This window comes from Calliphora vicina, chromosome 3, assembly GCF_958450345.1.
Source record: "Calliphora vicina chromosome 3, idCalVici1.1, whole genome shotgun sequence".
Lineage (NCBI taxonomy): Eukaryota > Metazoa > Arthropoda > Insecta > Diptera > Calliphoridae > Calliphora > Calliphora vicina.
In genome coordinates, this window is record NC_088782.1 from 92,815,661 (window position 1) to 92,941,794 (window position 126,134).

Here is a 126,134-nt window from a genome sequence, read left to right on the forward strand (position 1 = left end):
AATTACATATTGATGGTGGATATAGAAGATATAGTGCTCTTACTTGTTCTTGTTAATATTAGCGTGGACATTAACATTGATTTTTACTACTTTTTATATATATATATTATATCATATTCTTTTGTTTTTGGTTTTGCCTTATTATGCTAATGTGAATAGATTGTTAATATATTGTTCTGTCATTTCTTTAAGAATGCATTAAATTAATTCATGTTTGCAATGTAGATAAATAATAATCTACTTTTCTAATTCAAATCTAAAGTGTAGATATAGTTATAAGTACTTGTACATGCACATTCTGGTGGTAAGATATTCATGCCAAAGTTCAAACACTTGTAAGCATGAGTTTGTAACAAATACGAAACTAACACTCGACTTTGTGAAGGTATGATTTCGCATTCGTATATACGAGTATGTATTCGTACTGTGTAAGAAGAGTTGTATACAAATCTTAAGCTAAAATACTGTAAATCTCGAATATACGGTCACAACTGTGGCTCTGATGACGGTAGAGTAACTTCGAGAATTGTGGACTATGCGGCTAATGTGGACCAGTGTCTTCTTTCAGAAACTATTGAAGGTATGATAACACTGCTTTGTCGTACATTTTACAATTTGTTTGAAACGACAATTGCACTTGTGCTTTCATGAGTAATTGATATTTTGGCTTTTTATTCTTGCATTGAAATTAAAGCACGTGGTCAACATTTTTTTCGGCACAAGTAAGAAACAAAATTTGGTACAGTTACTTGGTAGAATTTAATGTTTGGTTGTTTTATATATGTAGTTAAAGTGGACACGTAGTTTTGCATATATTTGGTAAGTATTTAACCACATTTAGATTATTAGGTAAAAATAATTGTTTACCACTGCAACCCAAGTTCGTGTAATGTGGACCACTTAAATTACTTGATTATGTACTACTGGTTCAAATTACCCGACAATAACTATGTACGCGTCTTTTTAGTTTGTATTAATAAAAATATATTAAAATTTATTTTTTTAATCATTCATGATTAATTAGCTGGTTCATGAATTTTATGTATTAGATCAATACTATTCCACATTACCCTCATATAGTGGTCCACATTACTCTCCATTTTTTTTAATTCTGGTTTTTGGGTTCCTTACAATATTTTCACATAAATTTTTCCTCCTTTGACGTAAAAAATTTTCAGCTACAATAACAATTAGAGAATACATGTGCTAATTTATTGGTTCACAACTTGTTTAATATCCATATATATTGTGGCCAAAATTTAAAAAAAACAAAACGGTAGTCCACATTACCCGAAGTTACTCTATATTTGTTTATATTTTATATGAATTGGATGTACTGAATCAAAATGTCTACAATATTCATTTGCCACCATATAAAGTACATTCTGGATACTTATATATATTTGATTTGTCTCATCTTTCAAACCGCCTTATACTTCAAACTTTGTTTTTGTAAGCATAATATTTTACTTGCTCAATCCATGTGCCCCATGTTCCGGATAAATTTCTCGAAATATTTCTATTCTACATAAAGCTTTAAAAATCACTTTTATATCATTTGAATATGATTCAAAAACTCTATGGAGAACTTGTGTAAGTTGTTGGTAAAAATTGCAATCGATTTTTTTCAATTTTTTAATTAAATAGAATTCTAAAAAAGCCTTACAATAGTGGAATGATTTTAATAATTGTTTGAATTAAGTCAACGAAAATTCATTTAAGATAAGTCGATTATGGATACACTCATTTTTTCTTTAAGTAGCCTAGGCCAATTATTATTGGACCCTAACAAAATAGTAAAATATAGAAATAAAAAATTACAATACAAACAATTAAATTGTATTAAGAAAACAAACTAATGAAAAAACAGAAAATATGCAACAAAAATACGCAGTTACGAGTCAAATATGCAAAAATATGCTATAAAACGTAAAATATGCAGTAAACAACAAAATATGCACTAACAAATCGATGCCAAAATTCTTAAAATTGTCTGAAACGGATAAATAACTAACACACATGTTTAAATGACGCACAGCAAAAAATATGATATTGCATATTTTTGGTTGCCCTGGTTATAAGTATTGTTTTTGTTAAAAATATCTATGGTCTATTATATCTATTATATGGTAGGTAGTGTTTATAAACCGGTTAACCGAAAACCCGGGTTTTCATCGAAATCTCGGTTTTTGTGAACCGGTTAATTTGATGATTTTCGGTTAACCGGTTTATCCGGTTTTTATCACTCGGTTAACCGGTTTTTAAAATTTGGGAATAAAATTAATAAATTTCATGTTTTGTGCATTTTTAGTATTCATTCGATACACATTATTGGTCTGATTTGAAACTAAACTGCTGATTTACAATACAAACCTCTTTAGACTAATATTTTTAAGAATTACAATGATTCTATATAGTAGAGGACGATGAGTTTACTTAGATACTTTTTCAGAATCAATTACACATAATGAAAATATTAAAAATTAAAATTAAATTCCGCATAATTCTATAAGTTTAAGTTTAGGCTAAATCTTACTAATGCATTATAATGATTCATTAAAAACTTATTGATGATTTTACCAAAAGTTAAATTGAATTCGATGTACCTATAAAAATTTGACTTCATTAGTGTGTTTTGTTCTTAAAATTTTGATTTATTAATCATTTTATTAGCTTTTCAGAAATATTGCAGGAGAGACAAAAAACGTTCTAAACTCCATGATTTGAAACATTTTTGAAATCTGATAATGGAGTTTTATTAATTATTTGCTATGATTTATAATGACAAATAATCACAGATACGAATAAGTGCGTTTTCATCTTATACGTCCTTTTTTAGGACTTGTAACATTTTCTGTTTCGTATCAGAAAGTTAAGGTCATAATAAATTTCAAAATTATCAAAAATTTAATTAAAAAATTGATTTACATTTTTTGGTTGGAATTTAATGAATAAACCAATAATTAAAACAAGTACGTATTATATATTTAGTAGCATATTTATACACAATTCTATTTGACTGAGATAATAATTATGTATTTTGGAGATACATATATAAATTAAAATATATATATTATTAATAAAATTAAATTATACATAAATTATGACCGATAAAGTCCAATTTCGGAAGGACATTTGTATGGGGGCTATGTAAAATAATGGACCGATTTCAGCCAGTTTCAATAGGCTTGGTCCTTGGCCGAAAAAATAATATGTACCAAATTTTATCGAAATATCTTCAAAATTGCGACCTGTACTCTGCGCATAAGGTTTACATGGACAGCCAGCCATCCAGCCAGTCGACCAGCCAGACGGACGGACGGACATTGTTTAATCGACTCAGAAAGTTATTCTAAGTCGATCGGTCTACTTTAAGATGGGTGTTATCCATATAATCCATATCCATATAATCCATATGAATATATGTATATGTAAATTTCTTTGTACACAGAAAAAACTATATTTCAATTCAAACATTTATCACATATTGAACTGGTTTCAATTACTTCATAATTGAATCAAGTATTCATGTGCTAAAAAACTAAATTTTCTGATATTTTCTATTGAATTTTGAGTTTTGAATTTGATAATTTTGATATTTGAATATACAATTTTCGTTATTGGTTGAACTTTAAATACAAAAATTATTGAATATATAATTTGCGTAATTGAAAAATCAAAAAATAACAAAAATGTGTTTTCAATTACGAAAATTATCTATTCAATAATTTTTGTACTTAAGTATTTAGTAGTATGAAAAAGTGAATTTTTTTTTGAAGGATTGAGTTTTAAAAGTGGCATATTTTTGAATCCAATTGAGATATTGACTTGAAATTTTTTTGTAAGACCAAAAAAAAAATTTTGTTCGGAATAAATGTGGATCAAATTGCTCCTAATATTTGCAATCCTATTAAAATTTTGATATAAATTTTTGTTTTAGAAACTCTATAAATATGTAATAAAATCTTTATTTATTAACGAAACTCAATGAAATTTTCAGCGCTTTTTAAGTCAAAATTGTCAAAAGGTCAAAGGGAATCCCGCAATTCCTAAAAATTGGAGCAAAAATCCCAAAAATGGTATTTTTTACAATTTTGCCTATAGGGTCCACATTTCCTTCGGGGCTGGGAAAATGCTTTAGGGATAAATAGGGAACACATCAGGGTTTCCAAAGCTGCTTTCCGTTTTCTGATCCCAGCTTTGGGATTTTATAAAAAATTGGTCAATTTCCGAAGAGCGTAAAGCCGACATGTTCGAAAAATCGGACATGGTTTTTATACCAAAATGTTCCCCTTAAGAAACTTTATAGAAAAACATAAAACTGTTATTTGTTCTTAAAGAAAGTTGCTTTTTAATAAAAAAAGAGTTAAGTCACGTTTTTGTCAAAAACACAGCAAAAATATACAATTTTTAAATTGAAAATCGGTAATTTTTGAATTCGTAATTGATATTGCTCTGAAATCTTTTGTATGTTATTGGTAATTTAGTTGTCTAACTAAAAAAAAATCGAGTCCATTCGGTCCAAAAGTGCGCCCTTTGTAGGGCCCATTTTAATAACTAAAACTCGAATACTTCTTGGCTGCCCCCTGACAAATTTTATTCCGATCGGATTTCGATTCGATTCTGCCTCACTGTGGCATGGTATGCAATTAATCACTAACAAGAAATTCCAGTATTAATTATATCCATTTATTTCTTTATAAAATCCTATCATATTTTTTTATTTTACTACGACATTTGTAGTAGCCAAGAGCACCTGGTCAAGCTAGTTATATCTATAAAAATGAAATGGTCCATGTATGTAATGGCATCACGTGAGAACGGCTGGAGCGATTTGGATGATTTTTTTATTTTTTATATAAAATGTGGACAAGATCAGCAACAAGATGCTTATGGAGCTACCCCGGATAGCAATAAAAATTATATTACGACTTGAATATTATCTTCCAGAATGGAAGGTTTCACTGGTTACCATGATACCCAAGCCGGGAAAAGATCACACAAAAGTAGAATCATACAGACCCATCAGCCTATTGTCTAATAGATCAAAGCTATTTGAGAAGATACTTATGAACAAGTTGTACCCGATGTTAACTGAAAACAATTGTATTCCGAATCATCAATTTGGATTTAGAAGAAAACACAGTACTATCGAACAAACCCATAGACTTGTAAATATGGTGAGAAAAGCGTTTGAAGAAAATAAATACTGTTCTGCACTCTTCATCGACATCTCTAAAGCGTTTGATAAGGTATGGCATGCTGGATTAATATACAAATTGAGTCAAAATTTACCGGCAAACACACATAAGCTGTTGGAAAGCTATTTAACTGGTCGAACATTTAAGGTTAAAGAGGGAAACTTTTTAAGTACTGCACAACCCATTGAAGCTGGAGTCCCCCAAGGCAGTATCCTGGGACCTTTTTTATATTTGATGTATTCGTATGATATGCCAACTAACAATCGCACTCATACATCAACATTTGCTGATGATACTGCTATTCTAAGCATTCATGAAAACCCTCAAGAAGCGTCTCGTTACTTACAAAACCACATATTTGAATTAGAAAAATGGTTAAAACAATGGAAAATTAAAGTCAACGAGCAAAAATGTACACACATTACATTTACATTGCGTAGAGAATCATGCCCCCCTATTCATATCAATAACCAAACAATAATTCAACGATCGTCACCTTACATGGAAAAGTCATATAGATGCAAAGTTGACTCAAATGAAATTGAAATCAATTCAAATTAATTGGCTTATTGGCAGAAACTCCACGCTTAGTTTAGATTGTAAACTTTTACTTTATAACATGATCATAAAACCGATATGGTGTTATGGCATCCAGTTATGGGGCACGGCCTCAGCGTCAAATGTAGAAAAGATCCAAAGACGCCAAAACAAGTTTCTAAGAATGATCACAGTTGCCCCCTGGTATATCAAAAACGCGAATATACACAAAGATCTAAACGTGCCCATTGTAAAAACTGAAATCTCGAAAAATGTACAAAAATATTTTTAAAAAACTTGAAGTTCACCCAAACCCGCTGGCCCGCAACATATTAGATAACCGTGGCCACACTCGATTAAGAAGGAGGGACACAGCAGACCTAATCTAGAAGGAAGAATGCCAATTTAACCAAAACAACCATAAATACAAAATTTTTTCGTCCGGCACTGGCTGTACTAATTAAATAATAATATTAGATATAAGATTTGAACCACTTATTGTTAGTTCATTAAATAATGAAGATACAATAAATAAATGATGATAAAAAATATAAAATTCAAAAATTCCGGGTAAAACTCGAAAGCTCCCTAAGTATGCAGTATTTTATATGCAAATAAATTAGAACTGGCAGGTGTATGTGGGTTGGAGAAAATTGAAGAACTAACATTAGTAAATGCTACCTGGGGAAGCCGGGGCAGTCAACTAGTTTTAAAATAAAATTGAATTCATTTCCAAAACAAAAATATGAAATATCAGATTCAAAATTACCTCATGTAGTTTAAAAATCAAGAGTGTAAAGAAGTAAAATGTTAGTTCAAATCAGTGATGGCAAAATTGGTACAATTGTACTTTTTTTTGGTACAATTTGATCTTAAAAAGTACAATGGTACACCAATGACTCATTTGGTACAATTTGAAAATTTATTTCACAGTTAATATATACATATGTATATTAAAACCAATTTACGAATTTATGTTCTCTATCAAATATACCAAAATATTAACAATAAACTTTTTATAATTATACTTATGAGTTTTTGAAATAAAGAAGAAATAGCGGCATTTGACTAGTCTTGTCACACTTGTAATTTTAAGTGTTTTTCAAACCAAAAAGTATACATATAAACAAATTTAAGCCATTATTTTTGCTAGTATTTTCTGTTGAATATGAATATCCATAGAATTTGTAATTCTTAATGACAGAATTATTTTGCTGTGGCTAAAAAATGTTAGATGGGTGACAAAAATTCGATAGTTTAAACTACGATGCTTCATTATCAACTGAATATCTGTTGCTAGAACCAAAAGAATGAATGGATGTAATGTAATCGATCCAAGTTTATTCATTACAACTGTTCATTTGTGCATTGTAACTTTAAAAAAATCCCGAAATTTCACTGGAATTTAAAAAAAAAAATATTTCCGGGAAAAAATTTTTTAGTACAATTACGGTCGAAAAATTACAATTTCTAATGCTGATTGGTACAATTTTTAAATTCCATTTGCCATCCCTGGTTCAAATGTATTTTGTTCTGCTCATTGTAAATATCATTGTAAATAATATTTTTTTTAAATTGAGTTTTCAAAATAACTAATGCATTAATGCTTGAAAATTATATTTGCACTCAAGTCAAATTTCAACAAAATCGTTAGGGTCTCAGTGCTTATTAATCAATTAACTATTGGACCCAAAATTTCTTTTTCGCAGACAGTTAATCATTTTAGACCTGTGAACTTAAGCTTAACACAAGGGCCGCCCTAATATACATACGTTTTGTTTGAAGTGCTTGAAATAAGTTCGAATGACTACTAGTTGTTACCGTATTTATGCAAATAAATTGCACAATATAAGCACACACAAATAGACGTATCTAAAGTAGTAGATAGTTGATGTGTTGTTTATGTTTCTGTTGTATATCCATTCGTTCGTTCGTGCAACTGATAGGTGGGTAGTCCAATAAACCGTGTTTATATTGAGTGCTAATTGATTTGGTCTTAAGATGCATCCACAAACCTAAGCGCTTTGGTTGTGTTCGTTAGTATTTGATTGTATGCAAGTTTGTGTGTTTGACGCACGTACTATGCTGCTTTTCTAAATAAACAAATACAATCACAATCAGAACTTAGTTTAAATTATATCAATAATAACAATAGCAAGTACACGCACGCACGTTTAACAGAGTAATGATGCGGTTATTTTATTGAATGTGTTTAATTAAATTCCATAAACTTTAAAGAAACCACAAGGGGGGTTAATTGTTGAAATAAATTTAAATAAGATTTGATTTTTTTTTATTCGTTTTTCTTTTTGGAAACTATTACGAGAATAACGAGAATTCCAGGAAAAGGACTACACTTCCCGAAATTGCACAATAAACTAATGTGCATTGAATAAAATGTTTACTGCATGTCTTGCAACAAAATTCAGTACTACTTGTTTTGTTTCACTTTTTTGGCAATGAGTTTTTTTTTATTACTTTTTTAGTTTTGCTTTTAACAAACATTTCATAGTCATCACCATCCTCCGTCCTTGCTCCTTCTCAAATTTGTTGGTTACTCACGCAGTTCAGACTTTGATAGAAACAGCCAAAATATGTTTCAGTTTGTTTTTGTTTTGTGTGTAGTCGGTGTTTTTGTTGTTGCTTGTTCTAAAACAGTGGTTGGGTTTGGTTTTGGGTTTGTCGGTTTTCCTGTTTAATAAAAATGCGCAATTTTCATTTTCATGGGAGGCTTAATAGATGAGAGAGAATATGTTTTTTTTTATTTTGTTTCCATTTTTGCCTTCATTTGTTTAAATGTTTGTAGAAGGTACTGCACTCGAGTGCATTTTAATTGATTTTTTTGTTGTTGCTATTCATTGCATGTGTACATGAGAGACTGTGTATTTATATGCATGAATGCATACATGTGTGTTAAGCATCATTATCAGCAGGAGCATCATGCCACTGCCACCATTATTATTATTGTTGTTACTGCAAGAGTAAGAGTTTCTCGTAAATGCATATATGTATGTATGTGCATATGTAAATAATAAACATAATGAAAATGTCAGTCATAACAAGAGCATTATTTAAAATACTCTGCATATGCTTGGCATGTGTTTCAAAGTGTCTGTATGAATGCATGTCTCGTGCATGCGAGCAGACTCATTTACATCAGGGCGTATGAGCAACAATTTGAGTTGTTTTTTCATAAGTTCATACGCTGTGTGTTATTCTCAGTTTTGAGTGTAATCAGTGTTGCCAGATAAATTTTACGTCATGTGCACAATCAAAATCTACAAAAAATCCCCATTTCAAAATTGACTTCCCTAATTATGTCCCCAAAATTTTATAATTATTGAATTACATTTTTTGTTAATAAAAACTTGAATTCATGTAGAGAAAAATGTTGATAAAATATGGAAAAAATCAGTCACAATTTGTTTAAATTTTTTTTTGCTAAGTTATGTGAAATAAACAATAAATATCTAACAACAATAACAATTTTAAACAAATAAACTTTTTCAGGGTAATTATTGCAAATGATTGCAAATATCTGGTCAAATGAATTTTTCGTTTTCCCAGAAAAGCCAGTTAAAAATTTCGAACAGTTAAGTTTGCACATATGTGATGTCCCGCATTTGCATGTAAATCATGGTTTTTATGATTTACATGCATAAAAACCATGATTTTACATATGTTGGCAATAATTCCTCATGTTTATTATTTTAATTTTATTTTTTTTACTATTTTTAAAAATTAATTTAAAAAACGTTTATTTTTAGACAATTTTTTTAATTTAATGTAATTGCAGAAATTTTCCCCTAGCAACGAAGGGGAGGGGGATAGTCACGTCGGGATATAGTTTTTTATTAGCTAAAATATGTGACTTAACATTCATACCAAAATCTTTCAGAAATTCCACATTTTTTACATATAAACATTATTTTGAAAAATTGTATTTTTACTATTCGAAAAATCGAACAGCGCACAGTGGGGGATCTGAACATTTCGGGAAATATTATAAAAGCAAAATAATATCAAAATTCGTAATATTACGTGGTCCAGAGCCTTCCGAAAAGGACCTATTTTTTATATAAATTTCAACTTTAGACAACATTTTTTCAAATCGCATATCCACTTTCAAAAAATTAAGACCTGTTTTGTATGTCGCAATATGTTCTTCAATATTGTGCAAAGGGATTTCATAGGTCCGAGCTTGGTGCTTTCAATAAATCAAAAAAATTCCAATTTTGGGATTTTTGGAAAGTTTCTATATAAGTGTAAAATGTCATTCAAAACAATTCATAAACAAAACTTTTATTGCATTTTAAAAATTAAAATTTTCCAAAAAAATCAGCTATAATATTTTATTCCCATATTTTTGAAAAAAGTCTTCTATAATTTTTTTAATTCTTAAAAATTTTGTACATTTTTGAAAAGAGGAAGTTTTTGCTTCCTTTGGTACAAAATTTACATTATTGTTTGAATACCACTAAAGGGCCTTTTTTCCATAGTCTCATTATACCAAATCGGGCTAGAAATACGAAGGCACCCTATACAGCTTTAAAAAAGGTATAAGCCGTTTTTTGGTTATCCTTAATATATATTTCTCATTTTATCGTGTCTGATGTCTGAAATGATTGGCTTTTTTTGAAACAACTGCAAATTGGTTGCCACACAAGAAACCTCTTGGGGAATTCTGTTTGTTTATTTGTCCGGTATTGCTCCTGCACAATAGCTCGTCCATCAGCCCCATAAAAGTCTTGACACGGAAGTTTTAAAAAGTCTGCCAGTACATAAGTTTAATTTTTTATAAAATTTTACCTAAATTTTGTCGCTGGTTGTTTTGCTTTTAAGTTCTTTACCACATTGCGATCTGGAAGTTTATGCGACTTCAACCCAGCATTACATTTGGCTCTGCGTAAAAAATAATCAGAGCATTTAACTGTACGAGCTGCGTTTCTGATAGAAGTGTTCGGTGATCTTCGACTTTTTTGGCATAACACTTTTCTTCTTAATTCAGGTTTTCTTTGAATGTTCAAGTCTTTCTTATACTGTTAAGTGGCTTTTGAAACAGTATGACGATGAACCTTCTGATCTTTTAGGTTAGATTATTGTATAAATTTTTGCATTGAATTATAAAATTGCCTCAACAATGTCTTCGTGACGCAGAGGCACTAAATTTTATGAAAAATAAATAAATATGAATTATTATCATTAAAAAAAGATTATTCATTTTGAGTACGTACACATTTCTGAATACATATGTTAATTTGAATTAAAATTGCAATTTAAGATAAAAACTGTTAAAATATAAAATTTATTTATTCAATTAAAAATTTGAAATCCGCAAAAAATTGGATACAATGCATGTAATATCCCCAAATTTTGGTTAAATCCCCAAACCCTGCTCATGAAATGCTGTCCACAAATCAAACTTGAAATTACCGATTTAGGAATAAATGCCTTCATCTAGCAACACTGAGTGTAAGAGAATTCCACTCATTTCATTGATGTAAATAAATTCAGTCGTGCTGTTTGGAGTGTTACATTTTTAGCTTATGTACTTTTCAGGTCATGTGTACGATGGTGTTAGTAATTATTTGTTGACTTTAAATTCATACAAACATACAAACTTATTTAGATTATTAAACTGTCTGGGGATTGAAATGTTAAATTGTGTTTATATGCAAATTGGAGTATTGTGTTTTTTTAAAAGTGTAGGAATATTTTTGAAATCTAAATATGCAAATATACCTAAACTGGCACAAAACACAAACATCTTCATTCATTCTCAAGTATCTCCGAAATTAGTCGACTAATGCCTAATGGGATATACATATATATTTATGTTGGATTCTGTGTCTGTAAATCTCTACAGTTTTAAATTATTAAATCCTTTTTATCTTTAATGATTCTAATTGTCTGCATCTGTCTGCACTTATTTAGTTCTTCAGTAGCTAAAACTAACTGAAATAAAATTTGATGCTAAACTGATATCTAGAACCAGTATTGGAAGTCGATTAGATGCAGTAAAATTAAGAAAAAAATTATTGTATTTTTGATTTTTTCAAGACCATTGCCATTTTAATATTATTTTTCACGTTTTATAATAATAAATCCAGGGAAAACTACCTCTCTAAACAGATATTTTTATACCCACCATCAAAAAATATGAAGGTTATATTGATTTTGTCATTCCGTTTGTGACATAACATTCTAAAACCATCTAGCCCGCCTAAACCTAGTACTCTGTTCATATTTGCGAAAAATTATGTTTTTTCAAGCGAAAAATTTTATATGCTTTAATTTCGTGCGAAAAAAGTGCTGCTTATGTTATTTCGTAGTTAAAAATAAGCTTGCCAGATTTTTTCATTCACAATAAGAACAGAGTATTGCTTTTGCGAAATTATTTCGCAATTATTTCATTCCAAATATTTCATATATATTTTGACAGCATTTCGCACGAGTACTAAACTTAAAGCACAAAAATATACAATTTATATAAAATATAAGTTTATACATATAATTTTTTTTCGATTTTATAATTTTAATAAAAAGTCATTTTATTTTTTTTAAATTTTATTTTATTTTAAAAATGTTTGAATTTTAAATGTCACAAATGCAAATTGTTACTGAATGCAAATTGTTAGGCGGTTGAGAATGCCGAATTATTATTTCTTAATTATAATTGAATTTTGTCGGTTACAATCAGTGTTGCCAATTTAGCATTTTTTGGGCTAAATTTAGCCCTTTTCAATCTTGTTTAGCCACAAATTTGTTGTAAGTTGTTTCTTTTTTGACGTGCGTTTATAGGAATATGCACCGGTGTACATGCATAGTTATTGTGAGCTTAATAAAATATAAATTTGTAAAATTTTAATATTCCTCCATAATTGTTTTTTATTTTTTATAATTTGTGACATTTTATTATTGACATAAAATGCCCCATATACATATATTAAAATGTATATGGGGCATTTCATGTCAAGTGAACCAACTTTTGAAATCGATGTCTTCCGATCGGGATGAAATTTGTACTTGTTACAAAATATATATTTTTATAGATATCGCACTCGCATACCACTAAGCGACCAAAAGTATCTTAAAGGAATGGATCTAAGCTTTATTTTGAGCAAAAAAAATTAAAAAAAGGTCCCATTTTGAAAAAAAGTTAGATTTTGCAAAAAAAAAAGTCAAACATTTTATATCTTGAGTTGCAAAATATTTATTTTGATAGATAACCAACTCGCATCTCACTAAGTGACCAAAATGGTCTGCAAAGAAAATATCTAAGCTTTTGCTTGAGCTAAAAAAAATTAAAAAAGGGTCCATTTTGAAAAAAAGCCAACAAGCAAAAAAGTCAAAAATTTTATGTTTTGAGTTACAAAACATTTATTTTGATAGATACCGAACTCGCATTCCACTAAGCGACCAAATAGGTCTTCAAGAAAAATATTTAAACTTTATTTTAAGAAAAAAAAATTAAAAAGGGCCCATTTTGAAAAAAAGTTTTTGATTTCGAAAAAAAAAATATTAAAATTTTTTTTTTAAATATTTCTTTTTTCGGAAGATTGAAGAAAGAGCTATCTAAACCATTTGGGATATATTTTGCTAAGCACAATAGATAATAAGTTACGCCGATATGAAAAAACGCCTGCTTGGCCAAAATGTCAAATTTAGACCCCCTCTTACTCAAAGAGTTCTCGACCGATCTTGTTGAGAAATTTCAAAAGTTTGTTCACTTGTAATGTTTATAAAAAACCGACTTTTTAAAAAACCGGTTTGTGTAGAAAACATAAAATGTCCAATAAAGTATATACAGCTTTAAAATTTTTAATTTTTAGTAGTCAAGAATGGTTAATATTAAATAACTATAAATATACAAAAGAGCTAAGTCCATTTATTTTGTAAAAAATTAAAAATTATTATCCCAGTCAGTCGAATTGAGTATAACTATGTTACTAAATATATAATACTTGTTTTAATTATGGGTTTATTCATTACATGTCAACCAAAAAAATTTAAATCATAAATTGTTTGATTAAATATTTGATAATTTTGAAATTTATTATCACCTCGACATTCTGTGATTATTTGTAATTATAAAAAACTCCATTATCAGATTTCAAAAATATTTCAAATAATGGATTTTAGAACTTTTTTTGTCTCTCCTGTAATATTTCTGAAAAGCTGACGAAATGATTAATAAATTAAAATTTTTAGAACAAAACACTCTAATGAAGTCAAATTTATTGAAAGAAGGTATGTATATCGAATTCAATTTAACGTTTGGTAAAATCATCACTAAGTTTTTAATGAATCATAAGTTCATTATGTGAAATTTATTCTGAAAAAGTTTTTAAGTAAAGTCAAAAGTAAACGATACATTTTTATGTTGATATATAAATATTCATTAAAACTTGTTTTTATGCGAACTGGTTGATTCCTTACATATTCCAAAATAACAGTTTACTTTTTATGTTCTGAAACCACCCATTTTCATTTGCGTTCAGTTGTTCTCAACTGTTGATCACGCAAAGTTTTGAGGCTTTCACAATTATAGTTCTCCAGATATTCGAAATTACTAATTACTTTGTATATCAGGTGCCACAGCCTTTAATCTAACTCCGCATAATTTAAGCTAAACAGTAATACAAAATTGATTTGTAAAAATGGCATTTTAAATACCGCGAAGTTTTGAGGCTTTCACAAATATATTTCACCAGATATTCCATAATAACTATTTACTTTGCATGGGCCCACTTGAAATTTGAAAATAAAAGGTAGCCTATTGTTTCTTCCAGATATATATAGAGGAACATACAGGATCGGTCTAGTGGTTTAGCATCCTGAAATGTATTCTACAAATAAATAAAAATACATATCGCACTCGTTCAACAATACTGCATTAACTCAACATTTTTTATGTTATCTTTTTGGCAAAAAATAATACAAAATAACACCATCTGCAGATAATGAACAAATTAAATGGATATGCAGCGGAATACAAGAATTAATGGATTTTCTTAATATTGCGGAATTTTTGTTTATAATGTATGTAATTGATGAATATTTCATATGTATATAAGCACAGATAATTAGATTGTTAATTTGTTTTTGGCATTTATCATAATAATTCCATCTTTTAGTTACTGTATGATTTCACGAGCATTTAAATATAAATAATTGTACTATGAGTATAGCGATGAATGTATAAATATGTGAAAAAATAACTAGTAAAAGTATTTTGGGCCATTAGAAATTTCCGCTTTGTGTCAATAAACGAGTGACATTAAGTCACTTTACAATCATTGTCTGTGAACAGAAAAACATACTTATTAAAGCGTATTTGATTTCCATGAACTTGTACATTGAAATGAGACATTATGTATAATGATTTTTTTTAAATAAATTTATACGATGTAACCCTACTAATATCTCAATGGGCTTTTCGTTTGTCGAACTATCTGGCATGTAGCTTTGTTCTATGGAAACTATATGTCGACCAAATCTATATACAGTAAAACCTTGATAATCCGGATAATTGATTGCAGACCCTAATCCGGATTATCAAATTATCCGGACTACCGTATAAAAATTTTAAACATTGATCTTGTATTAAAAATGCTTTTAAAACACATATCTAATGATATATTATATTTACACATCATTTAAATAAATGATTACTTTTAAAAAGAACATTTATAGTATGTATGTATGTACATTTTTATATACAGTCAAGAAAATGAGAAAACAAAAATAATAAAGCTATTTATTTTGCTCGGTAAAATCGTCATTCAATGTTGTTCAAAGAATTGTTCAAACTTGTATCCAAAGTTTGTATGAAATCAGTATTATAAAGATGCAATCAATCCGGATTATTCAATGTAATGAAATCTGATGTACGGATTACCGAATAATCCGGATTAACGTCCTTCGGATTATCAAGGTTTTACTGTACATATATAAAAGAGTAACGTTAATGACTAATTCATCATCGCACAGCCCATACGACTGAAGAATCATGAAATTCATGAAGAATCATGAAATTTTAACTGTGGGCTCCTCCCTCCCCAAAACGATCCGATAAGAAGGGATTTTTTGGAATTTCGAACGTTTAGGGGGTAAAAACGGGTAAATTCGGTAACCTTATATCTTCAAAAAAATAAGCTGACAGGTGTTGCGTACTTTTTCGTAATTCGAACCTTTTAGGGTAGAAAACGGGTAAAAACTGTATTTTGGTACTTTTTTGGCACCCTATGTATCTTTTAACCCTCCGTTAGTCGCAATCATTTTCAATTGAGATTAGTCGCAATGTATCAACTTGATATCAATAAAGAAGAAGCGGTGTTTGAATACAATCTCTTCACTTTTTATTTCGTAAACATAAAAACAATATTAAATTCAAAGTATTTAATAGAGTGATCAAAATAAAATTTCATTAGCTCCAAACTGGTATCATTGGAAAGGAAATTTTCTGAATATGGTTTCAGATACCTAAAATACTACATTAGGTCCATTCGGTGCTTTCGTAAAGAAGATTTTCAAATTTTCTCATACAAACATTTTTCATATACATACATATATGTAAAAATGGATGTATGATCCGCATGAACTCAAAAACGGCTTAACTGATTTTAGTGAAATTTTCAGGGAATCTTCAGTATAGTCTTGCGGGTAACACTCTAAAGTCAGATTTTTGATTTTCGGTCTGTGGGCGGAGGGGTGTGGCAAAATCAAAATTTTACATTGTACCGCTAATGCCATCTATATATGTATATAAAAAACCGGTGGACCGATTTTGATGAAATTTTCAGTGAATCTTCAGAATAGCCCTGCGGGTAACACTGTATAGTCATTTTTAATATTCGGTCTGTGGGCGGAGGGGCATGTAAAAAATCCAATTTTTACATTATACCGCTAATGCCATATATTTCATATGTTCCGTATGGACTCAAAAATGGCTGGACCGATTTTGATGAAATTTTCACGGACTCTTCAGAAAAGCATTTTGGGTAACAGTGTAAGATCAGATTTTTGATTTTCGGTCTGTGATAAACAATTTTATTTACTCTTGCATATTAGGTGGATGAATAAGAAATATCCATATGAAATATGGAAATTTCTTATTGTATATGTTGACCAAATACAATAGAATGTGTCTGGCGAAACAATAAAATACAAATCGATTGACACAGTAATGAACGAAGAACAAGTCGTCAATTGTCCTACTTAATTTTTGAATTCATTGGAACCAGCCGAAATGCCACCACATGTATTAACATTGAAGGTTGGATTACCAACTTTTTCCGACCAACAAATGTTTTCTAAAGGCCAGCAACGCGGACCGGGTTCAGCTAGTATACAATAAAAAAAATTATGGTGTATCAACCAAATCAGTTGCGACTAACGGAGGGTTAAACCAATAATAGTGGTACTTTTTTCCTAATGGTACTTTTCTAATATTTTAAATTATTGCACTTATCGACATTAAAGGTTATATGTATCTGAGTGAAGTTAGTGTTAGGAATAGGGGATACTATTTATGTACCAAAATGTGAGAACTGATCTAAAGGTACTTTTTATTCATCTAATGGTACTTCTAAATTTTCTATAACAATGGACTTAGAAACATGAAATTAAGCATATATGGTCCTAAGTGAGTGAGAATTCTTTTTGGTACTTTTTCTTTATTCGAATGCTACTTTTTGTAATTTCTTCACCAATGAACCTAAAAACATGAAATTTAGCTTATATGGACCCGAGTGTGTGGGAAACCATAATTGGGGCTATTTATACTTTTTATATATTCGAATGTTACTTTTTGAATTTTCTGTAATAATGGACAATGGAAATATGAAATTATGCGTATATGGTCCCAAGTGAGTGAAAATTCAAGGGCATACTTCATGGTACTTTTTCTTTATTCTCATGGGTATTTTTTTTGAATTTTCTATAGTAATGGACTTAGAGTTTCCAAAAAACTGAAGAATTTCAAAACCGCGGTTTCGGTTTTCGATAATATAGGAAATGCTATACAAATTTAAAATTCAATCTTGACAGTTTATGGTTTAGTCACTAAACTTTAGTGAATGTGAATTCAAAAGTGATAATCAATGGTAGTATTTCTTTATTGCAATGGTACTTTTTGAATATTTTATAATAATAAACCTTAAAATTAGTCACAAATGATTCTGAATGAATTTGACTTTACAAAAGGTGACCTTAGTGGTAACTTTCTTTTGCATTTTCTATAATAATGGACCCAGAAATATGAAATTAGACATTTACAATTAGATTCACAAAGGGAGACTTAATAGTACTATTTCTTTCTTTTAATTGGGGTGGCGAAGCGCACCAGGTCAGCTAGTGTTTAGATAAAAGTGTTAATTTACACCGTGTACCATTATCGACAACGTAGTCATTATGAAAACGAAGTTCTAATTTGACTGAATGCATTGGCAACACCACATCAAACAAATACTTATACATATTTGGGCAATTAAAATTAAAAGAGTAAAAACTGTGTTTTGATACTTTTTTGGTACCTTTTTATTCAAAAATTTTATTGGCCAACATAGTTTTTCATCAATATTTTTTTTTTTGCAATAAATTAGTTTTACATTATGTTTGTTCACCAATTTTTTTTACCAACAACTTTTTTCACCTAAATTTTTTACCAAAATTAAAAAAATAATTGTTCACAAATTTTTTTCTTCAATATTTATCTTAAAGTATGTTATGGTGAAGGGGTATTTAGATTCGGCACAGCCGAATATAAAAAATTACTTGTAAAATCTGTAGTGTAGTTCATAGGCTACTTAAGTTCACCACAATACCAAATTTACTTTTTTTCACTAATGTTGTCATTCTAATATTAATTAAAATTTTCCATGACATTCACCATCATTTATTCAAATAAAAAATCATTGACCGATTGATGATTAAACATTAATCACTGATTAAACCAATGTCACCAACAACTGATAGTTTTGTTATTATTTTGGGTATAAATATAATTAACCACTGTAGTTTTAAATTTAAAAGTAAAACAAAACGAATAAGGAACAAACGTAAATTAAAATTGTGTTTAAACTGCATATTTACTTAAATATTTGGAAAGATTAACATGAACTATTCCAAATTGTTAATAATATTGAACTGTTATTTGCTGATGTTTTTCCAACAAACTGCGGCACAATTTGGTGGTATGGGATATAATCCGTATGGTGGTATGGGTGGAATGGGAGGTATGGGTGGTATGTTTGGATCAGCTGGTAGGTATCCAATGTATGGTTACTATCCACAATATCCAATGTATGGTTCTTATCCGTGCTACACAAGTATATATTGTGGCGGAGGCTATTATGGTTACGGACAATATCCATATTATGGCAATAGTTTCAGTAAGTTCAGTGTTACATTATTGAACATTATATAGTTTATATGTATTATTTGTAAAATCCAGTGTTTTGGACATGTTTCTATTTTTAGGGAGCGGCTTTTCCAGCAGCAGTAGCAGTGGTTTCTCCACATCTTATGCATCGAATGGAGGTTTCTTTGGTTAATTATATTAAGTCATATATATTTATTGCAGTTCATATCATTAAAGTTGTTGTTATTATTTTTAACTATTTTTATATATAATAAATAAACTACAAATAATTGATTAAAAAATGTTCCACAAGTTATTCGAATTTTTCAATGGAATCTCCATTTTTTGCGTTAGTAAATACTTGTTGATTCTGTGATAGAATTATGTTTCCAGAAATTACTTTAGTAGAGCTTCATGCATTTGTACTCACTTAATAAATTTTGTTGAAAAGCCTGTATTGCTTTCAATGATTCAACTGTTTAAATAATTTCGCGAGTTATAAAGATGAAAGTGAAAATGAAGAACAATAAATTAAGTAAGTATTAATGTTTTCTGTTAAAAAATTTCAGAAGCAGGTACTGAATACAGGTACAGAATTTATAAGGCTGCAGATTGCATCACGCTCGTAAAAACAGTCGATCTAATAATCTTTTGGACAGAGCTACTGATACGTCCGATTCTCTTATCTCATCAAAATATTTAAGCTGACGCATGAAGCTATGTATACTACAAAAAATGTTTCAGGCAAAGTCTGAAAAATCTCGCAATTTTAGTTATCCAGATATGTATTAAAAATAGACAATCTATGTACTTTGTATTGGAGGGTCCTACTGTTCCGATCCCGACCATTTTTAGCTAAACTCCGTATAGTGATAAGATATTGGTACATATACTTTTGAATACTTTTACAACTATACACAGAGAAAACAGATTCGTAGTAGCAACCTAATTTGTTGCCAATCGAATGATTCTGTGACCGAATTTTACAGTTGTGGCTACTAAATTTTAGAAGTGGTAAGAAAAGTTTGGTTGTATTAACCGAATTTCTTCTTTATCCACTGACTTTCTGTTGCTATATCCGAAAAATTATTTGTATGCAACCGAATCATTCGATTGGCAACAAATTCGGTTGCTATTACGAATCTGTATTCTCTGTGTAGTTATACAGATATTCGAAACTAACTATTTTCTTTGCATGGTAGGTGCCACGCCCATTTCCGCGAAGTTTTGCGGCCTTGTACAATTATCAAATAGTTCACCAGATCACGCCCACTTCAAAATAAGCATGCTCATGCAAATACTGCTAAATAAGAAATGAACTCGCAAAAAATATGTTTCTGTAATGTTAATCGTAGTAGCCAACATAAGAATGAAGTAAAACTGCAGGAAATTGATGTTCTACTTGTATCACTTTACTTAATTAATGGCTACTACACTTTTTTTTTACAGAATTAATGGCTACTACACTTATGATACATCCCAGTGGTGAGTCAGCTGCTCTTGTTAGGAAAATTATAAAACATTCTTCATTGCCGGAGTACTGAAACCTCTATACAGACACCCTCTATAAATATACCTGATAGTAGAGTGACAATATCATCAATTAATTGTTCTCCCCTTGCAGGGTCACAGACGCCTTAGAAGAATGGAAACCTTGGACTTAGCCAGATTAATACTATTGGTTAATACTTTTGTTGGCTATTGCAGTGGCAATAACATTTAGGTAAGATATGACTACTTATTGTGTATTTCTAAAAAAAAATTCTTAGTTCACTAAGAAATAAATGCTAAGTTATAAATATCGCACTTAATCAAACAAAATTCAATTCCAAAAAATTTTGTTGTACTCTTTGTGGAAAAGCTACTTAAATACTAAAATAATTCCACTTTCGATCGGACTAGAATGCTGTGACAGTCCTGAACATTCACGAGTTTTTGGAATAATACGTTATTGGCCTATTTGGGTCAAATATTTTATGCATTTGTTTTGGAGCTTTAAGCTTCTTTTAGAGAAGTCAGGTTCAAAAAACATTACATAAAACTAAGGACTTCGAGATTGAAGAAGGATTTCCCGTGAAAAACTTTAGTTGTAAAAATTGTTCGAGGGTAAAGCTGAAGAGAATTATTAAGTACTTCAGAGGAATATTTTATGATAAATTTTACAGGCTCAATCACATATGGGCAATTCCACGACTGAAAACCCAAAAACCCTTGAAACTTTTTTTCAAGATGATATGAATAGGAAAAAACACTAAAATATTACTATGTGTAAGTATTTAGAACTTATTACATTTTATTGGCTTATGTATGCCAATAAAATGTTGTAGTTTATTTAAACTGATTATATTTAATTTTTTAATTTAGTTGGCGTCTTTTAGGCTAAAATTGCGGTTAAAACTAAGCTCCCAATTAGCACATTTGACTCCGATTATTTATCTGCTATTATAAAATTGTTTATTGAAACCGAATGTATATACATTAGAGTTAATTTCGAAAATTTGATTTGCGGGTATCATAATTTTTCTGAAAGTTTTTGTGCAAATAAAAATAATGGCGTAATTTTTTTGGGAAAATTTTCACTCCTTGTGGTTGTTCAACGCACCTGTTGTGGGTTTTTGGAACTATTTTTAAGGATTCAAAAAACATCAATTGTATTAATTTTTGATGCAGAGTCGACTGGTGAAATCAGATTTGCAATATATTCAATCGTTTTTGCTCTACAGAAAAATGTACCCAAAATGCTCGACTTTAGGTGCGTTGAACCACCACAAGGAGTGAACAATTTCCAAAAAAAGGACGCCATTATTTTTATTTGCGCAAAAACCTTCAGAAAAATTATGATACCCGAAAATCAAATGACGTGACCTGGTCACAGACGAACTCTAATATTCATACAGTAGCCCAATAAAGTCTACATACAGGAATTCAAATTAAATTTCTTTCATTGAAAGGTAGGAGTGACCGAAAATAAATTTTTCGTTATTTTACTCAGAATCAATAACTCTAATAACGGTGAAATTTTGGGCGTTATTTGATTTTTTTTTTTGCTAAAATCGACATAAGACATGTATTATTATATATCTCATAAAAAAAACAAAAAAAACTGCTTTAAATTAAAGTAACATAATAACTTTTCCTGTATGTAGACTTTCTCCTGTATGTAGACTTTACAGAATATATATTGTTTTAATATAAGAGAAAAATCTGTCACGTACGATATTAAATTTTATTTTTATAAAATCATATAAAGATTGTTTTCATTTAAATATGACGGATTGTAAAGGAAAAATATTTCGTTTAGTGTAAGAAATCAAAAGAAAACATAACGCCTCTCACGATTCGAAAATTTTCGCATATTTCTACATGTACCACAGAATGACTACCGTTTTATGTCAGGTACGATATACTCTTATTTCGCTCGATATTTTGGACAACAATATTTCGAAAGAACTTTTTATTATTTTCAAATATAGTACCCTCTGAATGGAACATAAACACCAAATTAATTTTCAGATAATCTTATTTTTGCAAAATCTATTCCACTCTATAGGCGTACAAATGTCACGTACGATGATATGGAATTGCCCATATGAGACTATCAAAACTATTCAGGTTCTAAGGTATTGAAATTCTGTATAATTCAAGAATGATTTGACTAGTGTTTTGTTCTTTAAATTTTTTTTTTAATAATTTTTAAAAATTAATATTAATATTTATTAAATATGTTCAATCATTCCTGACTATTAAAAGCCAATAATATAGCTACGAAGTCCGTGACAGCAATGGGAAGTTATATTTTCGATATGGATATTAAAATGTGTCTACTTCAGGTTATGAAAAAAATTTTACAAAAACAAATTGGATTAGAATCGCGTTTTTAACACCAAAACATGTCTTTGTTCGACAGTTTACAGTATAGTTATGAAATTTAAAGTCTTATATAATCGGTGTTTTATTAATTAATTAGTGTTAAAATTAAATTATACATATAATTGAATTGAAAATTAGTGCAATAATTATTTATTTTTTTTAAAAAAAAAGCTAAATAATTAGAGAAACTTATTTTATAGATTTTTTTATATTCCAATTTTTAATTAGTCATATAAATTTAGTTATTTAATTATTTTATTTATATTTAATGTAAATATGTAAGTATTTAGTGTTTGTATAACTGGAATGCAATAAAATGTTACCATTTTAATGCAAGAATCTGAATTGGAAATTGATCATATCTATAGGCACTTTTTATATATAATAATAAAACACTAAAAATTAATCGAAATAGTCTCTACATGTATGTATAATATGCGTGAAACTTTTTTTACCGAACCATGACATTATATCGATAAGAAAACGTTATCACATTCGATGAGTTTCAACTTCAAGATGATACTTTTGGGAGACGTTTTCGATAGAAATTGTTGGCAGGGATTGTACTTTTCTACATGTATTGTTAAAAATTCTAAAATAATTTCTTTCAATATCGATTAAACAGGTTTTTATCGAACACCGTAAACCGAAAATCCGGTTTTCTAAAAATAGATAATTTTCGGTTAGAATTTGTTTCAAAATAAAAGTTCCAAAATGTTTTTTTAAAATTGTATAAACTTTGGTGTTATTTTTTTTAAAGAATACATTATAAATATCATGTACAAACTATTTAAAAATGTATTAAATACGTGCTATAATAAATTTTATTTGCAAACAATAAATAAATGAATCAACTTAAAATACAATAATTTCACTTCGTACACAAGTTTACTATATAAAATACTATATTAATTATATGTACTTCATTCAAGAAGTTTGACTACATTTCATTCGAAGCCTTCCAGCCGTACTTTTGTTTCTTCCCTTTGTAATATTTGTCGCCTTCGTTATTATTTTTATAGTAATTATTTTTATCTTCTCGTTGTGGTTTCGGTGGTGGACAGTAACATGTCCTTTGCTGCGAGTCCAAATAGGATTTACAACCTAAAGTTAGTGTGCCAGTAAAAAGCATTTTAGCAGCTGCCTTACAACCTTTCATCATCAGATCACTGGCAATGGATTTCTCATAACTGTCGCAGTATTTGTAAAGACAACGCTTAAAGTCAAGATCACAAAGTTCCTTGTCACTGTTGCATGTGTCGTAGCAAATATCGTGGTCATTACAGCATGTTTCCATTTCAACAGCTGGCAAATATTCTGTACTGATGCGTAAACCTAAAGAACCACAACCATCAGCAGTTGGAGTATAAAGTTTATTTTGAACAGGACGAATTTCTGAAAGTGAAACAGAGATTTTATAGAAATGTTTTTTTTTTCAACAATTTTAAAAATTTTACTCAATAAAGTTATAATTCTTAAAGCCATTATTTTTGATTTAGTAAAAAAAACATTTATAATTTGTAGCATTTCTAACATTTAACGAGGTTTGAAATTGTTTTCTGTATTTAAAAACGATATATTTTCAAAGTCAGGATAGTGATTTGAATTAGCACAATGTGATGATAATGCTGTTTTTTGTGAAGAAATGCCTCTGTATTTTTGATCTGATTTGTGCCTGCTATTCTAGTTTTAAGTTTATTTTTCGTTGTACCTATGTATAGACATTACTACATGTTTCATTATCATTTTCATTGCATGGTATTTTATAAACTACATTAGACATTTCTAACTTTTTAATTATATATTTTGTTTTACTAAATAACCTGCCTACTGTATTCTACATTTTATGAGCCATTTTGTATTTCCTATTATCAAATACATATATTTGATTTTTCTAATCTTTCTGATATTAGAGGTACATAAGTTAATGATTTATAAATTTTAGGTTCCGAGGCGGATTCTGTGTTTCTCCTTTGATTTTTGTATTGTATTATTAATTTACAAGATATATCTATTGGGAAATTATTATCCTTTAATATATTTTTAATTATTTCAATATTCTTCTTATGGAATTCACTGTCACTTATTGTATATTCTTTCTATAAGATTGTTTGTCGTATTAGTAATAATCAGGGAAACCAAAATATGCCAATGCATGTTTTTTCTGGTGAGTCTAATGAGCACATGGATAAGATATTTACACGTTTCAGAACTATTTAAGAATTTTGGCATCGATTTGTTAGTACATATTTTTGCATATTTTACCCTTAAGTGCATATTTTTGCATATATTTGTTTTAAGAGCATATTTATGTCATATTTTTGCGTTTTTAGATCATATTTTACTGTTTACTAGCATATTTTCACTTTATCAAAAACAAATTTTGTCTTACTTATTTTTCGCTGTTGTGTTACAGGTTTTTACTTCCTTTGTTTAAAATTCAAAATTGAAAAATAGATGGCTTTTTTTAATATAAAATAAGCACTATTTTAATAATAGAGCCATCTAAATATAAAATTTTAGTTCTAATTCAAACTGAACCGTTCTAAGTGTTAAAGAAATATTATCTTTTAAATTTGCTCCTATACCATCAGTTGATGTCGAAAGAACATTTTCTATGTATAAAAATGTTTTCAGATCCAATAAATAACGATTTTTATTTGAAAATTTAAGTCAATATTTTGTAATTTATTGCAATAATAACCTTAATTGACGAAGTGACTTTATATTTATATAAAATATCATCAAGAAATACCTTTCGCGGCCTTTTCATAGCTTAAGTTCCTATTGTTTTTATGTTGTATTAATTTTTTGCTTTAGTTCATGTTATTTTTGTTTATTTTTTTAAATAAAAGTATATTTTTTGGTTAAAAATTATGTAAAAGTTTGTTTTTTAAGAGCATATTTTTTTAATTTTTAGAGCATATTTTAAAGTTTTTACACTTTTTTTAGAGCATATTTCCGGTTTCCCTGGTAATAATTCTTTTAGGATGTTTTGAATAATAATCAATAATTCTTCCTGAAGATGTAGGTTTCTGATACCAATCTATTAGTAAACTATTTCCTTTCTTATTATTATGGTATCTAAATAAGGAAGTATGTTATTACATTCTTTCTCTATAGTAAATTTAATATTGGGATAAAATGAGTTAAATATTGTCATCATATCTTCTATTTTATTTTCTGAAATAACACAAAACAAGTCATCTACATATTTTGTTAAAATTTTTGGTTTGACATTTAATTTTTCAATACATTCATCAAGTAATTTCTCCATAGCAATATCAGCTACAGTTGGAGAAGCTGGAGAAAACATTGGAAGTCCTATTTTTTGTTCATATGTGTTGTTACTGTATTGAAAATATCGGTTATCAATCATCCAAAATTTAAGAATACGTAAGAATTTATCTCTACTAATATTAGTATGTTCTTATATTTTATTCTATTTTTGACTTAATGGAAAATCGTCTTTATGAATTTTTGGTAATCCGTATAGTCTCGGTACTGTAGCTATCTATATTTGTTCTAAGTTTGATTCTTTCTAATGCTGTAATGATTTCTAATTTGAATTAGATCGTCAACAATATTATTATTTAACTTCTGTAATTTATTTGTAGGATCCTTATTTAACATCCCATATGTTGTACTATTATTTAATATATTATTTATTCTTATATCGTAATCCTTTTTAAATATCTTTCAGTATAATTTACCTTCTCAAGTACATGTTTATCCCTATTTGACAATCTCATTTTATTCATATGGTTGTCGATAATTGTTGTTAGTTTTGACTAACAACAATTATCGACGGCTATTTCCTGATCATCTTTATTAGTTATAGTTTGTATAAAATCTTCTCCTTCTGCTATCATTTTTGTAATAGGGAAATCTTCTTTCTTAACTGGTAAAGCATGTTTTTGTCCTAATGAAAGTATCCGCTGTAAGTCTGTTGGAATGTCTACGTCAGTTTTATTTACGAACCATTTTATATTAAATTGAAATCATAATTCTTTCTTTTGTAAATTAATAAGGCAATTAAATTTCTTATTTCTTTATAAATACAAAATCCTTTTGTGCTTGCTTCAACAATTCATGCTTATGTTTGATTTCCAAATTTAGAATCTTGTTATGTAATTCTTGAATATACCTCGAAATCGTTTGTTGAATTGGTGGTGGACAATTTGCATGAAAAATATAAAAAAAAATTTTAGTTGAGTTTTTAATAAATTTAGGAATAATACCTTTATTTCGGCAACGAATTAAAAAAGTTATAGTTGTCTGCAATTTTATTATTTTGTCCTGAATTGTCTTATACCTATTCACATTTCTTCTTAATCTTTAATTTTTCTTAAATATGTTGTAATTCATCCTTTGGTACTTATAATGGTGGTCTTCCTTTTTAATAATAAACATTTTTTATTATAAAAGTGACCTAAAGCTCAATAAATTATTAAATTTAAAAATTTAATTACTTAATATAAAGCTGACCTTGAGCTTGGATAAAATTGAAACAATTTATTATTGAAAGGTCGAATAACTATATATATTTGTATTTTTTCTCAAAGATGTTTTAAAAATTGAATAATGTGTATTTTGGCATATTTAGTAATAAAAATTAAGCTCCATTTCTGTTAAAATACTGCCATTTTTCACGACTATGCGAATTTAGATATTACCAATCTGCTTATATTTCAACAAGTTACAATCCATAGAGAACATAGAGCGGAAAAAACTCAAACAAAAAAATTACTCAAAATAAACACACATACGAGTGTTGTTTATGTTTTCACATAGTTTTTTCTACTAATAAATTTTCACCACTTAGGTTTCCGACAACTGAGTCAGGTCTTTGACAGGAGAGTTTCCGCTCTATGTATATTCTCTATGTTGCAATCTGTACAAAGTTTTCCTAACCCGATGTCGTAAATTTTGACACCCTGTATTTTAACAGAGTAGTCATAAATTAAATTTTCTTAAAGCCCATGCCCTCCTTTACGATTCGTTCATACATCATTTGCCTTCCGTCTACAAGATTCAGATTTTTACCACTGTTTTGAAATTGATCCCAGTGTTTACCGTTAAAAATAAACAGTATTAAATAGTGAGTAGTTACCCAAATAATGAATACTTTTACAACTCTTGTAGAAACATATTAATATAATATGATTTATATTAACACATAAATATTAAAATTACTATAGTAATATTTGTTTAATTAAACTCACTAAATTAGTATTAAATTTTTCTAAAACTTCTCTATTACATTTTTTTTGAAAAAGCTTATTTTATAAGTTAAAGCAGTGTACTGTCACTGACAACTTCATTCCATACTGATATGACGTTTAAAAACTTTTGTTCAATACAAATTTAATTGTAACTACTGCGACATCTATTGTATTAAAAACGCAACATGCCCATAAAAGCTTTTGCTCTTGTGTGCGATTGGAACACGTCAGGCAACAGTAAATTCAACACGTAATTATTAAATGGCAATACCGCAGCACCGCTATGTTCTAAATATATTACTTCCAGTAGCGTGCGCACGCATCATTGGAACAGCACAAAATAATGTTGGAACTGGAACAGCTGATTTCAAGCATTTGTAAACACTTTACGAATAAACAACAAAAACAAATGACAGATTGTAGTTAACGCTGCAGTGGATGAACGAGACAAAAATAAACAAACAACAAATGTTCTTTGCCTTGGCATTGCTACTAAAGCAAATAAATTATGACTGACAGTTTATTAAATTAATAATCCTACACCTCAGATTTACGTAATTTAATTATGAAATTTCTCCCTAATGGCACTACACTCACCTGGTCCACCTTCCAACGTTGGGCACTTAAATATACATTGTTCTTCTACCGCAGCATCGAAAACCTCTTGTACTGTGTGGAATTTTCTGAGTACTGTTATAAGGTTCTTAAAAACATCTCCAAATATGGCCTCTGCCGCTATGATGGCATCACGTAGATGTGCTATTGTGCTGGAGCCATAACCGGAATAAGCGTAGGTCAAAAATGTTAGAGCATAAATTGCTATTTTCATATAAGAAATATGCATTTCCGGTCACTTTAACACCTTCTTTTGTTTCACAAATGTTATTGTTTTATACACTAAAATTGGCTTTTGTTTGCGAGGACTAGTATTGTTTGACTGACGGTATCTTTCTTTTATTTTTCTCTCAGCTGTTTGTCATTTTATCGAACACGTTTTCACCACCAAACAAACAGTGGTGGGTATCATTAAAAAAGCTTTTAAATTTGAATTGCTATATAAGAAAAGCCGTTAATTTCCATAAAAATTCAAATTAAAATAGTTCCTTAGTACATTTACACCTAAACAAAGAGTAGCTACATAGTTTCTGAAAATCAAAAAAAAATTAAAAACTAAAATGTTTCCATATAAACCATAGATAATTTTACATAGAGACGAGACACTCCGATTTGTCAAACAAAAATACAATAAATCATACGTTTCATACAATAACAAAATACATTGACTAGCATGTATTTTGTTGTTGCAAGAGTTAGGTTTTTGACAATTACGTCTCGTCTCTTGTCATATATCATCTATCCAAAAATTTATTTAAAAATATTTTCACATTTTAAAAGAATGTTTTCAACATATTTGCATAATATTAATATGTATAGATTATTTCGTAAAACAATTTATATGAAAAAATATAAATCGTTAGCTTAGTCTGCAGGCCTTTTATTCATAAATTACAATGTGCATGAAATTGACACTTATTTTCCGTCAACTTAAACTAATTCGGGTACACTGAATTCAGTGTTGCTACCATTTTTTTAAGTTAGCTCTTGTTTTCGAGATAAACCGTTATTTCGAAAATAGAGGACGTTGCACAACACATATATGCGTAACTCAAAAACGGTTTAGTCTATTGAATAAACTGAAAAAACCGAAATTCCGAAATAAAATTACGATTAAATAAGGCTTAACATTTTTTTAATCTGTGCGTTTTAGAAATATTTCCAATATTTTTCCTAATTTTCTTTTTATGCCGTTTTAAAAAAACAAAAATTTAAAAATTTTGCTCAAAAATTATTAACAATAGAGTAACTTCGGGTATTGTGGACTATGCGTCTAATGTGGACCAGTGTCTTTTTTCAGAAACTATTGAAGGTATGATAAAACTGATTTGTCGTACATTTTACAATTTGTTTGAAACCACAATTGCACATCTGCTTTCATGAGTAATTGATATATTGGCTTTTTATTCTTGTATTGAAATTAATGCGCGTGCTCAACATTTTTTTCGGCTCAAGTAAGAAACAAAATTTGGTACAGTTACTTGGCAGAATTTAATGTTTGGTTGTTTTATATAGTTAAAGTGGACACGTAGTTTTGCATATATTTGGTAAGAATTTAAGCACATTTAGATTATTAGGTAAAAATAATTGTTTACCACTGTAGCCCAAGTTCGTGTAATGTGGACCACTTAAATTACTTGATTATGTACTACTGGTCCACATTACCCGACAATAACTATGTGCTTTGTATGCCATCTATCTAAGCCAAGAACGCGACTTTTTAGTTTGTATTAATAATAATATATTAAAATTAAATTTTTTAATCATTCATGATCAGCTGATTCATGAATTTTATGTATCAAATACTAGTCCACATTACCCTCATATAGTGGTCCATATTACCCTCCAATTTTTTTAATGCTGGTTTTTGGGTTCCTTTCAATATTTTCACATAAATTTTTTATCCTTTGACGTAAAAAATGTTCAACTGCAAAAACAATTAGAGAATACATTAGCTAATTTATTGCTTCACAACTTTTTTAATATCCATATATATTGTGGCCAAAATTTAGAAAAAACAAAACGGTAGTCCACATTACCCGAAGTTACTCTACATAATTAATTATAATAATTATTATTTAAATAAAATTACTAATTGCAATGAATCATGGAAAATAATCATGTTTTATTTGGTGGGCCTAGTTCATTCGTTCACAGCTATGCTCCACAACCATGGAAGTTCCAGCTTGTATTCGTTAAACAACCCGCGAATAATTTATGTATTTTTCTTCTTTATTTGCCAATCCGTTTTCAGATATTAGCGATCATACAATTAGAGAGTTATCTGTTTATGGTTGCCCTCAGAACTTGTCGAACTGTCCATTCTTGAAAGTTTTTCAACCATGTTATTTCTTTTCTTCCTCTCGGCGTTTCCCTTCAATTTTAGCTTGTAAAATGGTTTGGGGAATTCTATATTTTCCATTCCGCATTATGTGACCCAAATAAGATGTTTTCCGTGTTTTTATTTTTCTTATTATAACGTCCGACATGCATGCGTCTCAGCACTTCTTCAGTCCATGGGATCTTTAATATTCGCCGGAAAATCCTCATTTTAAACGAATTCAATTTTTTATCATCTGACTCTTTTTTCGTCCATGTTTCTGCCGAATATAATAGTACGGACCATATATAACATTTTATGAAACATATTTTTGCTGTTAGGCTTATGTCGTGACTAGTTAGTGTTTTACTATATGCAAAAAAGGCGTTTCTGGCCATTTCAATCCTTCATTTAATTTCTCTAGACATAGATATCCCACTGATCGTTAATCGTTTCTGCTCACAATCATGTATTTCGTCTTAATATTTTCTATATTTTTCAAAATGTATACAAAAAACATTGTTTTTTATATCTTTTTCAATATTGGCTACCGTTACCCTTAAACATATTTGGTCAAAGTTACGTAAATTAATTTATAGTTATGCATGCACAAAAAACTACTTCTAATGTTGAATCTAAAAATGTTATAATGTTATTTACTTTCCAATATAATAAACAATTATAAGTTCTTGGAAGTAAAGTTTAAGGTGTTGTTTTAAGAAAAATATTTGACTCATCTTGTAGACGTATTGCAAACGACTAATTGGTTTTTGTGCTTGTCACACATTAAATAGATTTATAATAAATTCCAAAAATAAATCTTACTCAATTTTCCCACACGTTTAAACAAAATTGTTTCAAATGTTTTGATTAATTAAAACACAAACACAAATTAATGTGTTTTAGCGAAACTTTTCTCACTTTCGTCACAATTTAATTTGTTAACATAATAAGAAACCAAACATGTTTTGAATATAATCGTGTGATAATTACTTGCATACATACATATAACATTCTACTTATAACTACTTTGTACAATTTAAAATAATGATATATCGATCGGGATCGAGGATATTGAATCCTCTATCTTAGATGTCCATGAAAATTAGTGTTTGATGGCGAAAGCGTTTTAGTCAATAATAGTAAAACTATGAAAGGATTTCAAAAATTTGTTTACTATTCAAAAGCAACATTTCTATTCTAAAAATCGATATAGTTATGAAATATTATTGATTACAGATTGCGCATATTTTCCCTAAAATTGCAGTGTATTCGAAGACATTAACGATTTAAAATATTTGAGTAGGAGGCCATAATAAAATATTCATATGTCTATGTCAATTTATAGAAAAACATTATTATTATTTGAAAAAAGTACCAAGTAAAAAAATTTTTGTCAGAACTTGACATACTAAAGATTTGAAAACACCCTCCAATTTTGAGTAATTTTGAAAAAAAAAACTGTTTTATGCTAGGTCGTAGTACTTTAGTACCTCTAACTCACTCAAGATTTAGTAATCTTTCATAAAATGTATGCACAAGATGTATGTATATTCCAAGAAATTATGTTAGTTTTTATAAAAAGTTTCGCATTTTTTCGACATTTTTCAAATTTTAAAATATTTTTTGTAAAGTTTTTATTTTTATTCATAAGCGCTAGGGGAGAAAATACTATAAAAAGATGTTAATTAACTTTTATTATTTTAATTAAACTTTTGCAGTATTCATCCAATTTAAGTGATTTGTGAAAGCTATTGAATAATAATGAAAGTCCCATAATAAATAAAATTTAAAGTCTTATTTATACTAAATTAATATTTGTTGTTAAAAACCCTATATATATAAAAACCATATATATAAAAATTAAATGGTCCATGTATGTAATGGCATCACGTGAGAACGGCTGGAGCGATTTCGCTGATTTTTTTTTGTATTCGATTCGGAATTTTTAGGAGATTTGTAAGAAAAAAAATTTAAAATACGGAAAATTTAATTTTTAATATATTGCCTTCTTTTGGAGAAACTTGAAGAACCAACATTAGTAAATAGTAGGGTATTCAATCGATTAACCGTTAATCGGTTAACCGATTAATTTTGGACGGTTAACTGTTCGAATAATTTGAAATTGCCGATTTTCAAATAACAAATTAACCGATTAATTTGTGTCGATTAACCGATTAACCGAAATTCCTTTTTTTTGCACTTTAAACATTTTTTTTGTATTTATTTTTCCGTATCAATTCAAATACAAATTAAAATTAGATATTTTTTGAACATCCAATAAACATGATTAGTGAGTATGTATAACAACTGACATATTTAATTTACATGTTTTGAAACTTTGTTTGTATTTACATGTATAGACTAAACTTTTTTGAATTGAGTCTTTTATCATAACTAAACGAATCTATTAAATTAATCAAAATCTAAAACAATCCAAAAAGGAATATTCTTTATCATGCTTTTGATTTCTCCAACATATACAATCAGCGAGAGAGTTTTTTCCAAGAAAAGTTTTATTAAATCTGAAGAAAAAAATCGTTTAAATTATATTCTTTTTATAAAATATTATTTCAGAAGATCTCACTAAAACCCTAAAAAACTCACATATCGCTCATTTGCTGCAACAACGTAATAATTAAAAAAAGTCGTTTCCAAAAAATGTCTTTGAATATTTTATGACATTTTACTATTTCTTATATTAATTTTCAACAAATCATGCGATTTCAGAAATATAAATAGTAGATGTTAATATCTTTCTAATCTGTATGTAACCCAAATTTTTACTTATGAAAAATACGAGAAAATATGAATTTTAATTTTGATGTTTACAACAAAAAAAAAACACTCTCACACAAAAAATAATTGACTTTTTTTGAAAACTATATGAAAGATTATAGATCAGCGCATATTTTGTATTACTCAGTTCATAAAACACGGATTTTGAGTTATGACGTTGTTGCAGCAAATAGGCGATATGTTTACCAAAATGATCTGAAATACCTTATTTGCTGTTTTTTATGTTTTTGTACACAAAATTCGTTGTTGTTTTTTCAATTTAAAATGAAAATAGAAATTATTCGGTTAATCGAATAATTTTAAATTCGATTAACCGATTAAACCAGAGACCCGATTAATTGAATACCCTAGTAAATAGCTACAGGGCGAAGAAGGGCGGTCATCTAGTCTTTAATAAAATTGCCACTAATGGACAAATTTTAAAATAAATTGTATCTAGAATTTATTAGCGGCCTTAAAAATACATTGCAGAACAAAGTATTTAATATTCATTATGAAATGCGAAATAAACACTTTTTCGCTTTATTTTCTTATTATTATTAATTTAAATCATATAGTGAATTGATACAAGATATAAATATTTTCAAAAGCTTTCTAAAAATATGTAACATTTTATGTTTTATTTTTTTGAAAAAGTACAACATTTTAATTTTGTTAAGAATAGATAAACATTTAAATAAACAAATTAATTATGATGAGTTCGGCGTAAACCATATTAGCAGTAAATGTACTCGTATAGTTTACCCCGAATTTTACTATTAGCCTTTTTTGATAAATAAATGGAAAAAATTAATTTTACTATCATCACATAATTTATTATAATTCAAATGTGTTTTGGCTGGAGTTGGACATTTCGCCATGCTGGTATAAAAATAAAATATTTTTTCTTGGACAATATTTTAGCACCACGTCAGACATTAGTGTAATTAGCTAATAGAGAAAAATAACCACTCGTGCGATTTAAAGTTAGGTTGTTATAGAATTATTTTTACCAATCGTCCGATGGTAATGATACGTGTTGCTCCGAAATTAAGAAGAAAGCTTAACTGTAAATAAAAGTTTTGTGGTAGTTCCCTTTTTCTTAGGGATATTATAAATACCTTTGTAAGTTTGTTTGTTCTTCAATTACTCCTTAACGGCAAAACAAATTTGATTGGAATTTAGAACAAAGATTGATCTTTACTTGGAATCTTTACTTATATGTTTTTTTTGTGGTAGTAAGAAATATAAATAAAAGAAAAGTATGATTTTAAGCAGTACTTCCCAAAATTGTATCCCATTGTCAAATTTTTTACTTAAAATTCTTTAATGTCCTTATTTTATTAATAAATAAATTTCTATATACCCACCATCACATTGTGCCAAATTACGTAAATACATATTGTTATATTTCTTTTTGGTTGGACCGATTTTGTCCAGTATCAACACCAAACATTTCTGATCAACAGAGAACATAGATATAGTGAAAATTACATTAAACTAGGACCTTCCATCATGCCTTCAACAGACGGATAGAATATTTCGATGTGTTATAAACATCACCATCAATATTTTTGGTGATGGTATATTAAGGAGGTATATATTCGCAGTCAAGAGCTATGTGTAATAATAGATCAGTGGTCTCAAAGTATGATTTATGCATTCTTAAAACAAAATAGTTTTTTAACGATATCGATATTTATGCGTGTTACTGATTCTAATTATATACTTATTGTTTCAATTGCAGGGGTAAAAAACGAAAAGTAAATATTTTACAGCATTTTATTAAACTATTTTACAGGTTAGAAGTTTCTTTTTTTAGGATTTCTCCGATAGAGGTCCTTGGGACACACACATTATATACTTCAACAGTAATCTGCCACCATATGTTCATCCCAGCTACCTGGTATCCATCACTTTTAAATCTTTATGAAAACGTTTTCTTCGCTATACGATCCAGGAATTTCAGGAAACATGTATAAATGATTGCACAAGTATTGTACTTTTATGCTTATACAAGCTGACACGGTGCGCGTCGCCACCCCAATTAGAAGAATGAAATAGTACTATTAAGTCTCCCTTTCTGAATCTAATTGTAAATGTCTAATTTCATATTTCTGGGTCCATTATTATAGAAAATGCAAAAGAAAGTTACCACTAAAGTCACCTTTTGTGAATTCAAATTCATTCAGAATAATGTGTGCCTAATTTTAAACTTTTAGGTTTATTGTTATAAAATATTCAAAAATATAACATTGCAATAAACAAATAGTACCATTGAATATCACTTTTGAATTCGCATTCACTAAGCCGTAACCCGTCAAGTTTGAATTTTAAATTTTTATTGCCTTTCCTATATTATCAACCAATTTTGTTTCTATAACAATTAATATTTAAAATTTATAACAAATCCGAAAAAAACGAAACCGCGGTTTTGAAATTCTTCGGTTTTTTGGAAACTCTAGGTCCATTATTATAGTAAATTCAAAAAAGTACCTATAACAACAAAGAAAAAGTACCAAGAAGTATGGCCTTGAATTTTCGCTTACTACAGAACATTCAAAAAAGAATATATAAAAAGTACCAAAAAGCACCCACTTGTGGTTTCCCACTCAATCCCATATAAGCTTAATTTCATGGTTTCATGGAAATTACAAAAAGTACAATTCGAATAAAGAAAAAGTACCAAAAAGTCTATCCCTAGAATTCTCACTCACTTAGTACCATATATGCTTAATATCATGTTTCTAAGTTCATTGTTATAGAAAATTCAAAAAAGTACAATTAGAATAAAGAAAAAATACCAAAAACATATACGATTAATTTCATATTTTTATGTCCATTATTACAGAAAATTCAAAAAGTACCGCTACAATATATAAAAAGTACCAAAAATCAGGTACTTGTGGATTCCCACTCACTCCGGTCCATATAAGCTTTACTTCATGTTTCTAGGTTCATTGGTGAAGAAATTACAAAAAGTACCATTCGAATAAAGAAAAAGTACCAAAAAGTCTCCCCCTAGAATTCTCACTGACTTAGGACCGTGTATTCTTAATTTCATGTTTCTAAGTCCATTGTTATTCAAAATTAAAAAAGTACCATTATAATAAAAAAAAAAGTACCATGAAGTATGCGCTTGAATTTTCACTCACATAGGACCATGTACGCTTAATTACATATTTATATGTCCATTATTGTAGAAAATTCGTACTTTTTGTATTATTATAATATAGAAAAAGTATCAAAAAGCAACCACTTTGAGATTCCCACCCACTCTGGCCCATGTAAGCTTTATTTCATGTTTCTAAGTTCATTGGTGAAGAAATTACAAAAAGTACCATTCGATAAAGAAAAAGTACCAAAAAGTCTCACCCTAGAATTCTCACTCACTTAGGACCATATATGCTTAACTTCATGTTTCTAATTCCATTGTCATATAAAATTCAAAAAGTACCATTAGATGAATAAAAAACTACCTATAGTTCAGTTCTCCCATTTTGGTACCTAAATATTGCACCGTATTCCTAACACAAACTTCACTCAGATACATATCAGCTAACTTTAATGTCGATAAGTGAAATAATTTAAAATATTAAAAAAGTACCATTAGGAGAAAAGTACCAATTTCCCTTTTCTTCCTTGAACACCCCTAAAGTTCGAACTTTAAAAATATTCCATTTTGCCAAAATTGTTTATGCTACAGACAAGTCTCAAAATATTAAAATCTGTGTTAATGTGCCCAAGAAAAAATATGTTTCAAAAAAAGTACCAAACTGTTTACCAGGATTTGGCACAATATACACCTTGGCACTCGAGTTCCAAATAACACCCTGTTAGTTAATTTTTGTATGAATCCAGCAACCAATGTTAAAAGAATTATCAAAATTGGCTTAATAATTTCAAATAAAATGTATTTTCCCGATTTTATCCCATTTTTGGTACCTTTTTTATCCACATTGCTTTGGTAAAATTTTATTCAAATAAATTTCTGTATCATATTTTATGAAAAAGTACCAAAATAAACACAATTTTTATCCCTTCTTATCGGATCGTTTTGGGGAGGGAGGAACCCACAGTTAAAATTTCGTGATTCTAGCTTCAGCCGTTTGGGCTGTGCGATGATGAATCAGTCAGTCAGTAACGTTACTCTTTTATATATGGGGGATTTCATGTCAAGTGAACCAACTTTTGAAATCGATGTCTTCCGATCGGGATGAAATTTGCACCAAGGTTAGCTCTATTGGATAGTAACTCAGACACAATTTTTCAACAACATCGGTCGAGAACTCTCTGAGTTATAGGGGGTAAAATTTTGACAATTTGGTCAAACAGGGGTTTTTTCTTATCCATGTAACTTATTACCTATTGTTCTTAGCAAAATGTGTTCCAAATAGTATAGATAGCTATTTCTTCGATCTTTCGAAAAAAAATATTTAAAAAAAAAAATAAAAAATTTTTAATATTTTTTTTCCGAAATCAAAAACTTTTTTGACTTTTTTTTAAAATACGCTATTTTTTTTTATTTTTTTTTTTTCTTAAAATAAAGTTTAGATATTTTCCTTGAACACCTACTTGGTCGCTTAGTGGGATGCGAGTGGGATATCTATCAAAATAAATATTTTGTAACTCAAAACATAAAATTTTTGACTTTTTTTGCAAAATCAAAAACTTTGTTGACTTTTTTTTTTCAAAATGGACCCTTTTTTAATCTTTTTTTTTAGGTCAAACAAAAGCTTAGATATTATCCTTGAAGACCCTTTTGGTCGCTTAGTGGGATGCGAGTGGGATATCTATCAAAATAAATATTTTTTAACTCAAGACTTACAATTTTTGACTTTTTTTTTTGCAAATACGATTTTTTTTCCAAATGGGCCCTTTTTTTAAAATTTTTTTTGTAGTCAAAAGAAAGCTTAGGTCCATTCCTTTAAGATATTTTTAGTCCCTTAGTGGGATGCGAGTAGGATATCTATCAAAATAAATATTTTGTAACGCAAGACATACAATTTTTTAATTTTTTTTTGCAAAATCAAAATTTTTTTCCAATATGGGCCCTTTTTTAATTTTTTTTTTTTTGCTCAAAAGAAAGCCTAGGTCCATTCCTTTAAGATATTTTTAGTCCCTTAGTGGGATGCGAGTGGGATATCTATCAAAATAAATGTTTTAACACAAAAATTGTATGTCTTGAGTTACAAAACATTTATTTTGATATATATCCCACTCGCATCCCACTAAGCGATCAAAACCATCTTAAAGGAATAGGCCTAAGCTTTCTTTATAGCAAAAAAAAAAATTACAAAAAGGGCCCATTTTAAAAAAAAGTCAAAAAAGTTTTTGATTTTGCCAAAAAATCAAAAATTGTATATCTTGAGTTACAAAATATTTATTTTGATAGATATCCCACTCGTATCCCACTAAGGGACCTAAAATATCTTAAAGGAATGGACCTAAGCTTTCTTTTGACTAAAAAAAAATTTTTAAAAAAGGGCCCATTTTGAAAAAAAATTCGAATTTGCAAAAAAAAAGTCAATAATTGAATGTCTTGAGTTACAACATTTTTATTTTAATAGATATCCTACTCACATCTTCCTAAGTGACAAAATAGGTCTTAAAGGAAAAGACCTAAGCTTTCTTTTGAGCAAAAAAAATTTTTAAAAAAAAGTCCCATATTGGAAAAAAATTTCGATTTTGCAAAAAAAAATTAAAAAATTGTATGTCTTGCGTTACAAAATATTTATTTTGATAGATATCCCACTCGCATCCCACTAAGGGACTAAAAATATCTTAAAGGAATGGACCTAGGCTTTCTTTTGAGCAAAAAAAAAAAAATAAAAAAGGGCCCATATTGGAAAAAAATTTTGATTTTGCAAAAAAAAATTAAAAAATTGTATGTCTTGCGTTACAAAATATTTATTTTGATAGATATCCTACTCGCATCCCACTAAGGGACTAAAAATATCTTAAGGGAATGGACCTAAGCTTTCTTTTGACTACAAAAAAAAATTTAAAAAAAGGGCCCATTTGGAAAAAAAATCGTATTTGCAAAAAAAAAAGTCAAAAATTGTAAGTCTTGAGTTAAAAAATATTTATTTTGATAGATATCCCACTCGCATCCCACTAAGCGACCAAAAGGGTCTTCAAGGATAATATCTAAGCTTTTGTTTGACCTAAAAAAAAGATTAAAAAAGGGTCCATTTTGAAAAAAAAAAGTCAACAAAGTTTTTGATTTTGCAAAAAAAGTCAAAAATTTTATGTTTTGAGTTACAAAATATTTATTTTGATAGATATCCCACTCGCATCCCACTAAGCGACCAAGTAGGTGTTCAAGGAAAATATCTAAACTTTATTTTAAGAAAAAAAAAAAAATAAAAAAATAGCGTATTTTAAAAAAAAGTCAAAAAAGTTTTTGATTTCGGAAAAAAAATATTAAAATTTTTTTATTTTTTTTTTTAAATATTTTTTTTCGAAAGATCGAAGAAATAGCTATCTATACTATTTGGAACACATTTTGCTAAGAACAATAGGTAATAAGTTACATGGATAAGAAAAAACCCCTGTTTGACCAAATTGTCAAAATTTTACCCCCTATAACTCAGAGAGTTCTCGACCGATGTTGTTGAAAAATTGTGTCTGAGTTACTATCCAATAGAGCTAACCTTGGTGCAAATTTCATCCCGATCGGAAGACATCGATTTCAAAAGTTGGTTCACTTGACATGAAATCCCCCATATATAGATTATATCCACGATTTTTTAAAGCTAATTAAAAGGTTAACTAATTCCTCGTAATTTTCAGAATTTAAATCATTTACTGAATGTATGAAATCGTTGTATTTCATTAATCGTTGATGTGAACCATCAAATATACCAGCTTATAGTTTTTCTGTACTCACACCTGGAAACTTTATTGAAAGAAAGGTAAAACATGGACCAGTTTTATCTAATGCCTTGACAAAAATTAATACATCTCTGGAAACCAAAGGCGAATGTATAACATAAGACATAAGGACGGTCGTCATAAAATAAGGTATATAAAGATATATACCTTTGTGGGTCTACGACTAATATTTCCATGTGTTACGAATGGAATAACAAAATCAATATTTCCACCTGAGGGTGACCTTGTTTAGCGACTAGGGACAATAGTTTCCCGATTTATGTCATACTTTACAGTATAATTTCAGAGTACTTAGAACTATATTATGACAGCTCATGCATAATTTCGTTGTTAGATTAGTTTGTGTAATCATGGGCCGATATTTCCCATTTCAATACCAAACAACCCTTATCAAGAGAGGGTAAAGGAGCCAGCTAGATCCTTTCGTTTAAGCCCTACCTATTTTCAATAGTCGGACAGACATAACTAGATCGTCTTAGAATCTTATGAGGGCCCATAATATATATACATTTTGGTTGTACGACCAATATTCGATATGTTACGTTTACTCGGTAAAGTTCCTACAGATTATTATGTTATCTTTAATAAAATATCTTTCTATGTAAATGCTGTTTATCCTTTAATTTTTGCATCCATACAAGCGAAGTCTATTGAGCAGAGATATTGTATGGTTTAGATTTTGATAAGTATGATTTTTAAAATCTTGTATTTTAGGTATGAACGAAGGAGTTTGCCACGAAGAAGTATGAAAAGTTGTGAACAAACCTATTTGGAATTAAAATAAGAAAAACCTTTTAAAAAATTAAAATAAATTCTGTTTATATGTAGATTTGTGTTTTGTGTGAAAATTGTTTTTATTATTTATTAAGTTTTCTAGAAGAAACAAAAAACTTGCTGTGTATGTATTTTTTTAAACACTTATAATTTTTTCACAACTAATTTAATGAAAATAAACCAAATCATTTATACACTCACACGTACATTCATACAAATACACACATTTAATCACATACATACATAAATTATTCGATTTTTTGTTTGTTCGAATAGGAGATTTCATCTTGGAATAATTCTAATATATGTTTAAAATTAATCGAATTATTCGAATATTTTTTTTCTAAGTAAAGTAAAATATTAAGTTTTTTTCTTCGTAAAGTCGTACATAAAGTATTATCGTCTACAGTCACCTTTAATAAAACAGTACAACAATTTTCTGCTCATTGATTTGGGACTCAATTCTGACAATTATTCGTTATTCAAAAAAAGTCATTATTAAATTGTTCGAATAATTATTCGTACGAATGGATACCATATTAAATACATACATATGTATATGCATTAAATGACGCCCAAAAGTCTTAACAGTTGTTCAAGTAGACTGACCTTGCACACCCATAACAAACCCTCCTTTACGAAAAAGTACTTTTTCATTTAAAGTTTGAAAGTGCTCGTACGAGCAGCTTTGAGGTGTAATACAAGAAAATATTTGTAACGATGGTAAATTTACAAATGAAAATAGTGGCGGGGATTTTATTATTGCACTTTCCGGTAAGAATTGGTAACCCTTGGTGTAATTTTTTTTAAATCGTTGACACAACATTCAAAATATAAATGACATGACAAAGATTTGGATGTTCAACGACACCAATGACAACAATAACAGCAAAACAATGAGTAGGAGCAACAGAAAAGAAAATCTAACAACTATAACAAGAGCAAGAACAACTACAACTATAACGATAGAAAACAATAATATTGCAACAAATATACCCGTACGAACAAATAAATATAAAAATATTGAGAGGAAATGAGCGAAGTGTATTCGTGTTTGTTTTTACATTCAAATAAATGTATTTCGTACAGTGTACACAATTTAGTTAATGGCAATATGTTTTCCATTTTCAGAATTAACAACAACGTAAATTATATAAAGTATATATGAGGCCTACAGCGCAAAAGTGGTGTAACCCACTTGCTTGCTGTTATGGTGTTACATACAGTCACTACATTACCAACTATCAATACAAGAGTGCGGTAAGCTAAATTTTGGTATTCAAAAGCAGATGGAGTTGAAAAAATCGTTTTTGCACAGAGCATAATATAACAAAGTAATGCTCAGTGGGGAAGAATAATTTTTTTTTTAAATAAATCCGATCGGGACAAAAAAATATGGAAAACAAAAAAATAGCGGCGCCCCTGGAGAATTTGTCCTTGTCTACGCCCAAGTAAAATTTTATCGTTTAGAAATACCAGTTTTACTTCGATTACGGCAAAAAGTGCAGTGACCGGTAATAACCGTCACTACATCTCTAAATTGTGAGCGTGTTAAGCCAAGAGCGTGTTCGCCCTGGGTTTAGTCGGGGCCATATCGTTCTGGTTATAGTACATGTGGGTTCACTACCCCATCTTATTCGAACGAGCTCATAGTAGAAGTTATTAATTTGTAGTTTGCATTTTTTAATGGAATCCCGCATAGGAAGTCTATTTCTCCGTAAGGCAGCATGACGCCTTTTTTCGCCAAATCATCAGCAACACAGTTGCCTGTAATATCTCCGTGTCCACGTACCCATGTGAGTACGACTGTTGAGGATGCCCGGCATTCCTGGACTAGATTAGATCTTGTGTATACACCTGTTAGAAATTTTGTTGCGGCCTGAATGTCAGTATATATACGAATATCCCTGCCTGATATCTTGTTATAACTGAGCCAGTTAGCCGCCCATCCGTGTTGTATGGAATTGAGAAACAGACGTTCCTCGCCAGAAAGGATGCAGTAATCTATATTATCCGAAGATTATGAATGTTTCCTAATATACTGGAGTGGCCGCATTGGGAATGTTTGCCTGACCATTCGTATTTAGTCTAAAGGCCGAAGTGAATACCATTTTTTATTTATAACTACTCGCTCGGTAGCAATTAATAAATTTTTACTTCGAAACACAACAAATTTCATCGAAATCAGCCCTGCCGTTAAGGAGGAGTTCTGTTACTAACACACGTACAGAAAAAATATGAACATAAAATTAATGGCTTCGACTGGTGTTGAACGTCTCGTCTTTCAGTCAAACACATTAGAAAGCTATGCTAAATGCAAAAGCTCATTATCAAACTGTATAAAGTACCTACTTTACTAAATAAAATATTGTGATTGGTAATGGCCACTCATTACAAAATAATGTATGTGGTAATTACTAACGTTTTTTCGTTCGTTTATCTCTTAAATCATCAAAAGTCCTTTTTTAGAAGGACTTATGTACATGAAAAGAATTATTTCTTTAGGTGCTTCCAAAAATGTGTGCATTTTTCTCGGTATGCAAAATATCGTATGAATCGTTCTTATTTATTTTGATATAGTTTTCCGGTAAATGAGTAATGAAATTAGATAAACAAATACACTAATTTAGAAAAGTAAATATTAATTATTTGAACATATTTGAATTTTATTCAGTGCATTCAGCGTACGTAAATACATATGTATATTCTATGGATACATATGTACTGAATTAAATGAATAATTCGAATAAGAGTTTTTAACTTGTTCGCATATTTAAAATTAATCGAATTATTCGAATAATTAGAATTTTTAAATAAAGTTTTTCTCTTCGTCAAGTCATACATAAAGTCGTATCGCCTCTCCTACTATTTCAATGCGTCAATATGGAAATATGCCACAGAAATGAAAAAATTTGGTAACTCTTGCTTTTTTGTGGTTTGTCTATAATCTAAGACATTACTATATTCTTAAAGGCCTGCATTACCCAATTAATACATGTTTATCTCTTATTTGAAAATTATTTCATTTGTTAAGTCAATGGAAATACAAATTCCTTACAGACTACGATACCATAGCCATACCATAGCCAGTTTTTTCATAATTTCATTGAAAAGTTTGCTGTTAGTTAAACAATAAATAAGAAAATAACATTAACAATCAATATTTTTTACGAGTCCAAAAATAATCGATTTTGAAAATTTAGAAAATGACGAATTTAATCGAATTATTCGAATAATTTAAAGTAAAATATTGAGGTTTTTTCTTCGTCTGATTGTACATAAAGTCGTATTTTTTGGATTAGTTTCTTAAGGAACTTACAAAGCTTTTATATTTTTTGAATTATTCGTTATTCGAAAATGGTAATTATTCGAATAGATACCCATACGTATTTATGTGTATGTTTATTTGCTCTTACATGATACGAGTACAAACCTGCAAAAGAGTTCGTCAGACTATTTATTATTGTACGTTAATCTAAGGCTGCCAGATTTGGTATTTTAACATCAAGATTGAGAATGGAAAATTTTTTTTTTGGGATGTTTAAAATATTATTTATTATTACATTTATTTCACGAAAGATTAATAACAGTAGGTCCACCGACTTTGTTCAAATTTGGCATTTAAATACAATTTGACATTTCCATTTTGTATGACAAGATTAATGCATTCATAACGCAAATGAAATTATCTAATGCAGTTTTAACAAATTTCTACCCTTTTAATTTTTACCTTTTTGTACCCTACACCAACATAGTGGGGTATTAGTCTAACACCAACCTTAAAGTATACCGATCAACTCAGAATTATCTTCTGACATGGACAGCCGGCTTGTGCGCAAAGTACAGGTCGGAATTTTGAAGATATTTCAATCAAATTTGGCACATGTGCATTTGGCAAATGCGAAATAAAAAAGCTTTTTTGTAAATAAATATAAAATTTTAATGAAACTTTATTTGTTTATGCAAAAACGAAAATAGTAGACCTTCATGTCCCATAATAACTTTTATTGGGCTGTTTACTAAACAAATTTTGTTTTGGTAAAAACAAGTAAAAATCAAAAGAGGTTGACATTGGTCAAAAATGCATCATTGAAAATTGCATTTGCAGTAAAAGCACCTTTAACAAAATCGAAACCCAGATACTACATAATTTTTTTTTATTTTTCAACCTAGTCTCCTTTGAGCTCTAAATATTTAGGTATTTTTTGTGAGATGATTTTTATCATTGGAGTCAAATCTCTTTTCGCCGAGACATTTCGCCAACATCAAATAGTGATTGATTTCAATTGTTTCAGTGTAGAGACCTAAACTGTGCGTCCAGAACGTTCGGAATTTTCCGTGCTTATCCATTCACAACGAAAATTAGTAAACCACTCTATACACTTTGTCCAACATTTCTCCAATTTGTTTATCCCTTCCAAGAAATAAGATTTGTCGAGGTCATGAGATGATTTAATCCATAGCTGTTAAGTAATGATTACTAATCGTAATAATTAGTAATTAGATTACTTTTTTTCGAAAGGTGAATTAATGATTAAATTACGATTATATTCAGATTCGGACGATTACTAATTGATTACGATTACAAATAATCAAAAAATAATCAAGATTACTTGCGATTACGAAAAAATAATCAAAAGTAATCAACAAATAATCCTACTATTTTCAAAGATTACTTTTGATTATTTTAAATTATTTTCCAAAAATTTTGCATATGAAAATGAGTTATATCATAAAATTTTAATATATATTCGTGATTAATGAATTTTCCTGATATGAGCCTTATATATAATTATGAACCCATAGTCACAAAATAAAGCAGAATGATTTCTGTCTACTTGAAACTAATTTCTATGGAATTTTTTTATCGATATTAAAGCGTTAATATATTTTGTATAATTTCATTTAAACAACCCTATTATCAAGAGTGGACCATATATGGGAGTTATGGACCGATATTTAAAAAGCTTGTAGTATGATTCTTGAATACAAATTACAGATCGGTGTAAAATTTTGGTTCAGTATACATTTGTTTTGGATATTTGTGTAGGTTAATGTGGTTCTTATATGGAGGCTATGACCAATTATGGGCCGATCATCAAAAATTTGGTACAGCGATTTTATATATATGTATATATTGAAATTTTTTGTTTCTAATTTCAACTTGATAGCTACATTTTTAAGAAATTTATCCATGTTTAGGTGATTTTCAGAAATGAACTTTATATGGGAGCTATGGTCAAAAAAAAAATTTAGTCTTGTGATTTCGAAACTTATTTTTCATGAATTTTGTGTGGATACTGCAATTCTGTAGGCATTTATAGACCATAGAACCATATTTCGGGAAGAAAGTTGTATGGGGAAATCAAGGAGCAGAGTTTGTCCATTTATCATAAAATTAAAGTATTATCTGCAATATATTTACACAAATAACGAAAAATATGTGAAAATTATAATTTGATTTTTTAAGTTGTATCACATTTTGGTTCATGATTTCAAGTACTATTGATTTAGCTGATTTTCAACACCAAACTGCTTAGGACATTAATAAAACACGTGAGCGTGTTTTACACACGGACAGACAAGAATATCTTGTGTATCACAATATTTTGATACACAAGATTTTTTCAAATAAATTTTTTTTTTCATACAAAAATTTTTTCCAACAAAAAATTTTTACCTTATAGCCGAATATAGCTCTGTTACTCGTTTATTATTCATATACGCTGGGGAGAAATACTAAAAATGGTGTATATGAAAAGTTTAATTACTTTTACAACCTAAATAAAAACAATACTCATAACATACAAATGTATCATTTGAAGAGTCATTGAAAAGAGTGATCAGACCGTAAACAAATTTGAAGTCGGAAAAAAATGACTGAGTTACAGGTCGATAAGTTGACAAACATCACTGAAAATGGTTATTTTAGAATAACTTATGAATTTGAGGGTCTTCAGTTATTTAAATAATAATGCAAGTACTGATGAGATTTGGCAAAAATATGATTTGCTAAGGGATGCATTTATTTTTTTAACACGCCCTTAACATTTTCAGCTTCAGTTGATCGACTGTTTTCTTTTGCCGAGATCGTCAACAGTGCAAGGTGGCAATTATTGACTGATTTTTCATTTAAAAAATTAGTTGTTATGAAGGCCAATTGAAATATTTGCAAATTATTTGTAAATTATAGCCGTTTTTTGTAAAATGATTTAATGTGCACTGAATGTATTTGTTTTTCTTTATTATTTTATTCATGTATTTTTCCCTTTTTGTTGAGTCGGGAATTACAAAAATTGTTATTGCTTGTGTTATTATTAAAATAAATACACGTATATTTTTTTTATGAACAAATTTTGGAAAATAATCTAAAATAATCAAAAGTAATTTTTGAAAATAGTCGGATTATTTTTTGATTACTTTTGATTATTTTCTGGTATTTGCAAATAATCCTGATTATTTGTAATCGTAATCAATTAGTAATCAGAAATTGTTCTAAAGTGAATTATATAATCCATTAAATTATTTTTCAAAAATAATCTAATTGATTACTAATCGTAATCCAAAATTAACAGCTATCGGTGGAGTCAAATCTCTTTCCGCCGAGACATTTCTTCAGGTTTGGAAATAAGAAATAGTCAGTCGGGACTAAATCCGTAGAATAGGAAGCATTTCTTATTCGAATTCATGGATTTTTCCATGGAAAATGTACATTTGTGTACCATTTTGAGCGCCCGGTTGTGAGCAAACGCGGCAGCCATCTTGCGGAAAGCATTTTCATACCCTAGTGATCATTCAACATTGAATCCACTGAGCCATGTGAGATGCCTATGGCTTCCACAATCTCTCGCACTTTCAATCTCTGATCGGCCAACTCCATTTCTTTCAATTGTTTCCGATGAAGAATTTCAACCATTGAAATTGATGGCGCAGAGTTCCCAAATTCACTTTTTTCCAATTTCTCCTCATGTCACGAGGTATTCTTCTGATATCAATGACTGTCAAACACAAATTAAATGACACAACTTGTTCAAATTGTGACAGGCTTCAACTGACAGATGCCTATTGACAGGAGCAGTGTTGCCTTTTTAGTTAAGAGCCGGGAAATTCAAAAAGTCGCGAACTTATTGACCCACTCTAGTACAAATCAAAAAAATTTGTTTTGTAAAAAATAGTCTTGTCCCAGAGTGATTTTTATTGCGTTGTTTACTAAAAATTTCACAATTTAATGTATTCAAAAATAGTAAAAATCTGTAAAAATTGCATTATGACATTGAATTTGCATTATGAATGAACTTTTGAATGAAAATATTACATTTTGGCTATTAATATTAAAGAGATCATAATAACCTTTCATATGGTATATGATACCATATATGTATATAGGTATGTAATACCCTGTACGAAAGTTGTTTCAACTCCAATTCAATTATCTAATTTTAATCCAATTGTGTGATATGCAATTAATATTCAAATTAATAAAAATTTATATTTATTTAAATTAAGTGCTCCTGGAACAACGCCATGTTAAAGTGACAGCTCGATTTCATATAAAACTTTAGAACTAGAACCGGTTCTAACTACCGAGGAACCAATGGAGGAACCAGTTCTTTGTCGGTTACCATGTCTCAAATGAATATTTATTTTAATTTGGGGATTATGTTTTGTAAATTGTGGTGTTGACGAAAATAGTATCTGGCAGCCAAGCGTGAAACGACGAGTAGTTGTAAACATTCTGTATTTTCTCACATCATCATCTCTCAAACAGTTTTTCATAGACAAACTGGGGGAATATTGGCGGCAACAACTGTTTGTCCGACTGTCTGCCTGCTTGCCACCTTAAACCAACAACAGCCAACTAACAGAAACAACACGAGCAATAGAGAAAAATAAAAACAACAAATTATAAAATCAAGCTAACAGGCAAGGCAGCAGCATCCAACAAACAATTATTTCTGTATATTTTATTTTTTTGGCCAGCCAGTCGTCGGCATACGTACGTTGTGGCCGCACTTTTTCATATTTTTGCGTTTCAGTTTCATTTAGAACGTGGAATCGTTTGGTTCATACAAATCGGTTGAAAAATCAAAACATATTTGTGAAAATTGCTAAAGAAAAACTTGAAAATTTTCGTTATAATTAAGTTGGTGGCAAAAGCAAAACGATCATTTAGCAATTGTTTATTGTTGGATGCGGTTGTAACGTCGTGACAAACGTGAAAGTGTATGTTGTGTTTGTGCTGTACTTTAAATTAATACTACTGAGGAGACCACAATTATTTCAATTTAAAGTTTTTGTGTGAATTTCTAAAAAAGTTGTTACTTTGAAATTAAAAAAAAAGTTAAAAATAAAAAGCAAACAAAAAAATAAACACTCAATTAGCAGAAAAGTTGCATAAAAAGCACACAACTACGACTTTTTAATACTAAATGAAAGTTGGCTAAACTGCAAGCTGAAGCTGGAGTTGCAGCAACCACAACAACAACCATAAGTAATTTAACAATAAAATACGTAATAGAAGTGATCGCAAGCTAAAAGAATTGAAAACAACAACAAAAGTTACACAGAATTAGACTAAATATAAAACGTTGATCTTAAATTGTTTGTTTTTATTGTTTTTGTTATCAGATTTTCAGTTTTTTTTTTCTTTTTGTTGTAATTCTTTCAAAGTGAATGTTTTGCAACAAACCGGAAATTCTAGATCATTTGTACAAAAAAAAAAACTCAGCAAAACTGTTACGAGTGGCAACAAACTACAAACGATCAAACATAATTGTTTGTTTGTTACACTCATTGTTTCAGACTTCTTATCTGTGTGATTCTGTGTGATGTGATCTTTAGCGCTATATCTTTTAATATGTACTTTAATCGGTTATTCGAATATTTTAAGGTTTAATATATGTTTACATACAATTTTATTATTTTTTACAAATACTTACATATGTATATTAATTTTCAAAAACTAAAGTCCCTTACAAAAAAATTCTCCTTTTAAAATTCTTATTAACAGTGATATAAATTTAGGACGGTTTTTTATCATATCTCAGGCATTTACAGATCGTAGTATAACGAATACCGATATGTATAACGAAAATCGGATATAACGAATTAAGAAGGTATTTTCTTCCGATATGACAAATAGTAAAGCGATATCTTCTTTACTTACTGTTCTTTTAAGATTAGCCGATTGAAAACTTTCTTAATTGAAGTGTTCAAAAATACAAATGGGAAATAAAAGAGAGTTTGAAGATTTTGAATAAATAAAATTGAGTATGATTAAAAATCAAAAAATTTTGTACTAAACATCTGAAATCATTCTGAAATTTTATATATACTATAGAAACTACTCTTGGTGAGGGATATATAAATTATAAATATGGGAAATACGTTATATATTTATGTGAATCTTTCATTATATAGCCTTTATAATTTGTTGTTTAAACAATAAAAATCTTACCTTATAGTTTTAAATCTAATACCGCTATAATTGAACCGATAGTTGGAAATCGGAAGACGTTTAAACATTCGATACGTTTACAAATAGACTCTAATTTTGTTCATACACTTGATGTGTTTGGACGTATGTTTATTCAATATTTTGCCCAAGTCTGCACTCACTCATTTACTAATTGTTACACCCCACATACATAATTTATTGGAGGTGCATTTATTTTGGTTAATCATTTGTTACAATATCAACAAGAGTATGGAATAAAATAAAAAAAATCGTTGATCATTGACTTCTTATATATATTTTGGGTATTTCATGTCAAGTGAACCAACTTTTGAAATCCAAGGTTAGTTCTATTGGATAGTAACTCAAACAAAATTTTTCAACAAGATCGGTCGAGAACTCTCTGAGTTAGAGAGAGGGGTTCAAAATTTGACATTTTGGCCAAAAAGGGTATTTTTCTTATCCATGTAACTTATTACCTATTGTTCATAGATAAATGTGTCTCAAATAGTAATAGATAGCTCTATCTTCAATCTTTCGAACAAAAATTAAAAAATTTTTAATATTTTTTTCCGAAATCAAAAACTTTTTCACTTTTTTCAAAATGAGCCATTTTTTCTTAAAATAAAGCTTAGATATTTTACTTAAAGACCTATTTGGTCGCTTAGTGCGATGCGAGTGAGATATTTATCAAAATAAATATTTTGTAACTCAAGAAATACAATTTTTGAATTTTTTTTGAAAAAACGAAATTTTTTTCCAATATGGGTCTTTTTGCTCAAAAGAAAGCTTAGGTACATTCCTTTAAGATATTTTTGTTCGCTTAGTGGGATTCAAAATAAATGTTTTAACACAAAAATTTTATATCTTGAGTTACAAAACATTATTTTTTATATATGTATATCCCACTCGCATCCTACAAGCGACCAGAACCATCTTAAAGAAATAGACCTAAGCTTTCCTTATAGCAAAAAAAAAAGGTCCCATTTAAAAAAAAGTCAAAAAAAAATTTTGCCAAAAAAAATAAAAAATTTAAAAAAAGGGCGCATTTTGAAAAAAAGTTTGATTTTGCAAAATCGACACATAGACAAATAACTTTGTGTCAATAAAAATACTTGTAACATAATTGCTTTATTAGTTATAGTTTAATTCAATTCCTAAATTTGAAAAATACAAAAAAAAAGGAACATGAGTTTTTTTATAAACGAACTGTTCAGAGGAGCAATATATGCATTATTACTCAATCACCAATCGTTAGAAAGTTACAATATAAGGAACTAATTTTTTGTGATTTAAATATTTTTTAGTTTTTTGATCACTTGCTCTAACTGATTATAGTTAATCTGATGTAGTTAATAATTATGCTTCGTTTAGTACACATATGACTGATGTGCCCGCTCTAAGAACAGAAAACGATCGCTTCAAAAGTGAAAGAATTAGCTTGAATTTTTTTTAGCAATACAGTTTTTCACGAGGCACATCCACAAGACTGTATAAAATAGACTGGTTTAATGAGTGACTTTAGTTTTTTTTCTATCAAATAGTATTGACAGAGGGGCCAGTAGGAATGATTGAAATGTAAAAATATTAACGACCACTAGAAAATTCCAAAAAAAAAAATTTCAACATTTGTTAAACCAGTTTTTATTAGCAGACACTGCATAGTGGTTTAGAATTTGTTTGGAAATAATTCGGTATCTCGAGAACTATTGAATATATCGTAACGAGGAGCTGATTTAAAGTAGTTCAGCTTCGTAGGCGGAATGGGTACAGGTACGTGTCCCCTCAAAGTTGATCACCTCAGGTCTCAAATTTTTTTAAAAAGCACTAACCTTGTGAAAATTCGATATGATTTCTCCAAAATATGCTTTTAAAAATCGTTCATCTCTTCTAAAACTCGTGTAACTTTCGGGCTGTTAACTAAACTAATTCACGCCAACGAAGTTTACACGCTGAAGTACCTTTTTGTAGCTACTGGTGAAAAAAACATGAATTTAATTTACTCAACCTTGTGACGTCTTAGAAATTGACAATAACCGATTTTACAGATTTGTGTTTGATAAGTTATCTGAGAGCTTCCAAAAGTTAATTTGTGTGATAAATATTTGGTGTTCGCACTAAATCAGATATATTCTTAAGAATCATGACGACTACCTTGATTCTTTTTAAAACAAATTGTGGATATATCTATTATTAGAGATATACCCAAAATTGAGCTTTGTACTTAGAGAATGTATGTATATCCAATGAATAATAATATTTAAAAAATCTATGACTCGATTTCTAGACAATGGGGCATTTTCCATATTTTTAAATAAGAAAACATTTAGAAATTGTTAGTTTATAAGCAAAACAATAAGCTTAACCGACTTTTCACACAAAATAAATATATATAGATATATATTACATAATTATGACGACTACATCCCTCGATTTTCTGAAAATAGTTTTGGCTATATCTCACATACTAAAAAAATATTTTTTTTCTACTAAGGGAAGGGTATATAAGAATCGACACAGTCGTCTCTAGCTCTCTAACTTGTTTTTTTCCATTTTTTTTGTTGGAGTTCTTACCGTTTTGGTCAATTACCGTATAAATCTGTTTATTGTTCTTATTACCATTATTATCCAATACGTTGCAATACTAAATCAACTTTGGCATACATTTGCTTTTTTTTTGTTTTGCTATACACAGACAATTAAATAATAAATTCACTTAATAGAGAATGGAGGATTAATTCTCGGTGCACCGTGAAAACGTTTTAAGTATTTTAATGTTTATTTTCAATTCTGTACTTTGCAATAAATTTGATCGGTTTTGGTGAATGAATGGATAAATGAACAAACAAACGAACAGGCTCTTTTTTGTTGTTGTTTTTTTTTTTAATTTTATCTAAATTTGTTAAATCAATTTTGTAGTCTTTTGTTGAATTGATTTTATTGTACGGAAAGCATTTTGTTAATGTATTTATAACAAAAAAACAAAAACTACAAAATAACAAAATAATAATCTCACTAGCGGAAAATCTACTGATTGTTCCAGCACGAAAAGTGAATTTATCATATGGCATTACACAGATACTATATCTTAACAAATACATATAAGTACACTTGAAGATTTTATTTATTTCTTTTTGGGGTAAGTTCTATAAAGATCTACATACATACTAACATAGCTTTCATTTGCGTCAAGAGGGTCATAATTAAAATTTTTATACAGAGTACTATAGACATTCTTCTGATTAAGCTCTTTCAGATAACTGAGATATTGGATATTCTTTACCATGTCTTACTTTCGATTTCACTAACATCTACAAACAGCGAGAGAGTTTTTTCCAAGTCTAGTTTTATTAAAACTAAAGAAAATCAATTACTATAATACATCTAGAGTCACTAGATTTGGATATTTTATAGCCTATAAATAATTTTGGTAATACTTTTTGGCGGAAAATTATACGGTGTTATACAAATGAAACCGAAATTTAAAGATTTTTAATATTTTGAAGTTTTTTCCTCAAATTATCAAACAATTACAGTAAATTTTTTGAAAATGTTTGTTTTTCGCAAGGCTTGGTGGTTGGTTGGTTTACGTGGTAGTTCACTACGTGCGAACAATCAAGTACAGTCGAAGAGACCCCGTTTTGATAAGACCACATCACTCGTCTGATGTAATGTCGTTTACATCGCAATGTAACTAAAATGTGCACAAAAAGTCATGCTGTGAGATATCTCAGTAGGTCATTGAGTTTAGACCCGGCTACCTCACTAAGGTTGGTCAATGTATAGTTGTCTACCCTACATGTGTCTAAATTACGCCATCTATTATATACCTTTAATAGTCCGCAGTGGAATTGCTACTGAGTCCGCATTGGAGATATCTAACACAGATTCCATTCTGGCTAGTTCTTCTGCCTGTTCATTACCGTAGTGGTCCCTGTGCGCAGGTACCCAAACCTAAGTAATGTCAGATAAATGACCTAGCTTTGATAGAGAATTCCTACATTGCCTAACTAGTAGGGTATTTGGTTCAATCGGATAATCGAGCAAATAATTAATCGGGGTTAAGATTTAATCGGTTAATTTTAAATTAATTGATTAACCGAATAATTTCTATTTATATTTTAAACTGAATATTCTGTACTTAAATACAAAATAGACAAAGCATAGCAATTCAACCAAAAAGTAATTAATTTTCTTAAGTTTTAATAAACCAACCTTGGACAAAAGTTAATTTTTGGATGAAAATCTCTATAATATTCACTATCAAATTTCTAAGACTATATATGATATATTGGGAGTCGGAAAACCAGTCTAAAGAAAGTCGAGTCACTTTTAAGAATGTATTTTTTTTAATTATACCCTACACCACCATAGTGGGGAGGTGGTGTAGGGTATTTCACTTAGCCGCCATACAAATGTCCTCCCGAATTGGACTTTATCTTTAATTTATATAGGAATCAACACAAATTTCGCTCCAAATAAGTTTTATATTTACCAAATTTTATGATGATCGGTCCATAATTAGCTCCCATATAAGGCCCGCATCCGTAAATCACTTTATGGAGCATAAATCTGGTATCCAACCAAAATTCAACAGAAATAAGCTTTATATAGACATAAATCTCACGAACTAATTTCATGGCGATCGGTCCATAATTAGTCATAGGCCCCATATAAGTCTGAATTTCGAAAATCAGTCACGAAAATAACTTACAGAAATTAAAAAAAAATGTTTTGCTCATTTGCTCAGGGCAAAGCCATACTTTCTTACTTGTTTTTAATAATTTTGAAAGAGTATTTTTCTAACATGATCTAGTATGAATACTTTTTCATCACACTGTACATATGTGATTATTTGTGTCCATAAAATAGATATATATTCATTTTATTTGAATACAGTGGGATGAATTCATGCGATATACTTTTCTTTTCATTTTGTTGTTACTATTTATTATTTGTTATTTTATTTATTTTAATTTGTTTGTTGAGTCATACGGCGAAAACACACGCAATAATTTTTAGTTTATTGAGTCGACTATTTTGTAATATTGTTGCTATAAATTATATTGTTTTAGTAAAATCGTTTCTATATCTTCGTCATAGTCTCCACAATCTCCTCCTTCTCATCTGTTGTAGCACCTCAAAAAAAAAGCACAAAAAACACTTTCTGACGTTACTAGCATCTATTAATAAAATGTTTTCATCTACAATTTTATTCTTTTACGTTCAGATGAGCAAAAATTTGTATTCTTCGATCAATGATCTTCAGCACCTGATCATTGATCGAAGAATACAAATGGGGTTAAAGTTTTATTTTTGGAAAATTTGTAAAATAAAAATTGTATAATATAATCTCTAGAGGAGTTTGTTTTTAATTACAAAGTGAATAAAGATTTATAATAATATGGATATAATAATTTGTTTATAATGCAGTTGTAATTATAGTCGTACTTAAATACTTGTAATAATTGAAAGTGTTATATGTACAAAAGTTCAATTTGGAAACAAACGTAATCTCTGTTTGCTTTTAATTCTAGTATATTATATTTCGAGTATTAGTAGTAATTAACTCAGCCATATACAGGTTATGATATATAATATTAATTATACGTTATAATGATTCATTGCACAAAGTCTAAAGACAAGAAATAAATACTTTTTGTGAGAGAAGAAATGATTGACTTTTAAAACTAAACTAATTCCATGGACCAGTGAATATATTCAAATATACAATTAAAAAAATTGGGATTCTTGTAGAAAAACATGAGAAAAAATAAGCTTTTTGGATGCAGTATTGTATAGAAATAAACGATGGATTTTAGACGAGGTAACCAGAAAAGAACAAAACAACATCAACACATTCTTCCAAGCGGGCACTTGCCATACAAAAGCCATGTCTTCTGTAAGGTCATATGCGCTGCGGAAGCTGGAGTGTAAACGTAACTCTCTCCTGGGCAAATAAGTTTATTTTGTATCTATGAAAATTGGTAATAGTCGGTCCATGATATCACTTAGCTCTTGTAACACTCTTTTAAGTCCATTTACAAAAATCATTGTAACTCCCATAAATCTCTTATAAATGTCGATATAGAGATAAAATTCGTAAAATGAAGTAAACAGAAACCACTCTATAAGATTTATCGTAGTCCCTATACAACGCCCATTGCCGAAAATAAATTTCAGTCATACTAATTTCTTAAAAATGTCACAAATAAGTTTCATATACACAGAAGCAACACTTCAAAATTCTGTATGGATCGATACACTACAGACTATAGTCCTTATATAAATATTGTTATAAAGATAATACTTGTTTAATGCACGATAAAGTCGTTTTCAGAAGTGAACCTTATATGCGAAAGTGATTCAATCGGTAAGGTGGGTGTTAGACCAAAATATTTGGGCGTTACAAAGATCAGCACAAACGCATAATATTTTATCCACTTGGTGGTGTAGGGAATAATTAAGCAAAAAAACTTTTCACTATTTTCGAACATTGCCTGAAGTAGGGTACATGTATATATTGATTTAAAAATGAGTTGTTAGTCATTTTTGAAGCCAGTTCTTATCAAATATGTAAAAATATTACAAAATTTTTAAAAAATCTTTGAGAACTATTTGCATGTTATTTTGGAATTTATTGGAAATAAGATACATAGTAGTATAAAGACAATTTCAAAATTTAAACTTAAATATCTTGTAAAATATAAGATACAACCTATTCAAATAGATAGCTATTTCTTTCCTTCTCACATGTTTGATCACAAAGTTTGCTTTATTGTAATCTCTCCATATTTGTTACAAGCTGTACAGTTACAAGCTATACAAAGTTTTCCTAACCAGAGTTGGTCGACTTTGATACCCTGTATCTCACTTCGTATTCTAACAGGGTAGTCACAAATTGAGGAGGTTAAAGCCCATGCCCTTCTCTACAATCGGGCCAATAGTTTAGAAGATTAAAATTTAGTACAACTTTTTTTTACAATAGGACACACTGAGCGCTACTTCACATACTCAACAAATTGTATCCAAATCGAAGGCCATCAGTAAAATACTTATAAAGAATTTGCCACTTAAAATCGGTACGGATTAAAGCTAGCATAACTTTTAAATGTTAACGTTTGTTAACATTTTATACATGAAATTAAAGGTACTTCATTAAGTTTTAAAAAATATAACTGTAGGTATATCTGTCTTTATTGCAAATAAATTTTCTGGATTTTCTACTTATGACTCCCATTAATAGCTGCACAACTTTTCTTCTCACTTCTACCGTTATTCCAGCATATTTATTCCACTTTGTTCTCATCAAAATCAGGTTTTTTACTGTACCTGCGTTCTTTTTTTTTTAATTTACGTTTAACAATTGCCCAATATATCTCGATAGGACGAAGATTTGGGCAATTTGTTCATAAACATAATGACTTGCAATTCATTGCAGAATAACGCTAGATTTGTTGTTAAAAATGTATGTAGATCTTTTTCCATTTTGATAGCAGGAGGCGTTGTTATGATTACTACAGTGCGTACCGATTTTAAGTGTCCACTTCTTTAAATATAAAGTAGAAATACTCCCATATCATATACATATTGTGGAGATCGGTGCAAAACTTAACATAGCTTTTACATACAAGATTAGGTCTGTCCAAGCAGTAGTGAAACTCTTGAGTACATCATAATCGGTCCCGTTATGATATTTGGAAAGAAATATTTCAGGTTAAGATTACTAATAAATCAGTTCCTCCTTTAACCGTATTGAGTTCTTAACCAATCCACTCAGTCTCACGAACGAAGGCATTTATCCTTTGAGCCATCAGTGAACACTTCAAATAAACTATCGTTATGGAAATGACGCATATCATTCTGTCCAGTTGTTATCGACAAAGAAAATTCTCTCAATTTTGTTCGGGATTTTTCTCCAGACTATTAAACACCGTGACATGTCCATATTCCTCTTTTTGACATGCATCGAAGCCTTTGCCATAAGATCAGCAGGCAGCCAATTCATCAAGGCGAAAAGAGCCTTTGATGGCGTGGTATATATTGAACCTGTAATCATATGTCGAAAAGTTTGTAATATTTTAAAAGAACGCCCCACCAAACGAGTGCACCATATCTCAGTATGGGATTCACCACTATTTCGGAGAGCCACTGAAACATCAATTGCATACGCAATGCTCCTAAACTCAAATTTCACAAGTTTGGAATTTATTGCAAGTTTCCACAAGGGGATAGTGCACCACCTTGAGCAGTCCCTCCATTCGCCATTTTATAGATTGTGGTAGAGGCCAAAACCCGAAAATCTCTTTAACCCCCAATATCACAATGTCTGGTTATATATATGTTAACTTACCAGACAATTTTCATACAAACATTATTTTAACAGACAGTATAACTTTAAGTTATCATATAACCAGACATTTTGCTAATAGGGGTAACTCCCATAAATGTTGTCATAGATATGAATTCAGCCCAAATAACTATCATTTAATCGGAAACCACACTCTTAAATTGAATTCAAATATAAAAAAAATTCCCTCCAAAAAGCCTTTTGCACAAAATCATGCCCTCACTAAATAAACTATTATTAATTATTTGCAACAGGTGTAGGGTATAATATGATTTAAGAAATTAAAAAGCAATCCATTCCTTTAATGTTTGCACAATATTTGCAAATACAACAAAAGCAAGTAAATCTGTATTTACAATTTATAATTATTAAACATTAATTCAAATATCGTTAAGAGAAAGAACAAAAAAAAAAAAACTAAGTAAAACATTAATGTAAAGAATGTGGCCTTAATTGGCTGTAATCTCGTTTAGAAAAGCTCTTTTGTTTTCAGCCACTTGTGAACGTACAAGTGAATTTCCAATTAATTTTGAACAAAACTAATCAATTTCAAACCTTTTTTTTTATATTTCCAAAGTACTTACTTAACCTACAGCAGGAGACCGACCCAGTTTGTAACTAAATAATGTTTATAAGTTTACAATTTCATACAATAGAGGAATACGAATAATCTGTACATACACACCTATTTTTATACTTACCCTGCAGTTAAGCAAGTAGTCAATGTATCCCTTATAGACAGTAATTGTCACTAATGTCCTATCACGTGGCTGCCTCCAATTTATATATGTTGGGTCATATGACACGTATGTGCTTTTTGTAGTGCAGAGAGACGACAATTGGTTACATTATACATCTCAGGTAATCTTGCGTGAAGTCAATAGTAACTTTAGTGTCTCTTAGTAACCTATAGTGAAGTCACTTTAAACGTTTTGTGAGTTTATGCAAATTGTGTTGATATAATTCTCATACAGTTTACTTTTGCTTAAGTATACTGATATCCCATGTGACATAGCGTGAAGTCAATAGTCACTTTAATGTCTCTTAGTAGCCTATAGTGAAGTCACTTTAAACGTTTATTTTGTACTGCACTTTAGAAATTAGTTATTTTATGCACCAGAAGTAATCTATTGGAGAGTTGTAGGAGGAAGGTTTGTTTACAAGAAATCGATTATTGGACTGTCTGTGATATGTCTTTTTAGCTACCTAATCAAGGTCAATTAGCACCCGTACATGTTAAAATAACTACTTATATAGCTAGTAAGTTAACTGACGCTTAGTAACCAGTATGTGAATCCAATTCGTTGACTACTTTGGACTAGCTATCAGACAGTATCATTGCAATCAAAAAGGTTCAAGTGCTTAGAACATGCACGTGTTAAAATAATTAGTCACTTAGCTAGTTATTTAACTAGTTGTCATCCTAAATGATGGGTAAAATCACTAGTTCGGGACTGTCTCCTAAAACTGCTGGGTACTACTTACAACATACATATGTATGTGCATATAGTAAAACAAAACTGCAAAAAAACCATTGTGAGTTTATGAATTGTTCCAATATCTGATGTTGGACATCGTCATGAGTTAAAACTAACAATTATTGTATTTGTTATTCACTCATATGTGTAGGTATGTGGGTGATGTTCATATCTAGGATGGCATAAAAACGCATAAAAACTCTTCCAAGCACTAGATGGATTCATAGAGAACTCAATTGACACTGAATGAGATTTATAATACAATGGATAAGAAGCCAATCATATTTTATGTATTTAACATGCTTGACTGAGAGATTTCAATGGGTCAAAGTATTAAAAAAAATTTTAATTATTAATATGTATGAATGGTATTGTTATACATAGAAATGACAGCACATTTTTTAATTGAAATGCTGATTGAATTAAGACAAATTACACTGTGCAACAAATTTAGTGTTCTATCGTGAAATAAAAGACGGCTAGTGGATCAACCAAACAACCCACGTCCGATTTGTTAAAGTTGGTTAGAATTTTTTATTCTAGAAGTTAGTCTTCTAGCTCATTGAATTCAGATAAATTACATTTTGAGACAAATATCGCGTGATCTTTGATTCCATACCGAAATAAAAAAAAAAACTAGTGGACCAACCAAAGCCTGACTTATTTTGTAAAAGTGGTTAGAATTTATGGGCTCAAGAATTGATCTGTTTTTCATGAATTTCTCTTCATTATGAGAGAAAATTTACAACAGTGGGTAATATAATATTGATTGTTAATATATCGTTATCTTATTGAAAATAATTCAAATGTACACAGAAAAAACTATTTCTTTTAACCGTTTTAATTCAAATATTTGTCACATATTGAACTGGTTTCAATTATTTCATAATTGAATCAAGTATTCATGTGCTCAAAAACAAAATTTTCTGATATTTTCTATTGAATTTTGAGTTTTGAATTTGATAATTTTGATAATTGAATATACAATTTTCGTTATTGGTTGAACTTTAAATACAAAAATTATTGAATAGATAATTTTCGTAATTGAATCCACATTGAATGAAACTTATATTCTTGAGAAGAGCTAGGGACTCTAGCTAATTGACAATTTGTTGTTTCCCACTTATACGTCAAAATTTTGAGATATATGGGTTTTTATTTTTCACCTGCCCTGAATACTACTAATTACCGAATTGTGGTAATTAGGAATTTACATCGTTTTTGGGTACTCAACACTCTGGCGAAGCTACTAGATACTTTCAGAGTTGTATTTTTTTTTTTTGACAAATTCCAAAAATATAACGTTAAAAAAATAAATACTGTTTAAAAGTACATCTTTTTTTGTAGATAATAAATCGCTATTAAATACAAAACTCTAAAATAAAAACTATTTTAAAATGTCTTCTAGAAAGTGTAAAATAAACACAGACCAATTTTGTTATATTTGCGGAAAAATTATTCAATTAAATCGAGGTTTTCCTATAACACAAACACTGCAAAATGTTTATTTATGTACATTATTTTGGATTCCCCGTGTCAAATCAGTTCAATTCGATTTGCACAAATTGTAGTGAATATATTCCAGGTAAAATGAACATTAAAAATGTCAGTTTGGTTGACCCATAAAAAATTGTTTTGCCGCCACTCCACATTAAATTAGGTTTAATGAAAAATTTCGTAAAAGCTTTAGATATGAAAAAAACAGAATTTCAATATTTATGCAGCGTGTTCTCGAGTCTTTCTGCGGCTAAATTAAAATAAGGGATATTTGTGGGTCCTCAAATAAGAAAAATTTTGGGTGATACCAAATTTGAGTGTCTATTAACCGATGTTGAAAAAGCAGCATGGAATTCTTTTTGGGGAATAAGAAAAGTCAAAATTATAGAGATATTGTTGCGAATTTATTATATAATTTTGAACTGATGGGTGTAAATATGTCCCTCAAAATTCACTTTTTACATTCTCATGTGGATTTTTTCCCGGAAAACCTCGGACACATGACTGACGAACATAGAGAGCGTTTCCATCAAGATTTGAAGTTTTTCGAGAGGAATTATAAAGTTATTTGGTATCAGAATATGCTAGGAGACTACTGTTGGAGTGTCGTGAGGGAGACAAATGAAAATAATTATAAAAAGAAGACTAAAACACTTCACTTTTAATTTTTTCTCCTAATTTAATGTACATTTTTATATGTTTCGGTTTTAATAAATATCTCAAAAGTTTGACGTCCAGGATTTTTTTTTTAATATTTTTTCCGAAGTTAGAAGACCTAAATACACAAATCCTCATATTTTTCAATTCATGAGCAAAAACCTTGTAAACTAGTGTTATTACAGATACATATGCAACAAATGACAGTTGTCAAAGGAATAATCTCGAACCGTATGTTTATTTTGAAGTTCTGCAACGACTTTTCAATGGTTGTGGTTAGAAGAAACAAGTAAGAGAGCTATATTCGGCTGTGCCGAATCTTATATACCCTTCACCAAATTATACTTCAAAATACAAATTTTAAATATTTTTAGTAATATTTAATATTTTTTTTTTAACTTTAAAAACTATTTTTTTGTTTTTAAAATTTTTTTGGTGAAAAAAAAACCGATTTAAAAAATTTCTTTCAAAGGTCTTTGAAATATCTATCATTATATATCAATATTGTCTATATTAATGACTTAGTAATCCAGATATAGGTCAAAAATAAGTCGAAAATCGAGGTTGTCCTGGTTTTTTCTTCATATTTCAGCCATTTGTGGACCGATTTTGCTGATTTTAAACAGGAAACTTCTCGAAAGCATGTCTGAAAGAATTATTAAAGATTTGGATCCCGAAGATATTTGGGGTCTTCAGAAAATTGATTTCAACAGACAGACAGACGGACATGGCTTAATCGACTCCACTATTTATAACGTTCCATAATATACATATGTATTTTATAGGGTCGGAAAATTATATTGTGGAAATTTCAAACTTATACCTTCTCACGAAGGTGAAGGGTATAAAAATAGTGTTTATTTTAAATATCTTCTTAAGAATACTATTGCATCTATGGTTTCATCTGCCATTCTGGAACGAACAAATCTGCAAGTATTTTCCTCTTCTACCGTCAGAAATGAAATGATCTATTTCTTTTGCAAGTTGCAAATATACATTATAATTTGGTCTCGTTATAGTTATTTGGGTTTTTACATTTATTACTAATACCTTTTAGCCTTTGAGCAATTGAAATATTTCATCTGAGATAAAATCAATTTCGTTTGAAGAGGATTTAAATTGAGTTTTGATAGATAACTTACAAAAAAAGGTAGAGAATTGATTTTCCAGAGCCCCTCTATTAACTATGTTGTCGCAGGCGATGAGCTTAACAAGTTTGCTCAACGTCACTTTGCGATATTCGTGCATGTAGAATGTCAAATTATATGAAAAATGCATACAATTTCCCCTATTCATTTATTTAAAAACTGGATTTGGAAAATCCCGTGATTTAAAATTAAAAAATCCCGGCGGAAAACCACGGGATTCCCTGTTTGGCATCTCTAATCGTGATACACTAATTCAAATTTTTTCTAATTTTCGTACACTAATATCGTAATTTTCTTAATTATGTAATAAAATTCTTTCATTTTAGAAATTCAACCATAATATTGGCGACCAATAATTAAAACTCAATGTCAGCTGCTACCTGCTCCCGCCTACAATCAAAAATGGCACCAACAACAAGCTCGAACACAAAGGCATCCAACGATGCATCGTTGACTATCAAATTGGGTAGTACACACAACAATCGTCCATGTGGTTTGTCCAGTAGCTACACAAGTCGCAATGGCACCAACAGCAGTAGTGTGGGTTCCAGTGAATCGTCAGATCCGGTCGAATCAGACTGCAGTGAAGAGACTGACGAGGAACAGCACACAAAACATACAAAAAGTAATACGGAGAACACCTATGAAGATATAGATGAGGATGATGATGACGATGAGGAAGATGATGATGAGGAGGAAGAAGATGATGACGATGAGGATGATGATGGCAATGAAACAGATGATGAGGAAGATGATACTTCAGAGGATAACAGTAGTGTAGAAACAGCCAAAGGTGTTAGAAAATATAGTTTAGACGATTATCAAATAATTAAAACAGTTGGTAAGTAAATTTTAACAATAAAATACAAATTATGCAAATTTCCTTTAGACAATGTCTAGGTCACAGATATATATTTAAAACATGATTAAATGTGATCTCCAAATGGTCATTTGGCATTTTAATTATCCATTTTAATGTTGTTTTTTCCTTAAAATTATTGCGATTTACAAAGAAACGTTTTTCTTCGAAATTCTATTAAAATTCGAGCGTTGGACAAAAACATGTTTAACGATTATTTATCAGATGTTTTCGTAAATATTATTGTGAATTTGGTGTGAGTTCCCTAGTCTATGATTCATGTGTTTTGTATTTGGTTTTTGGTGTTTTCTTTCTTCGAATTGGCTGATTATCTCCAGACTGTTGGTCTTTAGGTGTGAATATAATTTGCTCAGTAATGTAAATATTTACGCAAAACCATTTATATGTTTATGAATTAATTTGTAGTATGTGCATTTAAAGATACAAAAAGTTTATCTAGAACAAGGTAATATGAAAATTTATGCAGATACGACTAAACCAGATGTCAAAGATATTTAATTTTTGATGATTAATAAGATTATACGTTTAAGTTGTAACCATTACTGGTTCATTGATACATTTTTAGAAATAAAAAAAAAATTCAAATAACACTAGTTTACAAATCAAACATTTTTGTTTGCTCATGGAATGGAACTTATATTTTTGAGAAGAGCTACGGACGCTAGTTAATTGAACATTTTTTGTTTCCCACCTATACGTCAAAATTTTGAGATATATGGGTTTTTATTTTTCACCTGCCCTGAGTACTACTAATGCATACTGTAGTGTACCTAATTGTGGTAATTAAGTATTTACATCGTTTTTGGGTACTCAACACTCTGGAGAAGCTACCAGATACTTTCAGAGTTGTATTATTTTGACAAATTCCAACAAAAATTAACGAGAAAAAAATAAATACTGTTTAAAAGGACATCTTTCCTGTAGATAAACGTTAATAAATCGCTATTAAGTACAAAACTCTAAAGTAAAACCTATTTTAAAATATCTTATAGAAAATGTAAAATAAACCCAGACCATTTTTGTTTTATTTTCGGAAAAATTATTCAGTCAAATCGAGGTTTTCCTATAACACAAACACTGCAAAATGCTTATTTACTTTAAAAAATTTCGTAAAAGCTTTAGATAAGACAAAACCAGCATTTCAATATTTATGCAGTGTGTTCCCGAGTCTTTCTTTGGCTAAATTAAAAGAAGGGATATTTGTGGGTCCTCAAATAAGAAAAATTTTGGGTGATACCAAATTTGAGTGTCTATTAACCGATGTTGAGAAAGCAGCATGGAATTCTTTTAAACCTGTTGTTCAAGAATATTTGGGGAATAATAAAAGTCAAAATTACAGAGATATTGTTGCGAATTTATTACATAATTTTGAACTGATGGGCGTAAATATGTCCCTCAAAATTCACTATTTACATTCTCATGTGGATTTTATCCCGGAAAACCTCGGACACATGAGTGACGAACATGGAGAGCATTCCCATCAAGATTTGAAGTTTTTCGATGTTAATTATCAAGGTTTTTGGAATCAGAATATGCTAGGAGACTACTGTTGGAGTCTCGTGAGGGAGACAAATGAAAATAATTATAAACAAAACACTAAAACACTTCACTTTTAATTTTTTTGTCCTAATTTAATGTACATTTTTATATGTTTCGTTTTTAAGAAATATCTCAAAAGTTTGACGTCCAGGATTTTTTAAAATATTTTTTCCGAAGTTGGAAGACCTAAATACATAAATCCCCATATGTTTCAATTCATGAGCAAAAACCTTGTAAACTAGTGTAATTAGTTTAAAAGGTACACTTTATAATGGATTACATTTTTATTATGTGGATAGGATTTTGCTTCATTGCTAATATTCTTCTTAAATTATGTGTCTGCTTAAGATATTGAAGTTCAGAATCAACAGATTTTACAACAATATTTTGCTGATATTTTTTTGTATCGCTCCTTCTTCTTACTTAGAACTCGATGCTATTAAACATAAAATAAATTACAGACAAATTTTTTGGATTTGCTTTATTAGTTTTATTCCATAAGAAGTGCACAAAGTATAAACATGTACTCATTTGTGCTCCCTACTGTATATCCCACTCCCATCCCTCTAAGCGACCAAAAAACTCTTAAAGGAATGAACCTAAGCTTTCTTTTGAGCAAAAAAAAAAAATTAAAAAAGTGCCCAATCAAAACATTTATTTTGATAGATATCCAACTCGCATCCCACTAAGGGACCAAATAGGTCTTCAAAGAAAATATATAAGCTTTCTTTTGAGAAATAAAAAAGGGACCATTTTGAAAGGTATAGTCCCTAAACTTTCTTTAGAGCAACAAAAAAAAATTTTAAAAAATGTCAAAAAAAGTTTTTGATTTCGGAAAAAAATGTCACACATTTTTTTTTATTTTTTCGAAAGATTGAAGAAATAGCTATCTAAACTATTTGGGACACATTTTGCGAAGTTACATGGATAAGAAAACACATCTGTTTGGCCAAAATTTACCCCCTCTAACTCAGGGAGTTCTCGACCGATCTTTCATCCCGATCGGAAGACATCGATTTCAAAAATTGTTTCACTTGACATTAAATCCCCCATATATATAATTGATATAAACAAAAAACCACGACTACCTCGATTTTCGACCTATTTCTGATCCATATCTGAATTACTAAAAAATGTAATGAAATTTAATGGCAGGCAGCTTTTAGATAAATGTATTAAATATTTTCGCTGCAACAACTAGAAGTTCTATATGATGTTCATAACTTTTGAAGGGAACATATTTTTAATCCATATCTGGATTACTAAGTTATTAATATAGACAATATGGATATCTTATGATAGAGTTTTTTGACACCAAAAAATTTGTTTTACCATCAAATTTGTTTCACTAATAAATTTATTTTAATATACATATATATTGTTTAAACTCAAAAAAGTAATGAAATTGAATGGCAGGCAGCTTTTATATAAATTTATTCCATATTTTCGCTGCAACAACTAGAAGTTCTATATGATGTTCATAACTTTTGAAGGGAGCAAGAAAACAGTTTATTCTTGATAAGAAACCCTTTGAAAAATACGCATTAATCTTTGATTATCTTGAAATTCCTCCACAAATAATTTTTATATAAAAATAAATCACACTTAAATTTCTTTTGCGTACAAGGCCCACTTCCAAAAATCACTCACGAAAAAAATGTACTCAGTCCGACTTTCTTACCTGTTTTTCAATCAAACTACCGTGATAATTTTGTTAAAATAATTTGTTAAAAATCGCTTGAATTGAATATAAAATTGCACATATTAAAAAATAAATATCAATTGGGGTGTTGGTTTTATTATAAATACATACAATTAATATACATCGGTTTCGTTGAATTTGGCAATTACTTCCGAATAAATTCTATGTAAAAAATGTAGAGTGCCTGTAAAATTCAATGCTGAATAAAGTACAGTAGTAGTAAAGTCATAAAATAATCATGACCTTTGAATGTTATTATTTGTTTTTGTTTCATTATTTTTCTTGAATTTTATTGTTTTTGTTTTATTTTACTTTAAATTCAGTTTTGTTTACAATAATAATGATTACAATAAAAACAAACTCACACGCACGCCTACAATTTAAACAGACAAACAAATAAGATAAATTTGTTTACACTGATCTTAGCCAACTTTATTTATCTGTGTATCAAATAAAGAGATATTTAGTAGAAGACTTCCAAGTATATAGATATGTATATGGAAAAATGTACAACAACAGTGTACATATTTATATTATGAATGAATATTTGCAATAATCACCCCACTGACGTGTTTTTAACCGCAGTCTTTTGCAATATTTTTACTAACAACCAACACACATCATCAATACTTCCTAGATACAGATTTGCGTTATCTATCCATACGTATGTATGTACGTGTATCTGTATCTATCTTCTACTATGTTGGTGCATGTTTGATTTCTTTACATATGAATGGAAAAGTCTATTATTTTCTACATGGAAGCGACGACTACGCGTCGTTCGTTGTTGATTGTGTCAGCGATGACAGTTTTATTTTCAATTTAGCAATTCGATTTCTGTGGTTTTTATTCGGTTTTCCCACTAATATTGAATAAACACTCGACTGTTTGTATTTTATTTGTATTTAAGTTGTTTTTCATGTTGTTGTTGTTTTTATTAACAACGTTCAACATAAACAACGCACAGTGTGGCACAATACATATTTATTTAAGCATTGCAGAGGGAAATTTTGTATATTTTTACTGCTGCTGTTATTTGTATTTATTATCGTTTTCATACCTACAGTTTTTCGTGTCTTTGCTTACGTTTTCTACATTTGTGTCAAATATTGCAAAAGTATTTTGCAATATTTTATTTTTTTCAAATTCCTATTAAATTTTTAACAAAAGGAAAACAAGTTGTTTATGTTTTTGAAAATAATTTATTTCTAATTATAAACAACATTGAAATCAGTGAACAATTAATATTGTCATTACCAATTGGCTAAAGCTGTGAACATTTTCTAAAATGATTTTTGAAAAAATCCATATATCCTATTTGACCGATGGATGGATTTATTACCACTTCTTCTGACCGTCACGTCTATAGGACTTCTGATGAGATAGCAAAATAATGTACGAACGAATCGTATTGAAGGACTTAAAAGATTTCAGAAAATTCAAGGTAATAAAGAATGTTCTTTTGTCCTTATTTTTTAATTTACCTCTTGGCATTATAACAAAGTAAAATTAATCTATATTTATGCCAGTTACGAGACAAAGTTTTGAAAACCAGATATGATCGATTATTTCGATCTAATATGGATATTCTGACAAGTATTTCTTTTGAAATTGAATTGTTTGTTCATAACGTTTTGTTTGATTATGATTAAGTCCTGAAGTAAATGTCCTTGTTTTAATGGTGGTTTTTGTACTTTTTTAAAAGGACAAAAAAGACCCATGCCTTGAGGATTTAGAGGGTTAACATATTCTAAAAAAATATTCTCCGTAACATTTTACATAAAACACATTTTATACCTAAAATGTAAGGATCACATGGTTTCTTATGACGATTAACAATAAGAATGTGCCAGAGTTGGGAAACTTTAACCCCCCTCAAATGAAATTCAGATGTAAACTTTCAAAACGCCGATACACGTGTCTTTTTTTTTTGTCTCCTCTATCAAAATTTATTGGTCGGATCTTGTAATTTTGGAAAAAATTTGATTTTGTTGTATAGTGTAAATAGTTTTATTTGAGGCCAATTTCATATATAAATTGTACAATTTCTAACCTAAAAATTTCAAAAAGTGAAGTTTTTAATATTTTCAATGTAGTTCTAGAATATACATAATAGAGTGGGTAAATTGTTTAACGACCAAGCGTTTATCAAATTCGTAATCTACGAGGAATTCTAAGAAGGTTTGGCGAAGAAACCATGGGTATAAAATCAAAATCGAGCTTCCCGTTTTTACCGCGAAAGTTTTCTTTTTATTAAGCCTTTTAAGAAACTTTACTATATTTGAGCTTGTTCGAAAGGAAAGAAAGGCAGAAAATATGAATCTTTGAATGGAGAAGATTAACAATAAACTTCACCCGAGGATGGTTAAAAAATCTCATATCGTTTTTGAGCGAGAACCTAAAACCGAATTTTTAGGTCACAGTGGGGAAATAAAAGACTTCTAAACTGATAATTCGATTTTACTAAAATATTTTAGAGAACCTGTTTAATACGAATTTATTGTACTAGTTAAATTTTCTGAAAGAATCAGTTTAATCAGTCCTGTAGTTTTATTGATTCATAGGGGTTTATTAAAAAAATTTGTTTAACTTTATGACACAACTAAACGTGAGTGACAATTACCGCAACAAGGAGTTAAGCTAGAAAGTACATTTAAGCATTCAAACATTTTATTAACATGGATTAAAAGAAACCATTTGTTTTAACGCATGTTTTGTATAAATTGTGTGAAACTAATTGAGTCGAAAATAAATAAATAAATATTATTGTTTATTGTTTTATTTTTTTCGTTTGCTTTCACATTAAACAGCTAAAGATTTAGTTAAAGTCGTCCATTTGTCTAGTTTGATTTGATTTATTTTTATATAGCCAGTGGATAAGACACAATCGTGTGAATATAAAATGTATGTATTTATTTATTTGTATCTGCATTATATACATACATATGTATAAAAATACGCTTGTCAGTATGTGAAGGTGTTTGTTTTTAATGTTTTTCAGTATAGCATAGTATTTATTATATTGAAAATCCATAGTGAAACATCTGATAGACAAGATTTTCGCTCATTTTATTGTCGCAAAAATCACATGTCCGCACACATTTGCTTTCTTCGACGGTTGCTTGTTTTCGTGTTTAATTCATTTGATTATTTATTTAATTTATTTCTTTTTTTCTCAATATTTTTTCCAAAAAGAAATAATAAATAAATATTCTTTGCTTTGTGGTTGTTGTTCAATGTTCACAAATTATACCACCGACCAAAATACATAAATATTCATGCATGTATTTATTTCATTGTATATAATATAAATAACAATGTATTAATATTCGTTTATATACATTTACTTGGATATGTACATATGTACGCTTTAATTCTTAGAAGCCATATGCCAAATATTAAAAAATATATTAAATTAAATATTCAAAAAATCAGCGACATACAGAAGAACACAACAGCAAACGAATTATTAACTAACAAAATAAATTTTGGCAAATTGCCTATTTCTGAATGTCTGTCTGTCCGTCTTTCTGTATCCTACGTACTGCTTGGCCTGCCTAACGGATGTAAATCAACATAATCATCACCGAATATTATTCAGCATGGCTCACAAAACAAAAAAACATTTTTTTTTGTTTCAATGGAAAATTATTAATATTAAAATAAGAGTGACCTAAAAACGCATTTAACAAGCATCATTATCATTCCTACTGCCATCATCTATTTACATAGAGTCTGTCAGATATATTAGCTGGAAATAACAAGTGAACAAAATCAATTTAAATTGTCTAATTGGCTAATTCCGGTTGTTGTTTATGGCCCTTTAATCACAATTTTATTAACACTAAATAAATATATATACATGTGTAGGTAGGTAGACTGAGTAGTTTTTCGATTTTTAAATATAAGGAGTTTTCACAACAAAAATTGAACTTTGAATCGAAATCAATAGAGTCCAAAATAACAAAAACTTATTGCTTTTTTTAATGGAAGTGATAAATTTATCAGAACTATTATCAACGAGTTTTTGTTGTCGCAAATTGATGAATTGGGACTGCAGGACATACACTGGTGCATATTCCTATAAACGCACTTAATTTTTTTCTGTATTTTAGTTATATCTTTGTTGTTCTCATCCAAAAGCAAAATTTAACTTTTTTAATAAGAGACAACTTAACGGTACTTTTTGAAAGTAAACAAGTTTTTTTTCTTATTCTTGTTGTTTGCCTTAATTAAGCGATCAAATGTTCTTGGTGCTATTATAAGTGGAAGATTCGTATAAACGCAGACGTGAAATTTGTTTTTAAAAAAGTTACCAAAAATAAAATATCAATTTTAATTTTTTTTCAACCAAAGGTACGTTTCTAATAGTAACATCTCAATTTACTGCAACTTTTTCTATTTGAATCAATAAATTTCATCACTTTTAAAGATGCCCAAGTGAACTTTTTTTTACGATCAAGAAAAGATTCGAATTAAATTTTTCACGACCAAGGATGTTCCAATAGAGAAATTGGACGTAAAATCGATCGTTCGGAAAGTGTGGTGCTAAATTTCTTGAAGAAAGGTCAAAATTATGGAGTTCGCAAACCTACAAAGGGAAATACAAAACTAACAAGAAGACAACTTAATCTAATAAAACAAGAAGCAACCCGCAACAAATTGAATTCCACACAAATAAAGAATAAATAAACGTTGCACACATTTTACGAAACGATGAAAACATAAAATGGAAAAAGCCAAATTTAAACCTATTGCTAAAAAAGCACCATAAAGAAAATCGTCTAAAATTCACAAGAAAATATATGAAATGGACAGATGAGTGGAAAAAAGTAATTTTAGACGGTTCTGACTCATACCCATGCTATTGGCACGATTTGAGATCAAACTATGTTCGGATGTCAAAACGTAATTTCAGTGGTGGCAGTGTTATGGTTTGGGCAGCGTTTTCTGCAGTTGGCAAGTCCAAAATATGTTTTGTTCCGACAAAAATGAATAGTGCGATATATAACCAACTGTTGGAAGATGCTCTTCTCTCATTTATGGATGAAAAAATGAATGAAGATTGCATATTCCAACAAAATAATGCTGCAATTCATGTTTCTAACCAATCGAAATCTTGGTTTAATGAACATAGCATTCCTCTGTTGGACTGGCCGGCTGCAATTCATGTTTCTAACCAATCGAAATCTTGGTTTAATGAACATAGCATTCCTCTGTTGGACTGGCCGGCTTGTAGTCCGGACATAAACCCAATGGAAAACTTGTGGGGATACATGGCCCGTAAAAGTTTATGCAAATAATGCCCAGAATGAAAGAATAATGACTGTTACAGAGCTGAAACTATGAATTAAACAAGTCTGGGAGGAAATTGATTCCAATATGCTTAAAAAATTAGTGGAATGAATGCCAGACCATATTTTTGAAACAATCCATAACAAAGGATTATTAATAATGCTACAGTGGCCCATAAATTAAAGTGCGCTTATAGGAAAATACCCTTAAAAATGGCTGTTAATCTCGAAAAGTAAGTAAAAAAAAATAAATAAAGTACAAATGAATTTTTTTTGTAAACAATATTTTATGTGAAGTTTTAACTAATTTAATAAACAAATTTGTAGCCCCCTAAATGTTCTTGTTTAATTTTTACAATTTTTTTAAAAAAGTGTGTAGTGTGCGTTTATAGGAATATGCACCAGTGTATGATTCCAATAAGGCGGAGTAACTGTAAACCAAGCTTGCGCGATAATCGATTGCCCGATTTTAATACCCCAAACTTATCTCTTTGGGGCTTTTGAAGTCACAGGTCTACAAACCACATATATCCTTTTATAAACCGAGGTTTTTGTTTGTCGGCAATTTTAATCTTCTCTTGTCGGTATTCTAATCTTAAGGGTCCTATCAAGACAGGTTAGTCTATTTATCTTGCTCATAATGGAGAGGTGTGTTTTAATATTTATCGTTCTCCACCAGACATGAACGCTATAAATCAGAATACGACCGCAGTGTACAATATACCTCAAAGGTTTTCTTACAAATATAAAAGGCTTATAATGCATTTTTTTATTCGTATCTCAGCGTTATGCTTCCACTAGAGCTTAAAGATTAGAATTACGACAGGATATTTGGCTTATACGAAATTTTCAGAATAGTACCATCCAACCGTGGTGGTCTGTAATTTTATATCTTCTGGTAAAAAGAACCAATTCGGCCTTCACCGGGTTCACCAATAAACTGTTTTCCATGGCTCAAAGAACATACCTTGTTTTCTTTGAGCTAGAGCAGTGGCTATTGATAATATATTCGCAAGATACCTGATTCCAGGCTATTTAAAGTTTCGGTACTATTTTCAATAAAGCTCTATCTACTTTCATCAGGAAACTTGGCGTACTGGGATTTTTGGATAGTATTTTTCATGATGCCTCCATGGTAATCTCCATAGAAACGCTACTGGTCTTTCTGGTTTCCATCTTGAAAATGTTAAAACTTTGACTATAGTGATCATAGCTTGACGGGTCTTGATCTATTTTCGCTTTATTAAAAAATGTCCTACATTATTTCCTAAGCTTCCCTTTCTGACATAGACAGAAAAATCATTGAGTCGTTCAGATCTCTTATAAATCAATACATCATTTTGCATTGATAATTTGCATCTAATCTTAAATCACTGCAGCAGATTTATTTTTTACCAAATTCATGTTCTCAAAGATTTTGAAAATGGTTATCCAACTTTGACCCAAAAACCGAAACTATGAATAAAATGTGAAACCTATGAACGTCATCCGATTCAGCTGAAATCTCCAGTTAAAAGTCCCATTTAAAGATCATTTCAATGTCTCATTAATGAATGTGAAGTCCATTTTAAATTTTAATGCTTTTAATAATTTCAATAAAAATTTTAATTTAACCAAAAATAAATCAAATATTTTAAGAATTTGTATAAATAAAAAATTGTATTAAAAACATTAAAATATGAATTGAAGCTACAAAATAAGACTATGGTACCTAGCAACAGTTGCAGTAATTCATATAATATATATAGAATGTCTAGAGAATATCCAGATCATAATTTGTATCTAATAGAGGATGAGCATTTTATGTTTATCATCCAAACATCCAAAACTGTATATGTCTAGAACCAAAGTAATACAATAAATATTATAAAACCTCGCGCTAATTGACAAGCTGTTCAGTACAAACGATTGATTGAATGCTGATATAAACAATTTATATTGAAAAACAATCAAAGTTTATTTTCAAAATTTTTTATTCCTCGTACATACAGTTAATACAACAAAATTTTCAATGTAAAATTGCAATTTATTTTTGACATATTCGAGATATATTCCAGTTAAAGAAATGTTTTCCTATAATAAATACAATTTAAAACAATATACAAATTTTTATATTTATACCGCAAAATAACAAATGGCCACAAATAGTAAATACTCGCTTATATAAACAATGAACATTTATTATTACTCTTTTTCTCAGAGTCAATATAAAAGAACAATAATAAAAAAATATCACACAACAAAAAAATAAAAATAAAAATAATTGATGTTGTCGATTAAACGCTGAGACTGCTGCAGTGCAATTTTCCAATAAATATTTATTGTACGCAAAGAAAAGTTTTGTATAAGAAACATTTATTATGGCAAATTGGACCAGACATTGAACTGTTTTTTGTTGCTATACTTTTTTTTTGTTATCTACATAATTTTGTTTTAATGCCCATTAAGAAGGTTGATGATTAAAATACTTAAAATGGTTCTTGACCCGATTTATGGTTAGCAATAAATTTATTCTTTATTGGTTCTATGCTCAAATGTACTTGTATCGGTCTAGATATACATATACATGTGTTTTTTTTTAAATACATATATGAATTTGTACTTTGAATAATTGATCTGTGTTGTTTTGAATTCAAGCCATTTTGACCTTGATTGCCTTTCTTGCAAGTTACGATTAATTGAATGTATAAATAAATGCACAGCAATTAATAATTATCGATCGTTGTTACTCTCAATTATCGGCCACAATTTAAAGTTAACATAACTATTTATTTAATTGGTCTAATATGCAGGTCTAATTTCTCGTTAACTAATTAAATAGTTTTAAATTGAAACTACGCTATAAATAAAATTCGAATTATCAAACCTATCGTTAGCTTAGTGTGTAAACGAGCTTAGTCCACTTTTTATGAAAATGGAGATTTTAATACAAACCGTTAGAATTATTAAAAATACACTGTTTGCTTAAAAAACTATTACAATATATCATAGTATTTCTAGTTGTTATACTAATATATGCAAACTTGCCAAGTCAATTTTTTTAATCGAAATTATTGTCAGTTATATGGAATTGAGAATAATTACCTTGTTAAATATATAATAGCACATATCTTTTTAAAACTATTAGTTTATTTATTTAACTTTAAATAAATGGATAATAAGAAATTTACTATTGTATTGGTTTTTAAGCAACGTGACAAATCAAATAACAATGTACACTAAAAAAAATTAAGTAATAGAAAATGTAAAATTTTGAAACATGGACTTAGCATGTTTGCACACTAAGCTAACGATATGCAATGGAAATAGTTTATACATAAATAGTTCTGCAAAAAAAAAAATTAATTTTTTTTGCCGAACGTAGGGGTCGACTTTGCAATTTACAGTCGGATCTTAAAGTATAATATATCAATGTTTTTGTCTCGGGAAGACCAATGTTTTTCCCTAATGGCCATTGACCTCAAGTATCCCGTTCTAATATTTATCCACCAGATCTTTGTTCCTAACACCCTAATGTCAGAAAATTAAAGCTCGCAAGAAATCATTAAACTTTTGCTAAAGTCTGCATTTACCGTCGGATGTATAAGTATGATGTAACGAAATCGTGTCTTTTTGTCAAAGATAATTCGACAAAATTTGGTACAAGCTTTTCTATTGCTCCGAGGACAAAGTCTATTGAATTTTGTTAGAATCGGACCATTATTTCTCCTAGCCCCCATATAATTGCCCTATCTGTTCGAATAATTCAAAATGGCCGATTTTCAAATAACAAATAAATCGATTAAATTGTGTCGATTAACCGAATTTTTTTTTTTTTACACTTTAACATATTTATTTTGTATTTATTTTTCCAATTTAATTCAAATACAAATGTCAAAGTGAAGTTACATGTTTTTTCGAACATCCAAGAAACAAGTTTAGTGAGTATAACAACAGACATATTTAATTTACATGTATTTGTCGGATGAGAACATGATAATAGACGAAACTGGAGGCTCTACTGAAACGAATTTTATCAGAACTTATCGATATTATTATGGTTCCAAACAGGATAATGGTGACAATGGAGCTGGTATCTATGGTCCCAATTTTCAAAGGGGTATTCCAATGGATACATTCCCATCAATATTTCAGGCGGAGATTTACGCCATCCTTATATGCTCCAATGAATGCTTAAGAAGGATATTAAGGAATAATAGAATATTTGTCATGTCTGATAGTCAGGCTGCTCTTAGAGCATTATCATCATATTAAGTAAGGTCTGGTGTTGTTATGGACTGATGGATATCCTTGAATGAACTCGGCGCACACAATGAACTTACATTGTACTGGGTACCTGGCCAAGAAGGTCACGATGGCAATGAATGCGCTGATTGTCTTGCCAATAGGGGCGCTCGACGCTCGTTTGTAGGTCCTCAACCGTTCTTTGCCATCCCACGTGGATACACTATGGAACGTATTCGTTCTTGGGTTGAATCGGAATTTGCTCAATTTTGGTATAATTTACCAGGACTAAGACTGTCCAAACGATTCATAACCCTATCCAGACGTAGATCCCAGTCGTTGCTTTCGCTCGAAAATGGTGACTTGAGGATATTTGCTGGATTATTCACTGGATACCGTGGTTTAAAATATCACCAATTTATGTTAGGTAACGTTGAGAATGAACAGTGCAGGTTTTGTGGACTCCATGCCGAAACCGCTGAACATATTCTATGCGACTGCCCAATGATGGCAATATGCAGAACAAAATGGCTCGGAAGGGCCTTAATGGCCCCGGGGGATATAATTGATCTCTCACCCAATAGAATACATGGCTTTATACGTAGCCTAAATCTCTTAGGATAAAAAATTTAAGGCTGCACAAAAGATCATTTGGGTCGCAGTGCGTAGAGCCTCACTAATAATAATAATAAAAAAAGTATTTAAAATCTAAAAAAAACAAAAACGACTCCAATGGTATAACGGAGGATTTTATATAGAAAAAACTAAAAAAATAACTGAGATATTGGATATTCTTTACCATGCCTTACTTTCGATATCTCCAACATCTACAATCAGCGAGAGAGTTTTTTCCAAGTCGAGTTTTATTAAAACTATAGAAAATTATTTTCTTTTTGGTTGAATTGTTATGTTTTGTTTATTTTTATTTTTATGTTTTTTTTTTCTTTTTATTTATAAAATACTTAAATAAGTACACAAAATTCGTGGTTCTATTTTCAGTTTAATATTTAAATAGAAATTATTCGGTTAATCTTATAATTTAAAATTAACCGATTAAATCTAAACCCCAATTAATTATTTGCTCGATTAACCGATTAAACCAGCAACCCGATTAATTGTACCCTTATTTTTGGTGTTAAAAATAGATTAAAAATCTATGATTCCTATAAATTAAATTTAACAAAATAACATTTACATACGATATAGATTTTTCCACTGACTTTAAATATTAAATAGGCGTATAAATCAAATTGAATAGTTTTAAAAAATATATAATTACAATCATACTAATTCTATGAAATAATCAAATTAATTGCAGAAAATTATAGTACATTTAATAAATAACAAATAACATTTCACTATAGTTTATCACATTTACACAATCAATAAATGATAATTCTGAAAATAACAATAGAAAATTTAAATAATAATATTGGTAAGTGGCTTTTGAGAAAGTTATTGCGTAAAGTGGTGGTTGCATTAAAGTTGATGATCATAAAATTCAATCATTAAATCTCACAAATAGTCAATCATCTACCAGACAGTCACCTAACCAACCATTCAACTACGTATTCAGCCAGTTTTCCAGACACTTGATTTGGCAAACAACTTTAGTTGTTTTGTTTTTTTCTCTCATTCAAATGAAGAAAAGTCTAAAAGTAATTGTCATGGTCGTTTTGTTGTCGTCACGAACAGCATTAAACACAGCTATAATAAACCACAGACTACATTGTTTAATATGAAAAAAAAATAAAAAAAGAAAAACCTGTTAAATGATAATTCACAAAAAAGAAAATTCAAAAAGGCGAGACAAATCAATAGACACATAAAATTAGAGAGAGGCAGACCGGTAGACAGATTCATTATTTAATATGAGTACATTTATACTTAGATAAATACAGGGTGTGGCAACTGGAACGTTACATCACTTTAATTGTAATATCTGTCAAAATACAGACACAACCAATCAAATTTTGGAGACATAGAAAATATTGATTACAATTCTGCGAAAGTTGATTTTTCCAAATAAAAAATTATTTGTTTGTAATAGGGTTCTATAAGCCGATTGTTCAAAGTCGAAATCGACTTTTTGTTCGAAAAAAATCAAACAATGTTATCACAAAAATATCGAAAAGACGACTAATTAAAAAAAGTTATTTTATTTATTTTTATTTTACAAATATTACAAAATGCGCTTTTCTCTTCTTTCATAAATACCAAAACTCAAAAAGATATATACATATAAATAAAAAAAAGTCGAAAGGTCGACATTCAATGAAAGTAGGCACTATTATCCACAATAACCGGTTATGAGGTCTTGGTTATCGCTTCTCTATGCATAGAAAATTTATCTCAAAAGTAACAAATTAAAAAAAAACTTTTTTTTCAGAACTCTTTAATGTAAAAGTTCTTTAATTCCTTCAAAGTACTAATTGAATAATACGTGTGTGATAATTATAACTCCTTGTCCGGTTGTGGATCGAAATTTCCAATGATAACGATCAACAGCATATATCGTATCACTAACTTATTTAAATCAATTTGATAAATGTTACTAAAATCTGAAATAAAAACTTCAATTGCCGCTCCCTGTATATGTATATATTATGTATATTAGAAGTGTCCCATTCGTATAAAAGCAATTTTGTAAAAATTTAAATAATCAGGTAGTCTAATGAATCCACTTGTATTATTTCGTTTTTTATTCGATCGGATTCCGTTGCGATTAGATATGGATGATGTACCCTATTTTAAAAATTCTAGTAGTCGTTCATTTTTTACATGATGACTTAGGTAATGTTCAAACTGCATAGATTAAAAGTACAGATACCATAAACGATTTTCTAATACGTCCTGTTTTTAACAAGAAGTTTAGAAATATTTCGAATGAAAAGTTTCTCACATACAATACAGAAACGAGGTACTGTTTTTTTTACTATTATTGGACACAGTATCTGTATCATAGGTACGAATTTGGGTTTGGCACAGTTGCAGGCGTTGGCACAGTTAAGACTATACGATATCTCACCAATTTTGTCAATTTGCGGCCTTGGCTAACATGATGAAGCATGAACAAATATTTTATTCACGATCAGAATATTAAAATTCGTAGTTCTGTGGTGTAAATCATCTACAAAACACAAAATTGTATAAACTAAATTTTTGATATAAAATATCTTTACTCACAGAAGCTGTTATACAAAAAATATTATAATGCAAACTGTTATACATGCGATGCTGTATAGAAAAAAATAGTTATACACAAAATTGTTGATAGACAAAAATGTTTGATACAAAGTAAACAACATTTTCTATAGAAGAAATATTTATATGTTCTAAAGAAAACTGTCATACATACATTTTCATATAAATAAAACTGTTATACACACAAGTTTTGATGGAAAACATGTTTGATAGAATGAACACAACGTGTGCTATTGAAAACTTATTATTATTATTCGAAATAAACAGATTTGCTTATGTCGAACAGCAAGTTATAGGAATGTATAAATTTGTATTTTTTAAATAAAATATTAAAAATATTTTGAAAGTATTAAATGAGTCGTGGGATGAAAAAAAAGTACGTTCGTATCATCCTTACTCTAGCTGATCTCAGGTCTATCAATTTGTTTATCAGTTTTAATATGGAAACAGCATGAAGCGATCGATTGACTTATTGTTTGCTTTTATATTATGGGTTCATCCTAATGTACACATGTATTTATGGTGAAATACTGTTTACTTAAATAATAAATAGTTTTTATATAGAAATTGCGTTGACTTTAGACTTTTCTTGAATATACTTAAAATATATATTTAATATTTGTTTATCTCAAAGTACAATAAGGCAAAATGCAAAAACAAACAGAGAAAACAACTAATAAATGGACAGTTGCCAAAAAATAACTAGTTGAAGGTTCATGTCATGTTCAAATGAATTTAGTTGAAGACAATTTTGACCCTGTCAATATTGAATCTGTTAATTCGTTCTAATTTAATACGTGAACAATTAAATCGACATTTATTGTAGTTATTTGTTATGAATATAAGAAATAATGTAAATCTAAATTTACTAAAATCTTAAATAGGAATTAAAAATAACAGCAATTCCATTAACCGTTTCCAATAATTCTTTAGCTTTCTTCAAATTCTTTTATTTGAAAAAAATTAATTAAAATGTTTTGTTTCTCTTTCAATTTGTTCCAGATTTAATAATTGACAAAATGAATTGAGAGTCATTTTCTAAATCTAGATTCAAACTGAATAATAATTCTATGATTCAACAAAGAATTTATCATATACAGAATGAATTCTGAAAGGGAATAAATTCAATACAATTGATGTATTAAGGAATTGAGCCTCTGAATAAATTTTTAATTAACGCTTTTAAAATATAATTAAGAATTTATTCTTTCGAACATTTGCACAGAGAAAACAGATTCGTGATAGCAAGCGAATTTGTTGCCAATCGAATGGTTCTATCTTAGTGACCGAATTATACAGTTGTGGCTACAATATTTTGGAAGGGGTAACTAAAGTTTGGTTGCTTCAACTGAAATTCTTCTTTATCAACTGACTTTCTGTTCTTAGAACTGACAAATTCTATGTACATATGCAACCGAATCATTCGATTGGCAACAAATTCGGTTGCTATCACGAATCTGTTTTCTCTGTGTGCCAATAAGGGATTTCGGAACGTTTTAATGGACTGTATTCATTAGGCATTTTCACCATTAATGATTTTTTTTGTGGGGTATATTTTCGATTTGTATGTCCGTAACTTCTACAAATAAATAAAATACCCAGCAGATTTCAGATCTATATCTGCTGGTAAAAATTACCAAATAGTTTTACTCCATAAGTAACTAGACATCGATAGATATCTATTTGTTGAAATTTCGGGTATTCAAAAAAAAAACATGATCAAATTGCTCATATTTTTCTTTATGTTTGACAAGTTATAAAACAAATTGGATATCTATTATTTAAAACTCTTAATGATGATTCAACCGAAAGATTCCAGTACGCAACGTTTCGAGTCCGTACATTTTATCGAACTTATTTCGAATCAAAATCGAAAATAAGGATTTATTACGATGCTCAATACAATCTTCATTTTTAGTATAACACCAGTATGCAAAATGATTCGAAGTTGTCCCGTAAAATACCATCGATATAGAATTCGATATAATGACGAGAATAACATGCACATTCTCGTCCTATGTAAGCAGAACGATAACGCGTCGAAATTATTCTGATTCTAATTTTTATAATGATAGGGCACTGCTACACGTTCAATATATATTGACCGCGATCCAGTATCGCGATATTTATTGAACGTGAAGCAAGCAGTATTGATGGATCGCGATCTAAATCGCAGAATAACCTAATATTGCGTGATCCATTGCAATGGATCGCGATCCAATTATCACAATATATATTGAAAGTGTAGCAGTGCCCATACGATTTCGATTAATATATGAGCCAGAAAGAGTGATTAATTTCGTGATCGAGACAACTTCCAATCATTTTGCATACTAGGATAAGTAATTTCCATGTACTGTTCATACTATTTATGTACATACAATACAAAAGTTCATTTGAGAGCAATTTTATAAAACAAACAAAAATTAAAAACTTGTTCTGTTTAAATTTTTAAAAGTTTATTGAACTAAGCTCGTTAAGCTAAATGTTATACATTTAATGTAATTTATTACACAATAATTCTGCAATTAATTTAATTTTTATAGTTCATTTCATAAATGACCACTAAAATAAATATTTATTAGGACTTTAAAAATAAATATACGCCAATGTTTGTTTATAAATATGTAGTATAATTTTTTGATCGTGTGTTTTGGAAAAATTTGCATTATAAATGTCAAAAAACTATTTTAAACGTGCAAATAAACCAGATCGGCTGCATTGTCATTGTACTCTTGCAAACTGTGATTGTTTGATTTTTAATTTGAAACTGAAATAAACCCACAATGTATGAATATATTAAAGTTTTTCACACAGATCATGCCAAAAATCCATTGCAGATATACATATTTATACAACATCTCAGTACTAAAATATACACTTTACACTTGAAAAATAATAGTGAGCACGATCGAAGCCATTAGCCTAATTGAAAATTCAAGGTTGAGAAAATATATATGCAAACAAAATACATACATACATACCTAAACATGAGCAAACAAATTTATTTAATTTTCTTATGACTAAATAAAAACATTTAATAAAAAAAAAGAAAAACTTCATTAATGCATAAACGTGCCTCAAAGTGAAAACCACGAAATTAAAATAAATATAATAGTACATATTGTTTGAAAATTTTAATTAAACTCTTCAAATTAAGTGAATATGGTTTTATAAATGGAGCATGTTGTTTAGGCTTATTTATTAGTACAATATTTAAATATGTATAATGAATTAAGTAAATAAATTCGAAACTATTATGAGGTACTTAACTACATAGGCCTAGTATTCGGAAAAAGCTTTTTTTTAATGTGACAGTATAGAAAATTCGTGTATCACAGTAGTTTTTATTTTTCCGCGAGTTTTTGAAATCGGAAAAATTTTAAAGTATCTATTTGTCAATCACTATTTCTAGGTCATATGTCAAATGAAATGTATGTTAACAACAGAATTCCAATATCGAATTACACTTGTCTATTAAGAATGAATATTTTAAGAATTATTTATTTTGAAAAAAAATATTCCAAATGCTTGTTGCCCCAATTTTCGCAAAACCTAATGTTTATTAGATTCAAATAAATAGTGTGCGTCCATTTGTCTATTAAATGCCAATTAAAATTCCTAAATGAAATATCAACGTGCTGATGTACGAGTACTTGTGGTACTTATAATCATACAGTCGAACACGGTTGTAACGAACACTAAGGGTGCGACAAGTTCAGCTAGTTATAATGTTTATAATAAAAACATAATTCGTAATGCCAGACCATATTATAGCCTACATCGTTAGACATAGTATAAGCTATTTACTTATTGAGCAATACTTGTATATGTATTTAATTCTCGTTTAATCTTATCCCATTAAAAACTATTTTAATGAGATTTATGCACTATAAAATGATTTTCGGAAGTGGGCCGTATATGGAAGCTATAACCAATTATGGACCGACAGTTACAAAATTAAGCAGTACGACTTCTGCATATATGACTTTAATTTTGTCCCAATACGAATATTTTTAATATATTTAGGAGCTATGTCCAATTATTGACCAAATTACACAAAATGTTCTTGCTGTTTTATCTTCTTTCAAGGAATTTGTTTGAACCAAATTTTGCGCGGATATTTATATACCTATATTTCAGGTATCTACCTGTTTCGGAACCGATTTCAATTGATTTCGTAAAAACTGAGACCCGTAGTTTAATAAATTAATTCTGAGATAAAAAGTTGTTCACTTTAGAATAGTTAGTTATAACCGCGAGCGACAGTATACATGTTTATTGCGATTGTTTATTCGTATACTCATTTAAAAGTATTTAATATTTAAAAAAACATTATTTATTATTGTATTTAATTTTTTTTGCTAAAAACATTGTTTTGTTTTTTTATTCATTTGGATATTTTTAGGAACTGGAACATTTGGACGAGTGTGCCTGTGTCGTGATCGTGTGTCAGAGAAATATTGTGCCATGAAACTTTTGGCGATGGCTGATGTAATTCGCCTAAAACAAGTTGAACATGTGAAGAATGAACGCAACATATTGCGTGAAATTAGACATCCTTTTGTGATTAGTTTGTAAGTATTAATTTAATAATAAAATGGTTTGTTTTGCTTCAAACAAATTGATTTCTATTTATGAGAGGAAACATGCTTTTTTCAGTTTTTGCTAAAATTTTATTTATTTATTAAACAATCAATAATAATAATTTACAACATTTTAATTAAGTATATGAAGTCTTGCAACCTCCTCCATTTTCGATATAACTGTACATCTCGAAAATACGAGCTAACCTAAAAAAAACGGTACCACTGAATTCAGTGTACCCGAATTACAATTAATTTAATTTCAACCAAATTTTAGTTACTGTAAACGTTTTTATTTTCATCGCAATTATAAATATGAATATGGTTTTCGGACAACTAAATAATGATAAATAGGTAAACATATTATTATTTTGTACAACCATTAAATATTCAGTTACTATATGCGTAGTCATAATATGTTTAAGATGCAAACAAAATATGTTTACTTTTAATAGTCTTTTCTCCCACCATTTCTGAGTGTTGGTGTTTGTTAATTTTTACAATCAAATTTTGAGTGTCTTTAATTCCCATTCGCTCTATAGTTTTATTTGTATAATATCTTAAACTTTCCTAGAGCGAATGACAATAAATTTCAGTTTATCAATAATATTTTAATTTGGAATTTAATACCTTAAAACTAACACTTACTAAAATAAAATTTTGTATTTTAAAAATAAATTTTAAAAATAATATGATTACTTTGGAAAAACATATTATGATATTTAATGATACTAATAATGATCATAATATGTTTTGGACAACAATAATAAATGTTATCATAGTTTATGGTTACCACAACCATGATAGTTTCTCTGCGTGTAGTTTAACCCACCGGGTGCCTCGCTTGACAGTTTTTTCTGATTTCTTTGAGATATTTTCCTCCAAATATTTGGTTATATATATTTTTTAAACTTGAAAATAAATGTATTCGAGTATTCGATTAATCGACATTTTTTAATATTTTTTTATTCCAAATTAAATTGGGCACTAGTTTTTCCAATACAGTCACCTAACAATCTCATAAGCTCATTCATCTGTGATAGTTGCGTCTGTAATTTACCCTCCTGTTACATGTGCGTCAGTACAGTTCCAATATAAGGTCTGTTCATTTACTTTCCCAGTAAATACTTGCAACGAGAGAATAAAATCAAAATTTACAAAATTACTCTCTTAAATTCTCAAAAATAGTAAAAAGTAAATGAACGCTTTTCCAGTAACAATTGTTTTATACACACAACTTTCTTATTTTATTCCTTTTAAAATGTATCAATACCCACATTTTCTTCAATTTTATTGAAAATTCTTTTGTTTTGACATTTGACAAAAATAAAATTTTAAATAAATAAAGAATAAAACAAAACATATGAAATATAAGCTGCTAACTATTACGAGTTCAAAATAGAACTTGTAATAGTTTGCAACGAGAGAACACTCTGTAAAACTTATACGCTCTTGATTTTTTCTCTACTTGCAAGTTTTTGAGTTAATGAACGCTTTTCCAGTAACAATTGTTACTAACTAGTAACAACTTTTAGTTATTGAACATAGCTATAATTCCATAACCGAAAAACATAAATTTTTTTAGGATGTACTTATTGTTTATTAACTAAAATATAATCATTTCATAAGGAAACATTTGTATTTCTTTCAGAGAATGGTCAACAAAAGATGATTGCTGTTTATACATGATCTTCGAATATGTCTGTGGTGGTGAATTGTTCACATATTTAAGAAATGCTGGTAGATTTAGTAGGCCACAATGTAAGTTACATTACATTATTTTTCCAAATTTTAGAATTAATATTTTATTGAAATTTATTTTAATTTTAGCAAATTTTTATGCTGCCGAAATTGTTTTGGCTTTAGAATATTTACACTCTCTGCAGATCGTGTACAGAGATTTGAAACCTGAAAATTTATTGATCAATCGTGATGGCCATTTAAAAATAACAGATTTTGGCTTTGCCAAAAAATTAAGAGATCGTACCTGGACTCTGTGCGGAACACCTGAATATTTAGCACCTGAAATCATACAATCCAAGGGTCACAACAGAGCGGTGGACTGGTGGGCTTTAGGTACAAATTTTTAATTTTTAAATTATGGCTGGACTTTTATTAATATAAAATTATTATTTGGTTTTATTTAGGTATCCTCATTTATGAGATGCTTGTTGGTTATCCACCATTCTATGATGAAAATCCATTTGGTATTTATGAAAAGATCTTAGGTGGCAAAATTGAATGGCCCCGCCATATGGATCCCATTGCCAAAGACTTAGTTAAGAAATTGTTAACGAATGATCGTACAAAACGGTTGGGCAATATGAAGGTGAGTTCTAAAGAAATCTTAAATATTTAGTTATAAAAATTATACTAAATTTTTTGATTTTTTTCGATTCGTAATATTAAATTGAATGATAATACCGACATTTCAGAATAGCATGCAACTGTATCTACTACTCGTAAATACTTTTATTGTTTCCAATATGGTTTTAGAAATTCAGTCAGATTATAAATACCAGCTTATGTCTGCAAATAAATAATATTTCGGATGTTAAATATAAAAAATATGAGTGTCATCGCGCTATTAATTTCCCAATGTCATCAGCTGTGATGACAAATACATGAAACGATGTATAAAATTTGTCTGATTATCATAAATCTTAGTTAAACATAAAATAAATGGCAATAAATTTTATGACATTATCACAAACAAAAAATCATAATTAAATCATTAACACTAAATTAAATATTAAATCATTTTCAAATATAATTTCTAAAAATAACTTAATCATACATATTTGGAACCAATTTACAAATAGTAGCAAAAATACAAATTGCGTAAAATATTAAAATATTAAAATGAAAATATGTACATTTGAATTGTACACAAATGTAGTAAATCTCTACTAATATTTTGAAATTGAATTGTGTTCACAGCACACACAGTCTTGAAATGGTTGTAAACATGATTTAAGAACGTGTGCAATCGGAAAATGTTTTTATCAGATACATTTTCCCATTTGAATGGCGGTTTTGCAAAGAAAATAAACAGACCCAGAAAACATACGTACGGGATGGGATACACAAATACAAACATACATACGTATTTGAAATTTAAATAAAATTAAATAAAATATGAAATATCAACGCCAAATGGACACAAACATACGATGAGAAGAATCGAAAAGTTTTCCTCTTTATTTTTTCGTTGTTTTTTGCTCATATGGATACAGGCCATACAAGACTTATTTCATGTCTTTGAAATTAATGGCAAAAAAAAAAACAAAATAACAAAATTCTTAATTGCTATTAAAATTTTGAATTCAAATTTAAATATACATGAAAGCAAACAAAAAACAAGACGAATGATTTTTGGTTTTTATTATTTTTTTTCTATTTTTACAAACTCATTAGTTGATTTGTGTGGCAACCATACGAAAATTGTATTTTCAAGTGTTGCATACAATTTGTATATCGAAATTACAGTAGCGGTTCACTGTTAAGTGCGAATGGTCTAGCATCATTGCAAATGCAAAATTTTACCGTAATCCAATAACAAAATACACACAAAAACATTTACAATTTTGCATTTGCAATGATGCAATACCATTCGCACTTAATACTGAACTCCGCTAGTGTAGGTGACATAAAAATACTTTAGTTACATTAATAGCGATGCAATCTTCACAAATCTGTTTAAATGTAGTAGTTTATCGTTTTCTTTTCTGGAAAATCTTGACCACTTTCTATACATTTTCTCTAAATCTTATTGTGGAAATGGAGCCTACAACGTTCGTTTTAATTGAGAATCTTTACAGCTTATTTTGGCTCCATTCAATCCACAGATGTGCTCTTGAATTACAAAACCACAAAGATTTTCAAGGTTACTTTAGCCCTCTAATGCCCAAGCACACACGAGGCACTCATCGCAAAAATGCCAATGTAACTGTTTTTGCATTTCAAAAACTCATGTAAGCGCACTTAAATTATTTTAAAAAGTTTTCAAAGTTTTTGAAATGTAATATCAGTTATATTTACATATTGCGATGAGTGCCTTGAGGCATGATTAAGCATTAGAGGGTTAAAGTAACCTTGAAAAATCTGTGTGGTTTTGTACCCGTAATTCAAGAGAACCCCACTGGGGTTAATACTACATACATAGAGAATTATACATAGAGGCGAGACACTCCGATTTGTCAAACAAAAATACAACAAATAATATTTCTGATACATTGACTAGCATGTATTTTGTTGTTGCAAGAGTTAGGTTTTTGACAACAGACTTAGGTATTTGACAATTACGTCGCGTCTCTATGTTACCCTATGACTATATACATAAACCGTTCGAAATGCCTGAGTTTCTTGTATCTAAATCCGCAAAGAATCCTAAAATCAGTTTATATTCAACTAAGTTACTGTCTTATAAGTGCATAAAGTTACGAAAAACCGTAATTCAGGATTTTTGAGGTGAGAAAAATAGCATCACTTCCCAAGTATTTCAAAATTGTTCAAAATAAACGAGGTTTTCCGTTGAAAAATCCACATGAGAATATAAAAAGTGAATTTTGAGGGACATATTTACACCCATCAGTTCAAAATTATGTAATAAATTCGCAACAATATCTCTGTAATTTTGACTTTTCTTATTCCCCAAACATTCTTAATTTAGCCTCAGAAAGACTCGGGAGCACGCTGCATAAATATTGAAATGCTGGTTTTGTCTTATCTAAAGCTTTTACGAAATTTTTCATTAAACCTCATTTAATGTGGAGTGGCGGCAAAACTATTTTTTGTGGGTTAACCAAACTGACATTTTTAATGTTCATTTTACCTGGAATATATTCACTACAATTTGTGCAAATCGAATGTGGGACCCACTTTTTATCCTGATTTGACACGTGGAATCCAAAATAATGTAAATAAGCATTTTGCAGTGTTTGTGTTATAGGAAAACCTCGATTTAACTGAATAATTTTTCCGCAAATAAAACAAAAATGGTCTTGGTTTATTTTACACTTTATACAAGACATTTTCAAATAGTTTCTACTTTAGAGTTTTGTATTTAATAGCGATTTATTAACGTTTATCTACAAGAAAAGATGTACTTTTAAACAGTATTTATTTTTTCCCGTTAATTTTTTTTTTGGAATTTGTCAAAAAAATGCAACTCTGAAAGTATCTAGTAGCTTCGCCAGAGTGTTGACGTATTGGTGGGAAACAAAAAATGGTCAATTAGCTAGCGTCCTCTAGCTCTTCTCACAAATATATGTAAGTGTCATTCCATTAGCAAACAAAAATGTTTGATTTGTAAACTAGTGTAATTAGTCTATATTGTATTTGGACATTCGAGAAAATAAAAGAAATGAAATAAAATATATTTTGTTTTGTGATTGCGTCTATTTCGTCAAATATTTGTCTAAATTATCTTCAGTGTCAACTTATTTTCGAGTCATTCGATTGGCAACAAATCACAACGAATCTGATTTATATGTGCAGATATAATACTGTAACTTTAAGACTGTAACAAATTTTTCTCGGGAGTTTCTACAAAAATATTCCCGGTAAATTTTTCCCGATTATTAACCCTAGTTGTGGCTGAAAATTACACTCTGTTTTTTTACACTTTTACACAATAAAAACATGAAACATGAAACATGAAAAAAATACAATTTTTTTGGATTTTTTTTCTTGTGTTTGTTGTGTAAAAGTGTAAAAAAGTAAGAGTGTAATTACAACTTTTTTTGGATTTTTTTTCTTTTGTTTGTTGTGTAAAAGTGTAAAAAAGTCAGAGTGTAATTTTCCCTTTTTTTAAATGAATACCCTCATAAATTAAATGTAATAAAATTTTTGTTAGTTAACATATCATAATAAAATATTCTATACAGGAAAGGAAGTCTTTATAATTCTAAATATTGTTTTCATTAGAGAATGTAACATTTTATCCAAAATCCCTAAAATGAAATTTAAATTTTAGTTTAGTTTTTTTGATAAAAAAAAAATTAAATTCTGTTCTACTCTAAAATAGATTTTTGCTCTCAAAACACAATGAATCAACGTTTTTGACATCAGTAGTCCAGATGATAAAAAAATGTGGACTTAGCTCGTTTGCATACCACAAAATGCAGTTAGCACCTTTGCATATCACAGTATAACAACAACAGAAAAGTAGATAATTGTAATTATTTTTTATGCAAACAATGTATTCGTTTATTCTAACGTTTTGTATTCAAATTTAATTCTGCATAAAATGCGGACTTAGCACGTTTGATCACTAAGCAAATGATATTTGAAACTATAAGCAAGATCTCTTGTAAACATTATCTTACAAAAATTAATAAATTGTTAAAAAAATGATTTGGTGGCTGTAAATCTATTTCTTTTAAATGATTAGTTAAATATATAATACAGAGATCTGGGACAACTAAATATTTCTGTGGACGCCAGTAGCGGGTCAAAAAATTTATTCTAGTCTGCTAGTCTAGTTTCTTAATTAAATTGATATATTTTTATAATAAATAAATTAACTTGTAATAAATTTACTCATCACATTCAATAATTATAAGTTTGAATAAAATGTACAATTTTTATAATTATGAATTTAAATATTTGAGGAGATAATTAGTTTAGCTATGTCAATGTGCACTTCGTTTTGTTATGTATACTACATTTATACATATTTATAGTAAATGTAGACATGCAATTGCTGATAATATTGCTGTATAGCACTAATATTTACTTTAAAATATGACATGAATCTAGTTGATGTTTTTGGCAGCAAAAACGTCGTCTGTAAATGTAGTTCCAGATGTTCTTACGATGATAATTGCTGCTAGAAAATGTTTTCCTGTTCAATTAACTTTTAAAAGTTTTCAATGTTTTCGTTTGTGTCTATATCTTTTCAGAATGGGGCCGATGACGTTAAAAGGCATCGATGGTTTAAAGATTTGAATTGGAATGACGTCTATAACAAAAAGCTTAAGGTACGTTAAAAATAAAAAAAGTTTTAAAAAATAATTAATTTATTAGCACAACAAAACAAGATAAAATGAAAAACGTTAAGTGAAACGAAAATGAGATTTTGTTTGCCAATAATTTAAAAAAATGTTCGCTACGATTGATTTTTGATTATTAAGTTATTAAAAAGTAATCGATTTGTTTAAAACATGCATAAAAATCAGCAATAAATTATTTCTAATTATATGCAGAAAAAATTTGTATTTTCAAACATTTTGTTCTTCTACATAGTTGTGAAACGTGTTTTCATTGTTTTGATTATTAGTATTATTGTTATTATTTTATAAAATTTATTTTTTTTTTTGGTATTTTTGGATTCATACGTGAAACTACCTACGCTATTTTTTTGCTGTTTTGGCAAATTAATTTTTTTTTGTTAGCTCCGTGCAAAATATAGAATAAATTTGCTGTGTATATTTAAGAAAACAAAATAAAAATGTGAAATTAGGTAAAAATGAGCAAAATGAAATATTGCTAAAATATAAAATTTTTATATATTTTCAAATTATTCACCAAATACAAGAAAGAAATTGCTACATATTATAAATGTATGTACAAATGTATGTATGTAGGTAAATATTGTATGTATGAAGGTTTGTGAGAGTGTGCAGGGAATTATAAACAAATTCACATTTTGATTATGGTCATAAATTATTTGAAAACAATTTAATTTGTTAACGAGTTAGAGATCGGGATAGAAATACGTTCATAAACAACTTAAGGTAAAATGTGTTTTGTAGTTGCAATTGTATAGTTTTGATTGCAATCAGCATCACAATCTCATCGGCAGCAACATTTGCATCAAAAATATTACCGCTTGTTGTTTGAATTATTGTTTAATGCTATTTTTATTATTCAAATATAATGGGATCTTTAACATTTGCTGCAATTAATCAAATAATTATTCTTAAGATATTTATATTTATGTGTACATAAGTACGGGTGTGCAAACACCATCCATCGATCCATATTTGCAAATCTGTTTTTATTTGTAATGTATTTGAGGCAACAATTCGTTTCTATGGCATTACTAGATTTGCCTGTTAACGAATTATTTAAAAATCGAATAATTATAATCATTCATTTTGTTTATATTCAGATTATTATTTATTGTATTTACATTACATATTTGTTTGGCAGATGTAACATTATTTTAGAAAATATTTAATGATCCTTCTAATTTTAACATATGCACACATATGTACTATAAATAGTAAACTTTTATTTGAATTTTTATAGTTTATCATTCCGTTTGTAATTTCCACAATATAATTTTCCGACCCTATAAAGTATTAAGCCATGTCCGTCTGTCCGTCTGTTTGTTGAAATCAATTTTCTGAAGACCTCAGATATCTTCGGGATCCAAATCTTCAATAATTCTGTCAGACATGCTTTCGAAAAGTTTCCTATTTAAAATCATCAAAATCGGTCCACAAATGGCTGAGATATGAGGAAAAAATCAGGACAACCTCCATTTTTTACCTATTTTTGACATACATATATCTGGATTACTAAGTCATTAATATAGGCAATATGGATATCTAATGATAGATATTTCAAAGACCTTTGCAACGACGTATACAAGACTATAGTAAGTTGGATTTATTAATTTATCAACAACACATTGCTTCAATTAAAATTGTCTCTTTAAAAACAAATCCTGATGATCTCATTTTTGTTCTTGGTGACTTTAATTTACCTCAAATTACCTGGCAATTCTTCAATGAGAATAACAATTATATACCCATAAGATCTGATGGAAATGGCGACGATGTATTTAGTGAGATTTCAAATTTATGTCTACACCAAATCAACGGATCATACAACATTTTTGGAAAATTGCTTGATCTGGTATTTGTAAATGTACCTAATGAATGTACAGTAAATCGTGTTGATCCAGTTACTCTGCCGGAAGATCGTTACCACCCCACAATTGAAATAAGCTGTAATATTCAAGGTTTTTATTGCGTTAAAAATTTTATAAAAAAGGAAAAAATGTTTTGCTTCCAACGTACGAACTATACTGACTTTAATAACCTTTTATATAATACTAATTGGCTTCAACTGTTAACCATCCCAAATGGTACGCCTCATTCTGTCGACAAAATGATTAAAATTTTTTATGAAACCATGTACCAATATATGGATGAATGTATTCCAAAACGTTTACCACGTTCTCAGACTGGTCCACCCTGGAACTCCCAACTACTTTCTTCCTTAAAAAATTCAAAAAATAAGCATTACAAAAAATACAAAATATCTGGCCACGCACTCGATTATAGAAAATATTCTGTTCTTCGTGCTGAATACAATTTGTTAAATGCTAAACTGTATAAAAACTACTTAATCAAAATGAAACGTAATTTTAAACACAATCCGAGGTCGTTCTTTACTTTTGTTAACACAAAAAGGAAGATTTGTGGCACCCCGAAAGTTATGAAATATTTAAGTACAGAGTCAAGTGATGAATCGGAAATTACCAACTTATTCGCTGAATTTTTTGCATCTACTTACTCTAATGCCGAATATGATGATGATGAAATCTATCCATTTAATGTTCACCCCATTCAAATGATATCATTCCCATTACTCGACACTACACACATTATAAAATGTTTAAAATGCTTCAAATCCTCATTGTCGTGTGGACCAGATGGCATACCAAGTTGTGTTTTGAAAAATTGTTCTCCAGCTATTGCAACACCTTTATCAATTATATTTAATACATCATTAAAATGTGGTTACTTCCCTAAAATTTGGAAAGAATCGTTCCTCATTCCTTTATTCAAATCTGGAAATAAATCAAATATAATAAATTATAGAGGCATAGCTAAACTAAGCGCTATTCCAAAACTTTTTGAAAAATGTATTACTGACTCTCTCGTTCATCAAGTATCTCCCTTACTAACGACTTGTCAACACGGTTTTCGCAAAGGATCTTCAGCTATGACTAACATTCTACAATTAACAACTTTGGTTAATGAAGGATTTACTATTGGTCAACATACTGACGTCATATATACGGATTTCAGTAAAGCCTTTGACAAAGTTAATCACAAACTTCTGTTAAAAAAATTGGATACAATGGGTTTCAACAATACTTATTTAAGCTGGTTAAAGTCATATCTTTTATGCAGAACACAGTCCGTAAAATTCAATTCTACAATTTCGAAAAATATTTTGGTAAAATCCGGTGTTCCGCAGGGAAGTCATCTCGGCCCTATTTTATTTTTGCTTTTCATCAACGATTTGCCTGAAGCAATAAACTATTCGAATGTACTGATGTTCGCAGATGATGTTAAAATATTTTTAAGCCTCAAACATTCACCAGATCATATTTACCTTCAGAAGGATTTGGATAACTTTTATAATTGGTGCAGCCATAATTTAATGGAACTAAACCTGAAAAAATGCAAGCACATGACTTTTTCGAGAAGGTGTGATGTTTTTGATCACTACTACATCGGTGGTTATAAACTAGAATCGGTAAAAGCAATTATGGATCTTGGTATTTTGTTAGATGGAAAATTAAACTTCATACAACATATTACGATGGCTGTTAACAAAGCTCGAGGAATCTTAGCTTTTATCAAACGATGGGCAAAGGAATTTAATGATCCCTTCATCACTAAAACATTATTTACATCACTTGTAAGACCGATTTTAGAGTATGGATCAATTGTGTGGGACCCCTACTATAATGTTTACATTGATCGTATCGAATCTGTCCAGAAACAATTTTTGCTATTTTGTTTAAGAGATGTATATCGAGGATATTCTTCGCTTCCATCATATTCTTCACGACTTACTTTGATTCGACTGCCAACATTAAAAAGCCGAAGAATTATGCTTAACGTTTCATTTCTTGTAAATCTTTTAAATGGAAATGTTTTGTCCGATTTTCTTTTAAGTAAGATATCATTAAATGTTCCTCAACGCTCATTACGATTTAATAACCCACTTTATGTTAAAACTTTTCGAACAAACTACGAAATGGCAGATCCGTTTAGGAAATTATGTTGTAGTTTTAACGAAATGTTTAACTTTATAGATTTCACTTTAAATGTTGATGTTGTAAAACGAAATATTATTATCAATTTAAATAACTAACAATCTTTACATTAAGAATACATTGTACAATTTAATTTAACACTCAGTCTGTAAGGATAATATCCATAGACTAAATTAAATAAATAAATAAATAAATAAATAGGTCAAACTCGGAAAAAATATTTAAAAAAAAAAGAAATTGAAAAACCAAAAAAAATTTAATTTTTTTTTTAATTTAAAAAAAAATTTGAAAAATAGCAATTCGAAAAAAAATTTTCTCCAAAAAATTTAAAAAAAAATAAATTTTGTTTTCCTAAAAATATTTAAAATTTTTATTTGGAAGTATAATTTGGTGAAGGGTATATAAGATTCGGCAGCGCCGAATATAGCTCTCTTACTTGTTGTTTATTAATTTATTTTAAATATTCCGACAATTATTCAGACTTTGTGAATTTTGCATTCTGAATAACAGATAACGAAATAACTCTAATCTGGTGACAATAATATGTATGTCTAAATTTACAATTTAATATTTTGACATAACTGAATAATTGCACTCAAATCCTTTAAAATTTTTACTTTGTTTCATTCAAAAATATAAGTCTTGAATTCGCTGGAATCTTTCACAAACATTGATTTAATTGGCGTTATTAAAACAAATAAATTCATTTAATACTATTGATTCTAACGTTAATGAAGAGGATTTCAAATTCGCTATAAACTAAACATAAATTGTAATAATTTGACACAGAATCATTTCATGCATCAAGATTCTATAAATATTTTTTATGAACATTTTCAAACGGGCAATTAATTTCATTTTAATGTAGAAAAATTAATTTACAATATTTTTATAGGATTTTATTTTAATCGTTCAAAGCAGCAAAACATTTTTATAAGCTAATTTTTTCAAATACACTATTTATTTACATATATGACAGTGCTTCCCAATCGTGTTTGTAAATTCCCCAAAAACTCGCAAAAAAAACACAATAAATGATTTCGGTAATAGCATTTGATTCGTTAGAATTATCTGTTATCTGCATAATTAATTCCTTCTTCGTATCAGACATAATTTTATTTAAACATATCAAAACAAAGGAATTATGAGTCTTCACTAGCTCTATCCTGATCTTTATTCAGTTATATTAAGGTTTAGAATCAAATATCGTAGAAATAATATTTCAGCTTTAATTGTTTATGTTGAAAAAAAATTATAAATTTATGGTATTAACTATTCTATTAATAATGCTACATACATACAATTGTTTATTTATTTGAGGTTTATTAATAATAAGTTTTTTATGTTTCGCCCACAGCCACCCATTATTCCCGAGGTGCAATATGATGGCGACACCAGCAATTTCGATGATTATCCCGAAAGTGATTGGAAACCCGCCCGGGCAGTAGACCAAAGTGATTTACAATTATTTAAAGATTTTTAATTAGTCTAATTATTAATTTGCATTAATTTATTTATTTATTTATTAATTTTAATTATATAAGTCTGTATTTATGATAAATTTGAAGAAAAAAAAGGTAGAATGAAAAAAAAAACAATAAAAAAATATAAAACCAAATTATATAACATTATAAACAAAGATGCTATATTCAATAAATATTTATTAAAAATATGCAGTTGTTTTTAAAGTAAATTCTTAAAAGATTGAAATACAATTTTTAAAATCGTATTCACAATATTTATTTACCATTTCTTTTAAACGTGTAAATATAACCGCCGGTCGAGAGACTGTTTAAACCGTTAAAAACTTGCCAACTCGAGTTAGGTCAAAATGAGTTTTATGGCAAATGGTCCAAGTCAAAAATTAAATAGACAGCATTTTTCGGGTTTTATTTAAGTTTGTTGTTATGATGTCTCTAAGTAGATAGCAAATTTTCATAGGTGTAGTTGTGTGGAAAATCTAACACTTAAAATATTAAACTTAAAAACCAATGGTGATGAAATAACGTTCTTTATTGATCAGATCCGGTTAACCGAAATATTGACCTATTTTGTAGTTTTAAAGGTGTTTATGCGACATAACACGTGTTTATGCGACAACACCAATCTGCTCAGGATCACTTTCTGAGTCGATTAAGCGATGTCCTTCCGCCAGTCCAATTAAACCTTGTAATCAAACTACAGATCGCAATTTCAAAGATAATTCTATAAAATTTGTCAGAAACTTTTCTATTATTCTAAGGACAAAGCCTATGTAATTTGCTTATAATGTGTCCATTATTTCTCTTAGCACCCATACAACTGCCCTATTTGAAAATAGTTAAGCTCCCATAAATATCTTAATTATATACATATCCAAACCAAATTCAAAACAAATACTTTTTATATAAGCTGATAAAATAAAATTCAGTACAAATAAATTTCAATTATACAGAAGATATATCCATTAATTTGTTGGTGATTGGTCCATAATTAGTGATAGCTCCCATATAAATTTTAAAAGAAACCTGTTAGTCGGCATTGACCGACTATAGTTTCTTACTTTTTTACCTCTTCAATTCACTTGCTCCATTATTGACGAAATTTTAATAACAACGTATTATCAACATTGCTTATAAGCAGAGAGCGAAAATAACGGGTTCACTTTCATTTCAATAGTAAATTCTCATTCGCAGCCATTTAAAAATAATTTTTTCTTATATACAGTGACGGACATTAAAATAGAATCGCTACCAATATTTCATTTAAAACCAGGATTGATGTGGGCCAGAAAATATAAAAAAGTGGCAAAATGTGTTGTGGACGGACGAAACGACCATTAATTTAATTGGTAGTGATGATAAGACATGGGTTAGACGTCCAAAAAATGGCAAAAACCAAAAACGTTTAAACATGGTTGGGGAAATATTATTATATGGGGATGCTTTTCTTGGTATTGCGTTGGTCCAATTTATTGGATTAAAGAAAATATGGATAAATATTTTGGAGAATGTTATAAATGTCTCTTCCAGCAAGATAATGACCCAAAGCACACGTCAGGTCTTGCCAAAAAATGGTTTTTATATAACAAAATTCATGTTATGGAATGGCCGTCTCAATAACCAGACTTAAATCCTATAGAAAATAGTAAAAGACAAACTCGGACCTGAAAAATTGAAAAACAAGGAAGAACTTTGGCAGAAAATATGGTATGCAATTTCCCGATCTACATGCGAAAGTTTGTTAAATTCAATCCCCAAAAGATTTGTTAGAAATAATTGATATGTAACAAAATATTAAGAAAACAACGAATTCTTATGATGTTTTTTTATTTTTAATCATTTTAAGACTGATTGATTCTATTTGAATGTCGCATATTATTTCCATAATTTGTTAAAAATTACTAATAATATGTTATTGTATGTAAATAAAAGAGAAAGTAACAGTTATTAAGAACAAGAACAAATGAATTGTTTATCTCACATCAAACCATTAAAAAACAACAAAAACGAATAAAGGTCATACCAAACCATTTAAATAAAAATCATTTTATAACTGTTATTTTCAGTGATTTATTTTTATCACAAAAATATAAATCACAATTTGGATTTTTTGGTATATGGACGAGTTATTTTCGATCTCTGCTTATAAGTATATGTGTCTACTGATTGAAATGTTGATAAACTCGCCTAATATTGCACGCAGCCGTTACACACCAAAGTTCAAATTAATAAGCAATTTCGTAACAATATGTTGAAAATTCTTTCTGTATATACACCAGAGATGTACATGAGTTGATTCGATTTTTTTCTATATGAATGAAATCACTGCATTTATTGTGTTTTCAATCATCAATATGTGCAAATTATATTGCTTGCAGTGCTTGCACTTTCACAATTTATTGCCATTTATACAATCATTTTTTAAATGGAGTTAACAATAACAACTCAAAAATGATTACTGTGCTTTGATTTGTATGCAAAGCATTCAAATGATTCATAAAAGCTCGATGATAAGTTGAATGCATAAGACAAAATCAGCGCATTAATTTGTTTTAAATAAATTTTCGCGCGTGGTTCATGAACTAAATTTCGTCTTATTTTGATACAATGAACTGCGAAATAATAAAAAAATATTGAAAAAATTTAAATATGCAAGAAAAATCCTTCTAAATACAGTCTTAAATTAATTCAAACATACTCATATAGGAAAGTGTATTTTTACTCAAAAAACTCTGCGTATATTCAAAACACTCATATTGATTCGCTGCTTTTGTGAATGGTAAGAGTTTACAGAATATGCAAGCAATTACATGCATTTTGTAACAAAACACTTGCTGCAGTGAATCATGCAATGACAGTATTCGTTTAATTTATGTATAGTGATAACTCAGTATTCACTTTTGCAAAATAATAAATATGTCATTTGAATGGTATTCATGCACATCTCTGGTATACACTGAAAATATATTTGATTATAATTCGAAAAATACTTACCCGATTCGAATAAAGCAAATGTTCTTTAAAAGTCCAATAAGTGATTATAAAAATTGCCAATTAATAGTAAAATAAGAAAAAGGTTCACATTTATTTTTATAATAAAATTAAAAATAGTTCAAAATATTAACTCAAAAAATTGTCCTTACCCTATAAATAAATTTACATATTTATTTATAAAATGCATATTATGAAGATGTATGATGTCCTTAATATTGAATCTGGTGTCCTTAAGCGACAATTACGTCCCTCCAGTAATTTTTCATCGATTAAGCCAGTTTTTCTGTAATTTCTGCTCCAATACTCCACCATTCTTGTTATTAGTTATTTTATGCTGGCGAATTTTTTTCTCCAAAATAACTCATAGATTTTCTAAGGCCTTCTTTAATATTTAAATAACTAAATTTGTCCATCGCTCGAGTTTAAGTTTAAAATTTGGACCTCATGGGCCTACCAGTTTTTTGATGACCGCGGTTACAAATATTTCCCGATTTTCTCCATTTTTCTTTTAAACTAAAAACAAATTTATATATATTCAATAAAGATAGAATTGTTTAAAAATCATGACTGAGTCCAAAGTTACATGAATTTGAATTTAAAAAAAATTAAAAAGGCGATTTTTCGCTAGTTTTTGGGAAAAAAGTACTTTTTTCTTTTTAAGTTATCTAAAAACTTCTAAGAAGGTATATTATGAATTTATACTTTTTAAAAGCTAACTTTACATTAAATATTTTAAATGAAAACAAATTTTAAAATTGTTGATACCGAGGGGACCACGTTAGAGTATCCAAAAAACCGGAAAATCTGAAAAAACGGTTTCCGGTTTAACCGAAAAAGCTTGTTTTTGAAAAAAAACGGTTTTGATTATTGTCTTTAAAAAAAAAACGGTAAAACGGTTTCGGTTTTTGTCTTCAAAAAAACCGGTTAACCGGTTTGTATTACATTTTTATTTAATATGAAAATCAGGAAATATTTGGACCCGCTGTTATCAAAAAACTGGAGTAGGGTGGATAAAAATGTTAAAAATTGAATTGTCAAAAGCGAATATCTCCTAAGTTATAAGAGATAATTAATAGCAACGACAAGGTTTTTTGTAGTGCTCGAGGAGATTCTATATACATATGTAATGGTTTTAAAATCGGAACACAGCCAAAGAAAAAGGATCGTTTTAAAAATTGAACATACCCGAGGTGTCCTGCTTTGGGGAACCCTGGCCGCACCCCCTTGTGGGACCATGCGGTCAAAATTCAAAACTTAAACTCGACGACACTTCTTCTTTGCGCATGTCAAATCATTTAAATCGGACTAAGGGTTTAGAAGTTACAGATTTATTTAACTCTTTTTTTTATCATAACACTGTGCGTTGTTTGAATTTTGGTTATTTTTGAAATTAAAAGTTTAAAATTTATATTGTATTGAAACGTAATCAATTTCGAATTTTTTGATGATACCTTGTTTTGGATTTTATGTGAAAATATGTATGTAGGACTGAATTTCACGTTTGTTTATTTTTTTATTTTTGTAAAAAAACTTAACTTAAATTTAACTCTTTTGAACTATAAGTGCATTTTTAAATTGTCCAGTTATTTTTTAAAAAAACTTGACTTTTGTTATCTGGCAACCCTAGTCATAATGTACATTGCACTCCTGAAGAAAGGCGAATAGTGAAATAATTACGCGACTAAGGAAAAACACTTGATTTTATTGCGGAATTGCTTGGAAGGTCTCATCATTTTGTCAGAAACCTGATCAAGTGGAAGCCATCAAAAGAAACACGTGGTAGACCTCGCGAAACAACCGCAACCACGAATAGCTCTTCTGGTGAAGAAGGAGCCATTTCTATCTTCACAAGCCGTTTCGGAAGAAATAGGTAACATAATTACTGCTTCAATTCTCCGACGAAGACTTTTAGAGAAAGGTTTGAAAAAGTAGGTTCGCCAGGAAGGTACCACTTTTAAGCTAAAAAAACAAAGCAGCTCGAAAAAAATTTGTCACAAAATTTAAAAATAGTGTAGTTGATGATTTTAAGAACATTTTATGGAGCGACGAGACAAAAATTAACTTGTTCGGGTCAGATAGTCGCAGAAATGTTGGAAGACCAAACGGAAAGGAATTAGATGATAGTTATACAAAAAAGTCTGTAAAACACGGCGGAGGAAGTATAATGGTGTGTGGTGCATTTTCTATGGTCAGATAAGAGCAATAATGAACAAAGAAATGTAAAGTGATATTTTGATGGATATGATCTACCCTGTGCGGAGAACAATATGCTACCAGAATGGACTCTTCAACAGGACAATGATTCTAAGCACTCCTCAAAATTAGTTAGGAAGAGGATAAAAAGAAATGGGATTCAATTTCTATACAAAAATGTCAAAAATTTATAAAATCAATACCCAGAAGAGTTCAGTGCGTTTTAAACAACAATGGCGGTCATTCAGGTTATTGAATTAACTAGGCATATTATTATAATATTCAATATTATTGTTTAAGAAATTATTTTGAATCATGATTTTTTTAAATTTGTTATTTAAATAAAGTCATAAAAAAACTAAAACATTTGTGGTTGGTGTATCTTTTAGTACAGTTCTTAAATAAATAAAAAATAAATTTAAATATCATTCATAATGGAAAATATTTACCAAATAAAAATAAGTTATTATTTCGCACAGCACTGTATGAAAATAATAAAATTATTAAGTTTAGTACTCTAGGCAGCGTTACCATATGTCAAGTTTTCCCTTTTTTTGCAAGGTTTTTGAGGTGCAAAAAGTTTTATTTTTTAAAAAAAAAAGTTTTTTGGAAAATTGTAAATTTATGATATCAATAAGTTGAACCGATTATTTCAAAATTATTTTCCCAAATTCATTTACTAAATGGTTTAATTGATTTATTTAGGAGCTGAAGTGTCTTCACCAATAAATTCACATAAATTATCTCAGTCTGATTATATGTACGAATAGGGTTTTGTAATTTTAGTATGTATGTAGTTAAAAAAGTTTTTTTGTTGAAAAAAAAGTTTTTTTTTTAGAAATAAAAAGTTTTCTTCAAAAAAATTATGGCAACACTGACTCTAGGATTTAAAAAGGTATTATTTGAATATTAGTTTGCTACCAAACAAACATTTTGTTTTCCAACCTTAATCTTCTATATCGAATACATTAGTTGAATACAAAGTTTTTCACAACAATTGAAATTTTAGAGTCCACACTAAAATTTCAATTGCCGTAGTGATTTCCAAAACCGGAAAAAGAAAACAAAATTCATCCCACACGTGTTGGGTTTATTTAAATTGGGAGCAAACATCTAAATGTTAGAAACATTGCATACTTTAAGGCATAGACAAATGAGACTGTTCACCACTAATGTAGCTAAACAACCCTACCACTAAAGCATAATGTTATTTTATGTTTTATGATGACGTCATTGTGTTTAATACTTTTTTGAATTTACTAGAGAACAATTAAAAATTTAAACTTAATAATAATGTTAATGCGCTATTTTAGAATCACTTGGTATAATAAATAATTAAAAATAGCGTTTTTAACATTTTATTTATTGGTGAGGTGAATTTATAGACACAGGGTGCTTATAAATATTTAAAAATGCCAATTTGTGGCAGTACGCACACTCAACCAAAATTTTGACATGAAATCCTGCAACAAAACGTCAATTGCAAAGCTTTTATTCCTTGTAAAACACAAACACACCTACACTTGAATGAAGACGTTCTCTACTCCAAGTTACCCTTAACCGTGGTTATACCAGCAAATCAGTTTTAACTCATTTGTCTTATAAAACACTTGCCTCTCCCTAGTAACGTAAAAAGTGTTAATTACATTAATAAATTGAATATAAAGAAGCATAAAAAATATATATGAAATAAAATTAATAGAAATCAAATAATATATTTGAAAAATCACTTGATTGATTTATTACCAATTAAAATTGATAATAGAAAATTACAAATAAATACAAGAGGTGTGAAAAATATCCATACGAAATTAAAGAAAAAATCCATTACTTACGTGTATATGAAATAGAAAAATACAAGAATAGTGAAAAATTTTTGAGAGAGGAAGAAAAAATCGAATATGTCGAAATGTCTGAAAATCGAAAATGTATATTAAAGTGTTTTAAAAAAATGTAAGTGCTTATGAAATAGTTTATATGTACAAAAAAAAAATACTAAAAATTAAATCACCTTGAAATAATAGTTTTAATTGAAATTATAAAAGAGAGAAAAAAGAAAATAATAGTTATAATATAATGAAATTTCAAATAAACAAATGCCAATTGAAACAATGAATTGCTGCTGATGCACATAAGAAATACTCGTACATCGTACATATACTTTTCAACATATCGATTTTCAACCAAACCGACGGAGCAGGAAAAGAACCAACAAAAAAATAATATAATAGAAAATACTTCTTATATGTGAGTGTTTCTGTGTGTATGTGTGTGTGTAGAAACTCATCACGGACAACAACAAACGTACGAACTCAACACTAGATTCAGCGCCGCCTTGGAAAAAAGCCCCAACATAAAATACGGACCATCATCGTAATCGTAATCATCATCAGCACTGTTGTTTGCCAACGTTGATGTTATTTGTCTCATACACCAAACAAACAAACAGTCATCCAAACATCTAACAACCAAATATTGAGTTGGTTGTAATTCAGTCAACTAAATTAAACGAAAAAAGAAAAAAAAACTATATGCATTATATAAATAAAATATTCAGACTGCTATGTACTACGTAGATATAACAAAGAATTTAATTATTGTAGTTTGAGCCAAAGAAGAAATAGAAAAAGCCAGCAAAAATAAAGAGGAAAAAATAGTAAATTAAATTGAATATGGCGGATGTAAATAGTGCAGGAAGTAAAATAAATAGTCACGAGACTTTTTCAAAGCAGGGTTGCATTTAATTCTAGTACGTAGTGTGAGTGTGTGTGTTTATAGTTTTTTTAATTGCTTAAATAATAATAATAAAATGTAATGAGCTTCTTTAATTGCCACTAAATGTAATTTCGAAAAGGTCAAAAACCCTGGAAATGTCTTAGTTGAACATGCTTATGAAAGTCAACATAATTTTTAGTTCTGAATTCGAAATGACTAAAAGACATGCTAAAATAAATTGAAAATTTGTAAAATGATTGTTATACTATTCCAATGAGCAGCAGCTGTGTTTTAAACCTGTTTTATTTAACGAAGGGGCGAGTGCAGTGGAGCTCGGGGTAGTTAAGAAACAGACAAATGTCAAAAACAACCCCTCCATGTGATTGTCAATGTTTTTTCTTTTCTTTTTGTTTTTTTTTTTTGTAAATCGCCCATTGGGTGTGTTTTGTCCTTTACTCTATGTTTGTTTGTGTGTTAGTTAGTTAGTTTCCGCATTTTGTGCTTTTTTTACTGTTATTCACTTCTCATTTAAATTTTACTCGACAACAATTACTGTTGTTTTCGTTGCTCTCTTTTGTTTTGCTCTCATTCTCTTTTTTTACTTGCTCGGTGTGTGGTGAATTTTGAAATTGTCTTTAATTTAACTTAAACGACTCCCGCCTTAAGTCCTAACAAGCTCAACAACAACACAAGACATTAAAAACATTCCTACGCGTTATTGCTTCTTGTTTTTGTTGTACATTTCATTATCCATCCATCCATCCATTCATTCATATTGAACTTTAACCCACCCACACACATACCCATACTTAAATACATCTCTTATTAGATATTTGTTCCATATTCCCCAAAGTATAAAAATAGATTCGATTCATATTTTGAACAAGCAAATGAACAAATTCAATTAAATACACCTGTATCTTTTCTTTCTCCAACTCATTTTTAATTGTTACCTGCCATTGAGAGTAGTAGTGTATTTATTTAAGGTAAATAATTGTTTGTATGTCAAATTTATGGCAATTAATTCAAACATTTATTATTTCTTGTACAAAAGCTTAAAGAAATAATGTGTGGTACTTTAGATTGCAATTCAAAAAGGAAGATAACAAATTTGATGATACTTTAATTCTTATTTTAAATCCATAAGAGACGCATTAATTTTATTTTATAAATATCTCCAAACTTTTTAGCAATTCACAAACATTGTGGATTTTTATTAGGCTTTTTATTTCTTCATGATATGTTTTGAAACAGGGACCGAAAACAATAATTTTTCTTGAAATTTCAAAGCATAAAGCCATCACAAAAAAATATCGGAGAGTCATATCAAGCATACCATTTTGATCATTTTCAACTATATTTTCATAAAATAACATGCTATTTAAATTCTTGATTTTTATTTTTTTTTGTCAAAAATATTTGTCAAGCTTTGATTTTTATTTTTTTGTCATAAATAATTGTTATTTTTTGATTTTTAATTTTTTGTCAGAAATATTTGTCAAGTTTTGATTTTTAATTTTTTTTGTCAGGAATATTTGTCAGACTTTTTTGATTTTTATTTAGATATACATACATACATATAAGCAAAAATCAATAATTAATTTTTATATCTACCAAAAAAAATAAAAATCATAGTCTGACAAAAAATAAGAATTATTTCTGACAAAAAAATATAAAAATCAAAGTTTGACAAATATTCCTGACAAAAAAATAAAAATCAAAACTCGAAAAATGTTCCTGACAAAAAAAAATAAAAATCAAAAAATAACAATTATGTTGTCATTTTTATTATAAATGTCATAAATGTTACGGTCCCTGTTTTGAAATGTTAACTTTTTTTAGCATTTATTAAAACATTTTAAGCCTTTCCTAAAATTTTTTGGCGACCTGTAACACATCTTGCTATACAGAATCCGACATCAGCTTCAAAGCATCCGACATCAGCTTCAATGTTAAACTCAATTATTTCGAAATGGCAAACAAATTATAAACTATTGTTTTATTAAGGGGACGATATATTATTTGCATAAAAGTGTTTTTAATTGTCGATTTTTATACGCAGATCAAAATAAACTTTGTTATATAAATTCAATGTATTTATGCTTCTGTAAATTTGAATTGAATATTCAAATCTGCTGTTTATGCTAACGGCTATATGCATAAAAAAACCTTATTGTAGATTTAAAACACAATTTTGTTAACGAACACTTTAGCTTTAAAAACCATTTATAAAAGTATTGTATTCATTAAAGTTTGATAAAGGCGCAATAACTAAAGTACTGATTTCTGTCTAAGCTGGCAATGCTTCTCATTTATTTCCCCTTTTTTGTTGTTAGTGTTGCTTTCAATTAGGATAAAATATTCGTTAATTTTATTGTTTTCATTAATTGTTTTTAGTAATAATACATTTTTGAAGATAACAACTAATTTTTAGATAAAAAAATGTATATCTGATTCTTTTATTAAGCTAAAATGATTTATATTAAGCTAAAATGTATTAATGTACAAACGATTTTATATAGTTTATTTCAATTATTATTTAAAGTATTCGAATGACGAATATTCTGTGATAAAATAAACATCACTGTTTTATAATTTATTTTATTAATTTATTTTTATTGACATTTTGTTAAATTTTAACAAAATTTAATGAATTTCTATGTGGAAACACATAGTTTTAATTCCGGAGTGGGTATATTAGATTCTGTGGACCTTCTTCCACAATGTTTACACATTTTATTACTATATGGCGTTGCAGGTTAAAAGTAAATGACAAAAATGCCAATCAAACTCACTTGTGAACCTCATGTAGTTCACTGCCGGGGGATCGTTTATGAAAATTTTCCTATAATTGGTTTATAAACCTTTTGTAAATGTTTATGCATATGGCTGTTACAGCCATATGCTTGGTTAATAAAATAAAACTTATTTTAAGCTGGTTTACTAATTCAGTTTTATTCGCAGATAAAATCTGAAATTTAACAATTCTTATAAGCTATTCATTTTTTATTTATACATACTAGGGTGGGTCAATTTTTTTGACTACTAAGCGATAGCAAATTGCTAATCTACGGAAAATTCTAAGAACTTTTCCAGAAGAAACCATGGTTCTAAAATCAAAATCGAGCTTCCGGTTTTTTACGAGAAGATTTGGAGCTCAAGACCTCTTTTGCTAGGAGACCTCGGGTATGTTCAATTTTAAAAATAATAATATTTCTTCGTTTGTGTTCCGATTTCAAAAAATTACATATATATACAATCTTCTCGTCGAGTACTACATATAACATCTCGTAGCTATCAATTATCTCTTATAGCGTAAGAGATATTGGCATTTGAATAATACATTTTTAACATTTTTACCCACCCTACTCCAGTTTTTTGATGACCGCGGTTTCAAATATTTTCCGATTTTCTCTATTTTTAATTTATAGGACTAACAAGAAATGTATATATAACATAAAGAAAAAATTGATTAAAAATAATGACTGAGTCCAAAGTTATGCTTAAATTTCAAAAAATTAAAAAAGGCGATTTTTCGTTATTTTTTTGGGAAAAAGGTGCTTTTATTCTTTTTAAGTTATCTAAAAAAATTTCTAAGAAGATGTATAAAGAATATATAGCTACGAGATGTTATATGTAGTACTCGACGAGAAGATTCTATATATATGTAATTTTTTTGAAATCGGAACACAAACGAAGAAATATTATTATTTTTAAAATTGAACATACCCGAGGTCTCCTAGCAAAAGAGGTCTTGAGCTCCAAATCTTCTCGTAAAAAACCGGAAGCTCGATTTTGATTTTAGAACCATGGTTCCTTCTGAAAAAGTTCATAGAATTTTCCGTAGATTACGAATTTGCTATACGCTTTAAAACGTTTTTTGGGCCCGAACAAATTGACCCACCCTAATACATACATTTATGTTTTCTCGTGAATTTAACCCGCGTTTGAACAGATTTAATAATTTAGAAAAATTATTTGAAATAGAACAAATTAATTGAAACTGACTGTCAATAAGTGACGAATCTTATCGATTTCTTACAGCAAAGGAATTCAATTTAAATTTGATACCTCTCGCAATCATAACACATTCCAGAGGAATCAAATTTGTGCAATCAATTGGTATGACTATTTTTGAAAATAAATTTTGTCTAATTCATTAGAATTTTGGCTTCAAGGAACCTCCTTACTGTTATATCTACTTAATATTTTATTCCTTTATTTAATAAAAAAGACAAACAAATATTCTTCTATTATATCTGATTGCTGACATCTTTTCCGGTATGTATGTTATTTACACCATTGTATATAAAGGTCAAAATATAATTATTATTTTACCACAATCTAGTAAATTTGTCTCAAACTTTTTATGGGCGAAAGTCACTGTCAAGTAACTCGTGAACAACTACTGACTGTTTGTCGGAAATGCATTTCCTAAAAGCGGGCTCTGGATAAAATAAGTAAAATCCGTGTATTTAAACTCCCTACACCACCATAGTGGGGAGGGTATAATGGCTGGTTGGTTGGCTGGCTGTCCATGTAAACTACAGTTTCGTTTTCAAGGCCTAAACCGAAACCGACAATTATTCTTCGGTTTTTACTTTTAATCTATTTTCAGTGCAAAAATTCAAAATTCAAAATTTAGCAATTAGAAATAAACTTTTTTATCCAATATCCCTAAAAACAGATCGCTAAATATCTTAAGATTTCTTTAAATTATATTACTATAATTGCTTCAGATGATGTAGCAGGCTACCTTTCGCAGGCAATGCAAGGAAACCTGTTAATAAAGAATGACACAAACTCATTTAAAAATTTTGATTACACGAGAATTTCCTGATAATTAAACCAAATTACTGTTTATTTATTTAATTTAAAAAAAATAATGCAACATTTTTGTAACAAATACTTAGTTGTTTTCAAATACCTGATAAAAGTATGGAGTAATAGCTGACTCAGTACGCTTCGCCACCCCAATTGGAAGAAATAAATTGAAATAACTATTAAGTCTCCCTTAGTGAATTAATACTAATTTAGGATAACATGTCTCTAGTTTCATGTTTATTGATTCATTGTAATGTGGATTCTAGCTCATTCGAAACGTATTATTAGAATAAAAAAAGTACCATAAAGATCCACATTTTGTATACCTAATAAGAATCATGATCCATTTTGAAGAACGAAAAAGTACTCCTTAGTTTGGTTTAGTTCTCCTTTTTGGGTATCATAATAAAATTGAGTCCCCTATTCTTGATTATTTCTTTACTGAAAAGCATATTAGCCAACTTTAATGTATATACGCTAACTAATTTAATATATTAAAAGAGTACCATTCAAATAAATTTTCCTTTATCCTCTTGAACACACGTCAAGTTTGAATTTTAAAATTATAATTATAATATAGCAATTCCTATATTATCAACTGATTTTGTTTCTATAACACTTAATATTTAACAAATTATCTCAAAACCGAAACCGATCGGTTTTAAATTTTTAAAAACTGAAACCGAGGTTTTGAAATTCTTCCAAGGACAAAGCCTTGGCTGAAATCGGTTCATTATTTCACCTAGCCGCCAAACAAATGTCCTCCCGAAATTGGACTTTATCGGTCATAAATGTTTAATTTATATTTGTCTCTACACAAATTTCGCTCCAAATAAGTTTTATATATACAAAATTCATGTCACCAAATTTTATTATGATCGGCCCATAATTAGTCATAGTTCCCATATAATACCCGCTTCCGAAAATATCTTTAACCCTTTCACGACCATAATAATATTTAGTTAAAAGTAATCATTTTGTCTATTCAATGAGCATCAATTAGCGCCAAAAACACATATTTTGAAATTAAAACAAACAAATTTTTATCTGATTTACTAGAATTTTGGTCGTAAAGTGCAAATTTCCGTTCCGCGTACTATGTTTATTGACTATATATCAATGCACGCAAAATGAATAATGATTTTATAGCTTTTTGTAACAATGCACTTACCAGGCCGAATATATCGCACTGGTTCCTCTAAAGAGTGTCAACTCAAAATTTTCCAATTTTCACTTTTTGCAATAAATCGATGTGCAGTGGTCATATCTACCCACTGTAAAAATCTGCTATACTTTTCTCTACTCTTTCGCCAAAAAATACAGTTGTATCCGTACAGTTGTTTCATTGTAATGTGTTGAAAAAAAAATAGTTTTTTGCTTCAACTGAACATTTTAAAATTTTGAGTTGACGCTCTTTAGAGGAACCAGTGCGTATATATAAAATTTAAAAAATCAGTTTTACACTTAAAAACATTTTGGCACAATTCTTGAACACAGTACCAAAATACAATTGTCAATTTCCAAAGACAATAAAAAATAAATGCTGTAACCGAACTTGTTTTAATCTAAACCAGAGATCGAAAATAACTCGTCCATATATCAAAAAATCCAAATTGTGATTTATATTTTTGTAATAAATATAAATCACTGAAAATAACAGTTATAAAATGATTTTTATTTAAATGGTTTGGTATGACCTTTATTCGTTTTTGTTGTTTTTTAATGGTTTGATGTGAGATAAACAATTAATTTGTTCTTGTTCTTAATAACTGTTACTTTCTCTTTTATTTACATACAATAACATATTATTAGTAATTTTTAACAAATTATGGAAATAATATGATAAGTATGAAATAATGAAGTCTGAGTAACAGAAATGAAAATATTTTATTAAATTGTTATTAATCTTTTGATAAATTTTATATATTTAAGCGTTGTTTTGCATCAAATGCATTTTTGCGATTTATTTTTCATGTTCGCAAATAAAAGTCACAAGCTGACCTTTACGAAAAAAATAAATTATAAATCACTCATTCAGATTATTTGTGTTTGTTTCTTTTCTGTTTCTCTCAACCACAAACCTAAAATGTTCTCGAATAAATAACTCTCTCAGTGATATATCACAAAAAAATATTTTTAAATGGCTGCGAATGAGAATTTACCATTGAAATGAAAGTGAACCTGTTATTTTCGGTCTCTGATCTAAACATATCAATAAGAGCCTCGTTTACGAACTAATTCAATTTAAAATTGTACCCATTCTTTTTTCGTTATTTAGTTATTCAATATTTTTGTGTTGGGACACCGATGGGAGCTATGACTTTAACGACCACGGGGACGGTCGTTAAAGTCATAGCTCCCATTTAAGATCCACTTCCGAAAATCACACACGAATATAAATTATTGATATTTTAAAAGAAAAATGTTTTTCTCAATATCTGAAACTTAAAAATTATCATTAAACATAATAAAACATTCATAAATATAAAAGCATTTCATCCTCTTAAATCAATTTAAGCTGAATTTTGTAGCTGAAAATCATAAAAGAACTAAAAATTTTCCATGAAAAAATTCAAACATTTTTGAACAACATAAAAATAAAAATGAAATTGAAATTATATTTTTCAAGCCTTCTAGATTTTATTTCAAAACATAAAATATTAAAAAAATCATACTATTTAAGAAATTATTTATAAATGTTATGAATTGAAATCAATGAATTCGAATCATAATATTTATGTTGAAACTTTTTTCTGTGATATTATTATTATATGTTTATGTACACAATATTACAATTAAAACAATAATTTAAAATTTTGTGATTCTTTTTAAAAAACAAATGGCCTTCTCAAAAAAAGTATAAACGCGTTAACATAGATAACAACTAAATTGGTAACTGAGAGCCAAAATCCTAAGTCTGTTGTTAAAAACCTAATTGATGAGAATGTATTGCATGTATTTTGTTATTCTATCACCAGTATGTGTGAAAAGAGAGTTATTTTTTCCATTGACATTTCTCTCTCCTTCCGTTCTATGCACGTTAAGTTTAATTAATTAATGTAAGGCTTAACCACTAGACCGCTCCTCTTGAAAATTTTAATGTATGTTTCTCTATATCCGGAGTGAACAATAGGCTATTTTATATTTCCAGAGGCTATTGTACCTCCTATACAAAGTAAATAGTTATTATGGAATATCTGGTGAAGTCTAATTGTGAAAGTCGCAAAACTTTGCAGGCTTTACTTCGGTACCATTGTGCGAAGCCTAACTGAAAATGGGTATGATTGAATAAATGGAACTGGTTTTCTGATCTCTGATCACTGAATGAAGTTTAACCAAAAATGGGACGGATCGGAACAGGGGTGTGGCAGCTCCCATACAAAGAAAATAGTTATTTCTAAATATCTTGAGAACTATTAGTGGCAGTGGAAGTAATTGGACATTTTGAATATCTGGAAAACTATAGTAAAATTTAAACCTTGTATGAATACAAAGTTTAAATACTTATCACTGCAGGAATAAGAAAAGGATTTACAGTGCACTGTTGCATATTTTTGATAACAAATTTGAATTTGGGATAGTAATCATTTTGGGAGACATCACAAATCAAATCCAAGGGTAACGAAATCTGTTTTTACCTGTCCATACGAAGTGAGTCCCAAATTTCGAGAAGATGTGCGTGCCGAACATACAAGTGTCTTAAATGAAATTTAATTCAAAGTTCAAACAAAGTTGAGACTTTAAAATAATGTCGTAATAACAGAGAAGTATTACTGTATACTAAAAAAGAATTAACCCAGCATAAGTTTTGTGAATTTACAAAACATTGTACTATTTTCTGAAATTGTTTGTTTAAAAATTACATTTTGTTCAAAAGATGCAGATATTGAGTTGCTATCGGACGCGCAAATCAATATCGTACTGTATGTAATATAAAAATATGCAAACAATACGTAGTGTAATCTTCTTTGTTAAACATTTGCTACTCGATGACATATTTTCGGTGCTAAGGGTTGTTTTGTAACAAGTCTATGAACTTGGATTGCATCATCGATAAAATTTAACCTGTTTAGAGGAAATAAATAATAGTACATCCATCCATACAAACAAACAAAAAACTTTAACACAGTACTTGCGTCATAATCAAACATCACAATGTGTTAATTTACTAAATAACTATTTGAGGAACTTTTGCAATATTTGCTTTCTTATTTCTGAAGTTGAACTTTTAACAATTTAATTATATTAATTACATTCTTCGGTCAAGCTCGATCTGAGTAAATAGCAAAAATACTTTTTTTTTTTAAATTACAATAATTTATTTTCGTGATTGATTTTCGCATGTCGGCGTTATGTGGGAACTATGAGCAATTATGAAACGATCGCCTTGTCATTAGGCCGTGTAATTTATTTCTATATGCAACTTATTTCTTATTTCTATGCGGTTACCAACATTTTTAAGAGATTTATGCTCGTTAAAGTTTTTAACCGAAAAACCGGTTTACTTCCAAATCTCGGTTTTTACAAACCGATAAATAGGATATAAAAATCCAGACGTGTGATATCACAAGATCTATGTGACCAATTAACAGGTGCGGAACTCGCAAGCATTTGTTTCTCGCGTAGTGTGTTTTGTAATACAGTTGAAGTATTTGAAGACGTTGTTGCGGTGTGAGACTTACTCAAGATAAATTGCCAAACTATACTGAATAAAAATAAGATAAGTGTATAACAATAGTCATAGATCATTATAAACTAAACTAAAATTACTAATGATCTCAGATAGGAAAATTTTTCGAAATGTAGTTCTATTGTGAATATAAGATCTTTAACATGGTACGTATATGTATGATTAATCGAACTATCATTATTCGAATGGATACAGTACTTGGTACCAATTTTTTTATATATAATTTCAAAAAAATTTTGTATTGCGTCTTAATATTTCTATGGACATGGTTTGTGGTTGTCCATAGGTAGCAGTTGGATATAACATTTGGCCAAAATATTTTTAAAATTCTCCTTAGGCATCTATTGGCAAATACTTGGAGAGCGTTTATGTCGCGTGCAGCTGCATTCCAAGTCTTGCATCCATACAATAATGTTGACTTCACGTAGTCTTTTTATACACCACCATAGTGTGGAGGGTATAATGCGTTTGTGCAGATGTTTGTAACGCCCAAAAATATTAGTCTAACACCCACCTTAAAGTATACCGATCGACTTAGAATCTGTCTCTGGCTGTCCAAGTAAACCTTGTGCGCAGAGTACAGGTCGCAATTTTGAAGATATTTCGATGAAATTTGGTACATATTATTTATTCAGCCCAAGGACAAAACATATTGAAACTGGCTGAAATCGGTCCTTTATTTCACCTAGCCCCCATACAAATGTCTTTCCGAAATTGGACTTTATCGGTCATAAATGTTTGATTTATATATGTATCTCCACAAATTCCGCTCCAAATAAGTTTTATATATACAAAATTCATGTCACCAAATTTTGCTACGATAGTCATAGCTCCCATATAGACCCGCTTACGAAAATCACTTTAACGTGCATAAATCGCTTAAAAATGTTGGTATACACACAAAATTAAACATAGTTTACTTTAATATAGACATAAATCACATGACCTAATTTCACGGTGATCGGTCCATAATTGGTCATAACTCCCATATAAGGCCCACTTCCGAAAATCACTCAAAAATATAAATTATTGAAATTTTAAAAGAAAAATGTTTTTGCTCTTTTACTTAGTTAGGTCGGGCTTGACAAACTATACTTTCTTACTTGTTTTTTTTTTTTTTTTTTTTTTTTTTTAATTTGTGTTTCTTTAATCAAAACTATGTCATTATTTGGAAATTTCAAAAGGTGGCAAGTCTAGTTCGGATGATGATGTAATTTTGACAAATAAGCTTCACGAATTTTTCTAAATTCATCCTTGAGCTTCCGTAATGGTTCTAAGAATTTTGGATTCTGCCCTCTGTATGAGATCTATACTAGTATTGCTTGCTGTTCCCCATAAATGGATTCCGTATGTCCAAATTCGTTTCAAGACTATCTTATACATGATGACTTTGCAGTAATTAATGGTGGATTAGCCAGTGTAAACTAAAAGGTTTTAGTTTCATCTGTTGGCGGTTGGCTTCTATGTGCCGACGCCAAGTAAGGTGCCTGTCTAAGGGAATACCAATGTATGTAACGTGATCAGACTGTGGTTTGTTCACACTGTTTAGTGTCACTGGTGGACAACTTCCTCTTTTAAGTGAAAACGATATGTGCTTACTTTTGATTTCATTTACTTGTACAAATATTTGTCAGACTTTGGCCCGTTTTCTCAATGCATCGACAAACTGCCTGTTACTAAATATCGCCATAAATTTATTAGGCCGATAATTAATATGTAAACATGTAATAAACATGTTTACATAAATCAGCTGTTTAATGTGGCTATCGATAGCCGGGACCTTTTGAAAAATGTATTATCCTGCATGTCTGCTAGGTAGTTAGGCCTGGCATGATAAACTCTTTCAACATTCTCTTGGAACTTCATCCTCCATCAAATTAATGTTAATTCCTCTATTCAACTTTTTTTTATAAAATCTATTTAATTTCGTTTACAAAATCCCAAACACATAAAAACTATGAACAGCAGTCAGCTGATTGAATTTATCTGTACGATAAATAAATAATTGGCAGATGAGGTCGTGTTAGCATTGCGACAGAATAGAAGCAAATGAGACATAGAGAAAACCAAATTTCTTTAATCTGCAGTTTTTCGTTGGGAAAAAAAATAATTACCTAATGAGAAAACGGACCTTTGATTTTTATTTTTTTTGGTCAGGAATATTTGTCAGACTTTGACATACATATGAATGTATGTAAATATATGTAAAAAATATGAAAATAAAATTCAATAATTAATTTTTATATGTATATACATAATATGTATCTCAAAAAAAATGTATGTATCAAAAAAAATAAAAATCCATGGTACAATCAGTTACCAGGTACAATTAATAGAGAGAGTTTTCAATGTTCACCCCTAAAACGTCAAACTATGTATTCAATCACTTCACTTTTTTTAAATTGTTGCCGCGATATTTTATAAATTTTTAACGTTTTAATTCAAATTCGTATACACTTATTTAAAAAAATATAGTCTTTCTTCAAATATAAATGGTTTAAATTGAATTGTTTGTAATAAAAATTTGAATTTAATTAATTTTTTCAGACATTTCTTTTTTATATTTTTTTCATTTTCTTTTGTTTGACGTTATAGGGAATGTATAATTGAGAACATACTTTCTAATAATTGTACCTTGTTTGTTCTACCATGATAAAAATCATAGTCTGTTTGAAAAATATTTCTGACAAAAAAAATAAACATCAAGAAAACGATCAAAACTGGTATGATTGACTTGACTCTCCGTTATTTTCTAGTGATGGCTTTTTTCCTTTGAAATATCAAGAATAATTATTATTTTCGGTCCCTGCTTATGAATTTAAAATGCAGCTGTTAATCCTAAAGTGGATCGAAATTACGAATCTGGAACTTGCGAGTCGAGATTCGATGTGTTCGACCGATCAAAGCTTAAAATAGATATACATACATAAATATTCAAGCGTACTTCTTTTTGGTTACCCTGGTTATAAATAATTTTTGATACAAAATAAATGATGGAGAACACATCTGCAACTACAACTACATACGTACAAACTTAAATAGATACAAAAACATATGCACAACATTAGATGACACACAAACAAACAAACTTAGGTTTGAGTTGAAAACATGAGATTGATGACGGTAATTGACTTTTATTGTGCCGTCACTTGTGTTGCCTACAAGTATCCGACAGGTGTTCTATTTTGTGAAATTTATAATAAAGTTACGTTTTTATGTACATATTTTCATTTTATATTTTTTGATGGATTTTTTTTTTTTACTTGTTCACTTGTCCGGTAAACGGTAATATTAAGTGTCAATTTATCAATGTGTGTGTGTTTTTTACCCGTCCTTTGAGGGAGACACAGTGTGTGTTTGTGTTCGTAAAATAATTTTCATATTTATTATTCTCAGCCACAACGTGCGATTGGTATGAGAGAGAATATTTATTCTAAGTTTAGTTTGTGGTCGGTCTATGACATTCGTTGCGTGCTGAAGAAACGTTATTTTGAGGAATAAAATTACCATAGTTAATAGAATTTTATGTCGAATTCTTACAGAGTTTTTAACATGGGTTTTTAATTGATTTGATTATGGCCACTAAACATTTGCAAATATTTAAACTATTTTTAAGGGAATTTTTTTAGACTTTGATTTGTGTAGATTTTTTAAGTACTTTAATTATTTATGAACTTCATAAATAATTAAGCATACATTTTTAATAGCATGTACTGTAAATTATACTTTGTCTTATTTTGCATAATCTTGTTATTATTGTATTAAACTTATTTAGATCCTATATAATTATAAATTTAAACTATCTTATGAGTATTAGCTTAATTAGTTGGGTTTGGCTATTTTGCTGCCAAACACAACTGCTGCTGAAAATGATTTTTTGGATAGGTCGTAGTGGAAATTTTTTTCCTCATGCCAAATGGTATCGAAAAATCGATGGCACAATATCGACAAACGTTTGTCCTTACAAATCGGCCCACCCTAATGTATACGTAAGTCCAAACAAAGGTTTTCATATTATGGACCAAAACTTACCGGTTATTTTTTGGACTATAAGCAATATTATTCATCAACGGAATGACAAAATCAATGCACCTTTTCTTTTTGGTGGTAGGTAAAACAATATATTAATATTTTTGGGATTACGCTATAATCTTTAAATCATAAAAATACTGATTGATATTTTACTGTTTTCTTCATTATTTTCACTTCCTTTAAATTTGTTTTTCATAAAAATTATATCGAGACAAATATTAATTTGTAAACTCAATTTATGCATATTTATTAATTTTATTATGAACTAAATTCAATTTTCAACTGTAATTGAATTAGCTGATCAAACGAATTGTCATTTGGTATTATGGAGCACATTTGTTGAACACTATTGTGAATTTTACTGATTTGGTTTATTCATAGTAGTACAATTCTTTCAGCTGGCACTGGAAATAAAAAAATTTTGTTTACAAATTAGAAAAAATTAATTAAATTAAACATGACCACGACGCACGGTGCTTTGTCTCATAGACAAAAATCAAAACAAAGTTTTGGTCTCAAAATATGATAAAATATATGTTGATCGATAGCTAACAACACAACTCAAATAAATTTGTAGAAATTGGTTTTATTTGACTCTCTTAGACTTCACCATAGGTCGCTAAAGTCAGTCAAATTTAAAAAAAAAATTAATTGAATTGCTTCAAGAAAATAATTCTCAAAAATTCATTTTTGTAAAAATAAAAAAATTAAAAATTACAAAAGTTTGTTGAAATTTTAAAAAAAAATCGTACATTTTTTATTTTGTTTTTTCTTAGTATATTGTGTCGTTAAAAAGGCTGTGAAAAGATTAAAGATTTTTGCCACAACTTAAAAAAAAATGCATTTTAAAATAGGTCTAAATTCACAACTTTTACTTAAATTTTGTGTATTATAGAGTGAAATACATATTGGCTCATACAAGCATTGTTTTAATTGTTTAAAAGCAGCTATGTGATAAGATTTAATTTGGCTATGGAACTCGCAGATATAAAAGTTTTGAAATTATTTTTCTTTTATAGTTCTTCCAAAATATTATCTTTGAGAAAAATATAAACACATTATTTATTTTGTTTTTATTTTCTTAACTAAACATTAATGTAAGTACTTTTTTCGAAAAAATTCGTGAAAAAAATACTTTTTAAAATATTTTTAATTTAAATGCACATAACTTTTGAATTAGTACAGATTTTAAAATTATTATTTTTTGCTATTAATAATATATTTGTTGGTAATTCAAAAATGTATACTTGAATAAAATAGGAATAGATTTGGATTCACTATTAGCAAAAATCCAGACTAAAGTAGGATAAAAACTTGAAATTTTAATTTTCAAATGTTAATATCTCGTCAAATATAAGAGATAAAATATAGTTCATGCTAAAAATCTTTCAAATCAGATCGAGAACAAAAATTTGGCATAATTTTTAATTTTTCATATATATGTTTTTCCAAATTTAAAACATAAACCCAGCTATACCTCCTCTATAGCCATGGAATTTTATTAACATCGGGCTGTTGGTATAAAAGTTACAGATTTATTTCCACTTTTTTTTTCATTTCCCCACTGTGCTCGAGAAGACATTTGTATGGAAGCTGGGTGAAATCATGAACTAATTATGACCAAAATTAGCAAAGTTTGGCCTTGGGTCGAAAAAGTGGACCCAATATTATTGGAACATGTCCAAAATTGCGACATATACCTTGATTAACAAATTTACATGGACAGACGGACAGACAGATGGTGACGGACAGACTGGCGGACGGACAAAGCTTATTCAACCCAAAAAGTTATTCGGTAAATACAAATAAACATACCAAGTTTCATTACAATCGGATAATTTTTGCAAAAGTTATAGAGTTTTTACAATTAAGGATATATGGCAGCCTTTCTGCAATCACAATAAAATTTAACAGAAAGATAGTAAGATTAGTGCGTATAACAAATGCAGATTTTCATGATTTTTAGATCAATTATGTAGCCAAAATTAAAAATTAAATTTTTGGTATATATGGGAGGTAGGCGTGTCCTTGGTCCGATTTTTTCCAAAAATTTAATTTTTCCTAACTAATTTTTCCCTACTAGCACACCAAATTTCAAAAGTCTACGACAACTCCTTCTATTTTTGTCCCATCGTTATATGGGGACAAAGCACTGTGCGAGGGAATTATGGTTCGATGATTCGTCTTATGAAGATGAAAGCGGTGTTTTCTGACCAACTGATAAATTATGTTCTTAATTATTAATATTTGTTGCGATCGCCCCTTTGCTCTGATCTCTGTCACTTGGGACGTCTAAACCGAATTCTAATTCCGGTGTATTTATGCAGGTTTCAAACTCTAGTAGGCCAATTATGGCTTCCTCAATGCTGGTGTAAACATGCAATTTGTTTAGTCCTCCTCCTCTTGCACGGTATTCGGATCTGTTTTGGCTTAGTTTATTTTTTGTTTTTGATTTCATGGCAGACCATACCTGCAAAAACCAGTACTTAAAGTTTGTTTCTCTGATATTACATATGTATGTATTTACTAACCTTAGTCCACTATGCTGGCGTTCTAACGGGTGCTAATTCCTTTTGCCAATAACGGATTTTTTCCATAAGGGAAAAGAGCTTTTCCAATTGTTGCTTACTGCTTACAACCTTAGACCTGCATAAAATTAACGAAAATATTTCAGTTAGTGGTATTTGGTCCACCAAAAACAAATAAATTACAAATATGTACTTACATTTTCAACAATTTTTTATTTTATTTGCAGTGTCGAAAGCAAAATTGTGTTCGTTGAAAAATTCGATGCACAACGAAATTTTAGACAGTGAAGCCAACTTATAATATGAATTTTACATTTGATAGCCAACGAATATCGTTTGTCGAATGTAACTCATAGTAGGGGCCATATTGTAGAAAAACTAAACAATAATTATTTCACTCTGGAAAGAAATTGTTACAATATTTTTGTGTGCTTGAAAATCAGAATTAACACCCACAATACGTGGTTTAGAAACCTTTTATTTTGGAATTATTCGGCGGCTTTTGAACGATTTAAGATATCCTAATGAAGTTGCACATAGTCAGTGCAGAGGAGTTTTGAGTTGATTTATATTTACATGGGTTCGCAGTAACTCACCTTGGGCATACAAACTTTTAAAAAAATTAGCAAAAATTTAGTTCTTATCTAAAAAGTCCAGAAGTTTTATATTTAGGTAGTCCTTGAAAAATTCAAAAACAATGGATATTGCTAGAGGATGGGATATAAGAGCTAGGTGTAATTATAGATCGATAGTCACAAAACCCAATAGTACTTATATGCATACTTGAAATAAATTTCTGTTAAATTGTTTATCAATATATATGCGCTATAATGTATTTATCGGATGTGGGCCTTAAGCTAGGTACTCTGTTCAAAATTTCGTGCGAAATGCTGTCAAACTATATATAAAATATTTGGAATGAAATATATGCGAAATAATTTCGCAAAAGCAGTACTCTGTTTTTATTGTGGAAAAAATGTGAAATACATCTGGCAACCTTATTTTTCCACACGAAATAACATACGCAGCACTTCTTTCGCACGAACAGCTAGCTGTCAAACAGCATGTAAAATTTTTCGCATGAAAAAACCATAGTTTTTCGCAAATATGAACAGAGTACTAGGCTTTATATAGAAATTATAACCTGTCATACGATTGTCATATGAGAGCTATGGCAAATTATGGACTGATTGTCACAAAAACCATAGTATGATGTTGGAATGAAACAGATATGGTTCGATTTCGATATTTATAAGATTTTTATTTAGGTTAATGTTTTTTTTCGGTCCTTATATAGAACCTATATACAATTATGGGCCGATCTCCATAAATTTATTTGCTGTGATTTTTGTGTACATGAGGATTATTTATGTCGAATTTACAAACTTTATTTAAGTAATGAAGCGGACCTAATATTGTAGCCATGATCAAATATCGACCGATATTCACAAAATTCAGCTGTGTAAAATTTTGGTTCGCAATCGAAATTTGTAAAATGTTTATCTAGGTTAATGTTTTTTTTAGAATATGGGAGTTATGACCAATTATAGACCGATCTTCACATAACATTGCACGTCAATTTCTATTAATTATTTAAGTCGATTTTTGAGGTGATAGCGATATTTATAAGATATTTATGCGCAATAAAGTATTTTGCCGAAATGGTCCTTTTAAAATTATAATTTTTTATCTCAAATTTCAACCTGATAGCTATATTTGTAAGAGATTTATGCGAATTTATGTGATTTTAGAAAGTAAACTGTATATGGGGGCTATTGTCACATATGGACCGATCCAAACTAAATTCCTTATTGTGATTTTTATACCCTACACCACCATAGTGGGGAGGGTATAATGCATTTGTGCAGATGTGTGTAACGCCCAAAAATATTGGTCCGATCGACTTAGAATCACTTTCTGAGTCGATTAAACGATGTCCTCTCGAAATTGGACTTTTTCGGTCATAAATGTTCAATTTATATATGTATCTACACAAATTTCGCTCGAAATAAGTTTTATTTATACAATTCATGTCACCAAATTTTGTTACGATCGGTCCATAATTAGCCATAGCTCCCATATAGACCCGCTTCCGAAAATCACTTTAACATGCTTAAATCACTTAAAAATTTTGGTATACTTACAAAATTCAACATAGTAAACTTCATATAGACATAAATCACACGACCTAATTTCATGGTGATCGGTCCATAATTGGTCATAGCTCCCTTATAAGGCCCACTTCCGAAAATCGCTCACGAATATAAATTATTGATATTTTAAAAGAAAAATATTTTTACTCATTTACTTGGTGTAGGGTATTATATGGTCGGGCTTGACCGACCATACTTTCTTACTTGTTTTTACATAGAACTGAATGATTTTTTTTTACATAGAATAGAATGTTTGTTGAATTTTGTATGGAATACAAATTGCATTTTTTTAAAACAAATATTTTTCTAATTACCTATTCAAAATCAGTCAAATCCGACATCAGCTGCCAAGATATGGATATTTAAAGCCCGAGTAAATTTTCTAGATTTTTTAAAACAATTAATTTGCAATTGTTTTGAAATTTAATGGAATAAAATTTAAAATGTCTAAACATTATTAAAATTTGTTGTGAATGGTCATATAGTATGGTTCGGCTGACATTAGATGAATTTCAAAACCGCGGTTTCGGTTTTAAAAAATTAAAAACCGATCGGTTTCGCTTTTTTTCGGTTTTGTAATTATTTAAATATTAAGAGTTATAGAAACAAAATCAGTTGATAATATAGGAAATGCTATACAAACTGGTTTCCTTGCCTAGCCTGCGAAAGGTCTACAACATCATCTGTAGCTATTATTGTAATACAATAATTGCTTCAATTTAAAGAAAAAATATTTTTACATCGATTTGTTTTTAGAGAATCGTTGAATCATTAGATGAAAGAGTTTATTTTTCATTTCTGAATTTTTAATTTTTCTACTGAAAATAGATTAAAAGTAAAAACTGAAGAATAATTGTCGGTTTCGGTTTTAGGGCCTGATAAACTGCGGTTTCGGTTAAAACCGAACATTAAACTCTAGTTTGTACTTATTTTGTCAACGGATGTTGTTTATCATTTTTGAATTATTAGAATTACGTCTCGGTTTTTATATTGTCATATTCAATGCAATTTAAGCTTTTGCAAATTATTTTTACAAAAAAAATGCATTTCTTGTGAACCTTGGTATATATTTATTTCGCACTTCCACTATAATTTTATTGAAGAAAATATTCCTTTTGAGTTCTTTATCCAGCATGACATAGTAAATTTTTGTTTTAGTTTCCACGATATAATATTATATCTTTTTTTGCATTTTATGAGTGTGTGCCAAACGATGGCAAAGTATGTCGGAAAGTAAATGTTTGACAATTATGAAGTGAATCAAATTTCAAAGCGAGTGAGCGCTTTGAGTGGACGTTTTACATGTATTTTGTTTTTGTTACAATAACAAAACACATGTTAAATTTCCACTCAAAGTACTCGTTCGCAATAGAAAAACAGCACATTAGTAAAAAAAACTATGTGAAAACAAAAACAATACTCGTATGTGTGATTATTTTGAGTATTTTTTTTTTGTTTGAGGTTTTTTTCTAGTTTCCGCTTTATGTATATTTCTCTATGGGAAGATCCATGTGAAAGAGGACAGTAGTTGGATTTACCATCTCCAATTGTAATGAAATTTACCACACACATAATATACGCAATATATTTCTCATATCAGTGACTATTTCAATGGAAACTCATTCCGATATAAAAATATCGCGATTTGAAAATTGAAAAATTGTCTAAAATTATATACAATTATGTGTAAATAATTTTAGACAATTTTTCCATAACTTTGAATCTACACAAAGACCAGCATAATTTTTGATTCCATTTTAAAGGCAAAAAATGTCGATGGAGACTGTATTAGTTCAGGAGTTATAAAGAAAAACGTTATTAAAAGTACGTTTTTTTATATAAATTCATATAAAAATTTAAGCACCTGTGCTTTATCATAAAAATTTAAATTGATTCAACTCT

At 29.1% G+C, this 126,134-nt stretch overlaps 3 protein-coding genes across 3 annotated transcripts; 2 read left to right on the forward strand and 1 right to left on the reverse strand.

Annotated features, from left to right (window-relative positions):
* The first annotated feature begins 18,855 nt into the window (after positions 1-18,855).
* LOC135955630 (shematrin-like protein 1) lies at positions 18,856-19,294 on the forward strand. The gene is made up of 2 exons (XM_065505987.1): positions 18,856-19,132; positions 19,221-19,294. Exons 1-2 carry the CDS (start codon positions 18,856-18,858, stop codon positions 19,292-19,294), a joined length of 351 nt encoding a protein of 116 aa, XP_065362059.1.
* Positions 19,295-23,777: 4,483 nt separating this feature from the next.
* Positions 23,778-29,140, reverse strand: GXIVsPLA2. The gene is made up of 2 exons (XM_065503982.1): positions 28,794-29,140; positions 23,778-24,366 (listed from the first exon to the last, which is right to left on the reverse strand). Exons 1-2 carry the CDS (start codon positions 29,038-29,040, stop codon positions 23,912-23,914), a joined length of 702 nt encoding a protein of 233 aa, XP_065360054.1. The 5' UTR covers positions 29,041-29,140; the 3' UTR covers positions 23,778-23,911.
* A 20,427-nt stretch (positions 29,141-49,567) lies between these two features.
* Positions 49,568-98,294, forward strand: Pka-C3 (Protein kinase, cAMP-dependent, catalytic subunit 3). The gene is made up of 8 exons (XM_065505076.1): positions 49,568-50,071; positions 64,491-65,005; positions 85,416-85,584; positions 87,245-87,354; positions 87,424-87,669; positions 87,741-87,922; positions 92,499-92,576; positions 97,980-98,294. The coding sequence occupies exons 2-8, from the start codon at positions 64,531-64,533 to the stop codon at positions 98,103-98,105; spliced, it is 1,386 nt and encodes a 461-aa protein (XP_065361148.1). The 5' UTR covers positions 49,568-50,071; positions 64,491-64,530; the 3' UTR covers positions 98,106-98,294.
* Positions 98,295-126,134: the final 27,840 nt, after the last annotated feature.

What these genes read in the sequence shown, in the direction of transcription:
- LOC135955630 (XM_065505987.1), top strand. Translation starts at nt 18,856, where the DNA reads ATGAACTATTCCAAATTGTTAATAATATTGAACTGTTATTTGCTGATG. An exon ending in ATATTATGGCAATAGTTTCA is followed by an intron (nt 19,133 to 19,220) that starts GTAAGTTCAGTG and finishes TTCTATTTTTAG; the next exon opens with GGAGCGGCTTTTCCAGCAGC.
- GXIVsPLA2 (XM_065503982.1), bottom strand. Translation starts at nt 29,040, where the DNA reads ATGCATATTTCTTATATGAAAATAGCAATTTATGCTCTAACATTTTTG. An exon ending in AACGTTGGAAGGTGGACCAG is followed by an intron (nt 24,367 to 28,793) that starts GTGAGTGTAGTG and finishes TTTCACTTTCAG; the next exon opens with AAATTCGTCCTGTTCAAAAT.
- Pka-C3 (XM_065505076.1), top strand. Translation starts at nt 64,531, where the DNA reads ATGTCAGCTGCTACCTGCTCCCGCCTACAATCAAAAATGGCACCAACA. An exon ending in TCAAATAATTAAAACAGTTG is followed by an intron (nt 65,006 to 85,415) that starts GTAAGTAAATTT and finishes GGATATTTTTAG; the next exon opens with GAACTGGAACATTTGGACGA. An exon ending in CATCCTTTTGTGATTAGTTT is followed by an intron (nt 85,585 to 87,244) that starts GTAAGTATTAAT and finishes TATTTCTTTCAG; the next exon opens with AGAATGGTCAACAAAAGATG.